The following is a 144,179-nucleotide window of genomic DNA, read 5'->3' as shown; positions in this document are numbered from 1 at the left end:
ATTTTCTTTTCCATTTCACTGGAACATTTTAGAAAGTTGTGCTGCTTTTTAGTGCATTGAATTCTGAACATATCCTACCACTTTGATCCTAACCCCTGCAGAGCCTGGGCAGGGCTTGACTTTCAGGGAATGGGTAAAGGTAATGGGAGTACAGCAGGTCAAGAATGTTCCAGCAAGCAAAAGTGGGTAAAAGACTCCTGCCTCGTGGATAAGAATCTGCTTGCCAATGCAGGGGACACGGATTCGAGCCCTGGTCCGGGAAGATCCCACATGCCGTGGAGCAACTAAGCCCGTGTGCCACAACGACTGAAGCCCACACGCCTAGAGCCAGTGCTCCAAAACCAGAGAAGCCACCAAAATGAGAAGCCTGTGCACCGCAATGAAGAGTAGCCCCCGCTCGCTGCAACTAGAGAAAGCCTGCATGCAGCAATGAAGACCCAACGCAGCCAAAAATAAATAAATAAATAAATTAATTAATTAATTAAAAAAAAAGACTCCTGCCTCGTGACATCCCATTAGGAGACAGCAGACGATGGATCTGGATTACTGGATTCCAACAGCCCAAGTGCTCATAGTCTACCTAACACGCCCTCTGCAGATTAAGATACTTTCTCCCTTCTGTCCCCTAAAGCATCATCAAAGGGCAGCTTCCTCCCACGCTGGACAGCTAAGTTGTATTCGGCTGTGGTCGCTGCATTCCATGACTAACACTGATGGTTTCAATCTGCTGAATTGCCATCTGAGTGTCGTCCTCATTAGATTTCAAGAGGAACAGTTAGTGGCTCCATTCAACTTTCCTAACTTATTTTAGTCTCCCCCTTAAGCAACTGTTTAATTGGCTTACTTCCCCTGAGACCAAACATTTTCCTGTGGTGGGAGCAGAGAAAATTAATAGCTTCTGGAATATGGAACGATTGGGCCAGGATGTTGGAAGAGAATCTCCCTTTGCTAAGGTTCTTCTTGGAAGGGAATCTTTGTTTATCACCTTTAGTGGGCCTGAGTCCTGCATCCTAAACATGGCCTGAAGTTACCTCTGCTGATGTCCAAGTCTATCAATTAAAGAGGTGAAAAGCAAATGAGCAACAAAGCCAACCTTTAACGAAAGTGAGATCTAGGGTGCTAGGCGAGCCACACAAGTTCAAGCAAAAATAGCCTATTGTTCCTGAGAAAGCCCAGAAAACACACAAATCAACACCGTGTAGCTACTTCTCAGTAGCAATGTCTTTGTCCCTGTCATCAAATCACCTGCTCTTTTGAGTTTACAAACATGAGGAATGTGCACAAAAGGGATTTTTCCCCCGTGAATTGTGATGGCATTTCTCCTTTTAAGTCTATGCTGTGAGTAGTATACCAAACAGTTAAAGTCTGCAGAATTTCTATTTTAAATAAAAATCCTTGGTTTTGGGTTTTCCTGCACCAGTTAACAACTTGTTAAATATTGTCTCCTCTGCCAGGAAAATCATTATCTTGGTGGTTAAGGCTCAGAACGGCTCATCCCAGCCTCTTCTTTTCTCCTTTTCAAGTCAACCATGCACATTAATTTATTCAAATGTTCAACATGTATTTAGCGACTCTCTCTATGTCATTTGAGAACCTGAGAAAGTCCAGGGTGACTGATAAGAGTAAGCAGGAGTCACACAGCCGTGCAAGGACTCGGGAGTACTGCTAATTGAAGAGTTAAAGCAGGGCAGTGCAGTGAGATGAGGTCAGGTTGAAAAGGATCATTCTAGCTATTGAATGAGAATCGATTTGAGGAAAAGGTGTTTGCCACAAAAATGGAGTGACAGAGGGAGGAGAGCGAGAGATTCAAGTTCTGTCTTGATGGGAGAATTGACAGGACCTATCGATCGATTGAACGGGAACCGGGGAGAGGGAAGTAGAAAAATGAGTCTTTTCCCTCTGATTTATGCCCTGATTTCTTAGTTAATTTCACTTTAGGTGACCTTTCTCCTCTGACTGTGTAACTTGACTCATTCCCAGGCAGAAGTGAGCTGAGCTAGTTCTTACGCTCTGCTCTAGAACATTGGGAGAGGCAGGTCAACTCCACAGATTTCTCTGGCAGAATAATTATCTGGAGGGTTTTTTTTTTTAATTCAAGATATTATAAAAACAATAAAATAATTTGGAAGTGACCGAAGCCACACTCTGTAACGTTGATTCTTTACAGGTTTTATATGATGAACTACTAGAAATATAAAATGAGTTCGGTTATAAATATCAATTCCTCTTCATGAAAGAATTGGCTTGAACTCTTTACTAGTTATCAACAAGGAAAGCGCACTGGCTTGGGATTTGTTTCTCCTCCAGGTCTGGAGATATCTTTATCTGTTTGGTTGGTGGCACGGTATTGGCTTGCCCCAGGACATCTGGGGAGGAGTATACATTTCTCGGGTTTTTGGCCTCTCAGGAGTGATTCTTTTCTCTCCGCTCGGGCAAAGAATGTCAAGTGCACTTTGAATAATGGGTGTTTGTCAATTGACTTTCACAGGAGGCTTTGTTTCTCTTCAAAATGCTTTTAAGATTTCATTGTATATTTTATTAGTAAATAATCATAATTAATAACAAATATAATAGGTACTATGTATCAAATACCAGGAAACTCTGCTTATGGGGGCATCATTGTGCTTCATCCAAAGTCGTGGGGTTGGTGAGTGGCGGGGACAGAATCTGAACCCGAGCGGAGCTGGTTTCAAAGCCCTAGCTCTTTTTTTTCTGTTTGTTTCTTTAATTTACTTTTTATTGAGGTAGAGTTGAATTACAATGTTGTGTTAATTACTGCTGTATGACAAAGTGACTCACTTCTACATATATATACATTCTTTTTCATATTCTTTTCCATTATGGTTTCTCACAGGATAGTGACTACAGTTCCCTGTGCTATACGTAGAACCTTGTGTTTATCCATTCTATATATACCAGTTTGCATCTGCTAATCCCAAATTCCCACTCTTACCCTCTCCCACCTCCCTCCCCCTTGGCAATCACCAGTCTATTCTCTATGACCCTGATTTTCTTTCTGTTTCATAGATAGGTTCATTTGTGTCATATTTTAGATTCCACATATAAGTGATATCATACAGTATTTGTCTTTCTTTTTCTGACTTACTTCACTTAGTATGATCATCTCTAGTGGCATCCATGTTGCTGCAAATGGCATTATCTCGTTCTTTCTTTTATAAAACCCTAGCTCTTGGCCATTGCCTCAGTGGCTGAGGGAGGCTCCCGGTAACCTGAGTCCTCTAGGCTGGTTTTCTGTGGTGGCCATTCTCCACCGTGATCTGTGATCACCATGAGCTTTGGCAAGTGGAGCGACATTTTAAACCACCTAAGGAGGAAACAGCAACTTCCTCCTTGGCACCTCAACTGAATTTAACCTCTTCTGGGTCTAACATCCTATATATTACCACACATCCTCTTTGATTTTATTTTTCTTTTTAGTCTTCCTCAGTTACATTAAAAAAGAAATTCTTTTTTCCCCACTTTGTCTTACTCATTCCTTCTCCAAGCCGAAAAAGAGAACTGAGGCATCATGGCTGATAAAAGAGTCAGTGATACAGTTTTATAAAAACAAAAATGTCTGTTTTAGACTTCGTTCTGCCATATTGCTGATTGTTTTCTAGTTTCTAGTTTATGGATATTATCTTAGATAAACCATTAACTGCTTCTTCACGTCAAAGCACAGTGGCTGGTACAAAGTAGATACATGATCTACATTAATTGGTGTAGGTTGAATCTAAGTAAGGAGGGGTTAAGCATTCATTCACTCAGTAAATGTGTATTGAAGGCCCTCTTTGTGCCCTGCATCGTACCAGGGGCTGGGATGCAAAGATAATGCTGAGATTTAGAACATCCAGGGTCATCTGACTTGGATTCAAATCTTGCTCTGCTCCACTCTAATTGTGAAACTTGGAGAATTACTTTGTCTCCCCAAGCTTCAGATTTTTCATGCAACAATTAGGGCTAATCATAGGACTGTTAGGAGGATTGAATGGGGTGCATATAAAGCCCTTAGCACAGTCCTGGCACATTGTAGGCCCTCATACGTGTTTCCTGGTAGTATCATAGAATCGAAGATCAAGGGGAGATTAATTACATCACCAATGTAATTTATTTCAACAAGTACGTATTCACATGCACACATACACATCCATGCATGGGGTATAGTGATTTTGAACGTTGGGGAGAAGAAGGATGAATGTATCTAAAATTATATTTAAAAAACTAAACAATACATCTTCCATATAACACAGACTGTGGGAAGTAAAACTCAGCAATGTCTTTGCTTTTGCAAATATGCAGAAGAGAGCAAGGATTTCCAGAGTGGAAGCGGGAGAGGGTAGTGGGCAGTATAAGACAATATTTGGAGATTAAAATTTCAGTTTTTCAGAAGGGAATAAGCGAACTTGAACCAAAGGCTCTGGATGTCCCTTGATGTTTCCATAATATATGAATTTATAAAACAAGGACAGATTTCAGTTTTGATATAAATTTAGACAGTGCTGCAGTCCAACGTTAACTGGATTTTCCTAGTGAAGACAGACATGGCCCAGTGCTGCGTGGACAGAGATGCAGTCTGGATGGGGCCAGGCTTGGGATCCGGCCACCATGGCAGCTTTGCTGCTTGGTGGTAGCCCCACAGCTGGTGTCGGGGTGAGGTTTGTGTGGAGTCCAGGGCAGAGTATCTGGAGGATACAAAGAGCGTGGGCCAGAGTCCTGAGCACTCAGCATGGGATGAGTAGGAGGGCCTGACCCCAGAGATCAGGACGTTCCAACAGGCAGGCAGATCATGACAGCAGGGAATCCAGTGGAGGTGGTACTCAAAGTCCAGCAAAATTGGCAGCTGACAGAGAAGGGCATCTGCACGGAGCAAGACCCTAATCTTAGGGTTCAGAGAAGGGGGACGGCCAGAGCAAGGTAGGTCTTGTTTATAGACCTTGAACTCCAGTCTCTCTGAAACTCAGGTCTATGTGGCCACAGCACAAAACCTGTCAAGACCACTTAGAAGGACCCAAACACCTCTATTTAAGAGCTTCCTAGACTGAAGGTGGGACAGGGCCTGTAGGTAAGGGTCACCTGTCACTTGCTGGGAGAAATAGAGCACTACAGAGGCTGGGAAACAGCAGAATTCCTTCTAGAATCTGCACAATTTCTACTCTTATCTTCCTATTTTCTAGTTAGTTTTCATTAGTACTAGTACACCATATTGCTTTACTTAGTAAAAAACAAAAAATCCAGTACATACTATTAAAACTACATCCTGCGTCTCCTAACCGTGTGATCCAAAATGTCCCAGGCAGACCCAAGCGTCAGTTGAAATTATTGCTTTCAGTACACAGAAGCCATAAAACCAACTCAACTTTTAAATAATTTTTATATGTCCTTTCCTATAAATTGACAAATTGAAGACAATCCTTTGCCCATTTTCCACTTTTTGGTTTGGAAAGCAGTCCCTGTTTTTAGGAGTCTTAAGAAAGAGCATTGTTGTTGGGATGGGAAAGTGGTCACATGAGTGACATTTTTTCTAATGAAAAATCCAAATGTTAAACAGCCACCCTGGAAGTTCCTTCCAGGCAAGATCTATTTGGAATACATCATAGCGTGATACACAGAACCTTCTGTAAAAGGGTGTTCAATCAATGTCGCACGTGGTTAAAGCAAGGGAGGCTCTTCAAACAATGCCTCCCCCAAAACTGGAGCCACTGAGCCCGAGAGAGATACTTTATCCTTGAAACCAAAACAAAACAGGACCACCCTGCCCAAGGCAGGGCCACTGGCCTTAGACATTTGGCTTTTCATGCTTTTCTAGTTGAAGTACCCCTCTTCCTTTGAACAGCGTGCCCTGTCGTGAGACTGGAGGTTCCCCTTCATATCTTGAAGTATTTGCCCAGCCACATCTCCACCAGAGGCAAGCGTCAGCTATTGAAATGTGACTGGGGACTTCCCTGGCGGTCAAGTGGTTCGGACTCCTCGCTTCCACTGCAGGGAGTACGGGTTCGATCCCTGCTGGGGGAACTAAGATCCCTCATGGCCTGCAGCGCGGCCAAAAAAAGAAAAAAAAAAAGAAATGTGACCAAGTCAATGTACCACCTCTCTCCTCCCCCAGCCCAGCCCCTCAGCACCTCCTCTCTGCCCATATTCCCTGCTCAGTGAATGTCATAACTGTCCCCCTAGGTGTCCAAGTCAGACATCCCAGAGTCACCCTGCTTCAAGGACAAATTTGTGCTTCTGTAGAAAACTTTGCATTGTCAAGGGGACACCCCTCTGAGTATTCTGATTCCTCAGGGACTATTGTACAACTCCGTAAATGGTGCATAACCACCAGAATGCAAAATAATTCTTAGCTCTAGATGGGCCCATGGTGTCCTATCTCGTGGAGGTTCAGAATCCCCTCCCCCACTGCGGAAGAAGCTAGCTCTGCCTCCGTGTGTACATTCATTTCAATATTCCTCCTCCATAGATGTGTCTGTTTTCAATTTCTCCCTTGAACCAGTTATAACATCTGCCTGCTTCCTTCTTTATGAGTGGAATAAAATCTTTAGCATGTGTTCATTTTATATCCTATGAGTCATGATTTTACCTTTTAAAAAAAAAAAAAACATCTTTTAGCACTGTCTTTTTCTCACTCGCCTCCTTTTCATCCTTCACTTTTTTCACTCCGTTGTCTTCTTTCTAAATGTCTCTAGAATGTGTCTCCTTCCCTGCAACCCCCCTGCTGCTACCCCAGTTCGGGGTTGCTGTCATTTTTCACAGTGATAACTGTAACGGCCTCCTAGTGGACACATGTCTCCGACCTTGGGCCCCTCCCAACCGCTCCCCACATTCTATTCTATACACTGTAGCTCCTTAAACTAAAATTCCAATCCATTTATCCATTTCCTGCTTAAAACTCCTCAAAGGCTAGGGGCTTCCCTGGTGGCGCAGTGGTTGAGAGTCCGCCTGCCGATGCAGGGGACACGGGTTCATGCCCCGGTCTGGGAAGATCCCACATGCCGCGGAGCAGCTGGGCCCGTGAGCCATGGCCGCTGAGCCTGCGCGTCCGGAGCCTGTGCTCCGCAACGGGAGAGACCGCAGCAGTAAGAGGCCCACGTACCACAAAAAAATAAATAAATAAAAATAAAAAACTCCTCAAAGACTTTGCATCACCTTAGCCCACGGGTCATGTTAAGAAACTGGGCCTTTGGGACTTCCCTGCTGGCACAGTGGTTAGGAATCTGCCTGCCAGTGCAGGGGACACAGTTTTGAGCCCTGGTCTGGGAGGATCCCGCATGCTGTGGAGCAGCTAAGTCTGTGCCCCACAACTACTGAGCCTGCACTCTAGAGCCCAAGAGCCACAACTACTGAGTCCTCGTGCCACAACTACTGAAGCCTGCACACCTAGAGCCTGTGCTCTGCAACAAGAAAAGTCACCACGATGAGAAGCCCACGCACTGCAACGAAGAGTAGACCCCGCTCACTGCAACTAGAGAAAGCCCGCGCGCAGCAACAAAGACCGAACACAGCCAAAAATAAATAAATAAATAAATAAATAAATAATAAAAAAAGAAACCAGGCCTTTGAGACACACTGTGAGCTGGCCCGATTCACATTTCTACCTCTCACACACTTTCCTTTTCAACCTGAAGGTCAATCACTATTACTTTTATTACCTTTTAATACCTGGCTGACTTCAGGTCTTCTCTCGTGCTCTTTCTTCTGCCAGCCTCTCTTCCCCATCGGCTTTCACCAGGCAAACTCCTAGGTACCCTTCATGTCTCAGCTTAGATGTGTAGTGGAAGAAAAAACATTTTTCCCTCTATCCTCCTAGGTTCAATGTCTAGGGCCTGGGAATCAAACTGAAATAAGACAGATTAGAGAAAAACAATTTTAATTACGTACGTTGCATGGAGTTTGATAGAGAAAATGGGGTTCAAGGGTCAGATGATTGGGGCTTATATACCACGTTAAGCTAAACAAAGGAAAGGGGGTCTGGGGCTTCTGGGTTGGGGGACAAGGTAAAGAGAGAGGAGAGGAGGAAATGCGGGGTAAAAAAGGATCTTCTTGTTATGCACATAAGAGGTGTCTCCTGAGTAGCTCTCCTCCCTGTACAGAGACGTCTTTACAAATGGAAATTTACATTATGAATGTGAATTTCCTTTTCTAAAGGGGAAATTTATACCTTATTTTTAGGCAGCTGCGGAGGTAAAGAGCTTTTCCTACATCTGCTGGCTCTCAGTTGCCTTTAGCTCAAAATAATCCATATGCCAAAGGGGCATATTTTTGGAGTGATGTATTCTGATGTCACTTTCTATGGAAAGACTTCTCCATTACGTGTCCTGTTCTTTCTCTACAGTAGAGTATATGACTTGGGGCCTGGGCACTGAGTGTGGCCCAGGAATGCAGTGGTAACTTTTTCTCTACGAGGATTTTGCAATGGTTTTAAACTGTAGAGTTTGCCGGCATCCAGAGATCATCCTCCCCAATCTCTTTTTTTTTTTTTTTTTTTTTGCGGTACGCGGGCCTCTCACTGTTGTGGCATTTCCCGTTGCGGAGCACAGGCTCCGGACGCGCAGGCTCAGCGGCCACCATGGCTCACGGGCCCAGCCGCTCCACGGCATGTGGGATCTTCCCGGACCGGGGCACGAACCCGTGTCCCCTGCATCGGCAGGTGGACTCTCAACCACTGCACCACCAGGGAAGCCCCCCCAGTCTCTTCTTTTAAACAGAGCGGTTAATCTACATCCTTGGAGCTCACAGTTGGTATTGCAGCTTGGCTCTGAAAGTGTAACCACCATGACCTGAGTTCTAGAGTCTTGCTACTCAAAGTGTGGTCTGTGGGACCAGCAACATTGGCATTCCCTGGAGCTCATTAGAAATGCAGAATTTCAGGCCCCACCTTGGACCTCCTGAGTCAGAATCTGCATTTTAATAAGATGTCCAGGTGATTCAGATTCATGTTAAAATTTAAGAAGCACTGTCTAAGGGTCCCACAGTTACTGACTGAGGGACCTTGGACAAATTACTTAACCACACAGACACTTCAACTACAAAGTGTGTTTTCTACTTTATATGTACCTCATAGGACTGTTGTGAAGAGGAAGAGTCAATACACACGAAGAGCTTAGACTCATGGCATTTAATAAGACACTGACAAATATTAGCTTTCGATAATATGACACCAGACCGAAGAGTAAGACAAGTCATTGGGATGTCAGACACCCATGTGAAGGGCCGGCTTGCAAATTGGTGCACTCTTGTGAGCCAAAGCTTGACAATCCAGTTTGGAGATTTATTTCAAGGAATTTATTAATGTTGGACTCTCTCACTTAGGAAAGATTCTTCTATTTGTGGTCATCTTCAAAGAGGGCTTGAAGACTAGAGTGGGAGCAGTTAAAAGACAGGGCCAGGGCTTCCCTGGTGGTGCAGTGGTTGAGAATCTGCCTGCCAATGCAGGGGACACGGGTTCGAGCCCTGGTCCGGGAAGATCCCACATGTCACGGAGCAACCAAGCCCGTGAGCCACAACTACTGAGCCTGCGTGTATGGAGCCTGTGCTCCGCAACAAGAGAGGCTGCGACAGTGAGAGGCCCGCGCACTGCGATGAAGGGTGGCCACTGCTCGCCGCAACTAGAGAAAGCCCTCGCACAGAAACGAAGACCCAACACAGCCAAAAATAAATAAATAACTATATTAAAAAAAAAAAAAAAAGACAAGGCCAGGTCATGTGACCTTTTTGAGAATTGTTCTATATGTAAATTTATAATCTTGTGCTTCTTTTCTTGATTGCTGTCTGTAAATTCCTCGTGGTGTCACCTGACTCTCTTTGCCTCTCTACCCTCTGCTTCCTCTCTCTTGCTTCTCTGTCTCCTTTATTGCTCCCTATTTGGCCTCCATCCACCTTACCAGATAGTCCTTTATCCCACTGGGTCGTTCCTTGTGAACTGACTTAAAAGCCTTCCAACTGGGACAGGCCGGTGGCCCCTGGCTGCAGCAACGGTGAGGAGAAGCCGGACCACACTTGGGCGGTAGTTCCTGTGTCCTTAACACTTTTGCTTTCACCAAACTGTTTTGCAGGTTGGCTCTGAGGGTAGACTCAAGCTGACCCTGAATCCTGATAAAGCCACATTAACCTCTGTAGTTGCGTGGAGTAGGGAAGGGTGAAGCCCTATAGTCTTCAACAAACAGCTGTTGAACTTCCTGTGAGGCCTGCCGCTGAACTAGATCTGGGGAATATGGAGGTGAATGTCCCAGATCATGACTTTGAAGAGCTTGCTCCATGATCTGTGATGCTATGTGACGATCAAAAGACCAAGAGCAGGTTATTTTAGGGAGAGTTTTATGCCATGGAATAGGATGTGAAAGCTGATAACCCCACCACTTCACCTGTTGGTATGTATCATCCTATTTTACTGAACTCATGTATGATTACTCTATCACCTACTTGCCTATTTGCCTAGCTTCAAACATTTTGTACATAAAATGGAATTATTACACATGTGTATCTTATTCTACACCCTGATCCTCTCACTTAACAATGTATCACAGGCAGTTTTCAGGTTATTATTCATAGCAACACTCCACTCTTTTTAAGGGGTACATGGTATTGTTGAATAGAAGTACCAAAATTTAATTGATCATTCTCCTTGTATATATCATGGTATACATATGCAAGCACTAACGTAGAATAAGTTTCTAGACTGGATCTATTAGGTTACTAGGTATGCATATGTTAAAGTTTAGGAGGCAATGCAAAAATGCCTCCCCCAAAAATTCTGTATCAATTTACCTGCCTACCAACAGTATATAAAAGTTCTAGTCCCCTCCCCCCGCCCTCACTTAAGCCTTTGTTTATCAGTATGAAAAAAAGGTGTTATATTTTAGATTTTTATTTCTTTGGTAGATTGAATATCTTCTCATGTATTCTTTTGCCATTTGTATTTTCTCTTTGAAGTCCTTACCAAAACATTTACCCTAGATTGAGTTCTCCAGGCATGCAATAGCTCTGTGAGTATTCTCAGTCATATCATTTGATCTTTTTCAAGAAAGAAAACTACAAAAAAACTCTTTTAAAGTCTTATTGTACAAAGGGTATATAGATGGAGTCTTCCTGATTTTTTTTTTGGTGTGAGTTGATCTTCCTGGTACAGGATTCCGAGTCTGGTCATCTCCCTGTACCACATCTAGGCAGGAGGGTCTTTTGAAATATGTTGCTGGAATTCCAGGTGCTGCATGTCCGGGGACGTGTAGAGGGGTTTAAGCGGGCTCTCAGGAAAGGTACCGTGAGAAAACAAGAGATGGCACCGTTTAGGGAAGGACGAAGTCACACTCTCAGCCCCTGCCTCTGCAGCCCTGGCCCTGCCCACAACTGCCGAAGCCAACTTCTTCCAGTGGCCTTAGCCTTTCCGTGCCGTGTCATCCAGCTTTGCTAACAAAAGTGCCTTTCTCAAGCAAACATCTTTTAAAATATGTCATGGCCTTCCTCTGTGGATATTCTGAAAGGCTCAAAGAAACCAAATTGAAGGGCAGTTTCAGGAGGCCTAACACAGCCTGGTGCATGATTTCTCCATGGGGCCTCATGTGAGTGGGCGTGAAGCAAACTGCTGGTATCCTTGAAGGTGGTCACTGGGTGGCCCAAAGCACCTGTAAACCTGACCCAAAAATGGCTTGGGGATCTATCTGAGACTCACTGACTGATCTTAGCCATAGGTGGGCATCAAAGGCTTTGAGGATAAAGGGTTCAAGGCAGTTAGGGAATCACAGAGATTCCTCAGTATCTTCAGGCTGATCTTCCTACAATCCAAGCCTGCCTTTCCACTTCTGTTTAGGGGCAACACAAAGCCTCTTTGGCCTAAAAATACCCCTGCTTCCTCTTTCCTTCTCATCTCTGTCCAGCTGGGTTGCCCTTCCCTTCTACTTGAAATTCTGCTCTCAAAGTGACCCCATGGGAGCCGGTGGGAGTGATAGAGGGAGAAAGGCAAAAAATGAAGATGAATCTGGAGCAGACGAGGAACTTCTGCACATTATAGGAAGATGCAGGAGCCCTGCTGAAAAAGAGGCAAATAATATGGACAGGCAATTCACAGAGGGTATCAGTTTCCTACAGCTGTCATAACAAAATAACCCAAACTGGTGGCTTAGAATAACGGAAATTTATTGTCTCAAAGATGAGGAGGCTGAAAGTCTAAAATCAAGGTGTCAGCAGGGCCAGGATCTCTCGGATAGCCTAGTAGGATCCTTTCTGGACTCTTCCAGCGTCTGGTAGCCCCAGACATTCCTTGGCTTGTGGCAGTACAACTCCAGTCCTCATATGGTGTCCTTTTTATATTTCTTCACATAGTCTACCCTGTGTGCACATCTGTTTCCGTGTGCAAATTTCCTTTTTCCAGAAATGACGCCAGTCATGTTGGATTAGAGCCCATTCTAATGACCTTATTTTAACTGGATTACATCTGCAAAGACCCTATTTCCAAATAAGGTCACATCCTGAGGCACTGGGGGTTAGGACCTCATCATGCCTTTTCACGGGGGACACATTTAAGCCATTACACAGAAGAATTTCAAAAAGCTAATCAGTCTATAAAGAGATGAGTAAAATCATTAGCAATTAGAGAAATGCAAATCAAAGCAACACTTTTCTCGTATTAGACTTGCAAAAATTAGAAAGCTGGTTATGTCAAACGTTGGCTGGAATGTGAGGACAGAGAAACACCTGTGCTCTGCTGGTGGGAAGGAGTGCAAACTGGAGCTCCATTTCTGCAACAACCTGGCAGTACTTGGTTAAATTAAAAATGTCCCAGAAATTTGGCTTCTAGGAATATATCCTGGAGAGATTCTCACACAGCGCCATCGTGGGACAGGCCAGAGATGTTTATTGTAATCTTATTTTTGGTGGCGGGGAATTTTTTTTACATGTCTTTTTGTGTGCATGATAACATGTACATAACGGAAATGTACCGTTTTAACCATTTTTTAAAAGTAAATTTATTTATTTATTTTTGGCTGCGTTGGGTCATCATTGCTGCATGCGGGCTTTCTCTAGTTGCGGCAAGTGGGAGGCTACTCTTAGTTGCGGTGCACGGGCTTCTCATTGTGGTAGCTTTTCTTGTTACGGAGCACGGGCTCTAGGCACATGAGCTTCAGTAGTTGTGGCTCGTGGGCTTTAGAGTGCAGACTCAGTAGTTGTGGCACACAGGCTTAGTTGCTCCACGGCATGTGGGATCTTCCCGGACCAGGGCTCGAACCCATGTCCCCTGCACTGACAGATAGATTCTTAACCACTGCACCACCAGGGAAGACCCATTTTAACCATTTTTAAGTGTACAATTCAGTGACATCAAGATCATTCACACTGTTGTACAACTATCACCACCATCCACCTCCAGAACTTTTTCATCATCTCAAACTGAAATTCTGTACCCATTAAATAATAACTCTTCCTTCCCCGCTCCCTCCATTGCCTGGTAACCACTATTCTACTTTCTGTCTCTATGAGTTTGATTATTCTAGGTACCTCATATAAGTGGAATCACACATTATTTGTCCTCTTGTGTTTGGATTATTTCACTCAGAACAATATCTTCAAGGTTCATCTACGTTGTAGTGTGGATCAAAATTTCATTCCTTTTTTGGGGAGGTTTAACATTTCACTGTGGGCATATAACACACTTTAAAAAAATCCATATTCATCTGTTGATGGACCCTTAGGTTGTTTCCACCTTTTGGCTATTGCAAATAATGCTGCTATGAACATTCGTGTTTAAGAATCTGCATCCCTGTTTTCACTTCTTCTGGGTCTATACCTAAGAGTGGAGTTGTTTGATTATATGGCAATCCTATGTTTAACTTTTTGCTGAACCACCAAACTGTTTTCCTGTGCGGCTGCACCATTTTATGTCCCTACCGGCAATGCAGGGGGTTTCCAATTTCTCCACGTCCTTACCAACACTTGTTATTTTCTGTTTTTTGTTTGTTTTGTTGTTGTTGTTGTTTTGGCCATGTGTGACTTGTGGGATCTTAGTTCCCCGATCAGGGATTGAACCCGTGCCCCTTGTAGTGGAGGCCTAACCCCTGGACCACCAGGGAATTCCGTTTGTTTTTTAACAGTAGCCATCCTAATGACTGTGAAGTGGTATCACATTGTGATTTTGGTTTGCATTTCTCTATTGAGTAACGATGTTGAGCATCTTTTCATGTGCCTTTGTATTTTCTTTTTTAATGAATTTCTTGTGTGTCTTTATTTTTTTCAAGATAAAAATCTCATATATATCAATATAAATAGAGGTCTATCTATCTACCTCTTCATATATCCATACATACGACACAATAATACCATTTTGCTAGACACATTCAAATAAAAAGATACAGATTAAACAGTTTAGAATGGTTGCCTATGAGGAGAAATGAATGGGATTTGCAGATAAAGGGAATAAATAAACAAAGCAACACAGGGCCATTGAGAGGACAAAGATGATAGTGTGCTATGAACTGAGGAGAATAATTAACTCAAACCTTTGCACATTAAATAAAAAAAAAAAGGAAAGGCAGAGAAAACATGTTTTTAAGCCCACAGTACTTTCTGGTCCTGCCCTATCCTCACCCTGCAGTGCTGGCTACCATCCCGAAGCTGGTCTACCTTCCTGAGCCCTCAGGCCTCCTCCCCTGCAACAAGGAAATCCAAACTGGGGAGCGGTGGAGGCGTGAGTCCTCTGGTGGATCAAAATTAGTCAGCAGGGCCAAGCAGCCCCCTTGCTTTCTTCCCCTCCCCTCAGCCAGCTGCTCCAGGGCCTTGCACCTCAGCCTCTTCTTCAGGGCAGTGCGGGAATTCCTCTTCTCCGGCGCCCCTTCTGGCTGTCATATTCTCTGACACTGAAATTCACCATGCACGCTTTTATTTTTCTTAATTAATTTTTATTGGAGTATAGTCTCTTTACAATGTTGTGTTCATTTCTGCTGTAGAGCAAAGTGAATCAGTTATACGTATACGTATATCCATTCTCTTTTGGATTTCCTTCCCGTTTAGGTCACCACAGAGCACTGAGTAGAGCTCCCTGTGCTGTACGGTAGGTTCTCATTAGTTATCTATTTTATACATCGTAGTGTACATATGTCCGTCCCCATCTCCCAGTTCCTCATTCCTGTCCCTGGGCCAGCAGAACCCCTGGCCCTGCTGCAGTTTGTGCTGTGAGCTGCTGGCAGGCACCACCCTCATTTGCAGGTAGAAAGAGGAGACAGGTTGTTCTTGAGCAGATGACCTCAGTTGGTCTAAAACCCAGGAAGGAAATTAAAGGAAGTGAATTTTTCTTAGTAAGCCGCCACTTAGACAGCTTTGTGGTGTTCTCTGGCATTTCAACATTTCCAGTGCCAGTTGAGACCAGTTGGTGCAGAAAGAAAGGGACTAATTAAAGGGTGTCGTCAATTTCTCAAAATCTCAGAGAAGGTTGAATGGAAGGTTGTAGGTTGTGGAGAGCAGAAAGGCTGGTTTGTTTTAACTCCATTTAAATACTTGGCTTCTTTTGAATAAATACCACGAGTGGCACTTGCCAGAAATCAACTTTAATAGCACGTATGTGTGAGTCTCAGCCCAAAGTGCTGCGTTGGAAAGGCTGACAGTTCTTCTAAGAGCAATTTCCCTCACCAGGCTGCGTGAGAGAAGACCAATCTCCATTATACTTTACGACAGGAACACTTACCATTCTGCTCCACTTAGGAAATAAGGGACTGGACGTTTTGTTTTTGTTTTTGTTTTTTTGGCCGTGCAGCGTGTGGGATCTTAGGTCCCGACCGGGGATTGAACCCATGTCCCTTGCAGTGGAAGCACAGAATCCTAACCACTGGACTGCCAGGGAATTCCCTGGACAGCTTTTAATTAAACAACTTGGATTGTGTTTGGGGTGACTATTGCCCGTGGAGCCAGTGCTGAGCAGAGGGTGGGGCAGAGTACCTGCTCCCCTCCTGGGGGCCTTGCAGGGTGGTGGGCTCCACCTCATGGCTTGCAGAGTTTACCTCTTTGAACCTGCAGATGACTTGGCCCCAGACTCACCTCAGTGAAAGTCAATTTTCACTGGAGGAAATTCGGAGATTAGAGGCAGGACTTCTGAAAAATTACAGTTGATAAATGCCCCTCGGGAGCAGGAGGTCACCCCTTCTACTTTCTTTGCATCAGCACTCAGGTCCAGAATAACAAACAAGCCACATTAACTGCAGGGGAAAATAAATAAATTCAGGAATTCAAACTCCATTTCCCAAGTTACTTCAGAGAGCCTGTTTTCAATATATAAATCAGCACTGGTTAGTTTTATTGCCATTTCAAAAATTACAGAAACAAAATGTAGGAAAAAAATGAAGAGATGTATCACTGGAAAGAAGAACTATGACATGTGTATTGCTTTAAACTAATCTCAGTTCAACAGTCTTTACCGCTACTAGAAAACCTAACACGTACATATATACTAGTACATATAAGCAAGAATATAACCATTTGTTTACAGTGAATCCTACCTATGCTGGCACAAGAGGGGATGTGACCCAAGAACTGTATTGGCTGGAATTTGCACCTACTGGACCTCATAATTTTTAGGAAGTGCAAGAAATCATGCAGGCACAGTGGCCTTTGGAGAGGCTTTCAACAGCTCCTCCCAAGTCAGTAAAGATGGCGCTTGCAACCTGGTTGGAGGTGCAAAGAACTGAGTAGGGCAGACTTCCAATCCACGTGCACACGCGTGCACACACACACACACACACACCCTGCACATTGCTTGGCATGGCTGGCCTGGTGCTGGGTCCACCTCAGTAAAATCTCCCAGCGTTCTGCATGATTTTTCCATGAAAATAGCACTGGGTATCACCAGGAAAAGGCCCAAAGCTGCTTAGTGGAATCAAAGACTCCAGGGTCATATGCTCTTCAAAACAGAGATGCTGGAGGCTGTAATGGTAACTTCCTGAAGAGAAGGGAGGAAAGTCTGTGGTTTAATAGTTTGGGAGGGGCTGCATCCTTTGCGTCCCTCTTAAGAAATGTTCCTTAACATTGAAGGAGGGCAGAATATGCCACCCGCTAAATGTGCCATTTCGGCATGTGGATTATTTTGAGCCGAAGTCCGTCAAGACCCAGCAGGTTCAAGAAGAGCTGTTACCTCTCCCTTAACGACCTAAAAGAATGTAGATAAGGGGTCTGACCCAGAAATAACTTTTTATCTGAATGACCTATGAGTATGGAAGGGCAAACCTCTATTATCAAAATCTGGTCTTCTTATCCTCCAGGAAGTTAACTTTCTCCCCTTTGAAGCCCCAGCCCTTGTCCCATCCTGTAGCTCAGGATGGCATATAAGCCTCCATTGCCCGGCTGCCTTTGGGTGTCATAATTTTATGAGGATCCCATATGTACAAGATAAAAATTGGTTTTTCTCCTGTTAATGTGCCTTATGTCAATTGAATTATTAGACCAGTCAAAGAACCTAGAAGAAGAGAAGGAAAATCCCCCCGCACCCCGACAGCACAGGAACAGGTTTAACATTGAGATGGTTTGTAAGATAGTCTTCCAGGAAATAGCAGTTAGCAAAATGCTGTTGAGGGGTGGGAGGTGGGAGGATTTCCTTGGTCTGAGAAAGAGAAGGTAACCAATCCCTAGAATATGGCCAGGGGAGTTCCTGGAAAGAGTCCTGCTGACGCCTGCCATTTAGGTGGGGAAGCTGAACAGGAGAAAGCACGCTGTGCGGGCTTGCTAAGGAGTCGGAATCAGGAGTGATGCCTTAGTAATGATCTTGAGAAATATGAATTGGCCACTTGAGACAAATAGGCACCTGGAGGAGCCCTAACCACCACGTTTTGTTCAGGCCTGATGGGGGGCTTCCCACAGGTTTGAGTCAGGAAGCTCTGTCAAGGCGATGAGAGGCCACGTTTGATCACTCATAGGGTGACCAACTCCGTTTCGTCTGGGACTCTCCCAGTTTTAGCACTGAAGGAGGCCTCCCGGCCTAAGACTCCCCTCTGTCCTGGGCAAACTTGCACTTTTAGTCACCTTTTTGTCTGGAAAAAGCAGAGCATTCAATTCAGTCTCGTTTTGAAAAGAAAATAACTAGAGTTCGGCTACAGGGGCTGTGAAAGACCGCCTTTATCTTGGTAATTCCCTCTCTGCTTATTTTTGTTACCTCTTATCTGTTTCCTGGTAGTAAATCTCTTAGAAAGAAAATGGACTGTGTGCTTGCTCTGGGCTGGGTTGAGTGTGGTAGCTGGGACACCGGGGCTCACTCTGCAGCTGGCTCAGAAAAGAGGAAATCTCTAAGGCTAGATTGGCTGATGGCAGCTTCGAGCGAGAAAGGAACGCAGGTTACATCCTGGGGCCAGTGAAAAGGCAGGACAGGGTGTTGTCGGAGCTAGTCTGAGCTCTAAGTGCCTGAAGGTGGGAGAGCCTTCCCAGGGGTGCTCAGCTCAGTCCTCTTAGGTGGGCTCCAGCATTAGTGGGTCTTCTATACTCCCCCACATCAGACCTTCTTCCTCACTATGCACTTGGGTGGATTAATACCACACTTCGCCTGATGTCAAGAAGGGAACAAGAACCTGGGCCAATACATTAAAATTTGTCCTGAGTCCTTTTCACGCCACACTTCTTTTCCTTCTTTCCTTCCTCCCTCCCTTCTTTCTTTCTTCCTCTTTTCTTTCCTCGCTCCTTCCTTGCCTTCCATTATTTTTATTTTCCTTTCTTTTCAGGGCTCAATTTAAAAAGCCCCATCACCTTAAAGCCCAAGTGCCACTACTGCCCCCATGTGTATCACGGATGGAAGAACTCAGTCCCAGGATAGCAGTCCACACACCTGGAGAGAACCAAAAGACCTTGGGACACACCAACAGAACTGTGGACAGAGCTGAAAGGCCATTGATTAAAGAGTGTCAGCCAAGGACATACGTGTCAACTGGAGTCACATTTCAGATGGGGTAGCCTGACTGGTATTTTGGAAGCCATACAACTCTGGCCAACTGAGGATTTCCCTAAGAGAGAACACCTTGATCGTGTTTATGTACAACGAGCTACTGCAGGTCTTTGTATTCAGCTCTGATACACACATAAGGGCAGGACTGCGTCTGCCTCATTCAACTTGTATTTTTAATGCTAAGAACAGCACCTGGCCCATAGTTACTGGAATATATATGGGAGTAAGAGTCATATCACCATTACATGCATATCATAATTGCATATGCACACATAACAGTATTTGCTACATTTTTACTACGTGCTAGGAATGGTTCTAAGTGTGTGTATTATTTTGTGTAGTCATCACAAGCACCTTATGAATTATTATTCCCATTTTACAAACGAGGAAATGAAAGCACAAGATAGGCAACTTGCCTCAGTTAAGTGGCAGGGTCAGGATTTGAATCCAGGTCCCAGAGCACTCTTATGGACCGTTATATTTTACGTCTCCCATTTATGTGCATCTATATCTCATTGTAGTATAAGAGCACCTGCTGTTAACACAATGAAATACACTTTTAATCTAAGAAAACAATACATGAAGGGGTTATTTTTTGAGTTCTCAAAACTATTCCAGGGTTCCTTAATGTCCTTAACTACTAAATGTCTCCCATAAAATAGTGTGTACATATGTGGAAAAGGGAAATGTTTTGAAAAGCAGTAATGTCTATTCCTCTTCTGCCTTTTTGAGACCCAGGCTTTGACCTAGTTCGCCCCAAGCATCCATTTGCCTTGGGTCCAGGGAGGGGGAGTGCATGGACTGAGACATCTGTCACATTACAGTGTGAATGCTGGGAAATAGGAGATAGCATTCGGCCTCTGTTGCGTAAAAGAGAATTAAGAGAAGATTTTCCCAATTCATTCCACCTCCCACTCCTTTTTTCCTTTTAACATCGTAAGGTCAATTCTGGATAACCCAGCCCATATAGTTCTCCTGCTGAAGAGGGTGGACGTGATATGATAGTGAAAGCTGAGATATATTGCCTGCCAGACGATGGAAGGTGGGGAAAGCCTGATTCTTCCAGCCCCAAGAGATTACAGCCTAAGAGGCCCAGAGAGGGGGGAAGGAGCCCTAGAGAATGTTGTGTGTGCCCAGATTTTTGCCTCATTTGGCTTTGGCTCAAGTAAGGAGAGAGAAAAGCCAAGAGCAGAAGAAGGGCTCTCTCAAACTAAGATGTTTATTAGGATCCTGAAAATATCTCTGGATCAATTCTCAGACCTGCTCAGCTCAACCTGGGAGGCGGCTGTGCCAAAGGCACTAGATAGAGAGGGCGCCCTGGGCTGACCTAACCCCAGTTGTCTGGGATCCCACATTGCAAGAGGCTGAGCTGAGAGCCATGGGACCACCCCCAGGCCCACAGTGGTAGGGGAAAGAGACATCAGAGCTGAGGTTGGAATTGGTGGAGGTCTGCCAGAGCAGAGGACCACCAGGACAGCAGGCTGCCTGGAGGAGAGGAAAGGCCAGAGGCTCAGGGGTCTATAGCAGTAAGGGTTGAATAAGTTTGGAGGGTGCTGGTGAACCAGCATGTACCACCAGAGCAGTGCTCAAACCAGGAACGACCAGATCATAACTTACACTAGCTGAAGAATTCAGCCAAGAACGTTGGCAGAGCGGTCGCATGTTCCTCCCCCAAATGTCCAGGGATTGTCTGCAGGCGAGAAGTTGGGGAAAGTTGAAGCTATCTGAGAACTGAGCCCCTTTATCCAAGAGTTACTGGACACATCCAAAAGCATTGTTGATATTGTCAGATTGAATTTCATTTTAAACAGGTTTGGAGATTTAGTTAAAATTTTTTAAATCATAAAAATCATGGGAGGGAGACCAGATTATTTATGAAAAAAATAAAAACTTATATTTTCTCTGTGTGTAGGTTAAAGTTTGCAATCCTGATACAATATATACACCCAGGCAAATCTATGGTGGGGGAGGAAGAATTTTCCTCTACCTCTCAAAGCTTCTTTTGGCTGCTCTGATAACATGAAACAGATTAAAAGAAAAACCAAATTTAATTTTGTATGTATCACACATACGTAAGAGGTTCAAAGATAAAGAGAAGATAAGGTCTACATGCCATCCTGAGTTAAGGAATGGGATAGGGGTCTGGAACTTCCAAGGACAGGATGGTAATTTATAGAATGATAAGAAGGCTTATCATGTGGGCTTCCCTGGTGGTGCAGTGGTTAAGAATACGCCTGCCAATGCAGGGGACACAGATTCGAGCCCTGGTCCGGGAAGATCCCACATGCCATGGAGCAACTAAGCTCATGCACCACAACTACTGAGCCTGTACGCCACAACTACTGAAGCCCGTGCACCTAGAGCCCGTGATCCGCAACAAGAGAAGCCACCACAATGAGAAGCCTGCCAGCCGCACGGAAGAGTAGCCCCCGCTCGCCGCAACTAGAGAAAGCCCGCGCATAGCAACGAAGACCCAATGCAGCCAAAAATAAATAAATTAAAAAAAGAAGAGCAGATGTTGGGTAATTAGATGTTTGCCCTGCCATACAGATGGGCCACTCATTTACAATTATCTCTGGTAATAACTCTTATTGTGGGAAAGACCCCTAATTTATAACCTTCTAGATAGTTGACGGAGGGGCAAATTTTCTCTTGAACTCACAGGGTTTCAACTGCCTTTAGCTCAAAATAATCCTCATGTCACCTAAAACTAACACAACATTGTAAATCAACTATACTTCAATAAAATAAAAAAATAATAAAATTTTAGAAAATAATCCTAATGCAAAAGTGACACATTTTGGGGAGGCTTGTTCTGAACCCCTTTAACATCAAGCATCATATATTGGTTCTTCTGTTTTCACTCTGAGCTATGTCATTATTGTCTCAATTATATGCTTTGCTAGTGTCCACCACTCCCTGAAAGCAGTAGCTCTCTACACTAAAGAGAGAAGCTCTGGTAAGGGACCATTGGATTGACAGAAGAAACAGCCAATTGGGGGACTTCCCTGGTGGTCCAATGGTTAAAACTCTGCCCTTCCAATGCAGTGGACACGGGGTCGATCTCTGGTCGGGGAAATAAGATCCCACATGCCGTGCGGCGCAACCAAAAAAATTTAAAAAAAGAAAATTAAAAAAAAAAGAATCAACCAATTAGTGACAGTACTGTTTGGCATAAAGATTATTTTGAGCTAAAGACAACTGAGAACTAGTAGAAAAAGCTCTTTATAGCCCCCTCTTAACTGGCTAAAAATAAACTTTTCTTTTATTTAGCCTAAGACGGTACATAGTAAGCCCCAATCATCTGGTTGCTTCCTTGAGTCTCATTTCTTTGTGAAGCTCCTGTGGACACATACATACATACATACTTAACTTTTTTTCCTTTTGTTAATCCATCTTTTATTAATACTATTTGTGGCCCCAGCCAATGAAAAAGGTTTTTCCTCCCTACACCCCTATTTCCCAGCCCCCAGCAGCCACTAATCGACTTTCTGTCTCTATGGTTTGCCTTTTCTTGTCTTTTCATGTAAATGGAATCATACAATGTGTGGCCTTTTGCATCTGGTTTCTTTCACTTTGCGTAATGTTTTCAAGATTCATGCATGTTGTAGCATATATCAATGTTTCATTCCTTTTTATAGCTGTGTGATATTCCATTGCATGGATATACCACATTTTGTTTATCCATCTATCAATCAGTGGACATTTGTGTTGTTTTCCATTTATGGCTATTATGAATAATGCTGCTGTGAACATTCATGTACAAGTTTTTGTGTGGACATGTTTTTAATTCTGTTGAGTATATACTTAGAAGTGGAAAATGCTAGGTCATTTGGATACTCTCTGTTTAACTTTTTAGGAACCACCAAACTGTTTTCCGAGTGGCTATTCAATTTTACTTTTCCACTAGCAGTATTTGAGGTTTTCTGATTTCTCCACATCCTTGTCAATACTTCTTATTGTCCTCCTTTTGGATTATAGCCACCTAGTAGATATTGTGTCAAATATCTTAGTGAAGGTTTCTGATAACTAACCTTTTGGGTAGTTTGTATACATTTCTGTAAGTTTCTTACATTCTTCTTAGCATTGCTTCATGATTCTTTTTTTTTTTTGCTTTTAGTTTTGTAGTTTACTACTATTATACCCTTCATGACTCTAAGATAAACACTTCTATTTAGACTTTTTAAGCAGGTGACTAATCATATGACTCTATATATGGAATAATTTTAATTGCTTTATATATGGTGCTATTTATCTTTAAAAGCCTGAAAATAAAGTTACTGCAGGGTCCTAGTGAATCCCTCTCTGGTAGTATGGGGTAACTTTTGTGTCCTGTCACACTCAATATGACAGATGTGTGACCAAACCTCACTCTGTTAATAACTTTGCTTTTTAATTGAACTTTTACCCGTCACGGACTGAGGGACAGGTTATATAGCTGGTTCTGAGTTAATTACAACTGCCATTAGTTTTTATTTGCAGTTCCTGAGCAAGCAGTAAAACAGCGAGTTAAGTCACATCTGCAGTGGGACCATGACTCAATTAGTGTTTTTGAATAATAGGCAATAGTAATTAAGGTCAAGGCAATCACCGCAGAAGCATCATGTGGCAGGCTGGCTTCAGCAAAGACTATTTTGCAACACGTCTCCAAGGAGGGGCGTGAAGGGAGACAGAATAAACCAGGAAGAGGTTCTCTACTTCATGTCTCTTGCAGACTGGGAATGGAAATTCTTGAGAATATCTTAAGCAATATTTCAACATCAGTTTATCAATTTTCACTTTGGAAACTCAAAATTCAGCATAAACCATGTAGATCCTACAACGTAAACCATGTAGTATTTTCAGTCCCGTTAACAATGTCTATGAAAAGCCAGGCCCCTGAGACTGAAAAACATATGCAAACATAAACATGTACCTGGATAACAGGGTGCGCAGGGGGAACTTGACAACTCTTTCAAATTGACTTTGCAAATCCAAGCCTATAAAATCCCTTTTAGGGCTTCCCTGGTGGCGCAGTGGTTGAGAGTCCGCCTGCCGATGCAGGGGACTCGGGTCCGTGCCCCGGTCCGGGAAGATCCCACATGCCGCGGAGCGGCTGGGCCTGAGAGGCATGGCCGCTGAGCCTGCGCGTCCGGAGCCTGTGCTCCGCAACGGGAGAGGCCACAACAGTGAGAGGCCCGCGTCCCGCAAAAAAAAAAAAAAAATCCCTTTTATAGCATGGTCATGTGACTTGGGTGTGATTCCTCCAAGAGGGGTCCTGGGTGAGGCATCTGGTTCTCATGTTATTTATTTATTTATTATTTAAAATTTATTTTTGGCTACGTTGGGTCTTCATTGCTGTGCGTGGGCTTTCTCCAGTCGCGGTGAGCCGGGGGCTACTCTTTGTTGTGGTGCGAGGGCTTCTCATTGTGGTGGCTTCTCTTGTTGCAGAGCACGGGCTCTAGGTGCGCGGGCTTCAATAGCTCTGTGGCATGTGGGATCTTCCCGGACCAGGGATCACACCTGGGTCTCCTGCTTTGGCAGATGGATTCTTAACCACTGCGCCACCAGGGAAGTCCCTGGTTCTCATTTTAGATTTTACTTGCTTATATCACCACCTTTCTAGAGCTGCAGGTTCTTAGATTATATAGGCCCTTGCCACCAGCCTGATATTTTATACTGGTAGAAAATTTTATACTGGATAGAAAATTTCTTTAAGAAATAAAGAAAAATTTAATCCAAAGAATGAGAAGTTATGAATGTTAGGAAGAAATGGGATGTAACAAAGGAGGCCCAGATTAATGCACTGAGTGCTGTTAAAATGTTCATCACACCATCCCTGAAAGTGAGGTTCCTGGAAGAGAGGGACTAGGTTTGGAGATGGACTGGTTGTTCCTGGGAGTCACCCCCTTTCCCCTGTACCTCTACCTCCTCACAGTTCTCGTCACCCAGAAGCCCAGTCCTTACCCAAACTCAGGGCAATACAGTTGTTTGGCTAAGCGTGCTTCTCTGTGCCATTTGTAGATACTTTTCCCTTAGTTTGCAATGATTCTATTTGGAATCATGAAGCCAGTGAAAAAAAGGCTTTGCGTCTTCTCAAATTGCATGTGTTAAAATTCTAACCTCCAAAGATGTTAGCACTAGGAGGTGGGGACTTTTGGGAGGTGCTTAAGACATGAGGGTGGAGCCCTCATGTATGGAATTAGTGCCCTTTTAAAAGAGCCTCCAGAGAGATCCCTAGCCACATTCACCATGTGAGGACACAGAGAGAAGGCACTGGCTATGAACCAGGAAGTGTGCTATTACCAGAACACGACCATGCTGGCACCTTGATCATGGACTTTCCAGCCAAGTCGACATTTGTTACCATCTCTAACTATCTCACTTCAATATCCATACATCAAATCCCACTTCATCAGATCTTCCTTGACCTCTCTCTTAATTCCTATAGCATACATCTGTATTAAACATTGGGCAATCTTAGGACATTTGGGCTTCTAAAACAAAACACCATAGACTGGGCAGCTTAAACAAAGGAAATTTATTATTTCACAGTTCTGAAGGCTACAAGTCTAAGATCAAGGTGTCGTCAGGGTTGGTTTCTAGTGAGACTTCTCTTCCTGTCTTGCAGATGGCCACCTTCTCACTGTGCTCACATGGCCTTTCCTCTGTGTTTGCACGTGGGGTGGAGGAAGAAGAGAGATCTCTGGTGTCTCTTCTTATAGGGACACCAGTCCTATAGGATTAGGGTCCCACCTCTACAACCTCCTATTAACTTAATTACCTCCCCAAAGTCCCTATCTCCAAATACAGTCACATTGGGGACTTGGGCTTTAATGTGTAAATTTAGGGGGAAACAATTCTGTCAATAGCAACAAATAGCTCAATTCTTAGGGTCAGCCAGCTCTGATCATCTCAGAACCAACATTTGTTTGTTCTAATTTTTCTAATTCTTTCTAGTTGGTCTTAAGAAGGCCAGAGGTGGATCTTACTTTGGTTGTCCTTTGTGTTTTCTGGGAATACAAAATGGCGGGAGAATTTCTCTACCATCTCTGCTTTCAGGAAACACAGGGCTTAGAGTTCAACATCAGCACTAAAGAAAAGGCCTCTAAATTATTTTTATTTGTCGTCCTTATCATAATTTTTTTGAGCACACACCTCTGACATTTATTTATTCATCCATTTATAAATTATATACACATACTGTAGTTCTGCTGTATTATATTGTAAAACATACATAAAATGTTTAAAAATACATTAAAAAATAAAATAATTTTAAGTTAAAAATAAAGAAAAATAACTTGAAGCAAATTTGAATAATTGCTTCCTACACTTTACTTTGGAGACCACTGTCCTGCGTCAGGATGTAATAGGGGGAAAAAGCAATGAATTTGGAACCACTAATTTTAGATCCTGGTTCTTCAGTTGCCATTCGTATCTTCTCTTCTGAGTCTCCAAGTTTCAGCAAAATAAAAGACCCAGGAACCCTCAGGTAGCTCTAATAGGCTAAGATTCCTGACAGAGCTTCCGGTGTATTTTGGTACCAAATACATTTTGATGACTATACAAAGAATACTGTGCCTTCCAATAGAGGGAGGACAGGCAGGGGAAAAACAAGAGTTGGCGAATTACATACTATAGGAAATGGCCAGGGCTTTGACTTTTATCTTTAAAGAGCCTTACTTAGCATTCAAAGTAAAATCTTGCCCTTTAGTTATGAAAATTTCATAGTAGCTCCTTGTTGTTGCTGACCTTAAGGGCTGTTAGAAAAGGAGAGTTAATTTTATTTACTTGCAAATGAATCCAGGCTCCAGTGGATTGAGGATGTAAAGCCAATTTGCGGTCCAGTCACTTAGCAGTGAATTAAAACACCATCCCTGGGGTAATAGGGTTTCACCTCAGGGGAACCCTGAGAAAGAAAGGAAAAAAAGCCTGGACCTCCAGGAGTGAAGAGTCTATTGTTACGCTAATGTGCCCTGAGCCGGAGTGAGCATTTGGTTCTCAGCTACAGCTTCCTTTCTAGCAAGTTTTGGATGCTTACGGCTGGATCACAGGGAAGGACCCAAGTAGGTTCTTACCGTGGACTCTTAGAGAATCATTTTTTTAAAAAAAGGTAAAATCACAACTCTCATACTGATATATGAACACATGCTACATATTTTATTTAACTCAAACTGGTGAGGTGTTAAAACCAGTTCAATGGAAAGTAGAAAAAGAACCATCCTACGAACATGGGAATGTTGAAATGAATACGCAAAAGCACCTCCAACCGAGCTTTTACTTTAGGAAAGTGAAGTCCATGAAACCACTGGGGATAGGACAAAATTTGCATGCCTATCGCCAAGAATTATTTTGCACTGCCGTCAGTCATGTACAATTCACAGAGCTGTAAAATAACCCTCATGACACCGTATAACCCAGAGAAGAGTCCCCTAGAATCTAGACATTGCGTAGTTTTCCACGGAAGCACAACTCTGTTCCCATTGCTTAACTCTGGGGGTCAATGTGAATGGTGCCCTACTGGAGTTGTGCATCACGGTGTGGGGGAGGGGAGGGGAGGGAGAGGGAGGGGGAGTACTGGGCCCATTTCATGCTCCCAGGCCCTGTTTTCCCCTCAAGTCCTATCCTTCTTGTTACCTACAACTCCTAAGCAGAGGGACTTCCCCCAAGTTCCTGACCCGTGTAATATTTTACTTCTCTTAGTTCCCTCTACCTCTGTGATACCTGGAGAGAGACAAAAGAAAGATAGTGAAAGATAGTGAAGTCTTTCATGCGTTTTCTGTTTCTGTGGATGACCTCTTCCTCTTTCTGAGCCCTATGAGGAGAGTGTGGTGCGAGGTCCGGATTGGGCAGCCAGCTGTCATGTGCCTACAGAATTCCAGGGGTCGGCTAGAAACCACCCCCAAATCCTGTGCTTTTCTACTACCCTGTCCAGCTGAAATGGAGAGGTGGGGTAAAGAGGGTACCCAGTGGAGAGAACAGCAGAAGAAAAGTTCAAGGACCAAAATGAAGGGCATCTGGGGAAGTGTTCCTCCTCTAGGTAAAGCTGAGGATGTTTGAAGTTATGCCAGCCAAGCTACTATGTAAATTTGGGAAATACAATAGGCCACAAAATCAGTGCTCTCTAAACCCCTCCAGGCCTTCATAATCTGTATCCATGAAGTTTGATTTTCCCAGTCAAGTTAAATTTCAAAACAAAACAACAACAGAAAACAAAGAGGAAAAGCTCTTCCTTGGCAGAAGAAACATGGGTGGGAGGTGAGTCTGTCACCATATTGGTCAAATGGCCAGGCCCAGAATTGAGGTAGTGCTGTCAGGTCTTCTAGCCGAGACCCAAAAGAGATGTGTTCAGTAGGCTGTATCCAATAGCATTGAAATTCAGAGCCTCGCTGAAAGGATTAAATCTTACAGTGATCAGTTTAGGGAGTATTTTATTTAGGCTGTCTCAAGTAGGACCTGTTTTTCTAGTTGTTTCACTCGGTTTAGTCTTCATTAATTGAACTCCTGTTGTGTTATGATGGACTCGGCACAGTGCCATGGACTGGGGTTGGGCATCGCAGAAACACTCCACAAATATCAATAAAATTGCACACTTGCACTTTAGCAGCTTAAGAGTAATAGGAAAATCTTTTTTTTTTTCTTTTAAATGTGGAGGCTCCAAGAGGGTCTCTTAAAGCCTAGACTCCAGAACTCATACAGTATCAGCTCCATCACATTTAGTTGATCAAGAAATAATTACAAATAGGGACTTCCCTGGCAGTACAATGGTTAAGACTCCGTGCTTCCACTGTAGGGGGCACAGGTTTGATCCCTGGTCAGGGAACTAAGATCCCACAGGTCACGCGGGGCAGCCAAAAAAACCCCCAAAAAACAAGAAAGAAAGAAAAAACACAAATAATTCTGCTGGATAGGAGGATGAGCAATGCTGCATTGCAAAGTGTCGAGCATACTGGGCTGGCAGGAATTCATGGCCATTAAATAATTTACCACACATTAGCACCAGACATAATGATTAGCATATGTGGGGGTGGATTTCTGTTGTGACAGGATTGGTTTTCGTAGTTGTCAACATTTTGACATCATGTCTCTGATAACCTGAAGTTCTTTGCCCAACCTAGCCCAGCCAACTGGTCAACCTAATGCATTGTCTTTTGAGAAAATGCTCTAGCCTGAGTCTGGACTTGCTGGAGATTAGAGCTGGCTCCAGCTCTCCTGACATGGGTGGCACTTTCTATATCTCACACTGCTGATTTGAATTCAAACGCTCGATCTCCTTAGGGCTCATTAGGATTGGCTCTCTCAGATTTCCCTGGTGGCGCAGTGGTTAAGAATCTGCCTGCCAATGCAGGGGACACGGGTTCGAGCCCTGGTCTGGGAAGATCCCACATGCCACGGAGCAAGTAAGCCCGTGCACCACAACTACTGAACCTGTGCTCTAAGAGAGCCCATGAGCCACAACTACTGAATCCCATGCGCCTAGGGCCCATGCTCCATAACAAGAGAAGCCACCACAGCGAGAAGCCCGTACACCGCAACGAAGAGTAGCCTCCGCTCGCCGCAGCTAGAGAAAGCCCGCATGCAGCAAAGACCCAACACAGCCAAAAATAAATAAATAAATACATTTATTAAAAAAAAAAAAAGAATTGGTTGCCTCTGGGCGTTACCCATTCAGCATTTTGTCTGTGTTCAAAATTTCATCTTAAGAGGAACTCTCCAAATTGCACAGACTTGATGGGGTTTCTTCTTTCAACAGCCTTCTCTCACTGGTTTTGTGTTTTGCTAAGGAGAAGGAAGCTTGATTCCCCTCCTTTCATGTAATAAAGCATAGGATTTTCCCTATGGGTCTTAGAGCAACAGAAGCAAAATTGTTATGAGAACAAATATCTGAGGATTCATGTAAGAGTGTTTTGAGCTAAAACTATTCTGAGAAAAGAGATTCCAATCAACACAAATTGATTTTCTAGGGAAAAATTGTTTATACTTTTCTCTTCCTTTTTTGTGTTTTGACTATAGATTTAACTCACACTACATAGGGCAGGACATGCTTTGATTCTGCCTAATGCAAGTCTTGTTGGGAACAGAAAATAAAGTTGGATACTAAAAAGGTGTCAATACCCTAATGGATGAGAAATGAATAAGTTCTTCTGGTGCAGGAACCATGTCTTATTCATCTTTATGCCTGCTGAGATGACAAGCCCAGTCACTTGTACATGGTAAATGATTGATAAAGGTTTACTGAGTTGAATTATTACAGACAGGTGGATCTTGGGATCTGATGTGTGCTCTTAATCTTTTGAGATGATTGTCAAGGACAAGCATGAGTCTTTTGGGGAAATGTGTATTCATTCTTATTTTTAGCTGTATTCCTGAAGGTTTGCACATGGTTATTTATTCAACATGGGATAAAATCCAAGGACATAGTTCATTTATCTTCTGCTTTATTTAAATTAGACTTAAGGAAAGCTTACTCAGCTTACTCCATTACTGATAAATAACTAACATACTCAGAAAAGGGACTTAGGTACTGGGGCAGGAAAGGGCTAATTCAAACCAGGTAGATAGATTTCTTTTTGGCTGTGCAGCATGTGGGTTCTTAGTTCCCAACCAGGGATTGAACCTGCGCCCCTGCATTGGAAGCACACAGTCTTAACCACTGGACCACCAAGGAAGTCCCAAACCAGGTAGACTTCTAATACCTTAGTGGGTACCAAGTACTGCAAGCACTTTACATTAGCAATTATGGAGTAAGTTTTAAATATAGCTCTGTCTTGAAGGAGTGAGCTGGCCAGATCAGTGATTGGTTGTTTCTGTAACTCTTACAAGAATTAACTTTTCCCCATTAAACTTATGGCCAGCAAACAACACTGCTTCCTGTAAAACTGGAAACAGTGCTAGTGAGGGTCATCCTTGAGTAAATATGTAGCAACGTGAAGTGGATGATGCAGACTGGAAGCTAGTGGTCACTTCTCCACTCAAGATTTATTTTCATGGTTTTTAGGTGAGAAAATAGATGTGAAGATTTCTCAGACAAATCCGGTTTCTTGGAAATACAAATAATTGCTCCCTTTGGTGTACTCGGAAGTGCAGCAGTAGTTGCTTGATAGATCATGAGCTGACATTACATTTCCAGGATGGAGTGCTGGCCTTTATGGGAGCCTCAGAGGAAAAGGAGGCTGAGATTGAATAAGGCTGCAAAAGAACTCACTGCTGAGACTCTCACCTTTGCATATAAATTTTAGGACCTTTAATAACATGAAATGGTCTGTGTACATTAAAATTTCACATGAGACATTTGCTAGCTGTTAGACAACCAGGTGAGTAAGGATAAAGAGATGAAAAACACAAGTTAATGTATTTCTTTACAGTTTATGAGTTGATGTGAGGCATAGACGATGCTGCAATTTGCTTTGAAGATCATTCTTTGTGACTCTATCCCCTGCTTTGACTTTATGCATACAAATGCATGTACAGTTTTCAAAAATGAATCCCATGTTTATAACTCTGTCTATTTAGGTTTCTTTTTTCCAAGACCCCTTCCATTTAGAGGAAAATGGACAAGGCACAGAGAACCTTGCTGTGGAGGCACAGGTGGGAGAGTCAGGGTTCCTGTGGAAGGGAGCTGGGGGAGAGAGGAAAGATCCTGAAATAAAGAGGGCAAGGAGAAAGTGAGGGTGGGCTGCAAAGAGATGGGAAAGCGTGATCAGGTGTGAGGTCAAGTTCAAGGTATGAGGCCAGGCTACCTGAGTTTTCATACATCCCAATCACTTTTTTTGTTGTTGTTGTGGTACACGGGCCTCTCACTGTTGTGGCCTCTCCCCTTGCGAAGCACAGGCTCCGGACATGCAGGTTCGGCGGCCATGGCTCATGGGCCCAGCCACTCTGCGGCATGTGGGATCTTCCCAGACTGGGGCACGAACCCGCGTCCCCTGCATCGGCAGGCGGACTCTCAACCACTGCGCCACCAGGGAAGCCCTCCCAATCACTCTTGATCCTGGGTGCAGCAAGAGGACATTCTTTCTGAAGCTTTCCCTCTAGAATTTTTGGGTAAATGCAGATCTCCATCATATTTGTCTCTGCACCTGGAATCTGTCCTTTGAATCTACCTGTGGGCAAGGCAGGTTGCTTGGACAAGTCTGGAATAATCCATGATCAAGGTCAATCTATGTATTTCTGTCAGGGCAACAGATTTATTTCATTTGTTCTGGTAGATGAGAGAAGAAGGAAAAAAATCCCACTTTAATGCAGATGCATATGTAAAAAGTTGTACTTGAAGCAGGAAGTGATTCCCAAGAACAGCAAAGCCCAGTTAGACCTTTGTGCATTTCTTTTTTATTTTCTAACAATCCTGAGGGTTCTTTTAAAGAGGAGAAGGTAATTACTTAACTAATTCAGAATGATCAGAGAAAGTAATTCTAGGAATAATAATAATATCTAACATCTGATCAGTGCTAATATGGGCCAGGCACTGATCTAAGATGTTAAGTCTTGACTCCTCTCCACGGACCTATAAAACCGGGAGGTATAAATAGAGACCAAAAAGGCAGGTAACTGGGCAGTTCTGTTTTCTGCTTCCTTTTTTTTTTGTTTTAATTTTTTTTGGAGAATCTTTTCCAAAAATCTGAAAACATACAGTTCCCTGGGGAGAGGTCCTGGCAAGGTCTAAATGGCACTCCTTTTTATGGACCTTATAAAACACAGCATTTACTATATTAACTGATGTAGTGAACCTGCCAAATTTGCACTGATGTGCCAGAACATTTACCAGCAACCCCTTAATTAACAATAACAACGCCTCCGGGTTTGTAAGCATCCTGAAGGCCACTTGCTCTGCCTCTTTCTTGTCCTTGTTTTGTTTTCTTCATTCTCTACTAAGTGAGACAGAGATTTTCTTTTTTCTTGCATTTGGAAGGGATGAAGTTTGGGTGGGGTGGGACCCAAAAGAGACAAGAAAAAGAAGGAGAAGGAGAGGACTCCACCAGTGTGGGAGCACCAGAAATTGTGGACATTTAAGCTAAACAGGCAGAGTCAAGTGGTCATATATGAGGAGAGCCTGAGCTGCATTTGGGGTGACTTTGGGGGCCTTTACATATGAGGCTGATTTGTATATTAGTTTCCTATTGCTGCTGTAAAAAATTACTATAATCTTAGTGGCTTAAAACAACACGGTCTTATTCTTTTTACAGTTCTGGAGAATGGAGGTCTGAAATGAGTCCTATGGGACTAAAATCAAGGTGCTGGCGGGGCTGGTTACTTCTAGAGACTCCAGGGAAGAATTCGTTCCTTGCCTCCTCTTTGACTTGCACATCTAATCATCTCTCCTCGTATACTCTACAGAAATGTGAGGGTTAAATTGTTCTACTGTTTAGAAGTGTGTACCCTCAGTTACATAGTTCTCACGTACAAACCTTAATCACAGAATTACTAATCTTAGGAAAATCTTCCCATTTTCTTTGGGAATACTACAGCTGTGAGTCACCAGAAAGATGGCCAGGAAAGAGGAGGTGGCTGGGTCCCTGGGCTTAACATTCACTGGCACATCGGTTATCTCTGTCCAGCAGATGAGCCAAGGCATCCTTCAGACAGGAAACAGGATGTTGGTGGGTGGCCCCGAGGAGTGCACAGACTCTGAAGCAGGAAAATGACAGAACAATGTGGAAGCAATCCAGGTAAGGGAGTTTCTGTGATCAGGGCCACAGCAGCACCAAGAGGTAAAGACTAGTTTCTTCATGCTGCCACCCTACCCCACTACTGTCACCAGCCACATTCTAACTTGCAGGCTATACTTACTGCCTCTTTTACTGCACTGTTTAGCTCTTGAAAGCTGGCTTCCATCACCACCACTTTACTGAGATGTTCACTCATCCGCTTTCACAAATGGTCCCAGCTTCCTTAAAAGCGTGGAATGCCAATCGCTTACTCCTTTGAGATTGTTACGGGCTGAATGTTGTCCCCCCAAATGATATGTGAAGTCCTAACCTCCAGTACCTATGAATGTGACCTTATATAGAAATAGGGTCTTTGCAGATGTAATCAAGTTAAGGTAAGATCATAAGTTTGGACCCTGATCCAATATGACTAGTGTCCTTACAAGAAAAGAAACAGAGACACAGAGGGAGAAGATAGCTATGTGACGATGGAGGTAAGATAGGACGAATGCAGCTGCGAGCCAAGGAACACCAGAGATTGATGACAACCACCAGAAGCAACAAGAGGCAAGGAAGGAGTCTTTCCCACAGGTTTCACTGCTGTTCAGGGAGACACTGCTTTGGGAAAGGTCCCTGGAGCTCTCCTTACTTGCTCCAAGTATTAAATCCTTTCTTCTCTTGATCTTTGGCTTGGCTGTGTCTATTGGCTCCACACCTATCGAGAGGTGAACCCAGTTTTCAGGTAATAGAGGGAGACACCTTACAAATGGAGACTTCCTTTAAAAATGTAAATTTGTATGTTTTGTCTTCAGAGCTTCTCTTGTGTCTATTGATTATTAAATAATCAGCTCACAATAATCCTTATGCTAAAGAGGCATATTTTGGAGTGACATGTTCTGGTATCCTACGGTTCTCCTTGTGCATCTGAACATATTGATTGGCTCCACCAGATACAACTATAATATGTTCTTGATTGTTCAGATTAGAAGGGCATCAACAGACATTTAAACACAAAGGAAAATGACCATTTGAAGTGAGCTTGGTTAACATTTGGGGCAAATCTGTCACAATTTGCAGATTTCCCCCTCTTTTATGTAGGCTCAGGAGTGTCCACTCATAATATTTGGGGATATCCTGACCTTAATCCACCAGGGTGAAACTGAGCAGGACCCTGTGAGGTCCTCTCGGCTACAAATCCTGTCCATCTCCCATTTCCTGTTTGTAGGAAATAGGCTTCTTTCAGCCTCTTAGACTTTCCCTGAGTTCCAAAGGGCAGATTAAAACGGTTGCCAATCAGGGAAGGGAGGGATTTCAGAAACAATAGTGCAGCCTTGTGGCAGGGTCCCGGTTCCTCCTGAAGGAATATTCATAACAATACCTTTGAGCTCTTCTGCAGGAACTAAGGCCCTCACCCGGGTGGAGGCTGGTAACTTCAGGCTGACCACAGGATTCCTGAAACACCACCCTGTTCCCTCCCCACCAACCAATCAGAAGAAAGTCACACACCCTGCAGCCCTCACCCCAAATTTTGCCTATAGAAACGTTTCAGTTTGTTTGACCTCCCTGGGCATCGGGCACAGGAACTTGTCTTTGGCAACAAGGGTACTGAAGGGGAACAGGATTTGCCACCCCAAAATATGCCTCTTTGGCATAAAGATTATTTGGGGCTGTTACTTTTTAAAAAACAGCAGACTCAGGAAAAGCTCTGAAAATTGAGTAGAAATTACCCTTTTGTGGGAGACGTTTACATTTACAAGAAAATCTCCACATGTAGGGGCATCTCTCCATACCACGAGGAGGATGACTAAATCCCTAGCAACTCTTACCCACTGAGAAGGCAAAGACTTTGATTTGCATAACAGCCATGACCTTGTTACTTGTTACCATCCTATTCCTGGTTACCTCCCATTAACAGGACTTCCTCTACCCCTCAACATCTTTTTTTTGTCATTTGCTAAGGATGGTATTTAAGCTCCTGGCCTGGGCCATTTCAGGGACACACTCAGTTTTGTATACAGGCATACAGAGGGTATACTAAGCTTATGTTTGTTTTTCTCCTGTTAATCTTTCTTTTATTGCAGGGGCATCTCCACCAAAAACCTAGAAGGGTAGAGGGGAAATTATTTTTCCTCCCCTGCAGTACCTTCTGCCACTTCATTTTTTTTTGACTTTTGTAACTGAAATACACACTTTATTTTGCGGAAGCTAATTGCTTAATCTCCAGTCCCTCAGCCTTTAAAACATGTTTTTCTCCCTCAAGAATATGGCACCCAAATAGCTCCCTTTGACATTTGGACTATTTTGAGTTAAAGGCCATTAAGAAACAGTAGATGCAGGGAAAGCTCTAAAAACAGTCATTTACTTATCCTTTTGTAAAGCTTCCCCATCCTGCACCCGGGGGAGAAGGACTTTTAACATATCTTCAGTGGAGAAAGTACCTACTTAAGTCTGCATAACACATCCCACCAAGCAACCCTTGTTGACAGTACTTTTACTTGTCACCTACCCATAGCTTGCCTCTCCCACCTAGAAGTCCCAGACCCCTTTTCCTTTGTTTAGCCTAGGATGGTATATAAACCTCTGGCTGTACCATTTCTTTGTGAAATCCCATGCAAATGTATACACATAGTTAAATGTGTTGTTTTTTTTTTCCTCTTGTTAATCTGTCTTTTATTTTACTATTATTATTATTTTTTTGGCCAAGCTGCAGGGCTTGCAGGTTCTTAATTCCCCGACCAGGGATTGAACCCACACCCTTGGCAGCGAAAGCACAGAGTGTTAACCACTGGACTGGCAGGGAATTTCCAATCTGTCTTTTATCAGTTTGGTCCCAGCCTATGAACCTAAGATGGGTAGAGAAAAAAAAATAAGCTTTTTTCCTTCCCCACAAAACCACCCAAAGCTGCTTGGTTCTTCACTCTCTCCACCTCTCTCCCCTCTGTCTTGCACACCAGACTGCCAGCAAGTGAGCCTGGAGGTGAAGCAGCTGGGATTCTCCAGTTAAAGGGTTGCTGAGCATGAGAAGGGGCTGTGAAGAGGCAGGGCACAGTGCCCACCAGGAGGCTGGGAGCTCTAGAACCCAGATGTCCTGGGAAATGAAGGAGAAATAATAGGCCGCTCACACTTGCAGCCAACCAGCCTGGGTGGTATTCTTTGAAGGAAAGCACTCAGAAATCCCTCCTGGGGCCAGACCAGTTTGACAAACTGGAGATTTGGGTGGCCTGTCTGCTCTTTGGGGGCAACCTTGGGAAGCTGAAGAAATCAAATCAAGGCCTCAGACCCTTTGAAGAGTTGCTTCTTCACAACTCTCATAATATACATGCAAATGCTGATTAAAAAATTCGATTATGTAACACTAAAAATGTCACAGTGATCTTCCTTTGATAACAGCTTCAATTGGGGTGACATATCAACCTGTGATAGAGTCGATAGGAAGGATTTTGTCCCTGTTTTTGAAGTAAAACGGGTATAATCTAAATGTACCACCTACTTTTTCTTAGTATAATGAATTTTATTTTAAACGTAAATTGGATGTGTTTATAATAAGAGCCACTTGTTTATGTATGTTTTCTGCTAAAGCAAATAAATGCAACATTGCCATTGTTTTCTTTTTTTTTTTTGTCAGAATATCTCAGGCTTAGATTTCTCACCCCAGGGGAACAGGGGTGTGTGTACAGGAACATTTGACAAAATTGTTTTGCAAAATTAGATGAGTGTGCTTCCGAACACGGGAAAGTTTCCCATGTTTTTTCTTGTTGTGAATTGGGAAGCCTATGTTTCTGAGCCTGGGCAAACCTCCACTTTGCCAAATGAAAACACAAACAGGCACACAGATAAACACAATTTTTAAAAAGTTAAAAGAAAAACAACAGGAAGGCCAGAAGCAATCTAATTTCAGTAATATTTTCAGTAAATTAATGGCTTGTGTTTGTGGCAGCAGACGCTTGGAAAAGATTGAGCTGACAGATGGGCACAAATAAAGCCACGGGAGAACTGGGAAGGATGATAAATATTATCTGCAGGCCATTCTTATCCCCCTTGTTAATTAACCATCCTGCTCTTCTACAACAGCTACTCTTATTTTTCTCTTTACTCTGAAATTCTTTCATTTCATATTGCTTTCTTTCAAACATTCTCATATTTCCCTCCTGTTTTTTTTCTATACCAAACCTACTTCGATTTTCAATCCTGTGTTCTTTCCACTTTTCCTACAGTGAGGTTTCTGCAGGGGAGAAAGCAAGGACATTTCCTTTACCTCTTGTCAGCTTCCTAATCTTACTGACTGGATGACCTTGGGTAAGTTCTTTAGTCCTTCTGAGCCAGTGTCTTCATTCCAGTAATGATTTCCACCATCTGAGTTTGCTGATGGGTCTCAGGGAGACATGGCACATATATCATCCAGCACCTCCTTTCACTTCTTTGATAGCAGAATGCTGGAAGGATATGGCAGTCAAGGGGGCTTTAGGTCAATTATGACTTTCTCTTCTGCAGAGTTAATATCTTCTTCTTTTCCTGTCACAAAAAAGGTAAAGTTTCTGAATCAAATGAGACCTTTCTGTTTTTTGAAAAGCTTTAACTGGGTTCAATTCCTTAAAAGGAATCTTCTCTGGCCATAGGAGACTGGAATTGTGGTCACATGGTTCAGCAGATATCTGGTATACCTCCCCTGGCATCCTTACTCTCCTCTTTTATTTCAGCTCTCCAGGGGCTCTGGGAAAGGCACGAGGGAGAACAGAAGATAATGCTGGGATTCTCCTTTCTGTGCAGCAGCTCAGGAGTGGTGGAAGGTCAAAGAGCTATAATGAAACTCACTGAGGAGTTGTCTAATTTGAATAATTCAGATTTCAGACAACTATCACTTCCTCAGAGACACCTTACCTGATCATATGATCAAAAGTAATTTCCTCAGTCACTCTCTAGTCATCATTCTGCTTTATCATCATCACAACACTCAGCACTATCTGAAATTACTTGCTAATTTATATGTTTACCCATCTGTCTATGTTTTTTGTTTATTTCCTCCACTGAAATGTTAACTCTATGACAGCTAGAAACCTACTTATCTTACTTTCTGTTATAGCCTGATTGCTTGGAGCAGTGTGTGACGAAACTAGGCACCCAATAAATATTTGTTACACAAATACAGTAGTTAGGCTACAGATATCACTAAAATGTTGGAAATCATCCTGGCAGCTATCAGTGAATGAATGTAGCAAAAGATCCTGTTTAGGCTGGGCTTAGCTAATCTTAAACTGGTTTGTTTATGTGTCTGCAGGTGGAGTGGGTGTGGCAAGGCAGTTCTTATTAGATGCTAACTGCATCCTAGCTTAGCACAGTGACATACCCAACTGTGACATGACTCTCCAGAAAGAACCAGGCAGCAGTTTAAAAAAGTTTTATTTATTTCATGGAGCAGTGATCGACACACTGATCATTCCTCCCTATTAAAACACCTTCTGGGACTTCCCTGGTGGCACAGTGATTAAGAATTCACCTGCCAATGCAGGGGACATGGGTTTGATCCCTGATCCGGGAAGATCCCACATGCCACGGAGCAAATAAGCCCATGAGCGACAACTACTGAGCCTGCGCTCTAGAGCCCGTGAGCCATAACTACTGAAGCCCATGCCCTCTAGGGCCCGTGCTCCGCAACAAGAGAAGCCACCGTAATGAGAAGCCTGCGCACCGCAACGAAGAATAGCCCCCGCTCGCTGCAACTAGAGAAAGCCTGGGCACAACAACAAAGACCCAACGCAGCCAAAAAAAAAAAAAAAACATGTTCTGAGCCCCTCTTCTAGAATACTGTTCTCTCTTTACTCTACATAACTTACCAGCACCCCATTTCGATATCCTCTGCTGGTTTTCTTCATCTCCCCCGACTTGAATCTCTTCTCTATCAACATTCATTTTCAGGTGATCCATCTAGTCATATAACCTCAAATACCTTCCTATTTCAACAACCCTCAATTTTATATCTTCAGCTCAGAGCTTTGAATTCCATACACGTATCTCCAAATACTCCTCTGATAGCTCCACTCGGAGCTGGAGGTTGACTGCATTAATATCCACACCCTTTGTCATGTGACTTTACATTTTCTCTCACTTAAGAGGCAAGGTCCATACACTAATATGTATAAAATGGATAACTAATAAGAACCTGATGTATAAAAAAATAAATAAAATAAAATTCAAAAAACCCCAAAAAAGAGTCAAGGTGTATTCTTCCTGCCACCCCTGCTGAACCTGGGCTTAGCCACGTCACTTGCTTTGCCAGACGAATGAGGCAGAATTCATGGTGTGTAAGTTCCAAGCCTACTCCTCAAGAGTACGTGTGTCTCTTGGGCTTTGCCACTGCCACGAGACGTACAAGGCCAGGTTAGCCCTCTGGTCCCAAGAGGAGGATGAAGGGCTTAGAGCATAGCTTCCCAGCTAAGAGGCCTCAACCAAGCCAGAAAAGAGCAGATGCCCAGCTTACCTGTAGACAGGAAACTTGCAGACAGGTAATGAGTGAACCCAGCTGACACTGGATGTGTGCAGCCTAAGCAGCTAATCCTCATTAACCACCAGTTCTATAATAAACGACTTTAATCCATTGAGGTTTTTTAAAAAAATAATTTTAGATATAATTTGTGTAGTAAAATTGCCTATTTTCTTTTGTTTTGTTTTGAACAAGTAATTTATTCATGCTGGGCCTCAGTTTCCTCATCTGGTTTTTAAAATTTATTTATTTATTTTATTTTTGGCTGTGTTGGGTCTTTGTTGCTGTGTGCGGGCTTTCTCTAGTTGTGGAGAGTAGGGGCTACTCTTAATTGCAGTGCGTGGGCTTCTCATTGTGGTGGCTTCTCTTCTTGCAGAGGATGGGCTGTAGGTGCTAGGGCTTCAGTAGTTGTGTCACGCAGGCTCAGTAGTTGCAGCGCATGGGCTTAGTTGCTCCGTGGAATGTGGGATCTTCCCGGACTAGTGCTCGAACCCATGTCCCCTGCATTGGCTGGTGGATTCTTAACCACTGCGCCACCAGGGAAGTCCCCAAATTACCTATATTTAAAGGTATAAGTCAATGAGTCTGAGTATACATTGTATATATATTGTCTCACTATACATTGTATAATGAGACTATATATACATTGGTGATCGAAAATGTCCATTTCTTAAGGGCAAGGATGTTACTTTGTTACTGTTGGATCTTCAGGGCTTGAAACTGAGGTAAATCAAGATGGAGTATTAATAAGTATATAGCAAACTACTTAATTTTAGAATTTTAAAATCAATATTATAATTTTTGATAAATAGAAAAATTCTGAATGTTCTCTACACTTGGAGAATAATATGTTTAAAATGTTAATTTTCTGGAACAGTTCAAATGTTCAGTAATAGAAGAGAACATCCAAATGTTGGGTTAGAAAGCAGCAATTACAACTGCTTTTTGAGCATGACATGATATACTGATATGTAAATATGCTCTGGAATGCTTTTTTTGAAGTGGAATAAAAAATGGCACATGTAATATTAGTAATGGAAAATATAAAAGCAACAGAAAAAGGAGGGGAACAAACATGCCACAATTCTAGAAAGCTTATTTCTTAGCAGTGGAATAATGAAATTATTTATCTTTTTCTTCATGCTCTGGAATTTTTCACATTTTCTATAAGTTTATTTTAAAATAAGCTAGTATATCTCCAGTTCTAGTGGTAACTACATCTTTGTTCTTCCATTTAAGAAAGAATGCTAAGTTTTTTCCAAACCATGTAAGGCCCCTAATACCTAGATTGGCATGCTTCCCTCTGTTGAGAATGACTGTAATTAGCTCACTTGCTATTTACAACCACCCAAGGAGAGGAGCCGGATGGAGATTAAAGCCATCACTCGCTGATACTGAAGCTTGGGCTCAGAGGGAGGGACCTAAACCCCCTCAGTTGGACAGCAGCGACTGAAACACAGACCAGGGCAGAATCAAACACAGACTATGCTTTACCTTAAATCCATACCCCTTTTGAGAGACGTAGGAGGAGAAAGGTGCTAGGAGTGAACCTGCATTTTGAGTGATCTTTATTCTGCGGTGAGCATGAGCCCTGCAATTCCTGCCTTGTAGACGCGATAGAGATGAAATCCTTCCTAAATGATGGTGTGTCTCTTCCATCTCCTGAGTCTGTACATTAGCCACCATGGACTTTGATGAAACATCCTTTTCCCAGTTCCCTCTACTACCCCCTGGGGAGGCAGCCCTATGGGGTATGTACACTTGAGAGCATCAATGTAAAAATCCCAATAAAATCTTAATTCAGATACAAAGATAAAAATACATCAATCATGCCAAATTAAAAAAAAATGTCAAGAATCATGTAATTTAATTGCTGATGAGCAAAAGGAATATTGTAAACCTGTCTACAGTTTTATAACGTGGTTGCCACTTTAGCTGGTAAACAGAAATGTCAACCTGGCTTTGCAGGAGTCTCTAAACCATGCTGTTGTTTACATGCAATGGGACTCCTGCAAGTGATTTTTTTTCTTTTTTTACTATTATGCTATTATTTTAGCATTCGCTGTTATTATCATGTAAACTATTTTTACGACCTATAACAGTGTCATTCAAGTATTCATAAAATAATGATGTTAAGTGCTCACGCTGAACAGTGCGTCCTCAGATCAATAACTTTTGAGGGGAAGCTTTATGTGATAAGATGCCAAGAGGAAGAGCAAACAACTATGATGAAACATGGTGCAGTTGATATGGGAGACAACTCTGTGGAATATTAGATATACCGCTGGGGACACGAAAAGCGGCTTTAAAGTACAAATACGTTACAACTTGTAAATGTGCTCTGAGAATACATCTGTCTTATTTTATGTTTATTCCCTTGAGAAAATCTTTCTTGAATTATGCAAGATCTTGTAAGATGCATCCTTTGTATGAAATAAGACCTCCTCACACTTTTATAACCAGAAATAATCCAACTTAAAAAAAAAAGTGCTGCTGGCACTTAAATAAACAAGTTCCAGGTTGTCCTTTTAATAGGAAAACTGCAGTTTTAGATTATATAATCCATCAGTTTGAATTGCTTGAAAGTGCTTAGCAAAGCCCCATGTGCAAACAGGTGTAAAGGAAACGTTTTTTGGTGATAAGAATCGGGTAGTTAATATTTTCAAAGCATTTTGCTCAGACATGTGAAGAGCTAAATTAATTTCCTTGAAATGCCTAGAAGAATGCATAGTTATTAATCTAATTCAGCTTCCTATTAATGCAAAACTCACTGAAATGTTACAATGTAATGGTCAGCTGTCGAGATGATTTATGTCATTTATTATTTTTAAAAGGAGGGATGTTTTGCATTTTTTTTATTTCCATGTGATAACCTCGGCGGAATGAAATCCCATTTCTAGTTTCCACAGTGCAATAAAAACAGCTTTGGCTTTTCAAGTTCGGCTGTGTGATTTGTGTGTGTAGTTTCAATTTGTGATGTGTCAGCCAATGAACAGCTGATTTAATAACAGTTAAGAACCTCCACTACACAGGAATGACTGAAGTGATGTTTCCTGAGATCAATAGTATTGCTGGTTTTACCAAGGAAATAAATCATTTTACCACAAGGTTGCCAAAAGGCAAGGGTTGTTTTTGATCAATGACACAAACCTATTCAGCCTTTGGAAAGACCATGAGATCTTAGACTATCAATCAAATCAACTTTAATTAAATCTCATTTAATGGACTACTGCCTAATAGAAAGAACGTTTAAAAGGAAGTCGTAGAGTTTCCCTGGTGGCGCAGTGGTTGAGAGTCCGCCTGCCGATGCAGGGGACACGGGTTCGTGCCCCGGTCCGGGAAGCCGTGAGCCATGGTCGCTGAGCCTGCGCGTCCGGAGCCTGTGCTCTGCAACAGGAGAGACCACAGCAGTGAGAGGCCCGCGTACCGCAAAAAAAAGAAGATAGCAGTTGTCTGGGTCGTATTCTCATTTGAGGCTCCAGTGACTGCACACCAATACTTAGTAAATATTTGTCGAATGACTGAATATGAGTGAACAATAGGACACTGGGTTAGAAGAAATTTAGTTTAGGCACCTTAGGGGTAGAAGGCACGGAAAAGTAAATGCCTAGCAAACCAGTTTTTAAAATATTATGGTTAAGATTAATTTCCTCTCCTTTATTCTTGATCCTTTTTCTACTACCTTTATTTAGACAGAAAGTGAAATGAGAACAAATGTACCAAATCATTGTTTCGTATCTGATCATTAATTATCATTTATCCAAAACATTAGCACTGTAATTTAGCTTCAGAATGACTATCATGATAGCAAATCAGGAAATGTATCTATAATAATAACTTTACTTTCCTTCCAAGTTCATTAATTTTAAAATAACTGATATACATTCATATGTTAACATTTTAAAAAAAAGATATCCAGGGAAAAGTTAACCTGGCTCTCACCCCTGTGTTCTAGTTCCCACGTTGCAATCCCTAGATGTAACCACAATTCCTAGTTTCCTATGCAGTCTCCTAGTTTATCCCTACACAAAAACATATGTAGTTATTGTTTTTTAAAAATACAAATAATATATAATTTTCATTGTTGCATATAATTGCATATAATTCTCATTGTTCTTCGTCTTACTCTTCTATTTAAGATACAATTTAGAGATTATTCCATTTTACTGCACACAGAGCTGCCCCATTTCCTTAACAGCTGGGAATTATTCTATTGTAACACCTATGATAGCTTGATCTTTTCTCTATTGATACATATTTAAGTGGTTTCCAATTATTGCAATTACAAATAATATCATTTTATACATGGGAAAGTATAACTGTAGGATAAAGATCTATAAGGGGAATGGTTACATCAAAGAGTATATGGATTTGTAATTTTGACAGATAATGCCAAATTGCTTTTCTTGAAGGTTGTACCATTTCCACCCTTACCTGTAATTGCTGGTCCTCAGTGATAATTCCCATTATTGGTATGAATGTTGCTATCTTCTTCGAGCTTCTCCAATAGTGTGTTATTAAACTTTTTATAATTTGCCAAACTTTTAGGTGAAAAAAACAATCTCACTGTCATTTTAATTTGCATTTCTCTCTCTATGGGGGAGGTTGAACATCTCTTCCTAGGTTTAAGATTCATTTGCATTTCTTTTGCTGGGAACTGTTTGCTCTTATCCTTTCCCCGTTTCCCTATTAGGCTCTTTTTCTAGTTATTGTTCATTTGTTAGAGTTTTTACATATTAAAAAAAATTAGTGAAAATTATTATTGCTGACAGTGGCTGGCTAGAGTTAAGGCTGCTGAAAAAAATTCATCAAATTACACTATAAGAACTTAAAATTCATGTCATTTTCCTGTTTCTAAAATGAAGATGTATTTAGAAACATACTTATTTCTAACAGTGAAGACGTATTTTCAAACCTACAGTAATATTCAGATTCTCTAAACAGTAATTGATAAATACGGTTAGTGTTAGTGCCTAAACGTGCAATTTACAAATACTGAGTGTTCAAGGACGTCTTAGATTATCTAGTTCTGTCCTCCCAGTTTATAGGTAAAAAAACGAAAGGCAAGAAAACTTGGTCCTTTGGCTGCAACTAACAAGAAGCCTCAAGAAACCTCAAACTCACTTGCATGGTAGAAAACGTATTGGCTCCTTTTAAAGGAAGACCAGAGTCAGTGCAGGCTTTAGGGATGACTGATCCATCCAGCTCAACAGCATCATCAGGGACTCAGGTTATTTCCCATCAAAGGGTTATTGCCAATAGCAATCCAGGTACTGCTTCATTGTCCTCCAACATCAGAGAGAACGGCTGCTTCTGTAAAGTCTCTCAGAAGAACGAGAACAAACCTTACAAGAAGTCCACTACAAACTTCTTCTCATATCTCACTGGCCCTTTCTAAGCCACATGATCCCACTGAACCAATCATTGGCAAGGGGATCTCTCAGCCTTGGACCAATCAGGACTACCCCTGAGGGGGGGTCGGGGGTGGGGTGGGGTGGGGTGGGGCTCAGGTTAGTTTCCAGTGAGGTGGGTGGGCTGTTAGGGAGGGACTGGGTGCCCAAACCAGATCAGGAGTCTAAGTTATGTGTAATGTCATGTAAAGTGGCATTACTGAATGCCTCATCGTTGTTTTAATTTACAGGTAGCAAACACACACACACACACACACACACACACACACTAAAGATTCACTTGAAATCTGTATGTCAGTGTTCTCCAGAGAAACAGAATCAAAAGTGTGTACAAACACACATAGACACACACACACAAATGGAATTATTTTAAGAAATTGGCTCCACTGTGACACTCAGCAAGACTGAAATCTGTAGGGCAGACCAGCATGCTGGAAACAAAGGTAAGAGTTGGTATTTCTGTCTTGAGACAGAATTCCTTCACCAATAAACCTCAGTATTTGTTCTTAAGACCTTCAACTGATTGGATGAGGCGCACTCACATTATCCAGGGTAATCCCCTTTACTTAAGTCAACTGATTGTAAATCTTAATTACATCTACAAAATATCTTCACAGCAGCATCTAGGCTAGTGTTTGACCAAACTCCTGGGCACCATAGCTTAGCAAAGCTGACACATAAAATAAACTGTCACATAATCTTTATTCTCCAATCTTGTTTTCCTCAATGTTTTTAGCTCAAATCTCCTTGGAGTGAGTGATGTTGATATGATTTCAGAGACATAAACCTTACAGCAAAGGTGTGACCACTGTAGAAACTACAGGAATCATTGTTTTTCATGCTAGCCCACGGCATCTGTGGACATATCCCCGCAAATAGATGGACTCCGCCCAATTTTACAGATGAGAACAATGTCCCACTTACACTCTGATTCAGATTTCTCCTATAGTGTTCTGCTGTGTGGAGGGGACTGGAGGAAGGTTTTCTTTCGTGTCTGCAGTAATACTAACGCAATCCATGATCCAGCAAGAGCGCCAAACATCAGGACCCAGGCTCAGAAAGATAAGGGAAAAGAAATCAGGATTCGAAACACTTAACTATGTGTTCTATCTAATAAACCACTCATCCGATGATGATGGTGGTGGTGATGGCAATCCACTCCGTTGACAGCTCCCGTGACTATGTACAGTACTTTTTGGGCATGCGGCTAGACAAATATTCTGGAGCAAGGTATGGGATTTTAGCCCAAGCATCTCTCAGACTATTCAAGATCGATTTTGAGTGTTACTGTGTAGTTATTAGATTGTTTTAAAAATCTTTTTCATAATCAGAGATTTCTCTCCCTTTCTGAGAAGGGGATAATTTTAGCAAGCTGGTAATTCTTGTTTTTACATGCTGTGATAGTTCTTGTTCATCTCAGAGTTTAGGAAAGTTTAGGCTGTTTCTACCCAAAGAACCACTCCAATCCAGTGGCTTAACCAGAAATCATGGAATTAGTTAGTACTCTTAGGAGGCGAAAACAAGCAAACCAAAAAACCAGTCCTCCGTTAATTCTAATGGAGAGTTTTGAGTGAAAGGCTCCTGACTGGCTCTCAGTGCTTCATCCTGTCTTATCTTAGAACTTTCATTCGAATTCACTGGAGACAAATAATACAGGGTGGTGGTGCATGGGGATGTTTACAGGAGGGTGTGGAGAGAACAAAGGGACTTTGGGGCGTAGCCAAGTTAGTGCAGTTTGGGAATTCTTGCCTGGTGCAGAGCCAGCCCTAATAGTTTCCTTCCTTCAGGTATTTTAACAATTAATTGTTAAAACAAAAATAAATAAAGGTGACTGTTTTCCCTCTCTGGTCGTGTCTCAGATCTGGAAGCCCCTTTATTCTCCTTTATTGGGCCCCCTTAGCACCGCACTGGATGTCTCCCTGGGAAGGGACAAGGTCCTGCTATGTCAATTGGTTATCAATCACCCTATTTTATTTTTCTATTTTTAATTTAAAAATTCATTCGTTCATTCATTTTTTGGCCGCGCTGTACAGGCCTGCGGGATCTTATTTCCCCAACCAGGGATTGAACCCGCGCCCTCCCCAGCGAAAGCGCGGAGCTCTAACCACTGGACGGCCAGGGAATTCCCTATCACCCTATTTTAAGCCTGGAATGGGGGAGACGCTGCTGACAGGGCCAGAGACACTATTTCCACCTCCTGATGAATCTGAGCCTTTGTCTCTTCAATAGAAAATCATCCAAAAATACTCCCTGAGAATTTTCTAGGCATTATTGTCCTCATAGCATGCATTGCTGATGGGAGACTAATTGTTTTTGAACATCTATCCTGGCTTGTCTGAAAGAGATAAAATGTTGGAAGTTGGGCGTGCTGTGACCCCATCTTCGAGGCTCCCCACCTGCTGGTGCAGTGCTTCTAGGCTGCAGGTGTTGGAAGCACAGCCCGCGTCCGCTGGACGTAGCTGGGAGGCGGGGCGGCGCCGACCGCAGTGAAGAGACCACGGAGGAGGAGAAGCGCCCTCCTGTGGCCGAAAGTAAGACTGCCCGCAGAGAGAGGCGCGCCCAGGGCGCGGGGAGGAAATGTTTTCTCTGCAAATGCCCTTCCCTGCGGATGGAAACAAGGCAAACCCAACCTTCAGCCTCTGCTGCTCTACCACCTTGACTTCCTCTTTCTCAGATGGGAGAATGATGGACGCTGGGGAAGGAAAAGAAAAAGCTAAGGATTTTTCCTGTTTCGGCTTTTGTCCCCCTTCTCCCCACTCTACCTCCTCCCAGCCCACTGGCTGACCCAGACCTTCTCTGGATACCACCCTCCCCTGTTTCGCCTCCTTGTCTGTCATAAGTGTTATTTCATTTTGCCTCTCAATGAAGTAAGTGGTTCATTTGCCTGCCTCCTCTTCCAGACGGTATTTCCTAGAGGACACAGGTCACATCCTAGTTATGCATGCATGGGGCATTGCATACTCCATACAGTATGTGCTGAAAATAGGCTCGTAGCACATCGAATGGCAGAAAGGAATTTCTTGGTTATCTGGGGAGAGTCCTGTATGATTGTCTGACTGCAGGTTAGGATTGTCAGTCGTGGTGAGCCAAGAGCACAGGCTGATTTTAAATGTTGGTTCTACCAGCTCCCTCAGTGGACTTAGTTTTACACAACGTCCTAGCTCACGTGGTTTCATTGGAAACATTCCTTTTGCCTTCGAAACAGCTGAGTGAATTAGATGGGGTGAATGTGACTATCCTTATTTTTATTTTTTTAAATTTTATTTATTTATTGGCTGCACCGTGTGGCTTGCGGGATCTTGGTTCCCGGACCAGGGATTGAACCCAGGCCTTCGGCAGTGAGACCACGGAGTCCTAACCACTGGACCACCAGGGTACAATCCTTATTTTTAGATAAGAAAAATGTTCAGAAAGTGCAAGTGACTTGCCCAAGGTTGTCTGGACAGTGAGTCACAGCTCAGACTTGGCCCTCTTGCCTCTCTGCCCAGAGCTCTGACATTCTTCATCAGGCTACCTTTCAGGGCTCATGCCCTCTGGGTAAGTAAATGACCTCCACGTTCTCACCCAGGGTCCTCAGTGAGTTGGGGTAGCTATCTTTCCCCATCACATTTGGTCCTATCCCCAGCGGGCTGGTGACTCATTGAACATATGACATCGGGCAAGTCATTAACCTGTACCTACATTTCAGTTCCTTCATCCTGAAAATAAAGATGACAATAGAGGCTGGCTGCCTTAAATGGTGTGAAGATTAATGAGACCATGCAGGGAAGTGCCCTAAGCTTCTGGGATGAAAGGCTTAGCAGAGGTACAGAGTCTAATTATGATTTCTCAACAGTTTCAAAGGAGCCTCTGGGAAGGCTAGTTCTTGCTTCTAAAGTTAGAGAGGATGCCTATGTGGGGTGGAGGCCCTCTACTTGTAGTCCCAGCAGTCTGCTTGTGCTGGTCTTGAGGGCTCTGCTCTGATCCAGCAGCTCCACCCTTGATCCAAGGTCTACCCTTGGATCTCATCAACAATGGATGCTAGAGGCCTCCAAAGGCACTGCCCCCATCTTCCATGCCCATAGGAAGGAACAGGAGAAATCTATACATCAGATGGGCATCTTTAACTTTAGGTAATCCGGACACAGTCCTTAGTCTAAGGGAAGGCACGTAGTTAGTATAGATCAACAAGGCTATAAGAAGTCTGCTGGGACATTTCAGGAAAGGTTTTTCCTCCCTGGTAAGAGGAAGGTCCAGAAGAGAACCTGTCCTAGCCCTGTCTTCGGCTTCCTGCCCTTGAACCAGTGCAAGATCTGATCCTTGGAGCTACTGCTGCCATCTTGCAACCTGAGAATTGTAGCAATATTGACCTTGGCAGCACTGAGTCACTGAGGCAACATGGGAGTTCTTATTTGTGAGAAAAAGAAATCTTTGCTTAGGTCACTGTTAGTACACCTTTCTGTTACTTAGGGACATAGACTCCTAAATGACACGTGGCCGTATCCACCACGATGTAGGCCAGGATGAGGAGGTAGTTGTGGATCTCTGACCTGAAATGTTACTGTAGAGGTTTTGGAACACTGGATTTTACACGGATAATCTTTGGCTTTGCTCACTTTATACCCTGTTTTGACTTCCTGCTGGCCATTCTCTCCCCCAGCTCCTCTCAAATGCTCTATCCTGAATGCAGAAATAAAATCAGCGTGAGAGCCAGCTTCCAAAGAGTGGGGAGGTGAGCTTTGTCTCCACTCTTTCCCAGCCAGATAGCTAGAGCCCCTCACGGCCCTGACTCCCTACCCTGTTCTCACCTGTGTCTATGCCTCCTGGTCCAGGCGTGCCCTCCCTCATGCAAACCTCTCTCTCTCTCTTTTTTTTTTCGGCTGCACCGAGTGGCTTCTGGGATCTTTGTTCCCCAGCAGGGATCGAACCTGGGCCCTTGACAGTGAAAGCACAGAGTCCTAACCAGTGGACCACCAGGGAATTCTCCAAATCCCTCTCTTTCATGTCCTAGTTCTTCAGAGCCATAATTGGGGGTGGCGTAGTGTGTCACCTTCACCCGTGGCACCAACATTTTCACATAGTGGAGATGATTCTAGGCACAGTTGACCCTCTCACTGCCCTTTTCTGTTCTCTTCTTTCCTCTACTCATAAAACCTTTCAAGCATCTAGTGCTTTCTTGCTGTTCGGTGGGGTACTGCTCTTAACTCTAAGGGACTCAGTTGTCTTATTTCTGAAATAGGGACCACAGTGTTCTGTCTGATCAGAGATTGAGGAATCTTTACTCTCTTTTGGGTGCTCTCTGGCTCTACATTCTGGATATATAGACCCAGGCACCATCAGAGCCCTTTTCTTCCTGGCTCTGCAAAAATTTCCATCACTTCTGTGCCCTCATCAATGCTGCAATGGAAAAAAAAAAAAGTCTTGATAAAGAGGGTTTATCTCCCTCAGGTTATTTGCATTTTGAGTAAGGACCTGTAGGGGAAATGCTGAGAAGTTAGAGACCTTTTCTGGAACCCAATGTGAACAGTCAACTACTTTATCTTTATGACCAGTCTCTTCCTGTTCCGGGTATAGGAAAATCCACGGGCTAGCTTTCAGTTGATTTTCCCTTGTTTCAGATTTATGGTGGATTAGGGCGCCCAGAATTAGCTAAGGCCGTCAACATTTCATGATTAGTGGTGGAAAGGAAATAATAAGATGAAATGCTCATCTCAGAAAGCCGCAGAACTTTGAAAGCAAATGCACATTTCCTAGCCACCTCTAGGGAAGGGGCCATCTTCCTGAGACCTGTAGGAAGCTAACAGATACTTTCAGATACTTAAAGGAATGATAAACCAGCTGAGCTAATTAAAACATCCCCCAAACACCACAACTCGGGAAGATTAATGCTAAAAGATTAATTTGTCTGTAAGGGATGTGATTTCAAATGATAGAGTTGACTGGAGAACCTCGCAGGCATTAAGTATTTTGGGAGAAGACCCTCAGTTGGGTTTCTCTGTGTGTGAGACAGAACTCTGTGTTTTGGTTGCATTTTAATACAGTGAAACTTAGTCCTCACTAGATTGAAATGTGCTAGTTCTTAGGTAATTAGGACTTTTTCCCAGCCCAAATGAGCAGATTGGCTTTGCCACATGCTTGGGAAGAAAGTCGAGTATATGTGGAAACCAGCAGATACCTTACCTGGGTGCCAACTCATTGAGGTAACTAGCAAATGAATAAATAGAAATTCTGTTGAGGGATGTGGTATGTGTACTCAGTCATTGATGACACAGCTATATGCACGTGGAGTCTCACTTTTGCAGATTAACTTTTATTTTTGCCTCTTAAGTCTTAGGTTTCTTGTTTTGTCCTCATTGATTAATGATGGTCTATTACTTCAAACACCCCAAGTCTGGCTCTGGTCGTTGACTGTTCCATTGGTTGCTCTGATGTAATCATCGATGGGAATGACATTAATGGACCATGGCATAGTTGGCACCAATGTATGGATGGTCTGATTGGCTACCAGAGTGACCCAGTTAATTGTCAGGTAATTGGCCATGAAGTGAGCCAACACTCACAGACTTAGTAATTCAGTTTTCCTAAATCACTGCTTAGTATGAGATGACAGGCACAGAAAGAAAAGGAGTAATATCCAATGTTTGTCCTATACTTTTTTAAACAAATATAGTGGAGGCCTTGTTGTGGGCCAGGTGCTGTGCCAAGTTCTGAGAAGGTGTCAGAGGAGGGATTAGAAGATAAACAAGAGAGGGGATCTTCAAGGTGGCGGAGGAATAAGACGTGGAGATCACCTTCCTCCCCACAAATACATCAGAAATACATCTACATGTGGAACAACGCCTACAGAACACCTACTGAACGCTGGCAGTAAGACCTCAGACCTCCCAAAAGGCAAGAAACTCCCCCCACGTACCTGGGTAGGGCATGAGAAAAAAGAAAAAAACAGAGACAAAAGAATAGGGACGAGACCTTAACCTCAGGGAGGGAGCTGTGAAGGAGGAAAAGTTTCCACACACTAGGAAGCCCCTTCACTGGCAGAGACCGGGTTGGGGGGCGGCTGGCGGGAGGGGGAAGTTTCGGAGCCGTGGAAGAGAGCGCAGCAACAGGCGTGCAGAGGGCAAAGCGGAGAGATTCCCGCACAGAGGATCGGGCCGACCAGCGCTCACCAGTCCGAGAGGCTTGTCTGCTCACCCGCCGGGGCGGGCGGGGTTGGGAGCTGAGGCTTGGGCTTCGGAGGTCACACCCCAGGGAGAGGACTGGGGTTGGCTGCGTGAACACAGCCTGAAGGGGGTTAGTGAGCCACAGCTGGCGGGGAGGGAGTCCGGAAAAATGTGTGGACCTGCCCAAGAGGCATGAGACCATTGTTTTGGAGTGCACGAGGAGAGGGGATTCAGAGCACCGCCTAAATGAGTTCCAGAGAAGGGTGTGAGCCACGTCTATCAGCGCGGACACCAGAGATGGGCATGAAATGCTAAGGCTGCTGCTGCAGCCACCAAGAAGCCTGTGTGCGAGCAATTACAGAAAGAAGAACAAAAAACCCCCAAAGTTAGCAGAAGGAAAGAAATCATAAAAATCAGATCAGAAATAAATGAAAAAGAAATGAAGGAAACGATAGCAAGGATCAATAAAACCAAAAGCTGGTTGTTTGAGAAGATAAACAAAAATAGCCAGACTCATTAAGAAAAAAGGGAAAACACTCAAATCAACAGAATTAGAAATGAAAAAGGAGAAGTAACAACTGACACTGCAGAAATACAAAGGATCGTGAGAGATTACTACAGGCAACTATCTGCCAATAAAATGGAAAACCTGGAAGAAATGGACAAATTCTTAGAAAAGCTCAACCTTCCGAGACTGAACCAGGAAGAAATAGAAAATATAAACAGACCAATCAGAAGCACTGGAATTGAAACTGTGATTAAAAGTCTTCCAACAAACAAAAGCCCAGGATCAGATGGCTTCACAGGTGAATTCTATCAAACATTTAGAGAAGAACTAACACCTATCTTTCTCAAACTCTTCCAAAATATAGCAGAGGGAGGAACACTCCCAAACTCATTCTACGAGCCCACCATCACCCTGATACCAAATCCAGACAAAGATGCCACAGAAAAAAACACTACAGGCCAATATCACTGATGAACATAGATGCAAAAATCCTCAACGAAATACTAGCAAACAGAATCCAACAGCACGTTAAAAGGATCATACAACATGATCAAGTGGGGTTTATCCCAGATATGCAAGGATTCTTCAATATACACAAATCAATCAATGTGATACACCATATTACAAACTAAAGGAAAAAAACCATATGATCATCTCAATAGATGCAGAAAAAGCTTTTGACAAAATTCAACACCCATTTATGATAAAAACCCTCCAGAAAGTAGGCATAGAGGGAAGCTTACCTCAACATAATAAAGGCCATATGTGACAAACACACAGCCAACATCGTTCTCAATGGTGAAAAACTGAAACCATTTCCACTAAGATCAGGAACAAGACCAGGTTGCCAACTCTCACCACTATTATTCAACATAGTTTTGGAAGTTTTAGCCACAGCAGTCAGAGAAGAAAAAGAAATAAAAGGAATCCAAATCGGAAAAGAAGCAGTAAAACTGTCACTGTTTGCAGATGACATGATACTATACATAGAGAATCCTAAAGATGCTACCAGAAAACTACTAGAGCTAATCAATGAATTTCGTAAAGTAGCAGGATACAAAACTAATGCACAGAAATCTCTTGCATTCCTGTACACTAATGATGAAAAATCTGCAACAGAAATTAAGGAAACACTCCCATTTAGCAGTGCAACATAAAGAATAAAATGCCTAGGAATAAACCTACCTAAGAAGACAAAAGACCTGTACGCAGAAAACTATAAGACACTGATGAAATAAATTAAAAATGATACAAACAGATGGAGAGATATACCATGTCCTTGGATTGGAAGAATCAACATTGTGAAAATGACTATACTACCCAAAGCAATCTACAGATTCAATGCAATTCCTATCAAACAACCGATGGCATTTTTCACAAAACTAGAACCAGAAATCTTAAAATTTGTACGGAGACACAAAAGACCCTGAATAGTTAAAGCAATCTTGAGAACGAAAAACAGAGCTGGAGGAATCAGGCTCCCTGACTTCAAACAATACTACAAAGTTACTGTAATCAAGACAGTATGGTACTGGCATAAAAACAGAAGTATGATCAATGAAACAGGATAGAAAGCCCAGAGATAAACCCATGCTCATATGGTCACCTTATCTTTGGTAAAGGAGGCAAGAATATACAATGGAGAAAAGACAGCCTCTTCAATAAGTGGTGCTGGAGAAACAGGACAGCTACATGTAAAAGAATGAAATTAGAACACTCCCTAACACCATACACAAAAATAAACTCAAAATGGATTAAAGACCTAAATGTAAGACCAGACACTATCAAACTTTTAGAGGAAAACATAGGCAGAACACTCTATGACATAAATCACAGCAAGATCCTTTTTGACCCACCTCCTAGAGAAATGGAAATAAAAACAAAAATAAACAAATGGGACCTAATGAAACTTAAAGGCTTTTGCACAGCAAAGGAAAACATAAAGAAGATGAAAAGACAACCCTCAGAATGGAGAAAATATTTGCAAACGGAGAAACTGACAAAGGATTAATCTCCAAAATATACAAGCAGCTCATGCAGCTCAGTATCAAAAACACAAACAACCCAATCCAAAAATGGGCAGACGACCTGAATAGACATCTCTCCAAGGAAGATATACAGATTGCCAACAAACACGCGAATGGATGCTCAACATCACTAGTCATTAGAGAAATGCAAATCAAAACTACAATGAGGTATCACCTCACACCAGTCAGAATGGGCATCATCCAAAAATCTACAAACAATAAATGCTGGAGAGGGTGTGGAGAAAAGGGAACCCTCTTGCACTGTTGGTGGGAATGTAAATTGGTACAGCCACTATGGAGAACAGTATGGAGCTTCCTCAAAACATTAAAAATAAATCTACCATAGGATAAAGGAATTCCACTCCTGGGTATATATGTGAAGAAAACAAAAACACTAATTTGAAAAGATACCTGCACCCCAATATTCATAGTAGCGTTATTTATAATAGTCAAGACCTGGAAGCAACCTAAGTGTTCATCAACAGCTGAATGGATAAAGAAGATGTGATATATATAATGGAATATTACTCAGCCATAAAAAATAATGAAATTTTGCCATTTGCAACAACATGGATGGACCTGGAGGGTGTTACGCTTAGTGAAGTCAGACAGAGAAGGACAAATACTGTATGTTTTCACTTATATGTGGAATAGGAAAAATAAAACAAACAAGTGAATATAAGAAAAAAAAAAGAGAGAGGGAGAAGATGAACAAGATATTGCTTCTGATCTTGGTAGGGATTATTTGGCTAAAGAAGAGTTTAGGCCCTGTACCTATTTTATTCAACTCAGAAAGAGTCTCAGAAAGCACTGAGGTTTAAAGTGCAGGAATGTGCAGGTCATCGTGTAAAGACACATGGTAAAAATGTCAGGCAGGCTGAGGAACGGTAGAAGGTATAGTTAAAAGTCACTGTAGTATTTTCTTAGTGTTGCCGTAACAAAGTACCAAAAACTGGGTGACATAAAACATCAGGACTTTAATCTTTCATAGTTCTGGAGGCCGGAAGTCCCAAATCAAGGTGGCAGCAGGGCTGGTTCCTTCTTGGGGGTCCAGAGGCAGTATCTGCTTGTGCTCATCTCCCAGATTCCAGGAGTTGCTGACATCACTTGGCGTTCCTTGGCCTGTAGCTGCGTGATCCGATCTCTGCATCTGTTGTCACATGGCTACATTCCCTCTGTGCGTGTCCATCTATGGGCACAGTGCTGTTTTATTCTTTAATCTTGAAAATGTGTGCTGTTAATTTTGAGAAGAAATGGAAAAAAGATGAATTGGTCAACAAAATCCACTCTTACTCATGGTAAGAAACAACCAGGGCACATGTATTTTGGAGGAGGCATCGGTAGTCATCATGCATACCAGTCATACCAGTTGGTTAATTCCTCTTCTTAAGGGAAGTTAACAGTTTTTGTCATTGTCATGTTAGTCTGGATAGGCAAAATTATACTGTGGTAATAAGTAACTCCAAAATCTCAGTGACTTAACACTGTGAAAGTTGGTGTGTCTGTCCTGTGACAGCTCTCATTTCAGCTCAGGCTACAGGCCAGCAGGAGGACCCTACTTAATACGGTCACTCACACCTAGGCAGAAAGAGGTTCCATTTGGCACAGACTTCAAAGATCACTGCAGCAGGAAGGGGCAAGGAACCGGCAAATCCCACACTGGCTGTTACTCCTGCTCATGTTTCTTTAGCTCAGTGCAGTCACGTGGTCGGATACAACCGTAACCTGATGGAGAAGTTCAGACCCGTGTGTACCTAGACGGAGGGTAATTGGAATATTTGTGACCTGCCCCAATGTCTACCACATTGAAATGCACATTTCTTCAGCTCCAGAGTTATTACCCGTTGATATTACCATTCTTTTCAGTTTGGGAGAGGGCGAATTCTCCCCTGCAGGATGGAACTTTGGCCAAAAAACTGAATACAATGCTGAGCAAACTCTTAGAACGCGGCCATGTGTAACAATGCCATTCATAAGCAAAGACTTAGAACAGAACGATACAGGATGTATGGTCATCCCTTGAATAGTCTTATGATCAGTATTCAATAATTTAGGCTCCCAAGTGTGCTAGTTAATATAGAAGTTATAAAAATAATCTATCTACTAAACTTGCTATTTATCTAGTTTATCTATTTAGGCTTTATTAGAAAACTTGGCCAAGGATGACCAAGTAATAGAATTAATGTGAACCTCATTTAGATGATCACATTTCTCCTGTGTTGGCATTTTTTAATCTAGTTTACTTTTGGCTAGAGGGACCCTATAGAAGAGATTTCTGTCTATGCTGTTAAGTTCCTATTTCTGCAGCTTCAAGTGTCTTTTTGCTTTTTCTCTTTGAGATAAAATGAGAAGGTTCCATCATTTCCTTTTCCTTCAAAGGAAAGTGTTTAGTCAGGAGGGAAACCAACCAACTAGGATGATGCTAAAGGATGATCCCTAATCAAGTTATATTTTAATGGAGTTTGAAGATTTACCGATGGACTCAGTGAGGATGGCACTGAAACGGAAAGAGGAAAAAATAAGCTCTAGCCTTACATTTCAAGAAGTCAAAAATCTGTGTCTTTTTTTTTTTTTCTTCAAAATAAAAGGATTGCACTGGAGCAATTTCCACTTTTTCTGTTCTACAACTGCAACAAAAGAACAACTTTGAATAATGAACAGCCTACCTTCACAGTAGGAAACTAAGCTACGGAAAGGCTCTCAATAATGTACTTAATAATTAGAAGTATGAGCAGGAACTGACCTTCCAAGATGGATATATTATTATTCGCTTTACCTGCTCACTGTCACAGTGGATGCTGTCACCGAGACTGTGACTAAAAACTCTGATCAAGACATCTCTGCCAAGTCCCATAAATAATCTGTTTGCCCATTGTGCCTGAGGTGTACATGGCATATGCTTAGATCCATGTGGGAATCTGGATGTGATAAGTGGCTTGGAGTTTACAGAGAATTTGTACCCAGTTTGTAGGTAAGGGACACACTGTAAATATGGCAGTGTGCCAGTGTTCTCCAGAAATAGCCTCCCACTCCTTTGAGAGGAGATTAACCTGGGTTATGTAAGGTTCCTGATAATGAAGTCCTCTCCAATGATATCTATTTTTTAAAAATCTTCACATAATAGTGAAATATACATACTTTCTGGAAAGAACATAGGACTGAATTTCAAAAGCATGATCACTCCCTATTTCTCAGATGATGCTTGTCAGCTGTCCTCACCTGGTTTCACTGCCCACTTGTAGGCCAGTATTCAGTTCTCTAGGGTTTAATGTAGACGGGATATCAACAATCAATGGTGAAGGACGTATGCAGAGCTCCTTACATGTTATAGCTCCCAGAGGAACCAATGGTATCAACATCTGAGGTGAGTGTTTCACAAATGGCTCTGTGTTCTTTTCTGGTTTTAGGTCTGTGCTCTGCTCATGTTTTCAACATGATCATTAGTGTAAAGGCACCTGGCACTGTGCCGGCATACAGTAGGTGCTCAATAGTTGGCCATGACCTTCTCCTTCCCTTTGCTTCAGCTCAGCAGCAGTGACGTCTGCCTGGAGCATGCTGATGAGGTCCTGAGTCCCCTCTTGGGTGTAACTAATATTCATCCTCAGGTAATGCCCTGCATTTAAGAATCTCATCTCACACCAACCATCATATAGTCCAATAGCCACAGTCCCAAGAAGTCATTGGCAAATGTAAAAATTTCAGGTTGATGAGACCAGTCCTGGAGGTAAACACAGGGCAGACTGTTGGTGCCCCGCCCTCCCCCAGTAGGCTAGTGAAGACTAGTAATTAGGATGAGTGAATTTCACTGCATATGGGCCTGGCAGGGAAACACAGAGGATTGTATCTGTTTCCCCGGGGCAGCAGGGAATATCAAGTACAAGAGACAGAAGGAAACCACGCAGTCTGCTCTTTGAAGGTTAATTCTTTCACTCTGCTGTGCAGCTCTTCACTTGCAGAGTCATGCCAAGGGTACATATGCTCTGTATTGCGGGCGAGTGGGGGACACCTCTCTGAATGCTGTCCTTTTGCTGTGCTGCCTGAGGACCAAAGGGCACTTAGCGCCGTTTTCAGCAGCTCCTGCCTTCTCTGCTTTCTCTGTAACCTCTCTGCACCGCCCACATCAGTGGGGTCATATGAATGGAAGTGTCTCTTCTCAGCCATCTGGTGATTCATTCTTCCCTCCCCCTTGCCTGCAACTGTGAGAGCTGCTTGCAGGCTGCCAAGTCAGCCGGAGAGTTCTGCTGCTGCCTGAGACCTGCCAGAGAGCAGGGCATCTTCAGAGCCCTCTCCATACACTCCAACCATGTGCAAAGGCTGAGTCGAAATAAAAAAAGATCCTGCAAAACGAACACACTAATTAGTTAGTTAATTAATTAATAAGCGACCTGGTGTGTGGATGTGTTGTAGATCCAGCCAAAGTGACAAGGACATGTAAAGGGTTCATACTGAGTTATTTTTTATGTTAAAATAGATCTTTAAAAATGTATTATATAAGGCTTCTATTGGTTTCCTAGGGCAGCCAGAACAAATTGGGTGGTTTAAAACAACAGAAAGGTATTCTCTCACACTTCTGGAGGCTAGAAGTCTGAACTCAAAGTGTGGGCAGGGTTGGTTCCTTCTGGAGGGAGCATTTGTCCCAGGCCTCTCCCTCACTTTTGGTGTCGCTGACAATCCTTAATACTCCTTGGCTCGCAGATGCATCTCTTCGATTGTCTGCCTCAGTTGTCACATGGCATTCTCCACTCTGTGTCTCTGCTTCTGTGTCTAAATTTCTCTCTTATAAAGACACCAATCATTGGTCCAGTATGTCCTCAAGTCCATTCGATTACATCTGTAAACAAAGATCCTATTTCCAAATAAGGTCACATTCACAGGTACTGGGGGTTAGGACCTGAACATATCTTTGCGGCAGACACAATTCAACTCACAACAAAGGCAATGCAGTAAAAAAATTGATAGCCTTTTTCAATAAATGGTTCTAGAACAATTGGATATCCATATGCCAAAAGAGAAAAGAAAAACAGAGCTTCAGTTCATACCTAAAAATCTACAAAAATAAATCCCAAATGAATTATAGACCTAATGTAAAACCTAAAACCACAAAAGTTCTAGAAAAAAAACATGGAAGAAAATATTTGTGACCTTGGGTAGGCAAAGATTTTTTTAGAAATGACACTGAAAGCACAATACAAGAGAACAAATTGATGAATTGAGATTTCATCAAAATAAAAAAACTCCTGCCCTTTAAAAGACATTGTCAAGGGAATGAAAAGACAAGCCACAGACTGGAATAAAAGTCTTTACAAAGTCTGTACCTGATAAAGACTCATATCCAGGAAATAAAAAGAAATCTCAAAACTCAGCAATAATGAAACAATTAAAAATGGGCAAATACCTCTGGGTACTCCACCAAAGAAGATATTTGGATAGCAAATAAACATGTGAAGAGATGCTCAGCATTATTAGTCATTAGGATATTACAAACTAAAACCACAGTGAGATACTACAACATTTCTATTACAATGACAAAAATGAAAAAAAAACAGCCCATAGCAAGTACTGGTGAAGGTGAAGAGGAACTGGAACCCTCATATACTGCCGGTGGGAATTTGAAATGGTAAAAAGACTTTGGAAAATAGTTTGGCAGTTTAAAAAAAACAAAACAAGAACTGAAAACATATACCTACCATATGACTCCAGCCATTCCACTCCTAAGCATTTATTCAAGAGAAGAGAAAATATATGTCCATACAAAGACTCACATGCAAGTGTTCTCAGCAGCCTAACTTGTAACAGCCAAAAGCTGCAAACAATCAAAATGTCCATCAACATATGAATTGTTATGGACTGAATTGTGTTGCCCTCCATGCCCCAAATTCATATGCTGAAGCCCTAACCTCTAATGTGACTATATTTGGAGTAAGGAAGTAATTAACTAAGGTTAAATGAGGTTACATGGCTGGGGCACTAATCTGATATGATTAGTGTCCTAATAAGAACAGACACCAGAGAGCTCACTTGCTCCTGCCACCATGTGAGGATACAATGAGAAAGTGGCCATTTGAAAACCAGGAAGCAAGTCCTCACTGGAATCTGACCATACTGGTATCCTGATCTTGGGCTTCCAGCTTCCAGAACTAAGAGAAAATAAATTTCTGTTATTTAAGCCGCCCAATATGTGGTATTTTATTTTGGCAGCATAAGCAAACTAATACGTGAATGAATAAACAAATTGTGGTTTATCTACACAATGGAATATTGCTGATCAACAAAAAGCAATGAACTGTTGATATACACAGTGGCATGTATGATACTCAAACTAATAATGCTGAGTGAAAGAAGCCAGACCCCCTCCCCCATCCTCCACACACAAGAAAGAGTATAATCTGTATGATTACATTTATATAAAACTCTAGAAAATGTAAACAAATCTACAGTGATAGAAGGCACACTGGGGGTTGCTTGCAGTTGGGGAAGGTGGTTGGCAGGGATGGGAGAGAGGTATTACAGTAGGGTATGAGAAAACTCTTGAAGGTAACAGATATATTTACTATCTTGAATGGGGTGATGGCTTCATGGGTGTATACATATGTCAAAACATTAAATAATATGCTTTACCTGCAGTTTATTATATATTAATTATACTTCAATAAAAATATATTGTGTGTCTTTTATATATCAGATATTTTGCTAAGTATTTTCATGAAATACTCATTTATTTCTGAAAGTAGTGCATGGTAGGGATAAAACTGAATTTTGAAGGATAATATACCTATAAAACAAGAATGTATTCTATAGAGAGGAGGGGGAATGGAAGAGAGAAAAGAAATGGTGAATGGAATCCAAAGTGATGCCTGGAATAGAGGAAGGAGGCAGAGTAGAAAAAAGGGAAAGACAATATAGCTGATTGGGGACTTCCCTGGTGGTGCAGTGGTTAAGAATCCGCCTGCCAATGCAGGGGACACGGGTTCGAGCCCTGGTCCAGGAAGATCCCACATGCCACAGAGCAACTAAGCCTGTGCGCGACAACTACTGAGCCTGCGCTCTAGAGCCCGCGAGCCACAACTACTGAGCCCACGCACCACAACTACTGAAGCCCGTGCACCAACAGCCCGTGCTCCACAACAAGAGAAGCCACCACAGTGAGAAGCCCACGCACCGCAACGAAGAGCAGCCCCCGCTCGCCACAACTAGAGAAAGCATGTGTGCAACAATGAAGACCCAAAGCAGACAAAACAAAACAAAAAACAGAAAAATAAAAAAAAGATTGTCGTTTTACACCACTAAGTTTAGTGTCTTTTTATGCGGCAATGGTGGTAAAACAGTTGATATGAAGAAGGGGAAGAAGTGGAAATAATAAAAGAAAAGCTAGTATCCAAACTTCCTGAAAAATAATAAAAGACTCATAGGTAGTTTTACTAGCTTTTGGAAGTGTGTCCTCTCAGAGAAGTGGTCTAAGGTTTTCTGGGATGGAAAGTAGCCCTTGTCATCATGGGTACCAGGAAGGTGGCCTCAGCGCCTAAAATGTTGGAGTGGAAGAAACAGCCCCGTCATCAGTCATATGGAATCCTTACAAACCAAAAGTATGGACAAACACATGGGGTAGGATTTGCCAGCTTCCCGTCCCAGAAGAAAAGATTTAAGAAAAATTGTGTTTTTGGTTGATGTTGTAGTTAATTACACATACTATAAATTAGTACTCACAATTTTTGCACAACATGAATCACAAGAGACAGATATGTCTCATTAGTAGGTCATTTTAAAAAGAAGATTCCTTGATCTAATTTTGTCCATTCCCTGTACCAGAACCTTGACCCTCAGGGTCAAGCAGAAGCCTCCCAAATCCAGGTATTTACACATAAAAATATCTTGAAAGTTCTTTATTATGAAGATGACAAATGGATTTGAGAATGAGTCCATCTGCGAAAAGGACTGCTTGCAAAGTGTATCCCGTGCTCATGTATTTCCAGCGCTAGAAAGGAAATACTGGGAATTTTGACATCAAGGTTTAGTTCTCGATCACTAGTAAACTAGTAACAATGCATAGTCAATGTGCCTGTACTGATTTTGGCTTGTTTGAATTCGTTTTCAGGATTTATAGATTCTTTCTTGTGCAAACTACTCCCTTCTTTGCCTTTGCTATCTGCCATGTTGGGATATTCTGCTTTTATGATTTAGAAAATTCATTGCTAATCTTTATCTTTGCTTGTGTTCTTGTTCAGAATACCGTTCCAGACAAAGTCTTATCAATTGATTTCCACAGATGTTCCTTTTCCCTCTCACATAAATTAAAGGCTAGCTGCTTTACCTGTTTACAAATAAATGGCTGGATAATTTTACAGCTCTCTTTTTTAACCTGATCACACTGCATTCTGTCTGGTGCCAATGATGTTTTATTTTCAGATGAACCAGTATTTGTGGTAAACTGTGGCAGTGGAAAGGGAATTCTAAAACTCACCTGGAGGGAAGAGTCTCTATTAGCTTAGAGTGTGAGTTGAAATGGATCTCCTATCCTGTGCTTCTCTCACACTTCCTGTATCACACCATTAAACATCTTCCCAGGGACCAGAAGCTCCAGGAGATTCTGCTTAATCACTTCATGCCCAGTATCATGGGGGGCCACATTTGCAGGATGTGGGGCAATGATAATCCCCTGTGGTTAGGATAACAGCTGTTCCCAGTTTTTAAAACAAGCAACACGGAGTGAGCTAGTCAAAAAACTATCCTTAGGGCTAGTGACAGAAAAGAATGTTATAATGGTCAATTTGCCCACATTCACATAACTGGTATGTTGTAAAGCCTAGTTTGGACTCAAGTTCATGTTTTTTCTTTTTCTTTGCTAAGTTTATTTATTTTTACATCATACTTTACCCTCAAAGAGCATGTATGAGAGCTGCCTTTCATGGAGGAAAGGGTTAGTATGCTGAAGGTTGAAGATGAGAACTTGCCTAGCTATTAGTGTACCACGTAATAAAGCATGAAGCACATCCTGCTGGTTCCCAGACATCCATTAGCCTTCTCACATGTTTCTGCCAAACTCTCCTTTTTACTGGAAAAGAGATTCACAATACTATTCTACTGATGGGGTAGGCCCCAGTGCAATCTAATCTTTCTATATTTGAGAAAGCGTGACCATATACCCAAGGTTCTCAAAGTGTGGTCCCTGGACCAGCAGCAGCAGCATCACCCAGGCACTTGTTAAAAATGCAAATCGCCCCAGATCAACTGAATTAGAAACTTTGTGGGTAAAGGCCCAACAAGCTATAGTTTAACAAGTGATTCTGTTCCAAGTGATTCTGACACACATTAAAATTTGAGAACCTTTAACCGAGACACTCAGAAAACTATTTTGTTCACAATTTGTTCCCAATGGTGAGGATAACTGTGTAAAATATCCTTTAATAATACGACGTCAAAGAAAGAGATCCCTTCCATCGTGTACCCATTAAGCACTTATTAAGTACCCACACTTAGCTACTGTGGGGAAAGGAAACATGGATAAAATATGGCCCCAGTGTTCTGTGAGCTCATCCAGTATTGACAAGATGTACATATTTGTACATATTTTTGGTACATATTTGATTTGCCAACAGAACAGAGATGAAAGTAGCACAGTGGCCTGCTTCATTGGTGGCTGTGGCAATACACTCTCACAAAACAAAAAAGATATGGGCTAAACTCACTATTGTATTGCTGGTGTTATCAAACCATCCTTTGCTCTTTTAAGGGATGGGGAAATGAAAAATATTCATGAAAAGCTTTACAGCTTTACAGTTTAAACCATACGTTCATCTGATCAGTGACCGAAACAGAATGCACAGCCTCATACTTCTGTGCTGTTGTCTTTGTTTTATGAATGAGCCCCAGCCCCAAGAACCTGAGACTAGGTCAGGATCACAAAACCTTACCTGCTCAGCAATTAAACACATGTGCAATAGACTTTCCCTTCTATTTAACTTTTATTAAAAGAGATGCTAAGGTACTGAGATGCAGTACATCATATTTATTACCAAAATTATTAACAAATATACAAAACTTATACATGTAATTTTCTTACATCCATTCTCTATAATACTGATTTGTGTTCAAGTAGGTTATCTACAGTATGTAAACATCCCTTGAATTGACCTCACACAGATTAGGAAAGCCCTCTAACCCATGCTTTTATCAGATACTTCTTTTTTTTGGCTTTCATTTGTAGAATCTAATCTTCACATTTGGCACATGGAAGAGACATCTACAGTGCAAAAGAGGCAGATTTTCTGGTTTCCTTCTGAATAATTTTGCAGGGGCACAGTTAAAGAGCTGAGAGAACAAGAGCACTCTTACTCCATGGAGGTGGATTTGTTGTAATGCCAACAACTCTTGGTTCAGCCATTAAACTTGAGCTTAAAGTCAATGCCTCTTCCTTCTCCCACCCCCCGGCCCACCCCCCATGCAAGGTCAATTAGGCCTTAACCTTGTCTTAAAAGTATTAAAAGAAATTCCATCCATCCCAGAACAAGTAGGTTAATTTCACCGAGGAATAATTTTTCAGTGTTCTTTTATGGGGGTTGGTTTGTGCAGTGTGATGAGCCAGCAAAACTTTTAAATGGAGAAAAAAACATGATTAAAAATAAAAACAAAAAACGGATAGGAGAGTAGAACTTTCTATTTGCTTTCAACTGCCACCTCTGCAATGAAAAGCACAGCCTCTCTGAGGTGGCAACATGACCAAGTGAAAGGCGGAGAAAAGTCAAGCCCGCCATACTTAACCTTGGACTCCACGCCTTTGAATACAGTATCACAAAAACTAAAAAAGAAGAAAAGGTCATTGGAGATTCTGCCCCCCTCTTCCTGTGTTTCCTTTTGATTATTTAACTTAATCTAACCAAGTAAAGCTGATTCAGAGAGAGCTCCGCTCGCCCGCTCCCCCCCGCAAACTCACTCTCCAGCAGTCTTGCTCCTGCGGTTGCGGCGCCTCTTCCGCGAAGCCTCCGCCCCAGAACGGCCGGGTTTGGCCGCGCGCCGGCCTCCCGGCTTCCGTCACCACAGGGGCGCGGGCCCCTCCGACGCCCCGTAGAGCTCCGCCAGCTTCCGGAAGCGGGGTCCCCAGTCCGTCAGGAAGTCGAAGCTCTGCTCCGAGTCTGAAGTGGCCGACTGCAGGGAACTCAGAGACCCGGCGACCGAGCCATCCCCCTCGAACATGTACGTTTGCAGGGAGTCGAAGGGCGCGGCCCACAGGTCCATGTCGGCCTCGTAGAGTTTGGCCAGGACGTAGCTGTGGACGGTGCTGCTGACGGCGCACGTCTGAGGCACGTAGCGGGAGAGGCTCTCGATCTCGGGCAGCATGTCCTGCCGCGTCTTGGAGGCGCCGCCCGCCTGCGCCTCCCGTGGGTTCCACATGGCTGCGATGTCGAAGGCCTCGGTGTCCTCCTCGCCACCGCCCTCGTCGTCGTAGCGCACGATGTTCTCGTGGATGTTCTCCTCGTCGTCGATGATGTATGGCTGCTTCCGGTGCCTCCGCATGGACAGGATGAGCAGCACCAGCACTGCCGGAAACACAGAGGACCGGGTGTTGGCGGAAGAGCCCCGGCCGTGTGGGCCGAGACCAGAGCTCTTGAGTAACACAGGTAGGGCGAGGGCTGTCTGGGTGGGGAGAGCAGGGGCAGTGTTTGGATATGTGACCTCACAGGGTCTACCCTGTTCTCACTCTTCCTGCACTGTTGGAGAGTCTGTGGGCGAGTGAACGCTACGTGACATGATTCCACGTGGTTTAAGTAGAAGTTGCATGTAGAGGCTCTGCACACACCTTATCGCTTTGAAATGTGTGTGCGTTTGTACACCCAGCCACCCAGTGTAACACCTCATTAACAAAGCACGAAGCCCTGTGGTCCCGTGGAGTATATGCTAAGGATCAGACCATGTTTTCTGACTGCGTAAGGACGAATACGTGTTTCTCCATTATAATGTGAAAACCTTACTGTACAGGTGGAATCCTGCTTTTTACATTAGCCTCTCAATAGGATCCTACTTTGTAAATATACAGTGGACCCTGGAACAACATGGGTTTGAATTACTGGGGTCCACTTAGCTGTGGATTTTTAAAAATAAATACATACTGCAGTACTACTGCAGTTGGTTGCTGCAAATGCTGAACCGTGGATACTGAGGGCCGACTATAAGTTATTCACAACTTCAGGGCAGGTCTAAGCCCCTAACCCCACCCCACCATTGTTCAAGGATCAATTGTGATCATATATTAATTAAATGAGTATAGACACATGTGTTAAATATGAGCCAAAGTCTTAGTCTTTCTATGTTTTCTCCAAAAAATAAGAGAGCATAAATGACCATCTTTGTCCAGTTAACTCAGATTCCTCAGAAAAGCCTTCCATTAGAGAGGAGGTTGTGACTTTCTAGATCTAAGGATGTTCATGGAAGAGAGGGAATGAACAGTGACATTTTATATAATTTCATCATGTTATCAGAGATGCACCATGCTGTTAGATATGCCCTTGCAGGTTTGGATGAAAGTTTATCCCAACGTATGTTTTTTTTTTTTTTTTTTCCCCAGGATGTGTTCACTGGGGTTTAATGGAGAGATGGAGGTAATCCCATTGAACCATTTATCTCTGTGAGTAAAAATGTTTTCCAGGAAGCGTGTTGAGATTTTGGCTGTAGAACTTTTTTTTTTCTAGCATGCTTTGTTACAGCTGGTGAATGGTGACAGCTAGACAACACTGCAAAATAAGAGCCCAGTTTATCCAAGGGAGGGGGGAATGGAGTACAGTCATATGCCCAGTAAGATTATGGACTAACTTAAAAAAATAACAATAATGGTTTTTTAAACTTGAATGTGGAATGTGCTTTTTGTAAATTGCAGTGAATGATGTTAATACATGATATTTTCCTGAATAGCTCAGGTGACAAAATGCACACACAGGAAACAGTTATATACTCTTGTATTTTATCTCTGTGCAAAAATGTAACTCATAGGCTAGAGGACTATGGGATTTCAGAGAAGTGGACTAATAGGACTTTGATGAAGTGGGGGCTTGAACTGGGCATTGGAGGTTGGGGTGTGATTTGGATGGATGCAGGGTGGAGAAATGGGATTCTGAGTGAACTTGCTGTGTTTGTGGGATTCAGTAAGGAGTTACTAAACTCAAATATTTTTTAGACATTATCTGAAGCAAAACAGAAACCAAGTAGAATATGACATGATTTCTGTTTTTACAAGCATGCAATCGAAGGAGATAATAGACATTAATGATTAATATCAAACAGGTGGTGATAGGACTATCATAGAGCTGCAAGAGTTTTGCAGAGAATACAGAAGCAGGGCCAGTTAATTCTTCCTGGGGACCTGAGAAAACCTCCACACAGGTGACACTGGAGTGCTAGGTGTGGTATTTCAGAAAATGCTGGGAAGCAATGTTAGAAAAGTCTTTGAGTTTGTACTGGAAAGAATTCTGATGATATAGAATTAGGCAGTTTATAGAACTCTGAAAAAAATAAAGATTGCTACGTATCTTATTTTTAGGTAATCTTATATAAATATCAAGTATTATATAGTCCCCTGAAAATCAAATTTTAGGAAAAATGATCCTATTCAGCTGAAGGGCTTCCCTGACAGAAGAGAATCAGTTCTAGGGATGTTTATTCTTTAGTATCTATAGGCACAGTGCATAGGGCCTATGAGATTTTCTAGGAACTAGATACATATTTGAAACATGGAAAAAAATCCATAGTCAAAATTAATGTGTTAATATAATTATCCACAAAATGTAGTATTTCTTTGACAAATCAACTGCAGTTCAGTCTTACTCAGTTTTATGAATTATATTTAATGTGGGATATACACTGTTAGAAGTGAAAGTGCCTAAAACTCTGAGGATTTTATGACAGCTTTGCTCGGTTTAGGTGCTGAAAACTGTCTGTTTATTCTGCGCAATTCCAAAAGCAAGACATAATGGGTTTGGGAGGCACGAAATAAATCGCCCCTTGCACACCGCTTGTAAGTTGAGAGCCTCTTTGTGCCAGCCTCTTTAAATCAGCCCCGCTGAACTGGTGGCTCCTTCTACTGTTTGTGGGCCAGGGTGAACTCATAATGTAGACATTTCCAAAGATAGAAGTAAGGACAGCCAGACTGGAAGTTTCTCCTAGGAGCAAGTTTCTTCAAAGGCCTCTTTCAGGGTGTCCTGCTATGCACTCAAGGACTCCCAGTGCCACCTTATGGACACTCAGGGAATTGCAAGAGGGTTTTATTTGTCAGTACAGAAAGGGACCAGAAGCCGTAACAATTCTCTCTGATCCAGGTATCCAAGGACTTTGAAAGGTTACTTCTTTATACTGTTTTTCCCTTCATGTAGCACTGAACTACATGAAGCATATTCCACAGACCTACTAGAAATTCAATCAAGCAACTGACATTTTAGTTAGACCTTCTTTCTTTGGTCTGACTCAGTCTCTTGGTTTGGAGGTAAACCTGGGATCAGGGCTTAAATTCTAATTTTAATCCTCAAATCTTTACTCTTTTCCCTTACTAGGATTTCTTCCATATTGAATAATATTACTATCTACTAAGTCTGCTTTTCTCTAAGCAAAATAAGTATGCTGTGAATTATTTCAGTCAGAAGAGTTGGCAGATATGTACAGATAGTTTTTTGGTTTCAGGAATTGGTTTAGATGTTTTACTGTTTGTTTTGAGTGTGGATTTTGAGGATAATAGCATGAATGGCCTTAGTACAAGGGAGTTGGGAGCTGCTTTGCAGTATGACTTTAGATGAAGAGGAAAGGATCCTCTATCCCAGTAGTGCTCTCCCACTGGCTTGTCATCACATCTTTATTTCACAAGTAGAGGCAAACTGACCCTGGTTAGAGGCCACGATACCCAGGGAGGGGGGGTGCTAACGCCCCCAAACAGCTTACCCTCCCAGATATCCATGAGGTTCACTCTGCCACTTCAGATCTCTGCTCAGAGGTCGTCTTATCAGTGAGGTCCTCCCTGACCACCCTAGTTAAACTGGCACCCACCCCTGTCTCCTGTCCTCTCAGGACTCCCTGTCCCTCTTCCCTTCTCTGTAACACTTACCACATCCTGAATCTGGGGATGAACATTTGGGGGAAAGGCCGTACTGCGCAGATACAGGGATGTGCAATGCGGGGCCTGCCTGTGTTTCAGCCCTGGCTCTGCGACTGAGATTTGGCCTTGGGCCCGTCACTACCTCTTTGTGATTTAGCTACTACCTATCTGAGATGAGGGGGCTAGAAGAGGTGATCATCATAGCCTGTCCAAAATTATTATATAGGTTCTATGATGTCAAAATGAACTTGCTTTATTTTGAATTAAGCTCTGTGAAGGCTGGGGCATTTCTGTCTTATTAATCCCAGCACCTAGAAAGGCAGCCTGGCCTACAGTAGATGGTTGATAAATATATGTGCTTTCATTTGGCCACAGAGGCCATGAGTTCCTTGAAGGAGGGGACTGTCTCCAAGTTCTTTACGTCTTCCCAGCCTTACTCACCCACCTTTTCAATAAGCACGGTGTGGAAAACCAGTTCTGGCCAGCTGTGTCAGTGTGATAACGGAATGGTATCTAAGTAAGCACTTGCAGGACCCCACAGAATGGAGAGGAGCCACTTACTCACCTAAGAGGACAAAGATGCAGGCCAGGATGGCGATGAGGGCGCCGCGGCTCAGTCTGACTGGGAGCATGTAGGCCTCGGGGCTGCAGGACAGGACGTGGCCATCGTCGTCACAGCTGCACACCTGGATAGTCAGCGTGCCCGTGCTGCTCAGCACCGGCTGCCCATTGTCCGATATCAGGATGGGCAGGTAAAAGACACTCTGCTCCTGCTGCCGGAAGCCAGACCTCCTAGTTAGAATCCGGGCAGTGTTATCTGAAGAAGACAGGGGTTCCGGGATCAAAAAAGGAGAGAGAAGAGGAAAATGAAAGAACCAACAAGAGAATTAATTTTTTGGATTGAGGAAAGCAAGGGGGCAGGAACTGGGTGGGGAAGGAGAGAGAAGGGACAGCATGCCCTGGAGGCGGTTAGCTACAGCCACCGTTGGGTTTTTTGGGATCAGCAGTTGGATTCAGAAACCAAGATTTTTGCTTGCTTCTAGGGAAAACCCTGAGGCCTTTTTTGAGAGTCTGTCTTACCCTTTGTGACAAAGTGCCCAGGGCAAACTGTCAGACTTCAGATCTAACTGAAATGTCCCTGGGGAAACTTGACAGAACTGAACAGTCACTGGCGACTTGTGGTCCCTGTTGGTTCTGGCTCAGCAGCTTTCCAAGGCCCTGTGCTGCTTTGTGCCCCCGGGAAAAGAATGCTGAGGAGCCCACGCGGCTGTGGCACATTGCTTATTTTTGCCACTTTGGCTGGAGTTCACGTCTTCTGCTATTTTCTTTTATGCCTCTGAAATGCTGTCACCAACTCCTGTGCTTTCCGATGAACCTGCTCGTTTAGCAGAAGCTTATCTGAAATCCCCTAATCATGACATACCCTGCTATTTCCCGCTAATTGGTGGTCTAAGTTTAAGCAATTAATATGAATTTGGTGAACATTCAATACTAGTTTTTTCCCCCAGTTTTAAAGGGGATTAGCAAAATTGTTTGGTATGTTTCCACAAAGCTGATGTGTGTGTGTGTGTGTGTGTGTGTGTGTGTGTGTGTGCCTGTATTTATATTTGCCTAGTGTAATGTTTTGGGATCTTTTTAAATCTATGTTCTCAAGTTTTCTTGAGTGGGTTTGACTTATAAATCAGATATATTTTCTGGAAAGCTGGTATCTTTTTCAGCAGAGGAAAAATTTGAGAGATGTGGTAGGACGTATAATCAGTGACAAAGCTAACGTCATCAGTATGGAAGGTCCTCTGGATGTGTTTCACATTTCACAGGGAAGAGTCTAGAACTTCACAAAAAATTCTGAGAGTCTAGCCAAAGTAAACATTATTCAGACCAATATCAATATTTCTGGACATAATAAAGGATTATACTTTTCTACCCTCTTGAATTTGGGCATGTCTGTATCATTTGCTTTAGATGATGGAAATGAGCAAAACTGATTCGTGTCACTTCGGACAGCAGCATGTATCAATAATAGCTGGTATGTTATTCTTGTGCTCTCTTGCCTTGTTGTAATATATGAAAGAACATTAGAGATGGAGAGCCAGGCAGCCTACACCTGGACAGCTGTCCTTGGTTGCCAGACCCACAGTCAGCTTTATGTGAGCAAGAAATTAACTTTAGTTGCGTTAAGCCACTGAGATTTTGGTGTTTTTTCCTGCAGCCTAACCTAGCCTATTCTGACTAATACATAATTCCTTAATTAACTTTTCCACCTCCTCCTCCCCCTGTTTTATCATGAGAGCAGTTGTTTTTTGAGTGCTTATGTGCAAGGTATTTAGACTTTACATGCAGTATCTCATTTAATCTTTACCACCATTTGGTGAGATAGTGATAATCTCACCCTTTTACAGTGAGAGTTAAGGCCTAGAGAGATTATGTAATTGGTTCAAAGTCACTAATTTAGTAGAAGAGCTGGGATTTGAACTCTGGTCTCTTGACTCCAAATACACACTCCTTCCATTGTGCTGTGTAACCGCTTACTTAGTTTTGTAACATTAATGTTGAAAATTATTCAGCTGATTGAAATCTCTTCCTACTTTGGTACAGGCCTTTTCCCTCTTATTTCCTTCTCAGTGGAGAAAGATAGCAGTTGGTTACCAACCTGAAGATTATATTCATATTTCCACCTACCACACAATCCATCTTCTTTTCTGTTTTCCAGATTTAATAGCTAAGTACTAGTAATTTTGCTTCACAGTTTCAGTTTTGTTTTGTTTTTGTCAGAAGTAAAGTTTTTCTCGAACAGAAATCTTTTTTATTTTTCATTTTAATCAAGGGCAGTTCATCAGACCTTGAGAAAGCCGGAGAAGAGCTGAATTTCATATAAGTATTACATTATGCCTACTATGCATCATAGATTTCTTGATCTCAGAATTATTTAAGATTAAGAAAAAAAGATCAGAGCATCACATTGCTGAGACTAGGCCTACAAAGGAGCTGGCAGAATTTAGCCACTTGCAAAATTTTGTTGAATATTATAACTGGAGCTCGAATAACCCATTTGGGTATAGTATCCAGGGTGACACAAAGATTGTGTGTGTGTGTGTGTGTGTGTGTGTGTGTGTGGCTAAAACAGGAGGTCTCAACTTCCAGTCCCAATTTTAATACTTACTCTCTATTCCATGGGCCATTTACTTTCTTTCCTTATCTATCAGATGAGACAATGAGAATCATCAGAGGCATTAGTAACTTTCTTAAGACCTTAAAGGATTATTATAAATATCAAATAAAGCAAAGTATGAGAAAATGCGTGTGAAACTGTGAAGTATATGGACAATCCTTTTCACAATGCTTTGGGGATTAAGAAAGGCTTTACTTGAAATAGTGCACTGTTGTGTTCATAAATGAATATCATGTTTTGGGCACGGGGGTTGGAGGGCTTGACAGTAGATCCACCACATCAGATGTTGGTCAGGTTTTTTTTTTTTTTTTTTTTTTTACCGGTACACGGGCCTCTCACTGTAGTGGCCTCTCCCGTTGCGGAGCACAGGCTCCGGACGCGCAGGCTCAGCAGCCATGGCTCACAGGCCCAGCCGCTCTGCGGAATGTGGCATCTTCCTGGACCGGGGCATGAACCTGTGTCCCCTGCCTCAGCAGGCGGACTCTCAACCACTGCGCCACCGGGGAAGCCCGGTCAGTTTTTTTTTTTTTTTTTTTTTTTGCGGTACACGGGCCTCTCACTGTTGCGGCCTCTCCCGTTGCGGAGCACAGGCTCCGGACGGGCAGGCTCAGCGGCCATGGCTCACGGGCCCAGCGGCTCCGCGGCATGTGGGATCCTCCCGGACCGGGTCACGAACCCGTGTCCTCTCCATCGGCAGGCAGACTCTCAACCACTGCGCCACCAGGGAAGCCCCCGGTCAGTTTTTTAATGAGCCTCAGTAAAGGATACTCGAGGGATAAATTGTCATGAGATTAAGAGTTCATTCTTTCTATTGAAGATGTTCCAACTTCCGTTTTGAAAAAAACCTTCCAAGAGATGAGCCATTTCTTTTTATAGTCATCAGGTTCCAGGGGCCCATATTTTTAAGGTATTGGCCCCATGAATTGGTGCCCAAAGTCATTGTTAAGAAATTTGCAGCATTTTGCTGTGTATTGTTTCTGTATTGATTCAGACAAATATCAGAGTGGAGGAATAGAGTGACACTTAGCTGAAAATTTGAAGAAACAGTATAATGTATTATTTTTTCCCCCAGGATTTCTACTATGAAACCTATCCTAGGGAATTCCTTGGTGGTCCAGTGGTTAGGACTCCATGCTTCCACTGCAGGGGCAGGGGCCCTGGGTTTGATCCCTGGTCTGGGAGCTAAGATCCTGCAAGCCTTGTGGCACGGCCAAAAAAAAAAAACCTATCCTGAAGGGTCTGAAACAATGTTTTGCAGGAAGGGTTTCCAAGTGAAGCAGATAAATGAATAATTCAAAATTTGACCCAGTAAAAAATATCAGGATATTTAATTGTAGCACTTCCGTTGTTATAATTTATATTACTCTTCCTTTCAGAATTATAGTGATTTGATGTAGATGATTAAACAGATGACTAAATGCTTTCCACTTAGAAGAAAACAGGTTTGATATTCTCTAGTTTTAATAGCAGAATATCGTGTGGGGTGGATTTAATACTTTAAGTCCCAAACAATTGATTTTTGGACTAAGACTAGGTATGCCTAAATCATGACTTTTTGTTACCCTTTGTTTAGATTGTTCTAAAGTGACAGAACTTTAGAATTGGAATAAAAATGAGGCCACCACAGCCCAGAGAAGTGATGCCCTCTCTCTCCAAGGTCAGACAGCTAGTTGGTAGCAGAGTTAGCAACATAAGGGGTTCACTTGACAGATTTAAATTATTTTTTCACCTGCTCTGACCTTTCTCTGAAAATCTTCTGGCCAAAGTACAGAAGCCCCTCCTTTTCCCATCTGTGCCCAATGAAGAGTGTGCTAGGTCTGTGAACTCCTTAGCTGGTCTGAATGCTTTTTGGAATAGAGGGGTCTATAATTCCATTCTAGCAAAGATGTAGAGGGAAGCACTTTCTGGAATAGGGAACCCCACCCGACTCTTCTTTCTGAATCATTCCAAAATAATAAAGTGGTTTCAGTGCCAGAACTACTGGTTGTGTTCCTGTATTTGTCCTTTGCTCTTAAGTAACTCAAAAGTTACTTAGCCTTTGTCTCCCTTTTGTTCTGGGAGCTTTCACTGTTTCCCCCTTTGATCCTTGCTTAGAAGTGTTCAATCAGGATTTTCTCCTTGGGCCTCTTTCTGTCAGCTTTCTCAGATTCTTCCTGTAGTTAAAGAACATACAAACATGGCTGCTCTCTGTGGGGATGAAGGAAGCCTGTGTGCCTCACACAGTGTCTGGCCCAGAGCCTGTGCTCAAATGTTTGAGTGAACTGACTGACTGAGTAAAAGTTTCAGAATCAGCAGAGGATGTTCTTTGTCTTTGATGTTGTGAAACAAAACTTTAAAAGACCATACGAATTAACATTAATGTCTTTCGTGCTATTAAAGAGCAGGTGACCTCTGACACTGTTTGCATGGTATAGTAACCCAGAGTTTCCAGCCCACGCTGTAGAAAAGCATCGGTAGCCAGCTGATTACCTTGGTTGTCCCTTACGGTGAAGTTGGGGTTGTTAGCAGCCTCAGGAGCCAAGCTGTAGTAGAAGTGCTGGCCATTGCGTGGGTCATCTTGGTCCACTGCGCTCACTGTCTGGATCAGCTGAGGGAGGGACATGAAATCAGGTGAGTCAGAGTCAAAAGAAAAGCTTCAAGGGCGGGGGGGATCCCAAACCCTGAAATCCAGTAGTAGATTGTTTTACCTAACGAGGACATCCTGAAACTTCCCTCGGCAGTCTCTGTGCCATCACACAGTGCAGAATTGAATTTTGGTTTATTGTTGGGCCTGAGTGTGTTAACAGGCACATGGTAGATGATACCTAAATGCCTCAGATGTTAGACATCGACATAACACACTATTCTCACCCCAGGTCTGGCCCCTTTTAGGCAGTTGAAACAAGACTTTGAGTGAAATAATTCTGGGATGCCACAAGGTCCTGCCTGTTTCCCAGTTTTTTTTGTCTCCTCGCCTCACCTTCTTAGCCTCACATTTGGGTTAATATTTCATGGTCAGATTGCTATGTTTGAGAGCCCTCTATTTAAAAATGACCAGTACCTAGTGGGAAGTAAGCAGACACTACATTGATTGTGTCAGCTTAATGGAAAACAGATGTGAGGGGGTGGGTCGCAGAGCAGTCACTCTTTGTTGGCAGGCAGGGGAGCTAGGCAAAGTGTAGAGCACAAGACCCCCAGGGTGGGCTTTATAGAACAGCCTGGAGTCAGAAGCAAGGCTTGGGGCTGAGGAGAGGAAGAGGTGGAGTGGCTTCCTCTTGAGCTCTTTGGCCAAAATTTTGCCCTTTCCATGTGTTTTTCAAAGTCATAAGTTACCATGAAGGTTATGAAGATCAGGATGGAAAAGTTCCTAAAGAAAGCAGTGAGAAATAACACAATTGAAACACTGGCAGGCAGACTGGGGGGATATAGAACAGGTGTCGAAGGGGTGGTCTCCTTCCTGTGTGTTTGCTCTCTCGCCAGCCAACGGCACAGACTCCCCCCACCCCTCTCGGGCCTGGCCCTGTAGACACCACACTCCTGCTGTCAAAAACTGGCTATTAACAGGGTAGAAAATGGAACATTCAGGGTCAGCTGGAGGGCTGAGGTGGGCTTGCTTAGTCTTTCTTTCTTCATCTGTAAATTAAGGAGGTAATGCTACCCTCACAGTATGCAGAAGATTAAATAACAGAGGGGAAAGCTTCCAGCAAGGGGCCTGCTGGTAAACATGGTGTTGCTCAGACCCCCTTCAGTGAAGGACTTGATACCTTCACCTGTCAGTCTCTTTGGCGGTTGCTTCAGTTGCTGAGAGCCACCTACCCACAGTCACCACATTCTTCCAGGACATTCCATATCCAGTGACTGATGCGATAGTATAAAGCCTGGCCATCCCATTTCAACTCAGGAGAACCCTAGTCCTAGAACACTTTGAAGTCATCCAGGGCTGTTAGTGGGTCTGCACTGCAGCTGGACTTCTCCTTTTGCCCAGTCTTGCAGAAGTTCTTCCCTTCCAAGGGCATTGGCCCCAAGGGCATGCCTTAATAAACATCTTAGACCAGAACTCCATCTCATTTATGCCTTCTGGTGAACCCAGCTGGCAGCGGGGCTCTGTTGAATCTAAAGGTCGGGGGGATGGAGTTGCAATAAAGGAGAGGGATCAGGAGAGCACTGAAGATAAATCTGCCGCACAGTCCAGCCTGGCGTCAGTGCTGCTCATACACGAGGGTCACTCCAGTGCCCCATTCCTGCCGAGACAAATCCTGTACATTCCGTCTTGTGCATGGTGCCAAACACGTGATGACATGTTTCTTCATGAATGTTATAAATAGGTGATTATGTATAACTTGGAAAACAGAAAGTCATTTCAGAACATCTGACCTGTGAAATTGTATATATGTATATTGGTGAGGTGGGGACCTGAGGCATATGATGTGTTGGTTACAGGGCTTTAAAGAATGGGTGAGCGATTGATACAGGTCAGGAGCACCAGAGCCTGCTCTCCTGGCCTCCCCTCTCCTGGCAGGTCCAATTTCATCCTCAGCCCTACTTGCCATTCAAGATTCTGCTCAGCAGGTTTCACACCGCCCTCAGCCTGCACCAAAGACGTCGTCTGATTTCTTTCTGGGCTTCGTTTCTCCCTAAGAGGAAAGCACACATCCGAACTCGGCAGATACAAAGCTAACGACAGTGTCTGACAAATCTAACACAAGGAGGAGGCCTGATTCTTCATAAACCAGACATACCTACTGAGCTGTGTGCTTTTGAAAATCTTCAAAACATGTCCCAGAGCCAAAATCAAAGAGTAGGGTTTACGTATCTTGGGCTAAAGATGACAAATATGACAGACTATGATAGACTTGTGGCTCACAATCTGAACTTGAAGTCACAGATAAACCATGCTTCAAAGGACTGTATAATAGACAATTAGAAGATGAATGTAGAAATGGGAGGTGTGCTTGTGTGCTGCAAAAACAAAAGAGGTGGTAACATGCTATTAACCTGTCCTTCTGGACTTCCCTGGTGGTGCAGTGGTTAACAATCCTCTTGCCAGTGCAGGGGACACGGGTTCGAGCCCTGGTCCAGGAAGATCCCACATGCTGTGGAGCAACAAAGCCCGTGCGCCACAACTACTGAGCCGGCACTCTAGAGCCCACGAGCCACAACCACTGAGCCCATGTGCCATAACTACTGAAGCCTGCGCACCTAGAACCCATGCTCCGCAACAAGAGAAGCCTCTGCAATGAGAAGCCCGTGCACCGCAATGAAGAGTAGCCCCCGCTTACCGCAACTAGTGAAAGCCCACACACAGCAATGAAGACCGAACGCAGCCAAAAATAAATAAGTGAATAAATAAATAAATTTATATATATAAAAAAACCCTGTCCTTCTATTCTGAAGCCTGTTAAGAAAAGAAATGTTTCACTTTGGGGAATGAGGGGTTTAATTTATTGTGCTACTATTACTCTTTATATTACAGATTAAAAATTAGTTTCTTGTCATATTAAAATATAAAGTATTATGTTTGTCATATTATAATGATAATCTTATATAATATAAAACAAAAAATTATGTATGGTGTTTCTATAATATATAAGTAAATTGTCATGTTACAATAAAAAAATCATTAAAGTCCCAAATCCCTTCGCTCAAATCTCAACTACCTTAGCACAGTAACTATTGCTATTTTTGCATCCTGCCTCCCAGTTTTTGTTCACATGCAGATACAGTTTTACATAACTTCAAGCATGTACATGTAGTTTCTATACCTCCTTTCTTATAATAACTCAGATCATTTCTTATGCTGGAAAGTCTTCATTGTAACTTTATTAGCTGCATAATATTTCAGGTCTTTCTAGATTAGAAATTCAATAGATATAGAAGTAGAATTATCTTAGACTTGTTGAAAAAAAATTTAAGCATGCTATAGACCATTGCACTGGGTTTCAAGAATCAATGGATGAGATAATTTAGATGAGAAGGACTACAGGACACATTTTTTTTCCCCCTGGAACAAGGGAGTCACTTTTTCTTTGAGTAGAATGGTGAAGGTGTGTTGAGTCAATCTTTGGTGAGTTCAGGAAGCTAATAAAAGTTTTGGTTGTATAGAGAGAGTCTGTGCAGTGGGATGTTGCAGGAGAGTGAGAGAAGTGGAAGCAAAAGCCGTGTTACAAAAGCCGGAAAACCTGAATTACCAAAGCGTGTGTCCTTACCATGTGCACCCAACATCCCCAAACCGGAATCCAGGACCACAAAATATGCTTGGGGGAAATAAATACATTAGGGAGGACTGAAGAGTCTTACAAAAGCAGGAGCAGAAGAGGAGAGATTGCCTGTGATCTGAGGTATGGAAGGCTGGGCACGGGATGGGCAGCAGCCTGACACATACATTAATAACGTGGCCATTCCAAGCACAGTTTGGATGTTTTTCAGTTACACCACTTGGGATTTAGTCAACCCAATATTCATTTAGGTTTAAAAGAAGACTTTAAAAAATACACAAATATATCTGAAGATTATGAAACTAAAGCTGTTTCAAATAAGTAGAAATTTGTTCCTTCAGATGCCTTTCCTCTCAAAACTTTACATGACATGAGTGGTACTAATAAAATGGATGTTTTAATTGAGGGAGGGGAGAGTAGAATTACCTAGGTAGTTCTAGGTAATGAGGTGTTCTGAGAATAGGGCAGGCAGTCTGTAAACTTGCTGCCAGAAGGAAGGGAGGTAGGAAGATATAAAAACTAAACTTTCCTTACTACAAACACTTCCAAGGATGATCGCTAAAATGAGAAAAAGACTCTCCTTTTTTCTCCTATCTTCATCTCCATGGTCCCTCATTTCCAGGACCCAGAGCACATGTTACTGCAATTGGTTCCATACAGTTCAGTTACAAGGTGGGTGACTACCTGGCTTCACAGGTGAGTAAGCCACCTTGATTCACAACCTTGTTTAGATTATAAAATGTAATGGAGGCTCGAAATAGTTGTCTTAACAAATAAACTGTTGCAACATGATATACAGACGTTGGGGACTGTCTTTTGTAAACTTAGTTTCTGGAGTCTTAAATTTCTTTGATGACAAATCTGGTTATCTGAAACAGTCGTTTCCACATGTTGGGGGTTAACCAAAGTGCACCCTCACAGGCTGCCTTACCTGCCCTGCTTTGGCATTCTCACAGACAAAAGCTTCATAGAATCTGGGGAACTTTGGAGCATTGTCATTCACATCTAAGACTTTGATTGTGACAGGAACGCTTCCAACCTGGGAAGGATTGTCTAAAAGCACACACAAAACAAACAAATACCAAAGGTGAGGAGGGTTCAGAAATGCAAGAAAGCAGCTCTTTGTTGGAATAGGTGTTTACCTCCTCATTCTGGTTTTTAAAGGAATGGCTAAAGTACATGGAAATAGCAACACAAGGATGCAGGGGTTGCCTGTTAAGAGTGTGGCCAGAACATAAGCATGGGCAGGATGAGTTTTGTGTTGGAGAGGTGTGTGATATCAGGAGGTTGAGGGGAGGGATGAGACTCGGGGGGGGGAGAGCAGGTATCACAAAATGAATCTTAAAAAGAGGTTTTGAATCTCTCACTTGGCTCATGCTTCAGATTCTAGAATTGAAGGCAGGTCGCACCCTGAGCTGTGAGAGTGGCACCAACAAGCTCTTTCCCCAGGAACTATACTCGGCATCCAGCTGCCATATCTTTGAACTGTGTCTGTGAGCATTTGTGCTTTTTTTTTTGCTCATCCGTTAGCAAGATGTGTCCTAATGTAATTGCTTCTTCGTTTTACAACATTTTGCCTTACAAAAGGTTTCATAGGAACACTTTACTTTTGGATAGTGGGAAAACCTGTAATCAGTTCTTTGAATTACTGTTTCAGAAGGTTTCAAGTTATTCATGGGATTACAGATAGCACTGCACATTTATTTCCACCTATGGACTAAGGGAGATAGTATAGGACACACCAAATCTGTATCTTTGTCTGGGGTAGGAGAAGTTACTCGTAGTCACTTATGGGGAAATACGTCCTTTTGGTCTGTCTGTTGCTTGGCGTTACCACACAAAGATAATTTCACAGCCCCACTAGTGCCCCTCCTGCCTTTTTCTGTTTTGGCCACCATCCCAAGAAGACAAAATAGAAATCATAAGACACAGAAATTATGCATAGTAAATAATTGCATTAAACCTCAGAATGCCCTGTTCTTTTGGTTCATTGTTTTTCTTCTCTCTCAAGAATGTCTATTCTGTGTTTTTCCCCTGAATATTTCTATTGCTTGGTTACCAAAAGTGCTGCCATATTTACATTTTTTTCATTGTAACTTGATGTTGCTTGTTTATACAGGGAATAATGAAAAATTCAGAAAAACGTAAGAATAAATGTGATCCATAGTCCTGCCACCAGAGAGCTCCATTACATGTTATGTATTATATTACATGTGTCCAAACTCTCCAATACACACACACACACACACACACACACACACATACACATGCACTGAAATTAAAGAAAAATGTTGAATTTAGAGCTTTAATATTTTAGGGCAGGATTATCCTGTATCATGGAAATATACTTTGAAAGCATGGGTATTAATATCAACATGATAGTCTCATTTTACTGTGTGGCTGTACCATAATTTATTTAATCAAACTCCTATTATTAGACATTTAGGTAATTCCCCCCCTATTTTAAAATAACAATGCAGTGGACATTTGGGTACTTAAATCTTTGTTAATATTTATGATTATTTCCTTAAGATAATTATTAAAGGAGAATTCTTGAGAAAAAGAGTATGAATATATTGGGGGATCTTAATACAAAGATTAGTTACCAAATTGCTCTCATGAATGGCTGTACATACTTCTGCCAATATGTTAGTATTTGTCATTTCCCTTAATCTTTCTCATCACTAGGTGTTATGAAAAATATGCAATGTAGTAGTATATAATCTAATTTGTGTTGAGATTATAATAAATATGTTAATTTAGTTTTTGTTAGTTTTCAATTTTATTTTTAAGTTTATGTTAATAAATCTGTCTTTTGTTGTAAGATGTCTGAAATTCTTAAATGCATGTATGTGTATATGTATGTGTGTAATAAGGGTGATATGTTATAAATGTTTCCTTTCATCCAATAATAATATTTTATACTATTTGTGCATTCCTAATCTTATTAAAGATTGAAAGCCTCTTAGAGTTCTCAGGAGTTTTCCCTTTTCTTCATATAGAAGTCTAACTCTTTGATTTAAGGATGCTATTTTTTGTGCTGCTTTTGCATGTTTTATTTGTGTGTTTTTATCTGTAGCACAGGATTAGGTATATAGAAGATCCTCAGTAAGTATTTGAATTAATACATTCATTCACTTGCATAAACCAGGATTTCCATTCCTTTCCATAAAGAAGATAATTTTTGTTTCAACAAGCTCTAGAAACTTCCACTTTCTCCAGTGCTTCTATTTTGTCACTATATGGAGAGCAGTTTTTTTGTTTTACTTACTCATTTCCATAGCAAGGACAGTGATATTATGCCAAGAAAACTCTTCTCGATCAAGAGGTCTCGCAGTCATTAGGGCACCTGTTGTAATGTCAACATAGAAGAACCTTCCAGGGTCACTGCTTCTGTCAATGGAATATCTGCAAAAACAGAGATTACACACATCGTTTTATTTGGATAAGCATACTGTGGCATATTCCATAAGAGAACTGAGTGCATGCCATGTGAAACAGGATAGTTCTCAGTTATGGGCACTTGGAAGACTGCATTGCTGTTTTATCTGTCCAAAAACCCTCCCCGCCCCCGCAAAAGAAAACCCCAAACACAAAACAACAACAAACTATTACTGCTTTGATTTCCTCATTCATAAAATGAAATAAAACAGGGTACCAAAGAGTTAGGGTAGTTTCACGCTTTTTAAACATCAATTTGAGCTATTTAAAGCTTAAAACTGCCCTAAGACTTTTGGGACACTCTGAATGTCCGCCCCTACATATCTTTGTTCAAAAAAAAATTTTATTCAAATAAGTCCAGAAACGATAAATGGGAACTGGAAAAGATATAGTTACGTGGTTCTGGTTCCTGTAAGTTGTATCACCTATTGAGAAGGAAAGATTTGAATCAGGTCTTTTGTAAAGATACTAATGACCTGCTGTCAAACACACTAACGGTATTTGCTAGATGGGATGTCCTTACCTATGGAATGTTACTAGCAAGATGGACCAGGTCTGTCTAGGTTGCTTATTGTAAAGAAGCCTGGAATTTATGAATTTATTGGGCGCAGCGTGCTGGAAAATGTCATGTGAGCTATGTAATTAATGGGGTATAAAAAGCAGATGTTCCACAATCAAAATGGCTCCTTCTGTTCAAGCATTGCACTTCATCCTTTGCTTACACTTTTCATATTCAGTGTGGACCAACATGCATCCTTATACAGGAAAAAGAAGGATAGTTACAGGCACCTACACCTGACAGTTTCAGACCTCTCTAGGGAAAGAATGCTTAGCTCATATTTTGATATTGTTTATATCCTTTGAGTCCTTATTTACCTTGATACTGTGTAAGACCTGTAATTCCTGTTGAATCTGATTTGGCAGTCTGACCCTTTGTATTATCTCACCTAAGTTGTCTTACCTGGTGTCCATATTAGGAGATTCACTAAGTATGGAGGGAGTCTCAGGCATCTGTATGTTTAAAAACCTTCATAAGGGGTTTTGATATGTAGCCATGATTGAGAACCATCCTTTAGAATCTTATGTAGTCCTTGGTAATGGCCAGTAGTTATGATCTGTGCTGTTTATTGAATACCAGGCATTTTATAGCTTCTTTTTACAAAAACATACATATATTTTTAACATCTTTATTGGAGTACAGTTGCTTCACAATGCTGTGCCAGCCTCTGCTGTACAACAAAGTGAATCAGCCGTATGCATACATATATCCCCATATCCCCTCCCTCTTTTTTTTTTACATCTTTATTGGAGTATAATTACTTTACAATGGTGTGTTTATAACAAAGTGAATCAGTTATACATATACATATGTTCCCATATCTCTTCCCTCTTGCATCTCCCTCGCTCCCACCCTCCCTATCCCACCCCTCTAGGTGGTCACAAAGCACCGAGCTGATCTCCCTGTGCTATGCGGCTGCTTCCCACTAGCTATCTATTTTACATTCGGTAGTGTATATATGTCCATGTCACTCTCTCACTTCGTCCCAGCTTCCCCTTCTACCTCCCCATGTCCTCAAGTCCATTCTCTACGTCTGCATCTTTATTCCTGTCCTGCTCCTAGGTTCTTTAGTACCATTTTTTTTTTTTAGATTCCATATATATGTGTTAGTGTATGGTATTTGTTTTTCTCTTTCTGACTTACTTCACTCTGTGTGACAGACTCTAGGTCCATCCACCTCACTATAGATAACTCAATTTTGTTGCTTTCTATGGCTGAGTACTATTCCATTGTATATATATGCCACATCTTCTTTATCCATTCATCTGTCGATGGACACTTAGGTTGCTTCCATGTCCTGGTTATTGTAAATAGTGCTGCAGTGAAAATTGTGGTACATGTCTCCTTTTGAATTATGGTTTTCTCAGGGTATATGCCCAGTAGTGGGATTACTGGGCCATTCGGTAGTTCTATTTTTAGTTTTTAAGGAACCTCCATGCTGTGAGAGTGGCTATATCAATTTACATTCCCACCAACAGTGCAAGAGGGTTCCCTTTTCTCTACACCCTCTCCAGCATTTACTGTTTGTAGATTTTTTGATGCTGGCCATTCTGACTGGTGTGAGTTGATACCTCATTGTAATTTTGATTTGCATTTCTCTAATGATTAGTGATGTTGAGCATCCTTTCATGTGTTTGTTGGCAATCTGTATATCTTCTTTGGACAAATGTCTATTTAGGTGTTCTGCCCATTTTTGGATTGGGTTGTTTGTTTTTTTGATATTGAGCTGCATGAGCTGCTTGTATATTTTGGAGATTAATCCTTTGTCAGTTGCTTCATTTGCAAATATTTTCTCCCATTCAGAGGGTCGTCTTTTCGTTTATGCTTTCCTTTGATGTGCAAAAGCTTTTAAGTTTCATTAGGTCCCATTTGTTTATTTTTGTTTTTATTTCCATTTCTCTAGGAGGTGGGTCAAAAAGGATCTTGCTGTGATTTATGCCATAGAGTGTTCTGCCTTTGTTTTCCTCTAAAGAGTTTTATAGTATCTGGCCTTACATTTAGATCTTTAATCCATATTGAGTTTATTTTTGTGTATGGTATTAGGGAGTGTTCTAATTTCATTCTTTTACATGTAGCTGTCCTGTTTTCCCAGCACCACTTATTGAAGAGGTTGTCTTTTCTCCATTGTATATTCTTGCATCCTTTATCAAAGATAAGGGGACCATATGTATGTGGGTTTTTCTCTGGGCTTTCTATCCTGTTCCATTGATCTATATTTCTGTTTTTGTGCCAGTGCCATACTGTCTTGATTACTGTAGCTTTGTAGTACAGTCTGAAGTCCAGGAGTCTGATTCCTCCAGCTCTGTTTTTCTTTCTCAAAATTGCTTTGGCTATTCGGGGTCTTCTGTGTTTCCATACAAATTGTGCAATTTTTTGTTCTAGTTCTGTGATAAATGCCATTGGTGGTTTGATAGGGATTGCATTGAGTCTGTAGATTGCTTTGGGTAGTATAGTCGCTTTCACAATGTTGATTCTTCCAGTTCAAGAACATGTTATGTCTGTATCATCTTTACTTTCTTTCATCAGTGTCTTATACTTTCTGCATACAGGTCTTTTGTCTCCTTAGGTAGGTTTATTCCTAGGTATTTTATTCTTTTTGTTGCAGTGGTAAATGGGAAACACTCCCATTTCTCTTTCAGATTTTTCATCATTAGTGTATAGGAATGCAAGAGACTTTCTGTGCATTAATTTTGCATCCTGCTGCTTTACCAAATTCATTGATTAGCTCTAGTAGTTTTCTGGTAGCATCTTTAGGGTTCTCTATGTATAGTATCATGTCATCTGCAAACAGTGACAGTTTTACTGCTTCTTTTCCGATTTGGATTTTTCTTATTTCGTTTTCTTCTCTGATTGCTATGGCTAAAAATTCCAGAACTATGTTGAATAATAGTGATGGGAGGGGGCAACCTTGTCTTATTCCTGATCTTAGTGGAAATGGTTTCAGTTTTTCACCATTGAGAATGATGTTGGTGTGGGTTTGTCACATATGGCCTTTATTATGTTGAGGTAACTTCCCTCTTTGCCTACTTTCTGGAGGGTTTTTATCATAAATGGGTGTTGAATTTTGTCAAAAGCTTTTTCTGATCTATCGAGATGATCATATGGTTTTTATCCTTTAGTTTGTTAATATGGTGTATCACACTGACTGATTTGCATATACTGTAGAATCCTTGCATTCTTGGGATAAACCCCACTTGATCATGTGTATGATCCTTTTAATGTGCTGTTGGATTCTGTTTACTAGTATTTTGTTGAGGATTTTTGCATCTGTGTTCATCAGTAATACTGGCCTGTAGTTTTCTTTTTTTGTGACATCCTTGTCTGGTTTCAGTATCAGGTGATGGTGGCCTCGTAGAATGAGTTTGGGAGGGTTCCTCCCTCTGCTATGTTTTGGAAGAGTTTGGGAAAGATAGGTGTTAGCTCTTCTCTAAATGTTTGATAGAATTTGCCCGTGAAGCCATCTGGTTCTGGGCTTCTGTTGAAAGATTTTTAATCACAGTTTCAATTTCAGTGCTTGTGATTGGTCTGTTTATATTTTCTATTTCTTCCTGGTTCAGTCTCAGATGGTTGTAGTTTTCTAAGAATTTGTCCTTTTCTTCCAGGTTGTCCATTTTATTGTCATATAGTTGCTTGTAGAAATCTCTCATGTTTCTTTGTATTTCTGCAGTGTCAGTTGTTACTTCTTCTGTTTCATTCTATTGATTTGAGTCTTTTCCCTTTTTCCTTGATGAGTCTGGCTAACGGTTTATCAATTTTGTTTGCCTTCTCAAAGAACCAGCTTTTAGTTTTATTGTTCTTTGCTATCATTTCCTCCATTTCCTTTTCATTTATTTCTGATCTGATCTTTATGATTTCTTTCCTTCTGCTAACTTTGGGGGTTTTTTGTTCTTCTTTCTCCAGTTGCTTTAGGTGTCAGCTTGGGTTGTTTATTTGAGTTTTTTCTTGTTTCTTGAGATAGGATTGTATTGCTATGAACTTCCATCTTAGAACTGCTTTTTCTGCATCCCATAGGTTTGGGGTCATCGTGTTTTCATGGTCATTTGTTTCTAGGTATTTTTTGATTTCCTCTTTGATTTCTTCAGTGATCTCTTGGTTATTCAGTAGTGTACTGTTTAGCCTCCAATATGTTTGCATGTTTTACACTTTTTTTCCTGTAATTCATATCTCCTCTTATAGCGTTGTGGTAAGAAAAGATACTTGATATGATTTCAATTTTCTTAAATTTCCCAAGGCTTGATTTGTGAACCAAGATATGATCTACCCTGGAGAACATCCCATGAGCACTTGAAAAGAAAGTGTATTCTGTTGTTTTTGGATGAAATGTCCTATAAATATCAATTAAATCCATCTTGTTTAATGTGTAATTTAAAGCTTGTGTTTCCTTATTTATTTTCATTTTGGATGATCTGTCCATTGGTGAAAGTGGGGTGTTAAAATCCTCTACTATGACTGTATTACTGTCAATTTTCCCTTTTATGGCTGGTACCATTTGCCTTATGTATTGAGGTGCTCCTATGTAGGGTGCATGAATATTTACAGTTGTTATATCTTCTTCTTGGATTGATCCCTTGATCATTATGTGGTGTCCTGCTTTGTCTCTTGTCACAAACAATTTTTATTTTAAAGACTCTTTTGTCTGATATGAGAATTGCTACTCCAGCTTTGTTTTGATTTCCATTTGCATGGAATATCTTTTTCCAATTCCTTACTTTCAGTCTGTATGTGTCCCTGGCTCTGAAGTGGGTCTCTTGTAGACAGCATATATATGGGTCTTGTTTTTGTATCCATTCATCCAGTCTGTGTCTTTTGGTTGGAGCATTTAATCCATTTACATTCAAGGTAATTATCGATATGTATGTTCCTATTACCATTTTCTTAATTCTTAATTGTAGGTCTTTTCCTTCTCTTGTGTTTCCTGCCTAGAGAAGTTCCTTTAGCATTTGTTGTAAAGCTGGTTTGGTGGCGCAGAATTCTCTTAGCTTTTGCTTGTCTGTAAAGCTTTTAATTTCTCCGTCAAATCTGGATGAGATCCTTGCCGGGTAGAGTAATCTTGGTTGTAGGTTCTTCCCTTTCATCACTTTAAATATGTCTTGCCACTCCATTCTGGCTCGCAGAGTTTCTGCTGAAAGATCAGCTGTTAATCTCATGGAGATTCCCTTGTATGTTATTTGTTGCTTTTCCCTTGCTGCTTTTAATATTTTTTCTTTGTATTTAATGTTTGATAGTTTGATTAATATGTGTCTTGGCGTGGTTCTCCTTGGATTTATCCTGTATGGGACTCTCTGTGCTTCCTGGACTTGATTGACTATTTCCTTTCCCATATTAGGGAAGTTTTTAACTACAATCTCTTCAAATATTTTCTCAGTCCCTTTCTTTTTCTCTTCTTCTTCTGGGATCCCTATCATTCGAATGTTGGTGTGTTTAATGTAGTCCCAGAGGTCTCTGAGACTGTCCTCAATTCTTTTCATTCTTTTTTCTTTATTCTGCTCTGCGATAGTTATTTCCACTATTTTATCTTCAGTTCACTTATCTGTTCTTCTGCCTCAGTCATTCTGCTATTGATTCCTTCTGGAGAGTTTTAAATATCATTTATTGTGTCACTCATCATTGTGTGTTTGCTCTGTAGTTCTTCTAGGTCCTTGTTAAACATTTCTTGTATTTTGTCCATTCTGTTTCCACGATTTTGGATCACCTTTACTCTCATTACTCTGAATTCTTTTTCAGGTATACTGCCTATTTCCTCTTCATTTGTTTGGTCTGGTGAGTTTTTACTTTGCTCCTTCATCTGCTGTGTATTTCTCTGCCTTCTCATTTTGCTTAACTTACTGTGTTTGGGGTCTCTAGGTTTGTAGTTCCCGTTTTTTTCGTGTCTGCCCCCATTGGGTCAGGTTGGTTCAGTGGTTGTGTAGGCTTCCTCGTGGAGGGGACTGGTGCCTGTGTTCTGGTGGATGAGGCTGGGTCTTGTCTTTCTGGTCGGCAGGACCGTGTCCGGTGGTATGTTTTGGGGTGTCTGTGAACTTATTATGATTTTAGACAGCCTCTGTGCTAATGGGTGGGGTTGTGTTCTTGTCTTGCTAGTTGTTTGGCATAGGGTATCCAGCACTGGAGCTTGCTGGTTGTTGAGTGGAGCTGCGTCTTAGCATTGAGACGGAGGTCTCTGGGAGAGCTCTCGCCGTCGCCGATTGATATTACATGGGGCTGGATGGTTTCTGGTGGCCCAGTATCCTGAACTCGGCTCTCCCACCTCAGAGGCTCAGTCCTGACACCTGGCCAGAGCACCAGGACCCTGTCAGCCACACAGCCAGGTATGTGCGGAGTTTCTTGCCTTTTGGGAAGTCTGAGGTCTTCTGCCAGTGTTCAGTAGGTGTTCTGTAGAAGTTTTTCCACATGTAGATGTATTTTGATATACTTGTGGGGAGGAAGGTGATCTCCATGTCTTACCCTCAGCCATCTTGAAGGTCCTCTTGGGTTTAAACTTGTAATCACATAAATTTGTTAGATCTCAGAGGGGAGGCACTGCATGCCATGCAGGGCCACAGAGGAAGGTCCAGGTTTTGGTTGGGTGGCAAAGACAGGAGCAAGAGGAAACTCTAGGCCAGAGTCTTTAATGGGGTTTCTGAACTTGAGTTTACTGGGGAATAGCAGAGAAACTGCAATTCTAGAAGGCACAGTGTTGCAAGTTACAGGCCAGTCTGTGGAGAGTTCAGGATGGGCTGTATTTATCTATAGCTTCTTTTTAAATTCTACAGGATCTCTAGGATGTAGGTATTATCTCACCTAACAGGAAACTAGGACTTAGAGAAGTTAAGTCACTTTCATACAGTTACACAGCTAATAATTTGCAGCTAACAGTAAGATTTGAAACATACATGTGTTTATATATAAACTATTGTATATATAATATACAGTAAATTATATATAAATGATTCTCTTTCTTATATATTATATATATATAAGCTATTGTAACATACTGGGTTCTAAATTCCATTTAAAGTTGCCAGCGGTTGCAAACAAACCTATTTTCAAAACAGAAATAGAGTCACAGATGTAGAAAACAAACTTACAGTTATCAAGGACGAAGCGGGGGGGGGGAGGGATACATTGGGAGATTGGGATTGACATATACACACTACTATATATAAAATAGATAACTAATAAGAACCTACTGTATAGCACAGGGAACTCTACGCAATACTCTTTAATGACCTATATGGGAATAGAATCTAAAAGAGTGGATATATGTATATGTATAACTGATTCATTTTGCTGTAAACTCGAAACTAACACAACATTGTAAATCAACCATAATCCAGTAAAAATTAATTTTAAAAAAGTTGCCAGCGGAATTCCCTGGTGGTCCAGTGGTTAGGACTCCGGGCTTTCACTGCCAAGGGCCCAGGTTCAATCCCTGATCAGGGAACTAAGATCCCACAAGCTGTGCAGCATGGCCAAAAAAAAAAAAAAAAAGTTGCCAGCAATTGCAGTCTCTATCTTAAAGTTGTTGAAACTGGGAAATACTGCCCATTTGATGGGAGTAAGTAGTTTCTTTACTTTAGTGCATTGTTTTTCAATCTGAAATAAATATGGTGGGTTGTGACTAGTGTAGAAAGAACATGTATATGTATGCCAGACTGCATTCCAGTGAGGGTAAATATTGATGGTAAAACTTTTGTTTCAATATAAATAAATAAATAAATAAATAAATAAATAAAGTATATACCAGTATATGTATTATTTGGTAAAGTATTTTGTTTCGAGTATTTATTTTTTCCTGCAGAGATTCAGGATGACTGTTCAGAGAATTAGGAATTAAAGGGAAAGGTTACCACTAAAGGCTGGAGAAGTTGGAAACATTTCAGTTCTAACTCTCCAAGTGTTGGGAAATTTAAATAAGTAAAGTAATGCTTCTCTCTGCTTCTGACCCTGTTACTGTAGCCAGGCACTGCTCTAAACATCTTACCTGTATTGACTCATATAATACCCACAATAAACCTATGAGGTAGGTACTATTTATCATCCCCATTTTACAGGTGAGAAAACTGGAGCATGGAAAGGTTAAGACATTTACCCAAGGTTGCACAGCTGGGAATCAAACCTAGGCCTATGGAATGTATGAGATTGCTTAAGGAAACAAAACCTTAACTGTTTTTTGAAGATAGATTAAGCCATGATAGCCGACAGTTGACTATTTAATAAAGAATAAACACATGCCTACAAAGTTAATTTAAAATTAACTGGAGCGTTTTTTTTTTTTTTTAGGTATAATTAGTGATTTAGTTTTAAAGTTTACTGGCTATTTTAAGATTTGAATTTATCTTAGAAAAAAAATACTCGTTGGCTCCTGACAGTCTTTTCTTTCAGCTCCCCAAACAGGAGAAAAGCCAGCCATTCAGCCCACAGAGCTGTAACCCTGATGGCAGCTCTCCAAGTTGTAGGCATAATGCTGAGGGGAGAGGCAGCCTATGATGAACCAGCTTCCTGCATTCAAACCTACAAGGCCATAGCAAATGTCACAGATGGTAGGGGAGATGGAATGATGGAAATAACTGACAGAACCCATGACAGTACTGCCGCTGACACACTGAGAGGAAACGCTGCAGGCCTGCCTCAGAGAAGCCTCCCTCAAGTGGAATTCCTCTTCCATTTCCCAGGCGGGGCCTGAATTGAGGCAATGATAGCATTCATTACTCTGAATGGGACGCTGGGCCAATTTTCAGGACTCAAGAGAACAAATTTAAAGGCATAGATACAGATAGAAAATGAGGAAATTGGGATACACTAGTGAATTATGTAGGTGGTTTTCCTTTCTCTAATCATAATATTCTCATATGTATAGGCATAACATACACATACAGAACTGCCTTCAGCCAACAATAGCTGGTGTTCGTTGAGCTCCCTGCTTGTTTACTTGGCTGAGGACATTCTCTGAATTTAGGAGTGCTTTTGGAGGTAGGGTGTCATGGACAGGCTCCCTGAATCCATACACACTCTAGGAAGGCACAGGGGGACAAGCTGTTTCCATACGAGCAGGAGCCTATTTCAGTTGCCTAATGGTTCAGTTTCCTGCTTGCTAGAAATTCCTTGAGCATTTATTAAAAATTTAGGTGATCCAAACATTGTAATTTTCATGTACATATAACTAAATCTGGAGACTTAGTTTTGGGCTTTACTAATAAATGATGACCAGTTTATATGCCTGAACACACCATAAACTTTCTAGAAATGAGATTATAAAAGTCCTGATAATCTTTTTAAAAAGTTCAGTGACCTTTTATCCATAGCATTTGAACCTCAGGTGGTATGTTGTTTTTTGGGTGATTTAATATGAATTTTCTTTTTAGGAATGTGAACCTCATTTATTTGCAACAAAAATGCACAAGATAGACAAGTGGCATATGGCATATTCAAATTATTTTTAAAAGAAAATAACTTTTATAGTATAAATAAGGAGAAAACAAGCAATTTGGTGAAAGATAATGTAGGAAAGTACTTTCCAAATGGGTTTATTAAGTAATAGCCAGAGATTTGACTTCTAGTTGCTTTTCCTTCTCAGAATCCAGGACCCCTGGTGTTCTGCTTGGCTCCAGAGACCATTCTTTGTTCCTGTGGGACAGTACAAAGGGTCAGAGACTCTATCTCACAATATGAATTCTGTTCCTTCTTTCCAGCCGAAATGCAGAGGACGATTATCTCTAGTTATGATAAGTGGAATTCTGCTTTATCCCCTGTGCCTGAACGCTTATCGTGTTACCTCCAGGCCTGTGGCTGTTGCCTTGTTCTTGCCAGTTTCTCTTTCAAGACCTAGAACCCTGCCCTAGAATAAGCCCAGTGGACCCTGCTCTATGCCTCCCGCCTATTCACTCTTGGATTCCTCCTGACTGGGATGTATTGGACTACACAGACACCCTACTATAGACCTCCCTGATGTTAATTGCATCAGTGCCATGCCAGCCAACTGACAGTTTTCAGTAGCTCATCATCTGAAGCAGCATTTTCGGTTAGCCAGACAGGATTCCCTCATTTTGTATCCTCATTTTGCTCCATGCCAGCAGTGGATCTAGGCCTGCTGGTGTTTCTCCTTCCTTCCTAGATATGTGTTGAGATAACGACTTTAGTCCTGAATAGTGCACATTCGCTCTAGGGCTGTGTGTGTGTGTGTGTGTGTGTGTGTGTGTGAATTTCCTTGTTTCCTGACTGCTTTCAGTCTCTTTTGCTTGTCATTTAGTAGTGTGACTCCTGACAAAATCATTTTTCCAGTGCTTACCGTGTAGGAGTCCAGAATCAGAATCTGGAAAGAAGATGTGGAAGCATCCACTGGATATTCTGATTGACTCTTTTAGAAATGAGATCTGATTTTTTTCAGACTGTGCTTGTTTTATTTCAAACACTTTCCCTCCATAAAGTTTTATTGTCTAGAGTTTTTTCCCACAGTAGTGTCTCTGATATGAATAGATTAATCAGAAGATATTCTTGGGCTTCTGATATAACTATAATATTTATATTACAAATATAAATTTATAATAGAATTGGTTTCATTTGTGTTGTTGTTTTGGGGATAGTATTCCACAAACTTCTATTATACATTTAGAAAGCTTAAGGTTGAAATATCACTTCTATAAAATTGTTACAGCTCATAAAGATTAGTTTTCTTCTAAAAATCAAATATCAGAATTCAAGCAAAATAATTTTAGCCATTTTAATGCCTGAAAATGTAAAATGTTTGCTAATTGGTTAGAGGAAGCAGATTTCCCCCAGTATGGTTAAACTCAGGAGAGACCCGTCTTTATTAGACTGCAAAAGCACATTTTCATTAAATACAAAATGGCATTAGGTGAGGAAGGTAACCGGCTGACAGAAAAGGCCTTTGATGAATCAGGGTGTGTTTAAAATGTGCTATCTGCACTAAAGCCCTAGATCCATTTGTGTAGCTTTCAACAATTAATGTGACAGATGGCCTCAAACAACCTTGGAATCCTGATCTTTTGTGTCAAGCTTCAGAGGCTTGGCAGTTGCTCTGGAAGGTTGAAGTGTCAATCTGTCCACCAGCGGTTTGCACTTTGGTTCCGTAGTCAACAGGAGATGGCCATGGCTATAAGAGCAGCTCTCTACCCCTCCTGAGGGCGAAGCATCTAGGTTGGAATCTTGATGTTCAAAACATACTTTGGAGAGGTTGTTATGTGGGCTTGCAATAGAAAGCCACTCTACATGGCATCAAAGCTGTTGACAACAGTAGTAGTTTCTGTGTCTGTTCTTTGTATAGTATATGGAAATATGTGTTTATATATGTGTTTTCCATTTTTTAAAGTAAAAAAATCAAAAGTTCATAAAAATTAAAAGAATGTACAGTAATCACCTTTATATTCACCACTAAGATTCAACGACTTTTAATGTTTTGACATCTATGTATCTGTCTATTTGGCAATATCTGGGGACTTTTTAGATTGTTACCACTCAGGGGATGCTACTAGCATTTTGTAGGTAGAGGCTAGAGATGCTGCTAAACATTGTACAATACATTGAACAGGCAGCCCCCTCAACAAAGAATTATCCACCCCCAAATGTCAATAAGACCACAATTGAGAATTGAGAGGTGTGTGTATGTGTGTTGCTGAACCAGCTGACAGTGAGTTGTAGACATAATGGCACTTCATTTCTAAATAACATGAAAAGTCCACATTATTTAAGAAGAAAAGAATTTAAAGAAATAGGAGAGTGTCCAGAGATGGAAGAAGCAGAGAAAAAGTGCTAGAAAATTAGATATAAGGGAAGATTCCAGGATATAAGGATAAGGTGAAATGTGTAGAAAAACCTGATTGAGTTGTTGGTCACATCTGGATCCTTGGCAGAAATGATCTGTATGGTTGTTCCAATTGCCACATCTTCAGGTACCTCCACAAAATAAAAGCCAGGTTCAAACACAGGGGGCTCATCCACATCTTCCACACTGATGTGCACTGTGGTTGTGTCCTGAAATGGGCCTAGGTTCAGAAAACGCATCTCTAGGTGAGGATTGGCTCCCTCCACTTTTAAGGTGTAGCTTTTCTTGGTTTCAAAACTCAGGGGCTGAAAGTAATGACAGGAAAATAGATCAGTTAGGAGCATACACGTCAGGGTTCTAAAGAATGGATGATACTGCTGGCTAGTGGGTAGATTCTCAAATGCATTAAAATGGTGGAAAAGAGGCAAGAGGAAAAATAAGGGAATTTTTTCTTTTGTTCCATGGTTCTCGGAACGCGGGCCTCTCACTGTTGCGGCCTCTCCCGTTGCGGAGCACAGGCTCCGGACGCGCAGGCTCAGCAGCCATGGCTCACGGGCCCAGCCGGTCCGCGGCATGTGGGATCTTCCCGGACCGGGGCACGAACCCGTGTGCCCTGCATCGGCAGGTGGACTCTCAACCACTGCGTCACCAGGGAAGCCCTGTTCCATGGTTCTTGGTCTTAATGTCACTTTCAACAATTTGGGTAAAGAAAGTAAGGAGGATGCTAAAGGAAGCCATTTTGCTGATGAAGAAAGGCACTGAACCCTGGGCAGTGCTGACTTAACTTGTCTACTCTTTAATCAGCATGGTCATCTTTAGAAATGCTTGTTCATTTGAAAAGGTGTCATGATAATTAAGAGAGAGTTTGAGTTCTGTTTCAGCATATCCATACAACTGAGGCCTAGGCTTTTCTGTTTTCTTTGAAAAAACCCAGTTCTTGAGTACAAAGGCAATAGTGATTTTATTCCAATAAACTATCAATAAACACCTCACAAAGGTTCTCAAAGCACTGTGTCAGATCAATATTTGTGTGTTTAGTTTATCGTAGACAATCTTTTTTAAAAACCTAATCCAGTACCTCATTTTACAATGAAAGAAACTGAGACTCAGCGAGCTAGCAGACTGGCCTAAGCTGATGTGGTTACGCTGTGTCAGAGTAGAAATGCTGCTCTTGATCTGTAAATTCCTCATTCAAGGCTCACCCACAAAAGTTTAACTTTGTCTAATAAAACCCCATGTCATAAAATATAATGTTTTTGGTGTTTCCTTTTTTGGATCTATCTCTACCTTCAGAATGTTTTATGTCAAAATAAATACAGCACTTTAGGGCAGAAAGTGGACTTGAATGCCATCTCAAGAATAATCCATTTGTGTTTCTTTTTTTTAACTGACAAAAATGTATAAAAGTTTAAAGCAACACTTACCTCAAAATATCATTAATAATTTAAAAAATGATGGAAACTCAATTCTATAATTACAGAGGATAGTGAAGCAGTTACTAAAGCTTAAAAGTCACATGTCAAGTTGGTGATGACAAGTTTTTCTAGCTAAACATTTCATTCATTTGTCCCTTTTTCATAAAATGTGCTGAATGTCAGCACATTCCATGTTAGAAAGAGGCATGTGTCTAAGCAACTGGTTTGGTTTTGAGAAACAAACAGCAGTAGGAATTGCTTTAACTGAATTTGTTATTTTCAAATTCTAACAAAAAGTTTTTTGTTTGTTTTGTTGCTGTTGTTGGTTTACCACTGGTCCTGTATTTACTTAGCACCATACTTTGTACTCTTCGTTTCATGGAGTCCATCGTTCCCATTTGAACGAAGTGGCCATTTCCACCAGCTGCCCTGTGTCTGTAGTTCTTAGTCAAAAGGCAGGGTTTTCATAAACAGGGAAATCTGCCACTCAGGTTTCAATAAATTTGAAGGAATAGGTTTACCAGTTTATTTTATTTATACTACTCTTTTAAGTCTAGACATTTATCTTTCCTGGTAAATTACACTGTATTCTTTTAGAATTCTTTCCTTATGTAGAAGTAACCCAGAGTGGACACTGATTGTTTATGTTAGGTTTGAGCTAGGCAAAATATGTTGTTCCTTTAATTTTAAGTCATTTTTCTAATTTGGTATGAATTTTGTAAAAATTAAGATGTAACTTACATACATTAAAATTCATCTTTTTTAGTGTAAATTTTTGTAGGTTTTGACAAATGTATACAATTATGTACGTGTCTCCTATGATAATTAAGATATAGAACAGTTCCATCACCCCATTATGCCCTGATCAGTACCTCTTTGTGGTCAGGTCCCACCCCCCTGGCACCCATTGATCTATTTTGTGTCCCTTTTACAAGAATGTCATATAAATGCAGTCATTCAGTAGGTAGTCTTTTGAGTCTGGTTTCTTTCACTTAACATATGCATTTGAGATTCATTCATGTCATTGTGAATGTGGAGTTTGTCCCTTTTATTGTCAAGTAGTATTCCATTGTATGGATGTACCACAGTTTGTTTATCCATCCTCCACTGGAGGTACATTTGAGTTGTTTCCAATTTCTGATGGTTATGAGTAAAGCTGCTATGAACATTTGTATACAGGTTTTTGTGGGAACATAGATTTTCATTTCACTTGGGTAAATACCTAGGAGTGGGATCATAGGATTATTTGGTAAGCATATTTTAAATGTTATAAGAAACTTCCAAACCAATTTTCAAAGTGGCTGTACCATTTTGCATTCCCACCAGGAATGTATGAGAGTTCTGGTTGCTCCACATCCTAGTCATTATTTGGTTTTGTCAGTTTTTCTGGTTTTAGCATCCTACTGGCTGTGAAATGGTTTCTCATTGTGGTTTTGTTTTGCATTTCCCTAATGCCTAATGATGTTGAGCATCTTTATATCTTCTTGAAGAGTTCTTTATATATTTTATATTAAAGTCTTTTATCAGACAGGTGATTTGCAAATATTTTCTCCCAATCTGTGATTTATTTTTTCACTCTTTTATCAGTGAAGAAAAGAAACTCTTAAAGTCTCATTTATCACATTTTATTTTGTAGATTGGGATTTTGGTGTCATATCTAAAAAAATTACCTAATCAGGGTCACAAAGACTTTCTTCTCTGTTTTCTTCTAGAAATTTTACAGTTTTAGTTTTTCACATTTAGGTAAATCATCTATTTTGGGTTTATTTTTGTAGCTATGAATCAAGGTTCTTTATTTTTTTTTTTTGTATACAGACATACAATTTTTCTAGCACTGTTGAAAGACTAGAGCGAGTTTTTAATTATTGTTAAAATTTCTTTTTAAATAAGTTACTCAGTGATTTTTATATTATTTAAGATTATTGTCTCCCTTAAATAATTTTATTATTTAAAATTTAAAGAAAACATTGCCTTAAATACCCTAAACTTTAAATTGCCCATAATTGATATGAGTTTGACATTTCTGTCTAGAAAAGTTTTTGTACTTGTTTTTACATATTTAAATAGTAAATCAAAGAGTAGTAATGTCTGAGAACCCAAGTTAAATTCAAGAAATTTCCTAGAGTTGGAGCACGTAAAAATGAAGTTATTATATCCTTGAAAATTGAGTAATGAAGATCATGTTACAAAATAGTAATGCAGTTCCCCTAAGCAGCATTAATCATTCCCTCTTCTTTTCCCATAGCACTTTGTCTTACTTCCGTTATGGCTCTTCTTATTTTGTATTATAAATATTTCTTTCTGTGTTGGTTGCCTTCATGATACTAAAGGGCAAAGATTATGATTTAGTCAGATTTTTATTCCCCAGTACCTAGGGAGGGACTAAAACCCAAAAATGTTGTTACATTGAGTAGTGCAAAAGTGTTTCAGTGTATTAACATGTATTGATACTAGTTGAGTGATGATATATACAGACTTTACGTTGCCATATTTCAATGATTTAAAGATACACATTTTTTTGTATTTTGACATTTTGGAAATAGGGTTGCTTCTCCAATTGATAGCATCTTATAATTGCTGTAGGCTCAACGAGAGGTAGGATGTAGTTGTCACCATTTGTGCTAGCCAAACCTGGTCAAAGTCGTTCATGTACTTCGGTTGTGTTCTGCACTTGTTGGTAATACATGTGTTGAACTTTACTGCCTTCTAAAATGTCTTCAGAAAGATTGTATTATGATTCAACATTGAAACAAAGTTGCTGTGTAGGTAAAATGGTATGGAAACAATAGCAGGGAATAAATCTGATATTAGTGAAACAAATATGTCTGTGTCTGCAAGGGCTTTTCCAGTAACTACAAACAAAGGAATGAGAAAGCATTGTATCAAATTAGCAGGAGGTTTTGTGTGTGTGTGTGTGTGTGTGTGTGTGTTTTAAGTGATATATAAAACAGTGATGGGGGATGTGTCAGGGAGGACCTTCAAGATGGCAGAGGAGTAAGACGTGGAGATCACTTTCCTCCCCACAAATACATCCAAAATATATCTACATGTGGAACAACTCCTACAGAACACCTGCTGAATGCTGGCAGAAAACCTCAGACTTCCCAAAAGGCAAGAAACTCCCCATGTACCTTGGTAGGGCAAAAGAAGAAAGGAAAAACAGAGACCAAAGAATAGGGATGAGACCTGCACCTCTGGGAGGGAGCTGTGAAGGAGGAAAAGTCTGCACACACTAGGAAGCTCCTTCACTGGTGGAGATGGGGGGTGGGTGTGGAGGGAAGCTTTGGAGCCACGGAGGAGAGTGCAGCAACAGGGGTGCAGAGAGCAAAGTGGAGAGATTCCTGCACAGAGGATCAATGCTGACCAACACTCACCAGCCTGAGAGGCTTGTCTCCTCACCTGCCAGGGCGGGTGGGGGCTGGCAGCTGAGGCTCAGGCTTCAGAGGTCAGATCCCAGGGACAGGACTGGGGTTGGCTGCGTGAACACAGCCTGAAGGGGGCTAGTGCACCACAGCTAGCCGGGAGGAGTCTGGGAAAAAGTCTGGACCTGCTGAAGAGGCAAGAGACCGTTGTTTTGGGGTGCGTGAGGAGAGGGGATTCAGAGCACCGCCTAAATGAGCTCCAGAGATGGGTGCGAGCCACGGCTATCAGCTTGGACCCCAGAGACGGGCATGGAATGCTAACGCTGTGGCTGCAGCCACCAAGAATCCTGTGTGCAAGCACAGGTCACTCTCCACACCTCCCCTCCTGGGAGCCTGTGCAGCCCGCCACTGCCAGGGTCCCGTGATCCAGGGACAACTTCCCCGTGAGAACACATGGTGTTCCTCAGGCTGTTGCAACATTTTGACTTCTGCCGCCGCAGGCTCGCCCCGCATTCCATACCTCTCCCTCCCCCCGGCCTGAGTGAGCCAGAGCCCCTGAATCAGCTACTCCTTTAAACCTCTCCTGTCTGGGTGAAGAACAGATGCCAGAGGGTGACCTACGTGCAGAGGTGGTGCCAAATCCAAAGTTGAACCCCAGGAGCTGTGGGAACAAAGATGAGAAAGGGAAATCTATCTGTGCAGCCTCACGAGCAGCGCATTAAACCTCCACAGTCAACTTGATGTACCCTGTGTCTGTGGAATACCTGAGTAGACAACGAATCATCCCAAAACTGAGGTGGTGGACTTTGGGAGCAACTGTAGACTTGGGGTTTGCTTTCTGCGTCTAATTTGTTTCTAGTTTTATGTTTACCTTAGTTTAGTATTTAGAGCTTATTATCACTGGTAGATTGATTTATTGATTTGGTGGCTCTCTTCCTTTTTTTTTATATATGTACATATATTTTTTTCCCCTTTTTCTCTTTTTGGTAGTGTGTATGTGTATACTTCTTTGTGTGATTTTGTCTGTATAGGTTTACTTTTACCATTTGTCCTAGGGTTCTATCTGTCCGTTTTTTATTAGTATAGTTTTTAGTGCTTGTTATCATTGGTGGATTTGTTTATTGTTTTGGTTGCCCTCTTTTTTTTTTTTAAATTACATTTTATTTTAATAATACGTATTTTAAAATTTTTATGTTAATAACTTTATTTTATTATTTGTCTTTCTTTATTATTTTTTTCTTTTCTCCCTTTCTTCTGAGCTGTGTGGCAGACAGGGTCTTGGTGCTCTGGCCAGGTGTCAGGCCTGAGACTCTGAGGTAGGAGAACCGAGTTCAGGACATTGGTTCACCAGAGACCTACTGGCCCCATATAATATCACTCAGTGAGAGCTCTCCTAGAGATCTTCATCTCAACGCTAAGACCCAGCTCCACTTAGTGACCAGCAAGCTCCAGTGCTGGACATCCTATGCCAAACATCTAGCAAGACAGGAACACAACCCCACCCATTATCAGAGAGGCTGCCTAAAATCATAGTAAGTTCACAGACACCCCAAAACATACCACCAGACACGGTCCTGCCCACCAGAAGACAGAATTCAGCCTCATCCATCAGAACACAGGCACCAGTCCCCTCCACCAGGAAGCCTACACAACCCAGTGAAAGAACCATACCCACTGGGGGCAGAACCCAAAACAACAGGAACTACAAACCTGCAGCCTGTGAAAAAGAGACCCCAAAGACAGTAAGTTAAGCAAAATGAGAAGACAGAGAAATACACAGCAGATGAAGGAGCAAGGTGAAAACCCACCAGACCAAAAAAATGAAAAGGAAATAGGCAGTCTACCTGAAAAAGAATTCAGAGTAATGATAGTAAAGATGATCCAAAATCTTGGAAATAGAATGCAGAAAATACAAGAAAGGTTTAACAAGGACCTAGAAGAACTAAAGAGGAAACAAACTGATGAACAACACAATAAATGAAATTTAAAATTTTCTAGAAGGAATCAGTAGCAGAATAACTAAGGCAGAAGGACGGATAAGTGACCTGGAAGATAAGATAGTGGAGGGCTTCCCTGGTGGCGCAGTGGTTGAGAGTCCACCTGCCAATGCAGGGGACACGAGTTCATGCCCCGGTCCGGGAGGATCTCACATGCCACAGAGTGGCTGGGCCCGTGAGCCATGACCTCTGGGCCTGCGCATCCGGAGCCTGTGCTCCGCAACGGGGGAGGCCACAGTAGTGAGAGGCCTGCGTACCTCAAAAAAAAAAAAAAAAAAATGATAGTGGAAATAACTACCGCAGAGCAGAGTAAAGAAAAACAAATGAAGAGAATTGAGGACAATCTCAGAGACCTCTGGGACAACATTAAACGCACCAACATTCGAATTATAGGGGTCCAGAAGAAGAGAAAAAGAAAGGGACTGAGAAAATATTTGAAGAAATTATAGTTGAAAACTTCCCTAATATGGGAAAGGAAATAGTCAATCAAGTCCGGGAAGTTCAGAGTCCCATAAAGGATAAATCCAAGGAGAACCACGCCAAGACACATATTAATCAAACTATCAGAAATTAAATACAAAGAAAAAATATTAAAAGCAGCAAGGGAAAAGCAACAAGTAACATACAAGGGAATCCCCATGAGGTTAACAGCTGATCTTCCAGCAGAAACTCTGCAAGCCAGAAAGGAGTGGCAGGACATATTTATAGTGATGAAAGGGAAAAACCTACAACCAAGATTACTCTACCCAGCAAGGATCTCATTCAGGTTTGATGGAAAAATTAAAAGCTTTACAGACAAAGAGAATTCTGCGCCACCAAACCAGCTTTACAACAAATGCTAAAGGAACTTCTCTGGGAAGGAAACACAAGAAAAGGAAAAGACCTACAATAACAAACCCAAAACAATTAAGAAAATGGTAATAGGAACATACATAATGAGAATTACCTTAAATGTAAATGGATTAAATGCTCCAACCAAAAGACATAGACTGGCTGAATGGATACAAAAACAAGACCCGTATATATGCTGTCTACAACAGACCAACTTCAGACCTAGAGACACATACAGACTGAAAGTAAGGGGATGGAAAAAGATATTGCATGCAAATGGAAATCAAAACAAAGCTGGAGTAGCAATTCTCATATCAGACAAAATAGTCTTTAAAATAAAAATTGTTTGTTACAAGAGACAAAGCAGGACACCACATAATGATCAAGGGGTCAATCCAAGAAGAAGATATAACAACTGTAAATATTTATGCACCCTACATAGGAGCACCTCAATACATAAGGCAAATGGTATCAGCCATAAAAGGGGAAATTGACAGTAATACAGTCTTAGTAGGGGACTTTAACACCCCACTATCACCAATGGACAGATCATCCAAAATGAAAATAAATAAGGAAACACAAGCTTTAAATTACACATTAAACAAGATGGATTTAATTGATATTTATAGGACATTTCATCCAAAAACAACAGAATACACTTTCTTCTCAAGTGCTCATGGGATGTTCTCCAGGGTAGATCATATCTTGGTTCACAAATCAAGCCTTGGGAAATTTAAGAAAATTGAAATCGTACCAAGTATCTTTTCTTACCGCAACGCTATAAGAGGAGATATCAATTACAGGAAAAAATGTGTAAAACATGCAAACACATTGGAGGCTAAACAGTACACTACTGAATAACCAAGAGATCACTGAAGAAATCAAAGAGGAAATCAAAAAATACCTAGAAACAAATGACCATGAAAACACGATGACCCCAAACCTATGGGATGCAGAAAAAGCAGTTCTAAGATGGAAGTTCATAGCAATACAATCCCATCTCAAGAAATAAGAAAAAAACTCAAATAAACAACCTAAACTGACACCTAAAGCAATTGGAGAAAGAAGAACAAAAAAACCCCAAAGTTAGCAGAAGGAAAGAAATCATAAAGATCAGATCAGAAATAAATGAAAAGGAAATGGAGGAAATGATAGCAACAATAAAACTAAAAGCTGGTTCTTTGAGAAGGTAAACAAAATTGATAAACCGTTAGCCAGACTCATCAAGGAAAAAGGGAAAAGACTCAATAGAATGAAACAGAAGAAGTAACAACTGACACTGCAGAAATACAAAGGAACATGAGAGATTTCTACAAGCAACTATATGACAATAAAATGGACAACCTGTAAGAAAAGGACAAATTCTTAGAAAAGCGCAACCGTCTGAGACTGAACCAGGAAGAAATAGAAAATATAAACAGACCAATCACAAGCACTGAAATTGAAACTGTGATTAAAAATCTTCCAACAAAAAAAGCCCAGAAGCAGATGGCTTCACAAGCAGATTCTATCAAACATTTAGAGAAGAGCTAACATCTATCCTTCTCAAACTCCTCCAAAATATAGTAGAGGGAGGAACACTCCCAAACTCATTCTATGAGGCCACCATCACCCTGATACCAAAACCAGAGAAAGATGTCACAAAAAAAGAAAACTACAGGCCCATACCACTGATGAACATAGATGCAAAAATCCTCAGCGAAATACTAGCAAACAGAATCCAACAGCACATTAAACGGATCATACACCATGATCAAGTGGGGTTTATTCCAGGAATGCATGGATTCTACAGTATATGCAAATCAGTCAATGTAATACACTATATTAACAAATTGACGAATAAAAACCATATGATCATCTCAATAGATGCAGAAAAAGCTTTTGACAAAATTCAACACCCATTTATGATAAAATCCCTCCAGAGAGTAGGCATAGCGGAAACTTACTTCAACATAATAAAGACCATATCTGACAAACCCACAGCCAACATCATTCTCAATGGTGAAAAACTGAAACCATTTCCACTAAAATCAGGAACAAGACAAGGTTACCCACTCTCACCGCTGTTATTCAACATAGTTTTGGAGGTTTTAGCCACAGCAATCAGAGAAGAAAAAGAAATAAAAGGAATCCAAATCAGAAAAGAAGAAGTAAAGCTGTCACTGTTTGCAGATGATGTGATACTACACATAGAGGATCCTAAAGATGCTACCAGAAAACTACTAGAGCTAATAAGTGAATTTGGTAAAGTAGCCGGATACAAAATTAATGCACAGAATTCTCTTGCATTCCTATACACTAATGATGAAAAATGTGAAAGAGAAATTAAGGAAACACTCCTATTTACCATTGCAACAAAAAGAATAAAACACCTAGGAATAAGCCTACCTAAGGAGACAAAATTCCTGTATGCAGAAAACTATAAGATACTGATGAAGGAAATTAAAGATGATACAGAAAGATGGAGAGATATACCATGTTCTTTGATTGGAAGAATCAGCACTGTGAAAATAACTGTATTACCCAAAGCAATCTACATATTCAATGCAATCCGTATCAAACTACCAGTGGCATTTTTCCCAGAACTGGAACAAAAAATTTTACAGTTTGTATGGAAACACAAAAGACTACTAATAGCCAAAGCAATCTTAAGAAAAATGGGGCTGGAGGAATCAGACTCCTGGAATTCAGACTATACTACAAAGTTACAGTAATCAAGACAGTATGTTACTGGCACAAAAACAGAAATATAGACCAGTGGAACAGGATAGAAAGCCCAGAGATAAACCCACGCACATATGATCACCTTACCTTTGATAAAGGAGGCAAGAATATACAATGGAGAAAAGACAGCCTCTTCAATAAGTGGTGCTGGGAAAACTGGACAGCTACATGTAAAAGAATGAAATTAGAACACTCCCTAACACCATACACAAAAATAAACTCAAAGTGGGTTAAAGACCTATATGTAAGGCCAGACACTATAAAACTCTTAGAGGAAAACATAGGCAGAACACTCCATGACATAAATCACAGCAAGATCCTTTTTGACCCACCTCCTAGAGAAATGGAAATAAAAGTAAAAATAAACAAATAGGACCTAATGAATCTTAAAAGCTTAAACTTAAAAGCAAAGGAAAGCATAAACAAGACAAAAAGAGAACCCTTAGAATGGGAGAAAATATTTGCAAATGAAGCAACTGACAAAGGATTAATCTTCAAAATATACAAGCAGCTCATGCAGCTCAATATCAAAGAAAACAACCCAATCCAAAAATGAGCAGAAGACCTAAATAGACATTTGTTCAAAGAAGATGAACAGATTTCCAGCAAACATATGAAAGGATGCTCAACATGACTAATCATTAGAGAAATGCAAATCAAAACTACAGTGAGGTATCACCTCATACCAGTCAGAATGGCCATCATCAAAAAATCTATAAACAATAAATCCTGGAGAGGGTGTGGAGAAATGGGAACCCTCTTGCACTGTTGGTGGGAATGTAAATTGATATAGCCACTATGGAGAACAGTATGGTGGTTCCTTAAAAAACTAAAAATAGAACTACCATACGACCCAGCAATCTTACTACTGGGAATATACCTGGAGAAAAGCACAATTCAAAAAGAGCCATGTACCACAGTGTTCATTGCAGCACTATTTACAATAACCAGGGGATGGAAGCAACCTAAGTGTCCATTGACAGATGAATGGATAAAGAAGATGTGGCATGTATATACAATGGACTGTTACTTTGCCATAAAAAAAGAAATGAAATTGAGTTATTTGTAGTGAGGTGGATGGACCTAGAGTCTTTCACACAGAGTGAAGTAAGTCAGAAAGAGAAAAACAAATACCATATGCTAACAGATACACATGGAATCTACAAAAAAACCCAAGTGGTTCTGAAGAACCTAGGGGCAAGAGAGGAATAAAGATGCAGACGTAGAGAATGGACTTGGGGACATGGGGAGGGGGAAGGGTAAGCTGGGACGAAGTGAGAGAGGGGCATGGACATACATACACTACCAAATGTAAAATAGATAGCTAGTGGGAAGCAGCCGCATAGCACAGGGAGATCAGTTGGGTGCATTGTGACCACCTAGAGGGGTGGGATAGGAAGATTGGGAGGGAGATGAAAGAGGGAGGGTATATGGGGATATATGTATACGTATAGCCTATTCACTTTGTTATATAGCAGAAACTAATACACCATTGCAAAGCAATTATACTCCAGTAAAGATGTTAAAAAAAGTTAAAAATAAAACAGTGATGAGAATTCATGGCACCTTAGGTTTGATGAAATTCAAAAGTTTTCTGCTTTGTGGCCTGCCTAAGAGGAGAGTGGACTTGAAACAATTGTTTATGGTATGCTGGAAGATGGAAGACATGCTGAAGACGTAAGATCATGCTCATATAGAATAAAGAACATTCTGAAAATTGTATGTTTCAAGTTATCTTTGAAAAGCATTTAAATTAAGAGACTGAAAATCAATTGATTGATTACTTAAAAGCCAAAAAAGACCCAAAGTACTGGGTAGTAATCAGTGTGGTTTTATGAAGACCCAATTCTATCAATTCAACTTGATTTCTCTTTTTGAAAAAGTGTGTGCTTTTTTAGACAAATAATAGGCCTAAGGGAAATAAATCAAAAGCAGAACATTTCTTTCAATTTTACATGACATTATTAATGACAAAGTAGGAGGATGGGTGTGGATCAAGCATCTGAGTGAATGTTGTTCCAAAGGTATAGATTGAGCAGTCAATAGCCTCTAAAGTATTTATTGTATTTGACTTGTCCATCTACTCAACTTATTGACCTCTCTTTTAATTCCATTTTCTGGCACCTCATAGGTTCAGAAGAGAAATCCAAATGACCTTGGCAAAGTTGATACATGTTTTGATTAGACATGGATATAGTTTTAGCAATGACAGTGAAAGACAGTGTTCTGTCTTATGAGGCTTAATCTTTTTTCCTGGTAAGGGAGCTGGAGAAACGACATTTTGAGGTTCCTTTCAGATACAGTCTATGGCCATACCACCCTAACCAATCTCATCATATACAAAATTATAATAGTTAATATTTTTTAAATTAATGGCTTATAGTAAGGTCTAAGATATATTCTAATAATTTGACATAAATTAATATTTTATTATTTAGAATTATATACTATTTAAGATATAAAATAAAATTTAAAATATATTGAGAACCTCAAAAGCTCTTCTTCTGATTGCTTAATTCTTTAAAGATAATCTTTGCATTAAAGAGATAATAATTATCCCAAACTCTGAGCTTTTACCTCGTTTATAGTTACCAGTCATGATAGGCAATGTATTATTAATTTTTAGCTTGAGGCATGCCACATAATAGGGGAGTGTTCTTAATCTTATGTCATACAACAACTTGGTATTATTATTCTAGTCACCTTTTATAAAGTATTATTAGTTCTCAAAGAATATGAGTAAAGTAAACTGCAATATTTAAATCACATCCAGATTTATATGATGGTTCCAAAGCTAATGTCAGCATTTTGCACTGTTTTGAGGTCATTGTGTGCTGGTTATAAAGATTTCTGGTTGGAGGAATGCTGGATATATCTGTTCTTTTGCTGTACGTGATTGCACCTTAAATAAATAAGGACGAACATGTGAACTCTTCCCTTCTTCCTTTCTAAAGCAGTGTTAATTCAGCTCTATGGAACAGCATAGAATAAAGTTATTATTGACACATTAACTTGTGCCACATTCTAAGTTATGACTTTGTTGCTTTTGTCAAGGTCATCAATGACCTCCCTGTTCTTAAAATCTGTGATTAATTTTCAGTGTTTTAATATGACCTTTAGCAGCACTTATCACAGCAGCACTTACAGCAGTCACTCTCTTCTCTTGGAAACAGTTTCTTTACACCTTCCAGGACAACACACTCTCCTGATCTTCCTTCTGCCTCCCTGGGCTCTCCTCCTCAGTCTCCTTGCTTGTTTTTGCTCTCCCTGACCTTGTCACGTTGAGCTGCCACAGGATTTATTTCACTGCCCTCTTCTCCATCTATGCTGGATCCCTTGGAATATTATTATTTTTTACTTGCTTTAAGTACCATTTATGACTCAAATTTTCAGTCCAGAACTCTTCTCCAAATTCCAGACTCCTATAACCAACAACTGCTATACATCTCCACTTGGGTGTCTGATAGACATTGCAAACGTAACATGCTCAGAACTGAATGCCAGTATTTCCCCATATCACTTAGTGCCATCTCTATTCTTTTTGTTGCTCAACCGACTCCTCTTTTTCTTTCATATCTTCATCCAATTTGTTAGGAAATCCTGTTGGTTCTACTTTCAAAATATATTCAGATTCTGACCAGTTCTCACCACATCCATTCCCAATACTGTAGACCAAGCCATCATCATCTCTTACCTTGATTATTGCAATAGCCTTTCAGCTGGTCTCCCTGTTTCCATTCTTGCCCCCTTATGGCCTTTTCTCAACACAGCATACACAGTAATTATTTCATAATAAAAGTCCAGTGATGTCACACATCTGTTAAAATCCTTCAGTTCTCCACTTTAGTCAGATTAAAACCCAAAGTCCTTAATCTGCCTACAAGGTCCTAACACAATCTGTCTCCCTTGTTACTTTTCTGACCTCATCTCCTTCTGGTCTCCCTCTCCAGCCTTATAAACCCCCTTGCTGTTCTTGAAACAAGCCAGGCAGAGTCCCACCTCAGGGTCGTTGCACTGGCTGTTCCTTTGTCTGGAACACTTTCCTCAGTATTTCCAGTCCATTCCCTCGTTTACAGGGCTGCCATTTATGGTTCTCACTGAAAGTCATTTACAGGGCTCCTCCGAGGGTTGTGCACTGTCAGCCTGCCCAACTCTGTGCTGTGACTCTGCCCACTTCAAGTCTTTGCATAAATGTGACTTCTGTGTGAGGCCAGTCACAAGCATGCAATTAAATTTGAAGTCATGTTGGCTCTTCTGATCTTGCTTTGTTCTATTTTACACCCCCTCCCACATAGCACTTATCACTTTCTAATATACAACTTTATTGACTTACTTGCTTTTTTTTTTTTCCTGCGATACGCGGGCCTGTCACTGTTGTGGCCTCTCCCGTTGTGGAGCACAGGCTCCGGACGCGCAGGCTCAGCGGCCATGGCTCATGGGCCTAGCCGCTCTGTGGCATGTGTGATCCTCCTGGACCGGGGCATGAACCCGTGTCCCCTGCATCGGCAGGCAGACTCTCAACCACTGCGCTACCAGGGAAGCCCTACTTGCTATTTTTGATTGTCTTCTTCCCCTTACTAGAGTAAACGTCAAGAGGGCAGAGGTTTTCAGTTGTTTTACTTACTCTCTACATTAAATGCCTAGAACAGTGCCTGGCACATAGGTAGGCACTCAACAAATCTTTGTTGAAGAAATAATTTAAGATATCTTGGGTTTTAAGTTGTATTTGAAATAGAGGAGAAGGAAGATGAAATCAATACTTTTTTGAATTAATGTATTTTATCAGATATATTTATTAGGATGTTAAAACTTCAATTATTTTTAGGTTTTATCTTTCAGCTGAGTATGTCCATATGAGCTTTATGCCACAGAATCGATAGCTTACATTCAGAAAACTTATTAACTCACTATGAAAACTTATTAACTTATTATAACTCCTTACTATGAAGGAGTTCCAAGTGGTAACATCACTCAGCAGGTGTGTTTGATAAAGCCTTTCCAAGTCTGATTAGCATCTTTAGGTCTTTAAGTAGCAATTAAAAAATCCCTGCGTGTTATTTATTGATTAATAATAATAGTATAGCTTGCTTTATTGTTGTTTATGGTATACTGTGGTAAAAGTGAGGTTATTCAAATGCAGATATTGGTCATTAACATCATTAGGGAATTAAGCTACAGCAGTTCTTTAAAGTGGCTAAGTAGTTAGCTAGAAGTGACATATTTATAATACATTTTTATCATGACTTGGTACCCTTTCTGTAAAATGATGACACAGCCAGTGTTCACATGTAAACAAAAGGAGTAAGAGGCTTTTTTCTTAATGATAGGAAAGTGTATCAGAGGATTTGAAGCAATACGTATCAATAATATAACAGTCCTTACTAATATTTCATACACATTCAAAGCCTCCATTGAAATGATTTGGAAAAAGGAGTTTGATTACCTTCTTCACAGTTATTATGCCGACTTGGAAATTGGGATCTGTGTTAATGTCGAATGCATCTGCACCATCTCCATCCACAATAGTGTACTTCATCTCTGCATTAATTCCTTCATCCAAGTCCTTGGCAAACACCCTTCCCACAGTAGAGCTAACTGGAGCTGATTCCAACACACTCATCTGATAATGTTCTGTGAAGAAGAGTTAGAACATGCATTTTTTGTAATCTGTTACTACCAAAAAAAAGCCTCTTCCGTATCACATCATGTCCACCATGCTGTGCAAAACATCTTTTTCATGGTCCAAAAGTTAACACTCGAGTTTTACAGATGAAAAAACTGAGATCCAAAGAGGCTGAGTAAATGTTATTGGGTCATAGCCTGTACTGGATGTTTGATAAGTAGGTGCCAAAATACCTTGATCATAATCCTAGGAGTAGGACAGGACAAAAGCAAAAATATTTCTTATCTCAGTGAATCTACCTTCAGAGTGGTAGGAAGTATCAGTACCTTGCTTTCCAATCTTTTCTTCCTAATGAACCATTTCCCCAAATGTTAATTACTTCTGAGAAAAATAGAAAAAACATTGTGGTCACAAAGTATGTATTTACTCTGTTCACGTTTCAAATGCCCACATTTTCCTTTGTAGCCTGGCCATGATGCTGAATGCCTCTCTCTATGACCACCTGCCCAAATTTAATGGAGACCAGTGATCTACAAAGGAGGACCAGCCATGGAGAACAAACTCCACCAGCTTCAATCTGTCCATGCACCTGGGACTGCCCATTGGCAGCTTCTTCATGGACAGATCTCTGATGCTTCTTGTTCTCTTTTCCATAATAGAATGCCCATAGAGTTCTCACATATGTAAGAAACTCAGAGCCAGTAATGTTCTCCTTTTCAACTTGATATCCTGAATTCACTAATTCAGTTCATTTTTGTCTCCACGAAGTAGTATTTTCATTAACTTACATTCTCTGGGGCTAAACTTTTTGACATTCTTCATTATTTTGTCAGTCATAATGTGAATAACTAAATATTAAACAATCACATTTTCAATATGTACATGGCCTCTCTGATTCTAATATGCATTGCAAGCTGTGGGGATGTGAACCTGGGAAGTCTGGGATGTGATGGCTTGAGTCTCACAAAGATTTGGGGAGGCTGACAGCACCCAGCCAGCTCACAGCACCCTCCCCTGCACAGGAGGAGAAATGATGACTGTTCTTTGCCAGCGTGAGCCAGGAAATTGCTAATGTCTGTACTAAACTGGAGGCACTTGGATTTCATGATCTCTTTACATTCACTTCCAAAGTTGTTGATGGATTAGACTTTCTATTGCAGAACACGTTTGGGAAAAACAAATAATTTTCTCCAGGAAAGCTGTATGTTCTGTGTTGAAACAAACATATAATTTCTACACATAATGCATTATATTAGAAATAAATAGTCTGAGGTTTTTACATTCCCTTATATTTGGTTCAATTAAAGGTGACTGAGCTTGTTCAGTATAAAATAGTAGGTGTGTCATTGTGTTGACACCTAATCAGTTATGATAATATTTGTGAAAAAGAAGGAAAGTGGGATTCCTAGAATGAAGAATCAGAAGATTAATAATGCCTAAGAGTTTATCCAAGGTAGGTTATGGAATAATGAGATCATTTAAACTTAGTTTTAGCAGATAAGAGAAATAATTAATGGTGAGATAAAGAAAATTTTTTATAAGCCCAAAAATAATGACTATTTTACTTTTTTTTTTTTTTTTTGCGGTATGCGGGCCTCTCACTGTTGTGGCCTCTCCCGTTGCGGAGCACAGGCTCCGGACGAGCAGGCTCAGCGGCCATGGCTCACGGGCCCAGCTGCTCCGCAGCATGTGGGATCTTCCCAGATCGGGGCACGAACCCGTGTCCCCTGCATCGGCAGGCAGACTCTCAACCACTGCGCCACCAGGGAAGCCCAATAATGACTATTTTAGAGGAAGCAGAGATAATGTGTGAACAATGTTTAGAGACACAGAGATTACTTTTATACATTTCCATTTTGTCTTCCGTGCAACATAGTCTGTGTTTCCACTCTATTCTAGGTTCTTCATTATTTAAAAAAAATGACGACTCAAAATGTGTGCTTTAGAATGGTGTTAAGATGTTGCCTTGTGGGGCAGGACTAAAACCCCCAGTTATCACTGTATTGTGTTATGCTTCTGTGAAGCTGCCGTGTTTGGGGTGATATTGAGACAGGCTGGGACCTGGGCCCCTTTGCTGCAGGGCTGCAGTGCTTGCACCTGGACACACCTCTCCTCCAGCACCAAAAGACAGAGAAGCTATATGAGACTAAAAATAACTGGGTGCATGTACAGTTGGGGCAAATTCTGGACAAAAGATACAAAGAGACCAAAAAGCCCACTGCCACTTTTGAAGGGCCCAGAGCAAAAGCAGGGTACTGCGCCTGCCCCCTGCACACAACACCACCTAAGTGGTGGGCAGACCTCCCCAGCCACCCCTCTGTCCCGACCCCTGGACACACCCCTACCCTCAACCCATATAAGGAGTGAGCTCGCCCCCGCGCAGGGAGCAAGCAAGGGAAACTGTTGTTCTCACTCGCCACTGCTGCGAGTCCCCAGTAAAGCCTTGCCTGAATTTCTTGCCTGGCCTCTGATCAATTTCTATTGATTAAGGAGGCCAAGAGCCCTGGTAGGTAACATACAACTTCCCTGCAATATGTCCAGATCTACATACTGTGAGCTGTGTAATAACTTCGTTCTTCCCTTTATGCCTCCGAGATACTGTCTAGTGTCAAATTACAAAGCCAGATAGGATCAAGGATGTTCAAGAATCTGTAGTCTACAGTGTGCACAGTGTGAGCCATTCATGAAATAATAAAGATGGAACCCACGGGGTCAGCAAAGCAATTAAGAAGCCAATCCATATGGCATTTCATAAACTGTTTTCATGATGCACTACTATTCTGATTTGTAGAACCAATCAACTTAGTAACCTACTTATTTGTACCACTTGTGAAATATTTAATATACTGTCTTTTAGTTTCACGAAATCTCATGGGGACTTTATGGATACCAGTTGTATGTAAATATTTGAGTTCTCTTCCTCTGTTTACATAGATAAAATAGATGGCTTACTTGGTTTGACTGACTCAAAATGTAGCTATTCAGCTGATGGTCTGGTTTTTAGTTTAGTTGTTGTTGTTGTTTAACCTGATTCCCCCTGGTTAAGTCTTTCACCTGGAGTTGTGTCTGCTGCTCTCACTTCTCCAACTGCTCCCTTTTAGGCATCTGCTTCTCAAATTCACATCTCTGTTCCTGGGCTCCATTCCACAGTCATAGCTCTATATTCCACCTTCCTTAAGGACCTTCAATCTGATTGTCCTGCTGTCACTTCATATTCAAATTGGAATTTGTCTTCCTCCTTCCCTGCCACTAGTTCCATTATGTATCCTCTGTTTCCATCAGTAGTACAATTCTTCTCCCTGTCACCCAGACTTAGAACATCACTGTCATCTTTGATTCCATCTTCCCTTAGCCAAGAAATCAAGAGACAGAAATCCAAGTTTTCTTATTTGCCCCATTCCACCCCTTCTGCTGTTTCCTTACATCCTTATCAGTTCAAATCTGGACCACTCTAAAAGCCTTCTAACAGACTCTCCTGCTTCTAGTCTCCACCCCTAGCAACCAGTGCTGTACGCGGCTATCATATTAGCCTTCCTTTATGTCTCTCACTTGCTCAAAAACTTTGCAGTGACTTCCGTTAGAAATATAACAAATTTGAAACACTGAAGAGCAGGTCTTCATTTTAGGGATCTTTGAACATAAAATTACATTTGCAGCTTTATTTCTAGGTCTTTATATCCCATATCTAGAATGTTGCCCAAAGCAAATATTTTTTGAATGAATAGCTTCCCCCTTCTGGAATGTTTTCCTTTCTTCCTATTTGAATCCTTTATATTCTTCAGTCCCCTGCTGAGCTCTCTTCCTTTTATTAAGCCTTTACTCATCTTGGTTTCTTGTGAAGGCTTCATTCTACAGTAACCAAGTGGCACAGCAAATGCTGCTTCCTGGTTAACTTTTGATGAGTATTGAGTATGTACTCCCCAAGTGGACTTTAAGCTTCACAGGGGCAGAGACTGGGTTTCAGTCATCTTGTGCCCCTCATGCCCAGGGCCCTTACAGAGCAGGTGCTTGGTACCTGCTTGTGAATTGATTGGTGAAGGTGGTCAGATGGGTCACTATGTTCACCTCCAGCTGTGGCATAGTTTCCCTGCATGCATTCTCAACAAGGGCAGTATTGCCCCCTAGGGGGCAAAAATCGATTCTTGTTGGGGAGAGGTGAAAAAATCTTAGATACTTATTATATATTACAATGGTTTGTGGCTCTCTAAAGTTCAGCCCTACCCAACAAAGTCTTACTGCTTAATATTTAATTTTATGGGGAGTGGTCAGGGCATGGCAATCAAGAAAAAAAGAGTTTAAACACTGGTTTAGTGCTATGGGAAGTTGGTATCTAGAAGGGAAATAATTATGTGAGAATTGCATGATAAATGTCAGAAAGGAATCCATGAAAAATTGAACTCAAAGAGGGACTCAGGCCTTTCTCTTTCACCGCTGTCACAGCTGCATCCCTCTGGCTTGAGACCTATACTCTCACTGGTTAGGTACTCACTCTGGGGAAAGCGGGGTGGGTTATCATTGACATCTGAGAGGGTGATGTTGACCGTTGTGGTCCCAGCTAATCCGCCAAGCTGCCCTCCCATGTCCTTGGCTTGGATAATCACTTCATAGTATTCTTTGGCTTCTCGGTCCATGTTCATGAGTGCTGTCCTAATTACACCTGCAGAATAGAAATGACTTTGTTTTTAAAAACAAAACCACAAGTTCCATTTTAAAGATTGGGTTCTAGGCTTCTCCTTGTGCATTGTTAATGGCTAGAGTTGAGATGCAAGTCACATCTTTTATTAAATTTGAGGTCAGAATCCCAGCGTCAAAAAAATGCTGTGCTTAAACAAAGGGTGAATAAATAACTATTCCAGCCGGCAGAGCTTCGTGGGCCGATTTCCTTTGGCAACATTACTGAGAAAGAGCAGGAGGTGGCAGCAGTGCTTCTCTAACAGGCTGGGGGACTGGCAGTCTGAGACAGTTTCAGGCTGCTCTGTCTCACCAGACAAAACGGGCTTCGGGTCCGCAAAATAAAGCCTCATATGCCTGCAAATCTGTGATTTTAGATAATTCTCCTTTAGCTCTTTCTTTCAGCCCCTAGAGCCCTTGTAGTGTGAATGACTCTTCTTTAGGCAACTCGTTCCTAGTCTGCTTTCTCCTGCCTCCACCGTAATTGTAAGCAGGGTTGGAATTCAGATTTGCTTTTCCTTTTGTTGTATGTTCATTCTGTTTTGTTAGGTTCTGCTTACCTCTGTGCTTCAGTGCATTCCGTGAGCTAAGACATGAAAGATGCTCTGTGAGTTGTTTATTTTTAACAGACATACAGGATGATCCCCCCCAGACCGCAGGTAGCAGCACTGCCGTATGATGATACGGTTTCAGTTAGGAAGAGGGGTCTAAGTCAAAATCCTGTGAAATGCGTTGTTTTGATCCTGCCAAGGATGTGTGGTAATGTTTTATATTCCTTTGAACACTTCAACTTAGAAAAGTTGACTTCTGTGCTCTCTAGGTAAAGATTAAAGGCTTGTTTACTTCAGGTTTACAACATGACCCTTGGCTAAGCAGACCTTTTGCATGCCAAGGGAAGGAACTGGGAACCACAAACCTGTCCCCATTTTACTCCTATAATGTATATATATTGCATTATAGTAACAACATTCTAAAGTGAAATATTTGGCATTTTCTTTTTTTAAATGGCCTATGGGCATGGCAATAACGATCTTTTCATGTATTTTTGAACTTAACACTATAGATGCCCCCTGGGAGCTGTCAAAATAATGTAAGTTTCCTCTTGGGATGTAAAGGACACATTACCGGCTTCCTGTCTGTATTTTTCCTCCCTGTGGGCACCCCCTCAGTCTCCCTCCCTCCATCTGTAGAATGGTTAAAGTTACTGTTTTATGGAAGTCCCTAACAGCAACCTTTTTTCTTTCCTCCTACTAATGTATACTCCCTCACTTTCTACTTTTATGATACAGTTTTCCACATGCCTGGTTCCCCTGAGGACTTCTGGAAAAAAATTATATCAGGTTGCTAATAGAAATGTGTTTTTTCTATTTCCTGTAAAGGGATGACTTTGAGTGTTTGTCATTGACTTTATCTCTGTGGCTGTAAGTTTCTTTACTCAAGTTTTGTGTTAATTACTCTTCGGTCCTCAATTTTCCTGTATGTGAAATGGGAGTAACAACACTTCCATATATTTCACTAGTTCACAAGATTATTGGGAGGCTCAAATATGGTAATATTTATGAATGTATTTTAAAAGCGAGAAAGTCTGGCACAAGTGCAAGATAATAATCATAATAATTGCTCTGCCCAACTTGAAAGTATTAAAGGGAGTCCTTCATAGATAAAACATAAATTCTGTAGTCAAAGCTCTTGGGTAAAACTGAAAACAAAACAAAACAAAAATCCCAAAGCCAAATTGATTTGTTGATTGTTGACGTGTTCTTTTGTAGCACATTGCTCCTTACCTCCTTACCCACCCAGTTCTCTATGCTGTCCTCCCTGTTAGAGTGTCCCACTTAGCACCTCCTTTTTGGGGGGCCACATTCCATGCTCTGTGCTCTCTCCCCCCTCATCACATTCATCCACTCATTCTGGCCTTGCTCTGTGCTTAGTACGGGGTGGCTCAGTGGGAAGAACATCAGACCACATGTCAGGGGACACCTCTACAACCAGAAGTACTTTGTTAGGTCTCCGTTCCCAATTTCCTTATCCTTTAAGTGAAGAGTGATGGACTGGATTATTCCCCTAAGGTTCTTCCTAGTTTCAAAATCAATTATTCTAGTTCTGTAGTGAGCCCAGGTTAATACGCCAATCCTCTTAGATCTTCTTGGCGTTATAAAAGACCTTACTCCCCGGGAATAAATACAACCATGGTATTTTTGCAGGTTAGTGAGGAGGCATACTTTTGTGTAGGCAGTTCTTTGGGCCTCTCCAATCAGACTTTATCCACTGTCTATGCATTGTGCTGCTCTTACCCACCAGGGCAGTGCTAGTTTGGTCTCTTAATCCCAAAGCTTATAACAATCCTCTCTAGTTAATACATTCCCTGGAGAGTTCTTGAAAAGGAGAGTTGTGTCTGTCATAAATAGCAGTTACAAATCATTAGAGAATAAAATCAACACCTCTGACTCAAGTATTACATCACATACCTGTTTTGGAGTCCACAGAAAAATATGGCTGGCCCTGGAGGATGCTGTACATTACCCGGGCACTGTTGCCATAGGTTGGGTCATCAGCATCTGTGGCTGTCACCTGGATAACAGAAGTTCCTGAGGGAGAGAGATGGTGGAAACCTATTCAGGTTGAATTGCTAAAGGCTGAATGCAATCCTGAATGGGCATTTTTAAAGCATTTGCTTCCTTGGGAGGGCCTCTTTCTAGGTCAAGTTTCCATAACTGCTTAGTACAGAAGTACCTCTTCAGTGGGGATGGGAGTTACTTGTGTTTTAAATTCTTAGTAACTCGTAAGGACAACACAGTCTTTGGGCCCTTCATTCTTCTTTTTGATAGTACCAAAATGCTTCTCCCTTATGAATCAAATATTATCTATCATCTATATTTTGTTTTGCTTTTTAAGAACCGGAACTGAATAACAATACTAAGCTTAGTATTACTACTATTTTATACTGTGGCTGTCTTCATTGTCTAAGTAGCTTGGTAGAGTTTTATGATTTGTGAACTGTTGTGCACATTCTGTCCTTCTCCATGTTTAGACAGGAGGATCTTCTATAGTGGAACCGCTGTTTGTGAGAATCAGTGAATCTCCACCTTACCCACTGGTGACATTTCTGGCACAGTGGCGACATAAGGTCCATCCAGGAACTTGGGCTCATTGTCATTGATGTCTTGGATTTTAATGATGAACTCTGACTCTGGCTCCATTGGCCTGCCCGTCCGCCTGTCCAGGGCTTGAGCCCTTAAAGTGTACTGGGCCCTTTCCTCTCGGTCAAGCCTCTGAATGGCATGGATGTCTCCAGTGGTGTCGTCGATGGTAAACACGACACCTGCACCTTCTCCAGAGAGGATGTATTTGATGGATCCATCCCCCCGGTCCATGTCTGAATGAAGCTGAGGAAAAAAAGCACCGACATATGAACAGGTGTCAGAAATAAATAGATTTTTCAATATGGTCTAAATTTATGATTTCCTTTCAAACAGAAAGACTTTTTTTCACTCAGATGTTTAAAATGTCTACAGAGAACTAATACGCATTGAACATGATTATATCAAAGAGCAAATATAAGTTGATGAATAAGTAAAGTTTCTCCACATTCCATTCAGTATCCTTAACTTAGTACTGTTTTTGAAGTTCCTTTCCCTGAGAAGTATAGAAAACAGGAGTTCTGGAAAGTGTAGGTCCCAATGTGTACAATAGGAGCAAGTCTAATAAGAAGGAGTCCAGCCTTTCCATTTAATTTTTTTTTTTAAGAAAAGGACAAGCTAAACATTTAAAAATTGTACAAGTGTTGATATAAATTAAGTTTTGGAATTTCAGAAACTTTATGACAGTTCGAGTTGGCTGAGAAGCTGATGAAATAGCTAATAGATAGACCAGTGGCCACCATACTGGAAATACAAAATGACTTCCAGGGGCTCTTGAAATTCTCTGAATTCCGTAGTTTCACTCAGTGGGACTATGCTTGTTTATGTTTCAGGCATCAAAATGGAATTTTACTGCTGGTTATTATTCTTTGTATCAGTGTATCTCTCCTTTTGGTGGGACCAGTTCTTGGCCTCATAACTGAATCACTCAAATCTATATGTGGAAGGTTCTGTTAGGGACATGCTTTTATCTGTCCATCCAGCTATATTTCCTCCCAAATTACTTTGTAACGACTCTCGAAATGAGTCCGGGGCACTATTTTCATATTAAGCCTAGAAATAAACTCCTGCACCCCTAATTATAGACAATGTATATAGATGGCAAGAACCCTGGAATTTTGTGCTCTTATAATAGTCCTTCTCTAAGGGGGCAACAGAAAATTAGTTACACTTAGTCAGCTACCACCAGCTCTGTTGTTGCTGGGGTAGTTAGCACTTTGCATAGCTCAGTGATGAAGTCCATGAGATATAGTTTATAAAACAGACAGCCAGCATTAGGGTTAGGCCAGAGAGGCAAGTATATCTGGCCTGAACACTGTCTGTATCAGTTATAAATTGAGTGCCCTTCACAAATTATTTAACGCTTATAACTCTCAAGTTCCTCATATTATAAATGTAGAGGACAATGTTAATTCTTACTGTGAAGGTTTGTTGGGCTCATTAGAGATTAATGTATGTAAAGCACCTAGTACAGTGTCTTTCCCATAATAGGAAAGCTATAAATGGGGCCAATTACCATGATGATATACGTGCATAGAGAGAAGGGTATTAACATGCCCAGCTCTTCTGTACTCCCTTCAAACCTTCAGGAGTGTAGCAGAGACGGCAAAAAAACAACCTGTTGGCCTTTTTGTTATGCATAGCCCAATGGTAGAAGCTGGAGAAGGCTGCCTGAAGCATTGCTGGGACAGTGTTAGTCTGAGGATTAAATGGCACGGACACCAAGAAGACACCTGAAAGTGTATTCACGACATCCTCAGACAAGGATGGGTTTGCAGGTTGTGGCTGGTTTTGAGCTGAATCTCAAATTGACTCACGGCCAAATCACACAGGCAGCGATTTTGCTGCCTAGAGGAATTCAGCTGTGTCTTATCTACAGAAGGGAAGTAAGAGAACAAAATTGACCGAAAAAATAGCTGTGGATTTTTTTCTACTTAAAGAATTCTATTTAGAATATAAAGTTCTCCCATTTTCTCATTCCATATACAGTATTATTATTTTTTATAAAGTTCTCCCATTTCCTCATTCCATAGACAGTATTATTATTTTTTTTATCGCAATCCAAATCTTCTGTTTATGCAGTTAAAAAGGCAGAGGTGCCTAGCTCTTACTGTGTAGAGTAGAAAGCCATTTTATTTGGACCCGGCCACAAAGAAATGAAAATCCATTCCATCTGGAACTGTGTTCCCAGGCAGAGGAATGGAATTGGGAGGAGGAGGACAGGGATCTAAGGATTAAAAAAAAAAAAAATGTATATATTTGTGTGTGTTTACATATATATGTCTATACATATATAAATATAAATATACATATACATATAAATAACGTGTAGTTTTAAGGCATGTGGCATAGAACTTTCACTTAGGATGAAATAGGTTAATTCAGGGCATGGCAGATTATCCAGGGGAAAAAGAAAGGATAGAAGCTGACGTTAAAGAAAATACCCAGGATTGTTTTGAGGTGTTCTGTTTGTCATCTAAAAAGTTTTGTCCTATGAACCTTAAGAAAGTTAAGCATACTTGTGATCATCATAGGCCAAGTTGAAGTGCTCTGCCTATGGAGAGTACTTAATAAGTAACAGGAGGCTAGAAATCTTTGCTGCTGTAGAGAAAGTTCTGGTTCCTCAGGAGCTACTCGGCTGGCTGATGTCCGTGGAGTCTGGGCTGAACGTTGGCTCTGTTATCTTTGTTTTTGTTTGTATTGAGAGAAGAATTGGAGGAACTCTGTAGACTGTGAGTCCCTTGAAGTCAGGAACCGCGTGGCTTTCATCTTAGTGTGAGTCCTCATGTGTAGCAAATGCTCAATAAAATTTTATTGAATGAGTGGTGTAGGGTGTAGTAGTAGGGTTAAAGCTTTTAGTGAAACCACGTTACCTTTGCCTTAAAAGAGCTGGCAAGCACCTTTCAGGTACCTTCTTTGTGTGTGTGTGCTTATGGGCAAGAAAGGGGGAGGGGAGGGGGGAAGGGAGGGGGGAGGACATCCACAGAGAAGCAGGAGGGCCTCCTATGAACAGGAGGAGTACCAGCTATGTAAAGGGCCAGGATCTGCTTACACAGAACTAGTTTCTGGGGACTATACAGTTGACCCTTGAACTACATGGATTTGAACTACGAGGGTGCACTTATATGTGGATTTTTTCAATAGTATATGCTGCAAACAGTATTACACATGAATCTGTGGATGCAGAACCACGGATACAGAGTAAACGGTGATTGTGGAGGAACCATGGATATAGACAGAGGGCCGACTCTAAAGTTAAAAATGTATTTTCCAGGGTGCGGTTGGGTGGTGCCCCTAACCCCCACGTTGCTCAAGGGTCACCTGAAATTGTATCAGTTCAGGACCTAGTCAGGGAACAGAGCCCACACCAGTCATTTTAGCAGAGAGAATTTAATATGAAGGATTGAAAAGGCAGAAAGGGAACATTGAGGTATCATAGGAGAGATAATAACTCCAGGAAACTAGCTAGTGTCCCTCTGGCTGGGGGAGCAGAGGGCAGAAGTTGGGGCTCTTGGAATCTGGGCATTTGGAGGAGGCTGGGCCAGAGACCTCTGAGAAGGGAGCGCTGCCCCGTCAGGCTGGAGCTTCAGGAGTTTAGAGGAGGTGCCCCCCAGCGCCCACCTCCCACGGAGCAGAGACTCAGACTTCTGAGAAGGCGGCGCCATCCAGTGGTGCTGATACTTCTCAGCGGGTGTGATGAGGCTGGGGCTGGGAGTGTGGAAAGAATCCAGAAACTGGAATCAACTGCTGCAGGTAAAAGCAACAAGTCCCTTCTCCCTCCTCCTGCCTCTGGTTCTCCCTCTAGTGCATTCTACTCTCAGAACCCAGTGGGAGCTGGTTGGAAAAGGAGAAACTGGTTTGCAGAGTTCCAGCCCCAGCATCACAAAGTGGAGTATGGAAAGGTGAATACAGAGCTGAGACACTAGCTTAATAACCAGCACAGTACTGTGCATTTAATATTAGGTTTACCAGCCATAGAATACACATTTGGTTGTGAAAATTGAAAAGAAGAGATATTAACAGCTTTTCTCTAAGTCACTCAGCAAATTGGCACTGCAATAAAAATGTGTTTTATGTTTATCCATTCTTAATTCAGCTAACACTGACTGAGCACCAGCTCTTTGGAGGAAGGTAAGGAACTTCTGGAGTGGAGTTGGCAGCACGTGGTTATGTACTTATACTAGACAGGCAGGTGGATAGTCTACTTAACCTAACAATTCTTTAGTCTATAAGATCTTGAGCCAAAGGAGTAGTGAATGATGGGAAGTACGTGAAGATCATGAAAAAATGTTAAACACAAGGGTGACTTTCACTCCTTTTGCTGTCTTTCATGGTGCCTCGTATAGTTCCAGGAATGCAACAAGTGCTTACAGTTTGTGGTTAGACAGCTTCCATGTAGTTGTTAACCTCAGTATGACTTGGGACCACAGGTTCGTGCGTAAGCACAAGCTCTCTGCATCCCCCTCTTTGCATATGTCAATATAATCTAGCTTTAACTCGACACTGCCTTGTCCCTGGAAAGCCCAGTGTGGATTTTATAAGGCCATACCAATTACAGCTGATAATTGTTACCACACTCCTTTCTGAAATAAGCAAATACTCAGGCCAGCTCTCTAAACAGACATCTTCCAGAGCTCAAGGTGACAAGCTGAAATGCCCCTGGAAGAGAGGGAATGAAAGGTGGTTGGATTCTCTTTCAAAAGAAAGTAAAGGGGAAAAGTGCCTGGGTAAGTGAATACATAATTATCTTCTTCATGTGGAGGTGACATACCCAATTCAGGGTAAAAGCTTTCATTGTTTGCTGGAGTGTTGGTTGGACAGGATGACTGTGGAGATGCGGAGGTATCCTGTGTCCTGGGTTGGGGTGATTAGGAAAGGGTGAGCACTAATCATGAGTACTAGAGGGTACTACACAGCTGTGTGCTCCCACCTTCAGGAAACAGGCTTGGTTACATTCCTGGTCTCACCGACACCATTGATGCTTCTGTGTATCTTTCAGGGCTAGGTCTAAAGTCATGGCCATGTGAAGGGCAGTGTAAAAGAAAGCCCATGGCTTCGGTTTAAGATTTCCTGTTGCCTTCTGTGTAACTTTGGGCAAGGAACGTAACCTCTCTGAGCCTTGTTCCCTACTCTAATTATCAAAATAGTGAATTATACTTACCTCGTAACATTGTTATGATGATTAAATGATCTGCTTTATGACAATATGACTGACACATGGTACTGTGGTAGCCCAGAAACTTGTCAGATACTCTTGTCTTTCTGCATTTTTGTATGTCCAGTTCTGTGCTGGGTACTCAGTGTTAGGGAAATGTAGGGAAGGCCAGGGATGACATCTCAGTTTCTATCTTTGGGAGGAGGGAGGAGGGCTCTAAACTGTACAAATACACAAAACAATTACCGAATACAAAAACATTTTCTTAAACCTATTTTAGCGGTAGCTATGTGTGTCTAGTTGGAAGAAACGTTTTACAAATATCAAGTTGCTAGAGATCTTTGGACTCTGAATAGGTGGAAGATGTATTCATGATGGAAAAGGCTTTTAAGCTGGGGACGGTTTAATGGATGGTTAAAACCATAGGGATGACGAATCCACCCAGGGAATGAGTGTGGATAGGGAAGAGACCCAGGGCAAAGCTTACAGGACCACCAGTGGTTGGGGTCAGGCAGAGGGAGAGGACCAGCAAAGAGGCTGAGAAAGAAGGAGGAAAAATGGGCTTGTGAAGGTCATGAAGCTGAGAGAAGAATGTGAGTCGAGAAGGAGGGACTGGGCAGCAGTGTCCAAGGCCGCTGTTGGGTGGTTCCATAAAATGAAGCCATTGGGTCTGGTGGTGGGGAGGTCCTTAGGAGCATTGAAAAGACAACTTTAGTGCAGAGTGAGGGCAGAAGTCAGATAACTGGGTTGAGAAGTGGGTGGGAGTTGAGGAAAGAGCTTATGTAGACAGCTCTTGAGAAGTTGTGGTTCTCTTATTACGTGGTTCTCCAAAGTCACTCTGGAAGCAATTGGCAGAGCTGGGTTTTGAACCCACATATGTTTGACTCTGAAACCCACACTCTTAGCCTCTGTGCTAAACAAGTGTTTGTTATTTGAATGAATTATTTATTTTCTAATTAGTTCCTTGTTTCCCACTTTCTCTCATTTGGTTGCTTTTGCAAAGTGGTCTCTGATTAACATCCAAAATAAGTAAACACAGGAGAAAGCCCGGATTAAAAATGAAATGATGACAGATAAATCAAGGGAATTTGAATATAAAGTTTATAAATATAGTCATTGATTGTCTCCAACTATCCTGAAGCACAAGCTAGGATCTTCTGAAATGAATGTTTTATTCTTTTTATTTCCATTAAATTAAGGCCTCAGGCAATACCTGTGGAAATGCTTTGAAAAAAAAAAAAGGCAAAAAACCCTCTACTCCTACCTTTGCATTTCCCAGTTTATTTCTTCCCCATCCTGTTATTCCTGAGGCTGCTGCTGCCTCTGGGGGGACTTGAATGGTTCTTACAGGGTCCAAGGCTTTTCCTGCAAAAATCCAATTCCTAATATTTCCCACTCAGAACAGAGGCAAGAACAAGGAGAGAAATCTTTCCTTTCTGATCGGTATCTGACACAGCAAAAATTAGATTTCAGCTAGCTGTCAAGTAACATATATCTAGTTAAAATTGTTCTCAGGCCTTAGACTATTTGAGCTTTCATAGGCAATTCATATTCTTATCCAATGTCAATATTCAATATTCCGATCATTTATGTTTCTCTTTGGCAGTTCTTACCTTGCCGACATACAAAGGGTCAGTTCCAGTGTATTCTTCCAGAACAAAAAATTGGTTCCAAACCCAGCTCCTCTTTGTCCGAGAGTGTGACTGTGGCTTGTCTGACAGGAACGCTTCTAATTTGCCTGGCGGTGTTGGTGTGCCCGAGAGAGCAGTGGTTGTAAGGTCCATCAATCCCCAGAAGTACAAGGACATGCCAAGTCCAAGCCAGCTCTTTGCATTGCTCATTCTACCAGAAGTCCACATGGGATTGCCAGGTTTTCAGAAAGTAAAGTTCAGGATGATAAAGCCACTGAACTTGAGTATTTTCCAAATAAAAAAGTAATGCAGTTTATTGAACACTTATACTTCCCAAATGAGGTCCTGATTCAAGTCAGTCTACTTGACGTTGACTTCCTGTCAAGTTAAGGAAAACACAGTGTGATGATGTCAAATTCTTTCTTGTGGGCTTACAGCAAGTTTTCAAGAAATGTTAGTAAATATTCATTTTTTCTACTCAACAAATTAAAGAGTCATAACACTGCTTTAGAAGTGTTTGAGTAATAAATAATATTTTGATAAAAAGAAGACAACTTATGTTGACATAGTCAATCCCAAACCTTTAAATATGGATTTCAGAAAGAAATAAAACTAGTGAATAAATTTCTTCTCACTGGTAACTAGAGGGCTATGCTGTATTATTGATTGGCTTGAATTAATAGTGTGCTCTTTGAAATATTTTTAAGACAGTCTCCTACATTCTTAAAAATAGTATTCATTTCCAGAATTTACAGCTAATAACTAATATTTTCATTAGCCCAACTGCTTTCATTAGAAAACTAAAAGCAAAATCTAACTATTTTTTTTGTCACCCACAATTATACTTTGTCTACTCCATGTTATTGATAATATTGGGACTCTTGGACTTCATTTATAAGCAGCCATGGATCACTTCTGACTTTAATCATTCTCTGAGCTCATGGTGGAATTCGAGTTTCACACTCTACTGCTTCAGCTCTGAAGCACTGATAGTGGCTGCTAATGTAACCTTTCTAGGATTTGAAAGGTCAGTTAATCATTATATCATTCACAATAGACTTTAAAGTGCTATTAGTTACATGCTACCCTGGGCACGCTAAGAGAGTCTAGCCAACAATTTTTTTTTTCTGAGCTGAAAGACTCATTTAGGCAAAGGGATGCTGACTTCTACCCTGGGGACACCTTTTCATCAAACTTCTTTTGTTGCTATGAGGTCAGATTAGCTGGTGACCTCACTCCTGGGCTATGACCTCATCAACCTTTTCTTCCTTTACTTTGGCTGGATTTAATGAGGTGGCATAGCACTCAAGCCACTCTGTCAGAACAACTAGAATGTCTTCTGTGGGCTTAGTACTTTCACTGTTAATGTGGAGAACTGCTGTCATCTTCTCATAACAAATGTGTTTATTTGGGGATTTCAGACCTATGCAACTAAGCAATGCTCCATTTCTACAAGTGGTTTAAAATGAATGCATTGCTGCTAACTCAATTACCACCTTCCACCTGTCATCATCAGAACTCGTTTTAGCTTCCTCTCAAATACTATTAAAATGAACAAAAGAATTAAAAAGATATAATCATTTCATACAATGTGCCATTTCATTTCTGTATAAGAAGTCACTTCAGTGAGAGCTGATAAAGAGGAAAAAGCTATAGAATTTCTTTAACAGAATGAGAGGCTGTGCCTCTTATCAGTTAGAGCTCTAAAGGCAGATTGATTGTCAAGTAAAAGCAAGCCACCTGTGCCTTATTTGGGGTGATGTGTTTGTTAATAAAGAACAATGGTTTGCTAGAAGGGGGGTCACCAAGTATTAGCTGTTCCCTTTCTCTTTAGACTGATCAACAGACACCCAGCTCATGTTTCTCTGATCCCTGTCTAAGGGGAGACATTCTGGAAAAAGGAACCTTAACCCCGGAGATGAATTAATGAAAGAGATTGGTGAGAATTAGCTATGCTGTTTTAGGGACCTAGAAGATGGACTAAAGGGCAATACCAAAAAAAAAAAAAAAAGGTATCGCCAGAATGAATACTGGGATTGGTAACCACAATGGGAATGTTCCATATGTTGTGAGACACAGACCTATCTGTAGTTTCCCCAAAGTTCACTAGACAAAGGGTCACTAGCCAGTTTGGCTCCTGGTTCTGCGTTCATCACCTCTGACGTGTTCACTTCTATGAATTTTTGTTCCTCATCTGTTAGGCAGTGAATGGTAGTTCTCCCACCTACTTCACAGGATGACTATGAGGATCTGTTGGGATAACGTAGGTGAAAGTATTCCGTAAATGGCTTAAGGTGTCAACGGACATTTGAACAGCTACATAAGGAGCAATTACCTGGGTCATGTGTAAAAATGATGAAGCTGAGCCTGAAACATCTTGTGGGCACTTTTTGGACCAAAATTCTGAAAGAGCCTAATGTATATATATTAGTTTACAGATCTTTGCATCAATGATAAATACTATTGGGTAGTAAATCTGGCCCAGCCCAATTCTGTAATAACCAAACTTTTTTTTTTTTTTTGTATGAGGAAACATCAAAGGACTATCTCTTCGAAAACTCTGTAGAATAGAGAAAATTCTCTTTTTGGGTCATACTTATCAAAGATAGAACTCAAATATATATACTCTAATGTATTTCCTTTAATGTCTGTGTTTCGTATGTGGACATTTTGTCTAAGCATTATTTTTGATGATTTTCTCTGTCTACTTTTAGCATCTTGTTTTTGGGTTCTAAGTGAGCAGGTGCATGTGTGTGTTGTGTGTGTGGAGGCGGTGCAAATGTCTCCTCTCCTGTTTCCACTGGGTAAATTTTCTGGAAAGAATGAGATTTGAGGAAATTTTGAGGACTTTTAAGACTGTCCCTTATATTCCCCCATCTCTTTACAAACTAGACATGCATTCTTGCCAATTCAAACCTCCTATCTTTACCTATAAGTGTGATCTGAAGAGCTCAGGAAAAAAGAAGGCATTCTATGGAATCTTTATGATGAATATTTTGTAGGCCGTTCAGTTGCCTCAGCTTTCATCTCTCTTTCCTGTCCACTTTGGCCTCCTATACACCAGTGCAAAGCCCTCACATTCTTCCCTTTCATGGGACACGTACAAAAGTGGCTTTTGGATGTCTAGGACCTGTGGAGTCCTTGGTGATCCTGTGAAAGCTCTGGTGGTCCATGTGCCCCTTTCACATTCCCCCTGACACACCTGAAACTTCAAAGCCTGACGTGCCTGTAAACTCTCTTCTGTGTTAAATAACTTGATAGCTACAGTTGATTAGAAAGCACTTTATTCCTGCTTTCTCATGGCAGAATGCATGGAAAATACCCCCTGCCAAACTTTTCAGGAAGTAAAATCTGGGTTATCCAATAGTTACATTATTCTTTTCACAATTAGAGCTGTTTATACAAGTGAGGGGAAAATCAGTTCTGTCAAAAATACTAACCAGTCTGCAATTATTGTAAATAAAATGGTTCTCATATTCATTTTTTTTCCTATGGGATAAGAATAGCGATGATGTGTTTGAAGGTAGGCTAATTGCTGTTGTTCTTATTAAGGAAGAGGCTAATATATGTATACATGTGTATATAGGTCTGCTTTGGAAGACCACATATGCCACACGAAGACTACATTAGTGGAAATTGACTTCTGTGTTAAATGAGTCTTTTAAAAGTTTTTTTCCCCCCATCCTGCCTGAAGAAAGTAAACAGCTTGGTAATGAACACAGTAGGAAGAAATTAAAGTTGTACATAAAATGTGCTCTCAGTGAATTGTTTATTTCTTTACTTAGATTTGTTGTGATATTTAAAATGTAGGGGGAAGGGACGGTTACTGCTTTCTCCTTGAAATGAACTGGGCTTTTATGGTCTCCCTCTGATTTCTTTCTTCATTATTCCAGTTTTCCTGAGCTTTCCATGGTCAATGGAAGATGTCATTTGAGCTTTACTACTCAGTAAAGCTCAAATGACATCTCTACAGAAGGAGAAAGTCAGTCGCCTCTGCTAGTGACTCCCCCTGTGAACAGTGGGGTGTTTTAATTTTCTATAGTCGACTCACACCTTTACAGAGGTAAATGGAGGCTGTGGTGCTGTGGTTTTAGGCAGCTAAACTTCTTATGCCATCACTTTTACTTTTACTTATAAAAAGAGTTTCAAAAATGTACTTAAAAAGAAAGACAAAACTTTGTGAAGATCCTAGGTATTAAAGTGAGATATGACTGCGTACCCCAGGTGCATCAACATTCAGTCAGAACACAGCTCAGTGTCACAACATTATCTCACCTCCCAATCAAGGGTCTCTCTTGAGAAATATGAATAAACACATTTTACTTCAGAGTCAAATCCTTCAGATTGGAGTATAGAATCCACAGAGAACAGGTGGTCCCAGGTATAAATTGGAGTGAAAAATTGATATGCTGATGATGTTTTTGACTATGTACAGTTCACAAACAACAAGATTCCCATTGTGGAATCCCATGAAGAAAATATTTTCAGTGCTTCTGTAAACAAACTTTCAACATTCCTGGATCTGTAATGTGTATGTCTGTGCTACTGACGAAAGCTTACCAGTGGGGCTCTGTTTTGGAAATGGTGTATAGTATGGTTTTGTATGCTGGGAGATGAGATAGTTCCCTGACCTGAAGTTTTTTTCATTTACTACAGGTGTTCCATCTCACTTTTCAACTGGATAGTCATTAAGTGAGTAGAAGCTCCAGTCCTCTTTTGTGGCCATCAACTCACCAGTCTACCCAAAGCTAGCCATCTGTGGAGGTGACCAACTATCAACACAACCAGAAGAGGTTGTCCAGGTACCAGATTTCCTGGATTTGGGCTGTGCTCTCACTTCCATTCACCTACTCCACACCTTACCTGCCTCATGACACTGCCCCAAACTCCAAAGTTAACCTTTCTGAAATGGGATATATCTTAAAATCATTATGTAGATTTAATATGGTCATATTTCCTCTCCCATCCCTCAAAGAAGCTGTTAATAAATTGATGGTGTGTCTAGAATTGAAGAATTATGCTATTACCTTTTTGTTTTTGAAAAAAATCAAACAGAAGAACAGAATACTTAATTTCCATGAAGAGTTCTTAGAAAAGGTAGTCATCACTCTTGTTTATTCTAATTTTGATTATTTATTATTCTATGAGTTCCTGCTCCTCCAAGTTCCTCAAAAACTGTGGAAACCCTGAGCCTAAAGGTTCAGCTCTTATGGTGTTCATTCAAGCTGTGATCAGTCTCTGAAATCCTCCCTTTCTCATCACTTGTTCTTTTTGCTCTCCTTCTCCTTCCCACCACAAAACTAGTTTAGGAGAGAGGGAGTGCTGTTTTAAGACATTGAAAAATGGAACTGTGGGGTTGATGTGGCTGAGGGGGAGGTATAGGGTAGCTCAAATGAAGATTTTAGGAACAATATATGGTCTTATATAAGGCTAGGGGTGTGTGAGTGTGTGTGTTTCCACATGTGGGTGAGAGGAATATAACAAAAAATGATAGAAAGCTTGAATTTTATGTAATTAAGAGCTGGCTTTGAAAGCCTGATCAGTCCCATAATAAAACCTGCTTTGTGTATTCTGTATATACACTGACCCTCTAGATATAAATTCCCTAGCTTGGGTCACGAATAAAGGAATTTCCACTTTAGAAATCCTTTTGCTAGAGTTCATGCCCAATTCTTTGTTTTTCATTCTCTTTATAATCAATTTTTCCAGTTGAGGGTGTCCTGTCTTTCTTTCCATATCCTCCAAGAATGGCAAATAGATTCTTACTGATCCTTTCACACATACTTAGTATCTAGTAAATGTTTTAATCCTAAAGGAGTCAGGAGGTTTTTGACCTACTTTACCCTTCCTCCAGTTTTCACTTTTAATCAAGCTAATGAAACTACATTTCAGTCCATGGGCACTTTCTTTGACTACACTTAGACAAGAATGATCAATTTTGATTTTTCAGAGTTGTCTCACATGCTCATTAATTTCTAGTCTTATGTGACATTTATAATTATATTGAATTTGTGCTTGTTTATTACAAAAAAGCATGGCTAGAATTCTTCTTTGATAAGAAGTTACTTGTACACCTGAAACTATCACAGCGTTGTTAATCAACTATACTTCAATACAAAATAAAAAGTTAAAAAAAAAAGAAGTTAGAAATAATCACTACTCAGTGTTTTCTCTTATAGCTTTGACTTTGTACAGAACTTTAGGCAGGTAGGACAATTCTGCAGTCTTCGCTGGACCATAAAGATTAATCCACAGGAGGAAGAGTTTGGGGGAAAAAGTTAAGTTTGCTGTCTGAAATTAAGACAATTTATTAATTTGATAAATACTTGAGCATCAAATATGTTTAATCAAAGAACGGTTCGTGAAGCCAAACAAAACTTCGTTTCAATTTTAGCCCTACCACTTCTCATCTGTGCGCTCTTGAGCAAGTGACTTAAGCTCTTTCAATTTCATTTCACCATCTAGAAACTGGAGATAATTATAGACTGTCATGGGGTGATGGTCAGAATTAAGGGAGAAAATATATATGAAGCTCTTAGCACGGTGTTTGGTAAAGCCCTGCGCTTGAAACGTAGTGAGTAGGTGCTTCCCTACTTCAAGGAGTTTGCAGTTTAGTGAGGCAGATACTACCATTAATCCGAGCGTGGAAATAGTAGCAGGAGTAGGCTCAGGCATAGCACCCTTACTAGCAGTGGTGACGATCGTGCTGGAGCAGCAGCGGGAGTGACGGGAGCAATCACAGCAGAAGAACTAGCATATGGCGTGTTTACTCCGCGCCAGGCTGTGTTAAGTAACATACATTTTCTTTGTCATTTAATCTTTACAAGAATTCCATGGAAAGGTATTCTTTTCCCATTTTACAAAGAAACAAATGAATACTGGTGTGCTGGGGTCAGCTCCTTCCGGCTATCACTAAAGCCGGTTTGCACGTATCTTTCCAACTCCCTGAAATCAACCATGGTATGAATATTTGCACCACAGCCATTGACAAATGCCACATAGCGAGTCATGGGATGAACTGGAATTCTTCCTCAGGAGTGACTCTGTAGCACGTGCTTTGTACATGACTAACTATAACATGGATCTGTTTGTGATAAGGGCCCTAAGACCCATAAAAACAAAATGCTACACCTGGTCGGAAGAGGGAGAAATGATTTCTATCAGGGAGGAAAATGTTTAAGGTAGCATATGAACTAGGCCTTGCAGGATAGAAAGGAGGGCATCCAAGTGAAAGAAAATGCAAGTGCAGAGATGTGGATGCAGGATGGAAAGGGCCTGTCTGGGGGAGAAAAATAATTTAATTTGCTTGGAGAATGAGGTCGATTCGGGAGGGTAATGAGAGGTAAGACAGGAAATACAGGCAAAACCCAGTAGCTAGGAGCTTTGAATATTGCTGGACTGGAGTGTTTGGAATATATTTAATTGTCCATAGTGAGCAATTAAAGGGTTTTAAGCATGTCAATGTACTTGTTCAAATCTTTGTTTAGCTGTGTTGCTGGAGGGGAGTGGAGAGGGATGAGGGACTCAGCTGAGAGTCCAGGGAAGCTGGTAAGGAGACCTTCAACCAGGGATGGGGGTGGAGAAGGTCGGTGAGACATCTGAACTCCTGAGGCAGAGTCCCCAACACTTGCAAACTGACTAGATATGAAAGAAGTTGGGCGCGGGAAAACAACGACAAGGAAACTTCCATGCTTAGGTGATGGCAGGAAGTTGAGAGGAGGCACTAGTTAGAGGCAAGGTAATAAATTTGATTTTAGACTTAGGGATAAAAAATTCATTCTTCTATGCCTGATTATTTAAAGAGGCAAGAACTTCCCTTCTCTTTTTAGTCCAAAACTTCAAAGCAGCTTTGGGCATAAAGAATGTGAGCTCCTGCCTCTCCCTTGGAGCAATTATCGCCACTCCTCGAGCCTGCATGCTGAATCCAGGCTCACCGGATGAGTTGGGTGGCGGGGGGCGGGCTGGGGGCTGGGCCTGCTGTAAGTGGCTTCCTGTGGCCGACTTGAACTTCAACTTAACTAGGGACTTTTTTGACCTGTCAGTCCCCACATGTTATTCCTTTTACACAATACTGACTCTCATATTGGAGTCGTGGGTATTTTATCTTTCATTCTTCTAATGCATAAAGGATGAACACAAAGGCAACAACTGGATAATCTGTTAAAGGAAAAGAGAAACCCCTGGAAAACAAAACAAAACGAAGCAAAAGTCTCATTGATATTTATTATTTATTCTGTTAAAGGAAAAGAGAAACTTGTCTTCTAGTACATGCTTTCAAAAACAAAATCTCTCTTTGAAGGAATGGTGCATAATTGGAATCAGGACACCTTGGTAAGACTCTTTCCAGCTCTGCCATTCGATATGTGGCACATGGGTGTCTCCTTAACCTTTCTGAGTCTCAAATATGGGATGATAATCTTCTTTAAAGGAGTATCACAGATTATCATACCTATTGCTATAGATTAAGTTCTGTTTTTATTTATCTATTTTACTTCCTATATGTTTCCCTTTTTGTCTATCTTTTTCTCAAAGCACCCTGTGCATTTCCTGTCTTGGCTTTTCATTATTCAGTATTGTAATTATTTACTTGTCTCTCTCTTCCCCATACTGTCAGCTCCTTGAAGACCCAGAGAGTGTCTTTTATCCATGTATCCTTGATACCCAGTGTAGTATTTGGCACATACTAGGTGCTTAATAAACATTAACTGAGTGCAAACGTATTTTTAAGCTATAAAAAGTATTTAACAGCTTGATATTATTCTTTCTAGGTCTTCAGGCTTTTATTTTAAGTTAATTAATATTTTTCCATGCTGATTTTAATAGCTATTCTTACCAGCAGTATATTAAGTGGTGTGTAATTAGTATAAAGGCAACAGAAGTCAAGGAAACAGTGAGATTTTACAAGTGATATTTTTGGACACTAAATGTAATAAACCTTTACATGTCAGAAGTGCTGTAGACACCAAATGTAATAAACCTTTACACGTCAGAAGTGCTGTAGATCTTGGCATCACTTGTAATGTAAAGAATCCTTTGTAGAGATGCTTGGAAACCTTATGAGGGAATCGGGATTTGAAAAATTACAGTGGCCTAAAATTATGTAATATTTTGTAGTTGTTTACTTAAAGGGATAGGACCATGAAGTTATCTCTGGTGGTTTAGCTTTTTACTTCCTTAATTTCAGGGGAGGGGGGAAGGGGCTGATACGCGGTCTTTTTTCTCTAATTCTTTTCAGGGTCAACCTCCACCTGTTCCTTCACCGTTCCCCATCCGCTCTTCATTCATTGAAGAGTCAAATGGGAAAAAATAAACCTTGAAGGTTAGTAGAACACACAGAAAAACAAAACAAAAGATACTAAGAGAAGATGTAGGTGAATATTATTTTTACAATACCTTCCCAAAGTATTATCAAAGGTAGTGAAGGAAAATGTTGATAGGTTGAACTAAATACTTATTAGGAATTGTTATATTTTTATGTATAAATATTAGGCAGCATGAGTGAGAAAACAAAGGCTTATTATCCTTAGCATATTAAGGAATCTTTATGTTCAGTGTTAAAAATGAGTTATTCCAATAGAATATTATCAAATGACAATAAGAGAAATTCATAAAAGAGGAAATAACATGACCTGTAATATATGCTAAACATTTTACTTTCACAATTAGCTGAAGAATACAAGCCATTTTCAACTGATTAAGTTGAAAAACATTAAAAAATAAGCTGGCCATGTTTCTGAGAATGTGGGGAACTGCACATTCTCGTATACTTCAGACAGGATTGTAGGCTGACAACAGTTTTCTTGAAAGCAATTTTGCAATGTGTCATGTCTTTAAAATGAATATGCAATTGATCCTAAGGAAAGAATTATGATACATATTTTATTTGAATTTAAATGCATTTATATTTATTATAGTATTTTTATTATAGCAAAACTAGACTAATCTTGATTTCCAACAACATGATTTAAAAAATTATGATATCCCATGCAAAGGGACACTATGTAACTCTGCCTTTGAAAGAAGATCAAGAATTGGTTTAAAAGCTGTCCTGAAAAACACCATTTATTATCAACTTCTTAACACATGTTGCCACACACCCTTCAATTGGAGAAACAAAATTTTGCCACTTCACAGTTTTATCAGAAAGGAAGAAATCTACTCTAGAAATACCTCAAATGAACTAATACAGTAAGTCAAGTTATGTTAGAATTAGCTGATTCTAGGCTGATGCTGTCCACTATCTTTAGATCTCAATGAACTTTTGAGAAGGTAATTGTAGAAAGCATTGTCCCTAAGCCTGAGATTCAATATTCTCTTCTCCACCTTGGTACCACTTGTATCTTGGATCTCCCCAACAGACCATGACCGGCTGGGCATACACGTATGATAAGAGTGGTTATTTGATCTGTAGGTTGCAGCAGCAACCTGTCTCTAATTATATAATAGTAATACAATCATGGGGCAGAGATTGGTTAAGTGTCCTCATTTTTCTGGGCTATTTTTATTCCCTGATTGCTCTTCAGTAGTGTTCTGTAGCTCAGTAACTGGAATCACCTTTCAAGCAAGTGTGTGAGGTGGTCTTCATTTGGACTCTGAACAGAGTCCCTGCCTCCAAAAGTCTAGTCCCATTAGCCTCTGTTAGGATTGTTGAATATATACTCGAGTTTGTATTTTTCTTTATGGAGTTCTACCATGTTAACAAGTGATGTATAAAAAAAGATTCCCAAATGGCCCAAGACAAACAGGTCTAAAACTAGGTCCTTCCAAGCAAAGTCAGGTCATCCTGAAGTGACCAGCATTCTCAGGAGGGAGAATTGTTTTGCATCCAGGATCTTCTCAGTCCTTTCAGGCTCATCAGAATCCAGTCTAGTTTTGGCATGAAGGTCATTAGCTAGCTAGGCTCAGACCTGGATCAAGAGGCACAAATGTCTCATTCAGTGAGGAAAGGGGGATCTGATCCTCTGATCTTCAATCATCTGACGTTGGACTGGATTATTTTGGCACTACTTCCTGATTTCTGGCTAGCTATTGCTATGAAACAAATCACCTCAAAATGGGGTAGTTTAAAACAGCATTTTATTAGCTTTTGTGGTTTCTGTGGGTCAGGACTTTGGATGTGTGTCGGCTGGGTTGGTCTGGCGTGGCGTTTCTCAGGCCAGGGCTCCCACATGGGTGCTACTGCTCCCATTCTTAAAGCAGAAGCCACTTCCCCTTTCATGACCCAGCCTCGAAATCCTCTCAGCTTCACTTCTGCTGCATTCTGTTGGTTACGAGCCACTAGCAAGTCCACACACACAAAGGGAAGGGAATTAGACTCCACCTCTTAATGGGGGAGCGGCAAAGCTCCAGAAGAGCCCGTGGGATGGGAGCTATTATTGTGGCCGTTTTTAGGAAATGCAGTCTGCTACACCTGGATTGTCATTAGGCCATTCAGGGCCATTGAGTTCAGAGTGGGAGAACTTTTGTAATCTCAGAATAGCAAAGGCAAGTTTTTGTATTTAGAAGGGGATTGGTGGTGGGGGGGATAATTATTCTTTGGTTTAAAAAACATATATAGAACATATTCTGTCCAAATGACCTAATTTCCATTTAGGAATGGAATATGTTGTACAGAGATGGGTGCATCTAAAGGAGGGAGCTCTATGTGAGCTGTACATACAAAACGTTTGATTATGTCTTACCAGGCATAACAGATGGAAAGGTATGGTTCTGACTGTTCAGTACTGAGTGTCTGGAGAATTGTTATCAGTGGATCATTCTGAACTTTAGTGCATTGACAAGTGCTATTATAGTAAGTTCTGTATCAAGTGTTTAATAGTCATTCATAATTTTAAGGATATCTAAAGTCATGGTCACTGAGTACTGAGATTTTACCGAAGCGAACAAGTGAAAATGATGGTGATAAAGGATGTGGCTTGGCTTTCAACACGTGGCTCTTTTGGAGAGGTGTTAGAATATAAACAGAGCAATGATGAATACAATAAAATCTAGTAACATCTGGAAATGAGAACTCATTGAACAAACATAAGATTGGTGGGTCTGGGCTTCCCTGGTGGTGCAGTGGTTGAGAGTCCGCCTGCCGATGCAGGGGACGCGGGTTCGTGCCCCGGTCCAGGAAGATCCCACATGCCGAGGAGTGGCTGGGCCCGTGAGCCATGGCCACTGAGCCTGAGCATCTGGAGCCTGTGCTCCGCAACGGGAGAGGCCACAACAGTGAGAGGCCCGCGTACCGCAAAAAAAAAAAAAAAAAAAGATTGGTGGGTCATTGTAGATATTTCCTCCCAGTATGACTCCTAACTTTTTTCTTTGTTGAGTCTGTTGCTCTGTTTTTTTCTAACCTGGAGAACGAATGGCACTTCTAGCTATCCAAGTAGAAACTCAGAAGTCAGATTCCTTCTGTCCCCAACCCCCCATACCTGGTTACTTAGACCTGTCAAATTCTACCAATTCTACCTTCTAAGTCTTTCTCAAATCCATCTTTCCTCTCCATTCCTGCTGTACTTGCCATAGTTCTAGTGTTTTAAATTTCATATTTTCACCACTGCGGCAGCCTCATAACTGGTGTCCCTGTTCTAATCTGTTCTCTTATCAGCCAGAGGGATCTTACCAGGCCACTCACCTGCTAAAAGGTCTCTGATAGGTCCTCATTTCTTAACTGAACTCCTTGACAGACACTTAAGGACCTACATGATCTGACTCCTACTACCATTCTAGGCTCATCTCCTGTCCCTGCTCCCCTCACTTTTTTGTCCATCAAAATAAACTACAGACTGTATGTTTGTTTGAACACTGTCATGCTTTTGCTCAGACATGAATGCCTTTCCCAGGCCCTTCTTTGCTTAGCAATCTCTCTTCCAGGGAGCATTTATTAATTACCAGACCTGCCTTTTGTGCCCTCATGCCACTCTGTCCATTCTGCCAGCACAGCCCCCATGGTCTGCTTTCCCCCCTAGCCTGTGAATTCTCTGAGGGTAGTGACTGTCACTTCTGTATCTTCAGAATTAGCACAGTGTCGGCACCAAACAGGAATATAATAAAACGTGGAATAGAATTAAATAAAAAGTGAACAACGATTCAGCAATATAACATTCTCATTTCAAAAAGAATCTTGGCACTTGTGTGGCAATATTAACAGAGTAGGATCCCCAGGAACCACCAGGTGGGACTGGGATTTTCTCCAGAGCTTTGTCAGTTTCCGAGAGCTACAACCCAAAGAGGATTGGGGAGTGAGATGGGAGCTTGAAGCAGGTACAGAGGAGTCATCAAGACCCTAAAGATGAAACCTACAGTATCTGAGGAAAGAAATCTTTAAGGCTGGAGGAGAAAAAGCCACGGTTCAGCTCGATAACGACATCCAAATTTTAAAAATTCATCTTCACTGAAGATAGGCATCTCCTAGGAATCAGGAGCAGGGAGCATGGCCTGAGTAGCAGAAGAGATTTAAACAAAGACAGATTTTCTGACAGTGAAGTTTAAACTGGGACAGTGTTTATGGAGATTAAGAAATCTGCCCTTTTTTGGGTGGGGGGCAGTGGGGAGCAGATAGGGGCAGGAGACTGCAGGGGAGAAGTTTCCCACTGACTTAAGTTAAGGTCTGCCGAAAGTTGGGGATGGAATCGAAGGGCCATAAAGTCTTTTACAAGTCCTTTAAGTCAATGATATTTTCAAATGCTGACTTTACATCATAGTAAGAACATTTCACTCATTTTTGCGTGGGAGAAACGTTGAATTTATAAGCATACAGTGAAAAGAATTTGTGGTCCTTCTCTAGAGAGCAATCAATCGATGATGATGCTTGATTCTAGCTATTTCTCCTTTTACTTGCTCTAAAATATCAGTAAAGAAAAGAATTTTAAAAAATGACCTGCGGATTGATCTCAGGTAACATTTGTGGCAAGATAGGATTGTTAGCTCTTCTGTCTGGAGAAATTGTGTGCCTCCCTTGCCTTTATGCTGACACTTTCCCCCCTTTCTGATATTTAAATACCACATAGGAGTGCCACAAAGATGTTCAGATGTTACCAGTGGAAACTGCATTAGCAGTTAAAATTCCTGTATATTCTTTTTCTATGTCAGTAAAGGAATTGGGTTTCTTTGGAATGGAAAATGCTCTTATGCATCTTTGTAAAGTTTAATTTATTATTTTTCTCCTATAATCCCTTTTGTCTTTCCTATACAGTAAAAAATCATTGAAAGAAACCCATATAAACTCTACAAGTTTTTGTTCTTACACTTTAAGGCTAAGAATAGTTTAACGGGAAACAATGCATATGCTTTAATCCATATTAAGGAAGCAGATTTTGCAAATGTTTTTCTTCAAAGTACTAAAAGTAAATGAAAGCTAAAGATAGTAGCAAGAAAGGCTTATTAATGGGAAACTCATTCTGATAAATCAAACTGATTCCAATCTTAATAGTCGATTTAAATAATGGAATTTGTTAATAGCATCAAATTAGGATTAAAGAAAGAGATAAAAATCTATTTCCACAAGTTGTTTCAAAACAAGGCATTCACTGGCTGATGCCATATTATATCAATCTGATTATACACAGTAAAGCATGCCCTACAATAAAATCCTTCTGGGAGATGTGTTTAATCAGATGCCTTTGATATTATTTGAGCAAAAGCTACTTTGGATTCAAAAGACTCAAAGAGAAAAATCTTTAGCTCCTGCAATCAACCTTAATCCACTGTGGACGCTTGTGCTCTGTATACACCCCATCCTAACCTACTCCCAAACATAAGCATGAGCTGACTGGCTGGGATTTCAGATTTGTCTTTTCAGAAGTCACGAACAGAAATTTGTTTTGCTTAGTAACCATGTTCCACACATAGTGTTCATTTCTAAGCTTATCAGAAATCAAGTCAAGATAAAGGTTTTCTGTTGGCAGGAATTTTAGTGGACACAAGTGACTACAAGTAACAGCCACCCAATAATAATTTAGAATTACCGTCTTAGCTAGCTTTGTTTGGCTCCCACAGGAGCTAAATCGACACATTCATTTCGCAAGACAATCTTTCTATGCCACGGACCAATTTTAAACCAAATTTTGTGACGATATGTCATAGAAATAACAGCCCACATGAAAAGTTTTATAACTTACTTTTCTCCTTCTTCCACGGAGTGCACTATTTTTGCATTTTCCTGAGCTTGTCACTTTAGTTGTGGAGTTCACTTCATGCTGCCAGCTCCCACTGTATGTCAGAACAACTTAAAGTGGTCCTCCCTTTACCAGTTTGAAATTGGTCATTAAATTATAATCCGCTCTAAAGGAGGCCATCGGATGTAGGGAATTTAGTCCAGTAACTTTGAGGGCAGAAGGCTACACATGGCTAGGGCTTTTCATCCCCCTCTGCCAGTGCCACAGGGTCTGAGTCCATCTCTGGGGGGAGATAAGACCAGCCAGCTACCAAATTGCTGATGCAACCCAAAGCTACTTGGGAAGGGAGTGAGAACAAAAGGCGTCACTTATGTTAGGTGATTAGCGGCAAATGATGTATGGGGGTGGGAGGGAGTCTGGCGTATACAAGAAAGGGGGGCTGGCAGTTGCCCTTGTCTAGATGGGGGAAGGACAAAGAATGCTATCCCTGAATATTTGAGGCCCTGGGGGATTTCTTAACAGAATCAAACGGCAAAAGACTGTTAGCCTTGAACAGTAAGAGCTAAAGTTCTTTGGACATGTTGGCCTCACAGACAGCTGAAAATATCTGGTGGCAAATACCTATTAGCTACTTATGTATTTCAGAAACAGAAGATAATTGGAAGGCTAACAAATTGCACGTCTTTTCCACTTACTATTGCTTAGTGTTTCCAGTAAGTAAATGCAGTATCTCAGCTGAGCTGCTCTTTCAAATTATTGTTAATTAAATAATACTCCCTAGAAAATCTGTCATTACCCGCCGCAGCCAGGAATGGGTTTGTTGAGTTTGTCTGAGGCTGTTAATGCTCTAACAATCGGGCTCTTAATTGCCATGAGAGGTCATTTCATTGGGGATTGTAGTTCACTTTTCCCAACAATTTTATGGTATATTTTATATCTTAAACTTTTCTTTTGCGTTTCTTTGTCTGGAGTTTCATAAGGCCAGAGGGATCATTCTCTAATGATTCATCCATTGAATTAGCCATCCTTCGTAATGGAAAAAGTGCCTGTTGTTATTGAATCTGTAATTTTTACCCCTGTCTTCCATTATGAGTAAAGAGAAGCAACTAATAACAGATTTTAAAATTAGCTTAATTTTCTCCTGTTCATTTCATTACTTATTCTTTGAGATGTGTGACTTGCTGGAGAAATGATTTCTGGTATGTCATAGACGTAACTCTGACATTATTGCTTGTCAACTTTTCCTAGTAGACAGGAGTGTTGGACGGTAGAACAATTATCATTTGATACAGTCGAAAAGGGAAAAGACGAGGGCTTTTGGCCCCAGAGAGGAACATGTGCCATGGCCTAGAATTTAAAGTGACCTTATCTTCAAACATTTTCCTTCTATTCATGAGCAGAGAATAAGGACAAATATTAAGAAAAAGTCACTTTTTTTTTTCAGTGTTATAAGAGCCTCCATATGCCATTTCAAATAGAAGGGCCATTTCAGCCTTTTCTTAAACGACCTCTTTTTCATCATAATGTAATATATTTTTTCACCTTTTGACTGGTACTTTGGTTTTTTAGTAAAGTTACATACTTGTTTCAGAAAAATTACGCTTTAGAATGCATCTTGGTGGTGTTTCATCTTAAGAGTTTCATTTGGTCGAATTAATGTGCACGTGTCCCTTAGTGAAGGGAAGAGAGAGAGAGAGGAAGTAGAAGATAGAAGAGTCCAACCTCCAAGCATAACTTTCTTCGGTTTCATATTTCAGTATCATTATAGTAACCTTTGTCTGTAATAAAAGCGTAATTTAGCTGGATAGCAGTAAAACATATGTATCTACATTGTATCAGTGATTTACTGTCTTGTGGTCAAAATAGTTTCCTTTGTTCCCTCTTAACCAAGTTCACGTTTTGTTGTCTGGTGTCACTTGATAATCTTTCATTCTCCTTTTTTTAAAAATCGGGTTCTTCTCTCTCTCTTTTTCCCATTAAGATGTGAATGGGCAGGCATCTCGGCCAATATGTCTATACATGGCTGAATACACTTGGAGAAAAGCAGGGTCTCCTTTTGTCTGGACCCTGGATGGCTGCGTGTCATTCCGCACCAATGGGCAGGGGCTCCCTCACAGTAGGAACTTTGCAGTAAGTGCCAGAACAAATTGAGCTCAGGCTTACCGGTTCCTTTACTTTTTCAGTTGGAAAATGGAGGGAATGGGAGAACAAGGCCATTTTTGACCAATGACAATATAGTGTAGAAATAGATTGGATACAGCCAGTACCCAGCCGTGTTGCAGACGACAATCACGGGATACATCGTGTACAGGGATGATGAGATGCGCCCGCACGATCCCGATCACCAGGCTAACCGAGCCTTATTCTCCCCACACGCCTGAGGATCCCGGTGTACACTGTCTGCATATACAGCAGTTGGCAGGGGGATTAGTGGAACTTACACACAGGTAGCCAGCAGCACAGGCAGCCAGCAGAGGTGAGCACACATACATGTGACTGTTTGGCACATGTGTTCTTTTTGCATCTGGTGAAGACCAGCAGAAGCAATACTCAAATTGTTTTCACCAGAGAGCAATGAGAAAAATGGTCTTTGGTAAGAAAGCTGAATACAGGGGAAAGAAAGCCATTTAAAAATCACTTACATTTTTTTCCTACACACTTTTTTAAAATCAGAATCTCTGTGAGTCACTTGACATATTTCATACATGCCATTGGCAGTGCCTCTAGATCCCTCTCTGTGTTTGTTGTATATTTACATGTATATATGACTATAGGTTTTTATTAATCATTAATACCACATGCATGTAGGCAGCTGGAAACTATAATGTACATATGTAAATGCAAACAGTTGCAGTAGCAGAGGTGATTTTCTCTCTTTTGTATATATTCACACTCCACAGGTTAATTCTAAATCTACAAAATGCCACAGGCTCACTTCCAGAAATCCTTCCATCGTAATGAGAGATCGTGCTGCGTTACATGTACAATCATGACTGTGTACTGTGTTGTCGCTACAGGGCGGTCGGGAGCCATGGCTCGACAAACTGGGCTGCCGGCCTGGTGTATCAGTACTGCTAGAGCAGCCAGACCACCTGTCCATGCGACAGCCCAGCCTATACTTTCAAAATAATATTATTTAAATAAACATTTGGAAGTGTGTGTGTGTGTGAATTCTCATTCAGCAGGGGTTAAGCTTTGCTCAGCTGCTTCCAAAGCAACTAGAGGTTAGACGAGACAGCGCTACGGCCAACTGAAT

General features: G+C 41.2%; 1 protein-coding gene across 1 annotated transcript; it reads right to left on the bottom strand.

Moving 5' to 3' along the window:
- Positions 1–66,110: 66,110 nt before the first annotated feature.
- Positions 66,111–126,050, bottom strand: CDH20 (cadherin 20; the record flags this gene model as incomplete). Its single annotated transcript, XM_082667535.1, has 11 exons — positions 66,111–66,616; positions 70,718–70,969; positions 75,791–75,908; positions 80,447–80,568; positions 82,787–82,923; positions 95,325–95,578; positions 111,046–111,233; positions 115,715–115,882; positions 118,365–118,484; positions 118,988–119,282; positions 125,805–126,050. The coding sequence occupies 11 exons, from the start codon at positions 126,048–126,050 to the stop codon at positions 66,111–66,113; spliced, it is 2,406 nt and encodes an 801-aa protein (XP_082523661.1).
- Between the last annotated feature and the right edge of the window lie 18,129 nt (positions 126,051–144,179).

The sequence above is a fragment of the Grampus griseus genome, assembly GCF_964374135.1.
Source record: "Grampus griseus genome assembly, chromosome: 12".
NCBI lineage: Eukaryota > Metazoa > Chordata > Mammalia > Artiodactyla > Delphinidae > Grampus > Grampus griseus.
Note: the sequence above shows the minus strand (reverse complement) of the source record. Positions and strands in the feature narration are given on the sequence as shown.